The 144,179-nt window shown below is 41.0% G+C and overlaps 1 protein-coding gene and 1 non-coding gene across 2 annotated transcripts; both read right to left on the reverse strand.

Annotated features, from left to right (window-relative positions):
* Positions 1-4,558: 4,558 nt before the first annotated feature.
* Positions 4,559-4,691, reverse strand: LOC118710326. Its single transcript, XR_004985381.1, has one exon. It is a non-coding gene; the product is annotated as a small nucleolar RNA SNORA66 (small nucleolar RNA).
* A 39,185-nt stretch (positions 4,692-43,876) lies between these two features.
* Positions 43,877-103,383, reverse strand: CPEB2 (cytoplasmic polyadenylation element binding protein 2). The gene is given in 13 exon segments (XM_036420283.2): positions 43,877-47,853; positions 51,377-51,558; positions 55,142-55,256; positions 55,515-55,633; positions 58,199-58,288; positions 58,859-59,029; positions 63,939-63,962; positions 73,243-73,293; positions 90,920-91,010; positions 97,856-97,945; positions 98,784-99,065; positions 101,491-101,922; positions 101,925-103,383. Coding segments are annotated over 13 exon segments (3,111 nt in total). The 5' UTR covers positions 103,161-103,383; the 3' UTR covers positions 43,877-47,625.
* Positions 103,384-144,179: the final 40,796 nt, after the last annotated feature.

A 144,179-nucleotide genomic window follows, 5' to 3' on the forward strand; every position in this document is an offset into this window, starting at 1 on the left:
ATCTATTTTAGTAATTTTCAAATATTTTAAAACCATGGAGAATGTCTTATATAATGAAATTGTGGGTAGAACTATAAACTGGTAAAATAGATGCAATAGGAATATTTCTAAATAAGGTATGAGGACTTGGAGGATGGTAGAGCCTACCTCCTTGACCACTTTTCTATGCCCTCTCCCCCAGAACATCCTTGAAAAGGTCTCTAAAACTCTAAGAATCCCAAGATTTATTCTCTGACAACCACTCATCCAACCATATAAAATGCATAGTAGGATGATTGACACTTAGTAAGGACATGCTCTCTATCTCTTTCTCCATCTTCCTCTATTTCACTATTAAGCTTGGGAGCAAGAAGTGAAGCATTAAAATTTAGCAAGGAATAAATATAAAGGTATGTAAGTGATTTAGAAGTGATCACTGAACTGAAGATGTTGGTTATGTCTTGAAAAGAAGAACAGGGGTGACTGGGATGGCAAACTTGTAGCCCGCTGTTCACTCTCACCACAGGTTACAGAGGAGGTTTGGTAGAGAGGATATTCTACACCAAGCCACACAGTTTCATGATTAAGGAACTTGGACTCTAAATCCCGCTGGGTAATTCCAGTACTGATGGACCTGGACAGAAAACAAGCATGAGAACATGGGTGTCTGGCCCATCCCACACTAAGGGCAAGTCAAGGTCAGCCATAACATGGGCCCTTTTCCCTCCAATTCTGAGCCTCTCCTTGAGTTCTTACCAATCAAGTAGTAATAATAATAATAATAATAATAATAAATAAATAATAATAATAAAAATAATAAAAAGGTAGAGCTTTTGTAAACCCAAGAGCAGTGTTTACTCTGAACACCCAACCCTACAAAGGAAGCCAATGCCCATATTATGACTGTCATTTGAAATGAGATAGGGGTGGGGGAGAAGGAGAGGAAGAGGAATGAAGGGAGGGAGGGCAAACAATGTAATTTTATAAAGTTAAGACTAAAACAGGCCTTTTGTTTTCTTACAAAAGCTCTCCTGTGCTTAGTGACGTTGACCAATGATGACCTTGGTATGAGCAATTCAGAGCCACCATCCTGGCAGCGTGACATGGTAAAGGTGGAAGAAGCAAGCTTCCCCTAGTGGATTTTGTCACCAGTAGGAGCCATAACAGGGGAAAGGAAGCCTGCAATGTGAAGATACAGAAAATGATGCTGTCATGTGGACAAGAGGAAAAGTGGAGATGGGTGGCAAGGCTGCAGAAGGTGAACAAGGTACCCTGGAGCTGAAGAAGAAACGAGATAAAGAAGCATTTGCCAGAAAAGGACCATAGTGCCCTCCCACCGCTGACCATCACTGGAAGGAGGTCTCACATGAGGTCATGCTGGACACCTTCCAGAACCCTTTGGGCCCCAGGCAGAGCTCTCAGGACCACTACCCTGACTCTGGCTTTAGGTTGACCCAAGAAAAAATGAAAATGATTCTAATCTGGTGTCCATTGGCCCTGGGCAGTAGAGACCATGGCCAGTGGACACCAGATTCAAATTCCTAGACATTTTCTCAAGTTACCTCTGATTTAGGCCCCACAGTGCAGGCCAGGGCCACCCACCACCCACCACCACAACCACACAACAGTTTCTAATGTCATGGTATCCACCATTTTGGCATTTGCCAGTATTTGGTATTTTTACTACAAAAAATGACAATATTTATAATAAAAATAACAAAAAACTATACTATTTGAGAATGATTTAGAAACAAAAAGTCCTTTTGCAAGTTACTTAGCATATGCTTTTTCCTTATGTTGGCTCAAATGTTCTTTCCAGGTCTGAAGCATGTGGCACTTTGGTCCAGAAGGCAGAGTCCCAGCCTGGGAGTCACAGCCAAGCCTTTCTTGTTCTGTGACCTTGGGCAAGTGGTGACATTGACCACCATTTTCTCCAGACAAGGAGGGTGGTGATGTGTGTTCTGCATCTTTCCCAGGTTGTGGGTGGAAAGCACGCCAGTGCGTAGGCGTACTGATCAGTAACACGCAGGAGGCATGCAACCCTTCATTTGCTTCTCGGTCACAGAAACATGGCTAGCTCTTCCTCTGTTTGCAATTATTCAGGTTCTGTATTGCAGCCGACCTTCTACCTGGAAGACCACTCTTGGCACATGCCCCAAATAACATCTGCGAGGCTAATAACAGATTCAAGTCAGGTTTTACTAAACACGTCCAGGGCCTTCAAATCATAAAGGTGTGTTTCTTGCTCACATTACATGTTCATCACAGGCTTTGGGGGACTCATCCCTATAACTGGATATTCAATTGGAAATGAGATATCTCACTTCTGATCACCACTTGGCCAGAAAGTACCGATGGCCTTCTCCAACCTCACAGAGCCAGGAAATACCACCATGGACTCTGGAGACACCCACATGGACCTTTGTTGATCTGTGAAGATGTGGCACTTTGACCCTTAGTACACCCATCAGACATTTTGTGTAATGAGCATTCATTGAGCACCTGCTGTATATCAGGGACAGTTCCTGCTATGTACAAAGTCATGAACAGGTTCTCTGCTCTCAGCAAGCACAGCATTGGAATCAAGCACTGGATGTTATGTGAACTTCAATGGGTTACTTAACCCGCCTGAAGAGAGAGAGAGGGATTCCTCGGGAGGCCTACTGAAACCCTGAGCCTTGCAGGGAAAGGTATTCTGGGAAGAGTTTGTCGCTGGAGCATCAGCTGTGAGGCCGGATAGGGAGGGGCAGCCTGGTGGATGAAGAACCCATTAGGAGACAGTGACAGCATCCAGAGAAAAAAGACCTACTCCAGGGCAGGTGAAGAGTTAATCGGTAATCAGGTGGGGGTGGGGGTGGGGGGGAGAGACCTTCAAGTTCCAGAATGCAAGGCATGCTGGCCTTCAGCTCCCAGCTCCCCCAGAAGTGGCAGAGCAGAGAAGAAGCAGCAACAAGCAACCAGCAGGCCAGACCTCCCCACGTGCTGTATCCAGTTTAGAAGCCAGACTTCTTAGGGTTAAGCCCAGCTCCCCCACTCCATGACTATGTTGTCCGCGCTGTGCTTCAGTTTCCCCATCTTTAAAATGGAAATGACATTAGACAACACATGCCCAGGAGAATGAGTTAATGTGGATAAAGAGCTCTGGACAGGCACCTTGGCATCTGGCCAGGGCTGCAGAGGGTGGACCGTGCCTACTGGGTCCGGGGAGGTTCCTGCCAGTCCCAGCCAGGCCTGGCCTGCTCTGCCAGCCCAAATGTCAACATGGGCGGTGGTTCCTGTCTGAAGTCCCTGCAGACAAAGGCCGCTCTGCACCGAGGAGGGGGGACCTGAGCAGTGTCCTCTTCTGTGCGCCTCACAGAGGCCTTCCTTTTCTGGCTGGCAGGGGGCAGCTCCCAGCAGCAGGCCTGTTTCTGCTGAGTCACCTGGCCCAGCCTCTCCCGGCTGGGGTCAGCCCCCAGGCGCCCGGAGGAGGAGCCAGCTCCAGGGAGCTATTTTTGCAGGAGGGGGAGGAATAGCTTTTTATTTGGGGGGGATCAAAAAGCCTCCCAAAGAAACAAAAGAGGTTTTTTTAAGGGCAGGATGGGCTGTTTGCCAAAGGTTGGCCTGCCAAATCTGCCCCAGGCGGAGGGACTGTTGTCACTGGGCTTTTTGCCATGAATTTGCATCCTTTGAATGGAGCAGGAAGCAGCAGCCAGGAAGGCCTGGGTTCTATCTTATTCTACCGCCCCAGAGAGGGATGTGCCCTTGGTGGAGCTTTAAAGGTTTCACTTCTGTGGCTGCGCACACCGGGTGGTAATGATTGCTGGCCTTTCTCAAGCACTGGTGTGTGCCAGGCTCCCCTGCAAGCTCTCAAGACATCTCTCACCAACTTGTGGCCAAGATTCCCTTCTCATTCCTCTTTCACCCCTGAGGACACGGACTCTCAGAGAGGTTGAGTCACTAGTGTGAGGTCACACAGCGGCAGGGCAGGTGGGAAGCAGGCCATCTGACAGCAGGGCTCATTCTCTGGACAGGTGCACCTAGCAGCAGGCCAGGAGACGGATGGGGACATGGCCATCGGCAGGTGTGCAAAAACTACCCCCGTTTGGTATTATGAAAGCATTTATTCCTGTGACACAGAAGCAATAAAACAAACAGCAAAAACACAGCATAGCAACACTGCTTTTCTAGGCTGATCTTGGTCCCAAAGGAGGCGAGGACTCCTCTCACTTATGGGCGCACGCATGATTGTGATGCGGAGGGCAGAGACCACAGGGACGAGGGCACACCCCGCCTCATGTTTGACCCGGTTAGATCTGCCTCTCAGCGGTCTGGGGCTGACCTTGTTTTGCAGCAGCAGCATGACCTTCACTGTGCCTGTCCTTATTTCGTGGGTTGGGACTCAAGTGTGTAGGTTGTGGAAATCGCACAGATTCCAGACAGGCTTGCTGCGTTTTAAATGCCACTGACAGGTGGGAACGCCGGCCTTGTTAACTCTCTGTGGGCCAGATACACAGCACTCCTGAGCCGGCAAGAACTTGCCTAAACCAACCCTGAGCCCGAGCTGTTTTTTTTTTTTTGTTTGTTTGTTTGTTTTTTATACTGTACTAGGATAGAATGAACCACCTCAGTAGCTTCTGACGCTAATACATTTCTATCACCACAATTACCTTAGCAGACCTGGTTCTCTTCCCTTCTGCAGCATCGTGCAGAGTTAGTGATCCAGTTTGCATGGGCCGGAGCTGTTTTGCTTGCTTGCTTGTAGTCCAAAGACGATACCAAGGCTTCTTAGTTTCTAAGAAGGCAGATTGACTCTTTTTTTTCCCTCAGCTTTTTAAATGTTTTTAAAATTTCTTTATTGATTAAGGTATCACATATTTGTCCTCTTCCTCCCCATTCCCATCCCAAAACCCTCCCCACGCGTGCCCCCACCCCCCTGTTGTCCATGACCACTGGTTATGCATGCATACCGAGAGGTCAACTGGATTGACTCTTTCCAGGGTCCACTCCCAGCTCCTAGGGCTCCTCCTGGCTGCTGAGGTAGAAGCTCTCTTTTCACTTGGTCACTGTCAACATTAAAATACCGGGCAAGTAGGTGCTGACGAGGCCTGTCACGACACCAAGTTAATTTCAGAAGAAAAAATAAAGTAGGTAAATGACCCAGTTTCTGCCGCCTGTGTTATTTCAGGGCTCGCCCTTCCCCCCACAGAGTGCTTTGGAGACTCCCCAGAGGAGGATGGCAGCTCCTCTGTAAGCAAGGAGGAGGAGGGGGGGCTGGCTAGATCAGCTGCTCGGAGTCTGGCCCCTGACTGCCATTTGGGCCTCCTATCTGAATCACTGTCCAGACCGTTCATCTTCAGCCCATGGCTGTGCGCCTTCTTAGGTGTGAAGTTTTCTTGTTCTGTTGTGCTCAGCACAGCATTCAAGATTCCTGCCTAGAACTCTGTGTTGGGGAAGGACGTGCTACGTGAATGATGTCCTCCCGAAGTCACCATCTGGCCACTGTGCGTCTTGCTTCCCGAAGCACCGAGCATGTTTGCTATCACAGATGCTGGGCCAGATCACGGCACACAAGCGACTGCGGTCGTAAACCAAGTGTAATTACCACACCTGGTGCCCGCTTCAGAGACGGCCTCGACCTCACACTTGGCTTTTCTCTTCACACCCGGGGTTTGGTTTGGTTTTCTTTCCTCTATGGGGTGGGAAGCGAGGTTTGCAGCTTGCATCAGCCCCAGCGACTCGGGCAGTAATGAAGTCACCGTCACGGGTCTGGAAGAATGGGAGCTCTTGTGTGTGTGCAGGAGACTGCGTCCCATACAAACCATGTGACCCTGAGCAGCTTGCTGTGGCTTGAAGAGCCCATTGTCCTGGGTGTGGACACCGCCCTGCTGTTGGCACTCTCTGGCTTTGGAAGGCCAGGCCCAGCCACCGGTTTTGTGCCACATGGGAGAACAGAGGAATCCCAAGCTTAGAAAAATATAGGATGAAACACAAAGCAGCCACCAGGACTTTGGGAGCAGAATTTCACAGGCTCCGTCCTTGTACTCTCTTCCCATGCTGGTCCTGCAAGGCGGGGCGGGGCTGGGGTCCATATGGTGATGGGGCCGAGGGAGGGGACAGCACCTGCTTCAGTGGAATGGAAACTCTAGGAAGCCACAGACACTCAAAGAGAGGCCAGAAACTCAAGAGTTTGCCAGAGGCCAGGGCACTAAGGACTGTCTGTGATGGGGAAGGCTAGTCTCTATGGGATGGGGTGTCCTCAGGCCCCTGCAGGCTCCTCCCATCCCAACAGCCATGTGGAGTGTGAGGGTGCAGGAGGCACAGAGGGTATTGACCTAGGGGTTAAGGGTTATGCAGGGACAGTGATCTGGCTCCTTGGTAGTGTTCCCCCTCTGCACATAGAGCTCTCACAGTGACCCCGCAGTGGGCACTGCAGCCCGGGGCATATGGCAGCTCCCTGCTGACCTTCCATGCCATGCCACTTCTAGATGGAAATAGCAAAATTGCAGGCAGCAATTAAAGGTTTCAAAGGCCCCTGAGTGTTGTTAGGGGCTTGTCACCGCCTTTATCCGAGCTCCACGATGAATGGCTCCCAATTGTCTCCTATCAAATTGACGCTCTTATCATAGACTGGTAATTGGCTCCTGCCTGAGTAGCTCATCCTTTATTCTGAGACACCTTGTCCTATTGCGCAAGCACCACCTCCAAAGCCTCCTGACAGCCTGCTCTCTTCAAATCAATTCCACCCAACACATGGGCATTGGGTTTCTATTCCCGAGCCAAGCCCCGGTGGACGGGGAGGCAGTGGGTGAATGAATCTGCTATTCTAGGTGTCTCAGGAAGCATTTCGTAGTGTCTGAGAGAGGAGAATAGAGTTTGCATTTTAATTCAAACTCAGGAGCTGAATTATGTTGGGTAAGTTACGTAAACTCTTCCAACTTCCATTCAGGAAGCTTGGGTTTGTAATGTAGAGTTGTCCTAAAAATTGAATGAGATTGTTATTTATCTATTAATCTATCTCTATATGTTACACACACACACACACACACACACACACACACACACACTGTTACTTTCACAGCAATTCAGATGGAGTCAATAATCTGCAAAGGCTTCCTGTAGAGGTGTGAGCCACGTTTTTCCTCTTCTGATAGACACGAGGGCAAACGGCAGGTCTGGTGCCAGAACCACACATACAGAACCGGGGGGGGGGGGGGGCAGGGAACAGGCAAGCATGCTCCAGGAATGGCATGCACACCTGGAGCCCTGGTTTCCCAGGGTCTGGGGGCCAATGATGGAAGATAGCCCTAGACACAAAGTCGGTAGCCAGCTCAACACCAGTCAAGGCTCCAGCTCCCTTATTTGGCAGGCTGCTCCCAGAATATGCCTCCTCCTTGTTCTCTGTGTTGTGTGATTCCTTCTCTCCTTGTCTGTGCAACTCAGACTCACTTTTTCCATGCTTCCTTATCTGCTTCCAAGCTCAGCACAGCCCCGGCTGTACCTCTCAGGGCTGGCCAGATGCCACCTGTCACCTTGTCTATCCCTGGCTTGTCAAATCCTCTGGGATGGGAACCTCACAGAGGACTGCCCTGGTAAACACACTTCAAGTTCAGTTTGCACCCTGAAGGAGTTTCTTACGTTCTGTTGCTTCACCAGGTAGACTCTTAATTAGCAGATGGGGCATAGGGCTGGGAGGCCAACTGAGTGACGGGACAGCAGAACTCAGATAGAATTCTGACACCCTTTTTCTGGTAACCTCAAATGAGTCATCAGTTATTTGATCTTAACTTTTTGTATCACCAGTACAAGGGCCACCTGTTTCTGAGGAGGTTTCAAGAAGTAGGGAGGGGGGGGGGGAGGCCCAGGGCTTTGGGGAGAAGGGTGCAGCCTAAAGGGAACCTTTATGTCCCTAAGTGAGTCTGGGAATGAATCTGTCTGGTTCGTATAGGCTTGTTTGCTCTGAGGGCTCAGAGTCCCTGACCCTGCACACCCTCTGTCTCCTGCTCTAGTGAGCAAAGCCCCAGATGGGCTTTCTTTCAGCAGCTAGGCATGCTGATGTCAGACCTTGGCCCCTTTATCAAGAGGTGGTGTGTGCAGTGGTAACCAGCACAGCTCTGTGGTGATATCACAGAACCAGGGAGGACGGAGCCTGGGCTCAGAGGGATTGGCACCTGCCTCTGTCTCAGTAAGTGACTGATCTGGGATTGAAATGGAAGATCTCCTGACACCAAGTCCATGCTCTTCCTATACCCCCCTCAGGGAGATGTCCATTGTGCAAAAACACAAAATCAAGAGCCTCGTGGGAATGAATCTTAAAGATTGGATCTTGTAAGTTTCAAACTTAAAATTTGTGGGGAGGAGACAAGAGAGAACAGGGAGAGGAGTGGTGAACTTTTGGTGTGGTAGGAGGAAGAGGTCAGTGTAGAGTTGGAGGTCTAGCATTAAAATGTAGACCACCAGAAGGAGGAAAGAGAGGGGCATTGAAGTATGGGCATGGTTCAAGATTAAGAAGGATTGATCATTGCTCAGTTAATGCTTAGGGAGCAGCCACTGAGTCGGTGTGAGCACCGACTGTGCACAAAGCTAAACAGGGCTCCTGACTTCAAGAAGGGGCCATCTCTCCAGTTATGCTCACTGCGTCAGGAGGGCACCTGGGCATGATCAGTCTGATCCCAGAAAAAAAGGCCCCTGCTGGTCACTACCACTTAAGAAGTCTAGCTGGGCTACAAAACGTGTCTTCACTTTCCCATGTTTACCTGTCCTCTGTGCAGAATCAACCTGGCAGGGCTGCTTGATGTCTCCTCTTCTCTCTTCTTCCACAGCCCTTTGTTTTTGCATCCCAGAGAGGCTGCCTCAGACCCTATAGCTCCCTGACTGCTCTCTTTCTCCAACCGGGAGCAGTGATGTTGGATCCTTCAAGATCCTTCAAGTTTTACATCCTTCAGATTCTTCTTGGAGGAGCATCCACTGTGCAAGCAGATATCTCTTCTGTGAATTTCCTCTCTCCCATTATATAACTCTATCATGCTACTATGCCAAGACAATTCCATTCAGTTACTTGGTTATATTAGAGACAACTCTTATGGGCTGAAACAATTCATCTATTGAAGCCCCAACCCCTAATGTGATGTGATGGTATTTGGGGATGAGCCTTCTGAAGGTAGTTAGGGTTACAGGAAGTCATGAGGGTGGAGTCCCATGATATACTTAGTACCCTTATAAGAAAAGTAAGATTTAGATCAGAACGCAGAGAAGGCAGCCATTTATAAGGAGGCTGGTTTTGAACTGAACTTGGCGGGTGGGAATTCATAGTACTGAATATATGATCTGTGCTGGCATTTGGCATATGTTGGCTATTTTCATTTTCAGCTCAAGTCTTCCAGGAAGTGATTATTATCTCCTTGGTTAACATGAGTACACGGAGGCTCAGGGAAATTGTGCAAAAGTGCCAAGGTCACACAGCTAATAAACACAGAGCTTGGGCTTGAACTCAAGTTAACCTTCAGAATAAGACATTAGAGGTACAGGCAAAGCCTCAGGAGTAGGAAAGCCCAAAGTCATCAGATTCTGTTTCCAAGACAAGGTGCCTGTAAAGACAGAAGGATGATGAGGGAAAGAAAAGGCAGGTACAGTCAGGGGCATTCTCCAATATCAGGCCAAGGAACTTGGACTTGTTCCTATGTATATGAGGATGTCATCGCAGGGGTGGGCACAGGGAAAAAAGCTGATGAAAAGGGTGGAAAAAGATCTATATTGTATTCTAGTTCCTTGTCATTTACAGTTGAAGGTTTCAGTGATGCCATGGCCACAGGAGCAGGGGTGCTAAAGAGAAGCTTGGTTCCAAAAACTCCCGTCCTTTGTCTAGAATCCACTGCTGCTGTTTGGCAGATTTCCAACTCAAATTTCAGCATCTGCAGGCTCTGCAAACAGCAACAAGGGCTGCCTGGGAGGGAAATGACACCCGTGAGAATCCCTTTAAAAAGCTTCTGCTGCCCCCATGGGTGCCCTGAGTGGCAGAAATGCTGCTTGTGGGGACGGGAGAGGGAGGTCCTGACCCAGGAGATTGTGCCCAGGGATGCAAAGTGACTCTTCCACTGTCACAGCTGCTCAGCAATGCAGCCTGGTCTCACCCCTCAGAACTTCGGGTTCAGTCTGTACAACTGGGAAAAGACAGCACCATGTGCTCTAACTGTTCTGATGTTATCAAGTGAGCAAACTGGAAAGACCAAAACCATTCTCCAAGCAGTATATTTGCCTTCCTGATTAACTTCTTCCTCCTGCTCTCAGCCCAAAGTAGAATCAAGTTCAATATCAGGAACATGAGTGAGGAGCCTGAGTAGGCACTGAATATGCAGGAGTGAGAAAAGTCTGTCCCTAAATATTTCCCTTGTTAACCGAGGAATTCCAGACATGAGCACATATTGTCATGGGCACCCTGAAGTCCCCTAAGATTCCTCCAGTACCAGTGACGCCTCCATGAGCAAGGCACCAACTAGTTTCTTTCCTTTGTTATTTTACTTTATTGATTTTTTTAAAGAGAGAGGAAGGGAGAGGGAGAAAGAGAGACAAACATCTATATGAGAGCAAAACATCCATCCGCTGCCTCATACATGTTCCACACTGGGGATCAAGCCCCAAAATTAAACCAACAACTTTTCAGTGCATAGTGGCAACCAACCAACTGAGCCACACCAGCTAGGATGCCTTTGTTATTTTATCTAATTTTTAAAACTGTCTTTTCTCAGAGGTTTTCAAACCAAAGCTCATCAAGAGAAAAGTGCCCAAGGTCACCCAGATACTAAGTGGCACAGACAGAATTCTAATCATGGCTCCAAACCCAGAGACCTTTCTTCTACCAACTAGCCTTACAATGAGCAAATGAATATTCCTTCTCTCATACCTGCCTCCCAGCCCTCATCCACATGGCAGCTCTATTTCAGACCCCCATTATTTCTTATAGAGATAAGTAAAATAAGTACCCTGGTCTCTCCTGCTACTTTCTAACCCATTTTTCTCTATGGCCACCAAGTGAACCTTCTTCAACACAAATATAATCATGTCACTGCTGCTTAAAACTCTAAATTGCTTCTTTTGCTCACAAGATAAGATCTAACTTCTCTGATGTGCCATGCCAAGCCCCTTCTGGGCTTACCTTTGCAAACACCTTTCAATGGACCCTAGCCAAACAAACAGGACAACAGATATGCGCCCCCCATCTTCCTGACATAACATCTTCCTTGGGTTTCTATGTTGGAATTTAATTCTTTTAATCTGTCTAGGAAAACCCTACTTGTACCTCTTATAGGAAATCTTTCTGAGTCATCATATGCTCAGTTAACCAATCCACCCCCTTGGACTGCCTACTGTAATTTTTACCATGAGGACGTTGACCTGATGACTAATGATGCCTCTAAAATTAAGTGGGGGCTAAATGGAGAAGCAATTATCTCCCTAGGCTTGGCTGTAGTTTTGGAAGACCATATCACGGAAGAGGTGGTATTCGAGCTGGATTTTGAAAAAAGATTGGACATATTTAGCTCAATGTGCCCTGAATTCTCAGCTGTCACCAAGGAGAATGTCAATATTGAAGCCTGTCAAGTAGGAAGAAGACAAAGCCTTAAATAAACCATGGACAGTGGTGTCTTTTGTTCTCCAGGTTGGACTGTGGGCTGGTGGCTAGCCTGGAAATGAGCCAGGTGTTCTCAGCACATTGACATTTTAAGAGATCTAGTGCAAGTAGCAAGTGTGGATGAATCTGATAGTTACTAAGACTCTTTCCTTCCAGAAATATCAAGTTGCAGTCATCAGGGAGGGGACCATGGACTGTGGATGTTATCATTTCACTGACTAGGGACATCTTTTGTCACCAGTAGAAAACAAACACCAACCTTCTGATTTTGCTTTAAGCAGCCCTGGGACTCTCACAAAACAGTGTTATCTGGGGTATATTTCTCTGGGCAACCAGGAACAGCTTCCTTGAGCCCTGACTTGGCCAATCAGAAACAAAGAAGCAATCATTATCCTATCTAGTAAAAGAGTAATATGCAAAATAATCATCACCCCGCTACACTCACAGGCCATGCCCACAAGCCATGCCTGCAAGCCAATCAGGAGCATATATGCAAATAAACCCAACCAAGATGGCTATTTTTTCTTTTAGAATTTTTATGGTTCTGAGTATTACATTAAAATATTAAGTCAATGTTGAGTTTATTTTTATGTATGGTGTAAGAAATTCTTTGAATGTTCAAATTTATTTGTGAAACCATCTGGTCAAGAACTTTTGTTTTTTGGGAGTTTTTTAAAATTATTGCTTCAATTTCTTCAATTTTAATTGGTCTATTCAGATTTTCTGATTCTTCATAATTCAGTTTTGGAAGATTGTATGTTTCTAGAAATGTATCCATTTTGTTCAGATTGTTCAATTTTTTGGCATATAGTTACTTGTAATATTTTCTTTTAATTCTTTGTGTTTCTGTGGTGTCAGGTCTTACTTCTTCTCTATCATTCTGATTTTATTTATTTTTTGTATCATCTAAGAGCCTCTGTAAGATGACTCAGAACCATCTGCTTTTTGGTCCTATACAAGTTCAAGTGTGCCAAGCAAGGGCATCCTCATTCTCAGGAAGACAATTCTTTTTTTCTACAATTCATATTTTAACCTTTTTCAACCCATATTTTTTTATTTCAGTTCCCACCATATACCTCCTACTCCAGTCCCTTAATCTTAGACTGAATGAGCACTGATGGTGTTGTTTTATGTATTTTGAATATGCATAGTCTACAATTGTATCTTTTGCCCTTAAACACATCTTTTTAAAAGACATACATTTTTAAAGCCAACCCCTCTATTCTCTTTCTTTTATTTGAAGTGCTTCTGCTCCTTTTAGAATGTGGGTCCTGCTGGAAGGTTATTAATTCCCTGCTGCTGAGGTTGGATTAGGCCATCTGTCATGGATCCTCACCTGATAACGATAATATTAACAACAACTTATGAAGGGCTTGGTGCTAGCTGGGCAATGGGTAAGACTCCTGACCTGAATTCATTCCTTGTTACAATGACCTTGTAGGTTTGGTTTTACTCTTGTTCCCAACTTCAGGTGTGGGAACGAGGCTGAGAGGGGCCCAGTGACATATTGAAAGTCGGAGAGAGAGTGACAGAACCTGCCTGTCTCCAAAGCCAAAGGTCAGTGTCCCACACAACACTGTAGCTTGAACTTTTGTTGATATCTATTTTTATTTCTCCTTCTTAAAAAAAAAAATATATATATATATATATATATATATATATATATATATATATAACAAATAAAAAGAGAGAAAATAAGATCTGAGAGGCAAAAATACTAGTACATCCTGAAATTGTCCTTACCCTTTCTCTAGTGCCTCCCAGCAGGGGTGGAATTCAATTTCCTTTGTTAAATACATTGAAATCACGTTCAGGAGTTACAATTTGACATGCAGCTGTAACCACACTCTCCAGTGGAGTCAGGATGTCAGTTGGCTCGCCTGCCTGCGGTGGTCTTATTCTGTTCCTCTCCTGTTTGCCTGGAGTGATTTGTCCTTTATAAACCAGCCTCATCTGGGAATAGAGTGCATTTGTTAATTACCTTTACAGAGCCAGCAGATGGTGCAGAGAGCACCGCATTGTCTTTGGACTCGAGCCAAAAAAAGAGACAAGGAGAGAGGGATGCATCTGTTTATTTGTTTAATTTCTTTGCAAGAAAATGGTGGGTATAAAAATAAAACCAGTCGTCACTAGGCATTTCAAAATACAGAACAATTTTACACTCACATTACAATGTTTTAAAATAAAATTCTCTTTCAGTCCCCCAAACTGTGGCCATTCAAAGAAGTCTCTGAGAGGAGCAGGCCATGTTGGACTCAGTGAGGGGGCCATTAGCCTCTCTTGCTTGCTTGCCAAGTTTACCTGTCAGAGGGAAACAAAACTGACCCGTGACTATCCCAGTCCTATCCTAGGTATGAAAAGCCACATGGTGAAGCGGACCCCACACAGAGGCCCTCACTGTGTTCCCATTCCTTGTCCAATAGTGAAAGGCCAGGCGAATTTCAAGTTAATGAGGGATAATGGCCTTTCTTTCTGGAAAATTGGAAGTAGGATGTGAGTAAGTCTGCACCATTGTCCCTAGAATTAAAGAATATTTCAGGTGGAAGGGCCCCTAAAACCATGCAGCTGAACCCCCTCATTTAAGAGAGTAGGCCACTGGGACCCAAAGCAGGGAAGTGCTTTTATTAGTGACAGAGCCAGATTCAGAAGGGAGGTACCCATGTCTTTCACAGTGCGTCCAGTGAGCAGAAGGTGGGGAGGACCCGTGGGCTCCATGAGCAGTCTCAGAAACTGCCTGCTGTGAAAGGGAGCTAGGGCTCATGCAGATGGAAGCAGGTAGGCACGTGAGAAATGAGAATTCACCTACTGGTATAGCAGTGATTTTCAACTTTTTTCATCTCGTGGCACATAAACTTATTACTTGATCAAAAAAAAAAAAAAAGGTACAATTTTGATAGATTAAAAAAAAAAAAGTGATTACCTACCCTTTTTGCTCCAAAGTGACATTTTAAAAATTAGGTGCCTATACCTAATTTCTGGTACCAATAATTAACTTGTCAGATGCAACTCTGTTATATGACATATATTAACTAGAGGCCCAGTGTGCAATTGGAATCATGCGAGGAGGCACACTGTGGGCCGTCGCAGGAGTCCTGGCCCCCTTGCCTGTGTCCACTCTGGGCCACCAGAGTTGCCACACTGGCTCGGGCAGGCCCCCCCTGTCTCTGTCTCCGTCTCTGCTCCAGACCTCACCTGTACACATAACCTTCTCCTGTCCGGTTGTGACCTGTTACTGTGTCCTGGCCTAATTTGCAATATATATATATGGTTCAAGCAAAGCGTTCACATCAATTGGCTATTGTTGTGTTGGCTGTTGTCATTTTTTTTTTTTTAATTTAAAATCTAAGAGACAAGAGCTCAGTGTCCCTGACTGAATAGTAACAATTCTTCCAGCACACTGTGTGCCTCAGCACACTGGTTGAAAATTGCTGATCTACAGTGATAAGAGTCCACAGGGCAAGAAAAGTTGTTTGGGGCCTGACTTGTCATAAAGAAGATGTGGCATCTGCAGATGTAAGTAGGGAATAAGTTTGACCTGTGCCGAACATGGTGTGATGTGAGGACAGGCTGGTGGGGACAAGGCTGGGACAGGGGAGTCACCTCAAAGACAGATGAGAAGGATCTGATTCGTGGGGCCTCTTTGTTCGAGGTCCCTGGTGACCTCAAACTAATCAAACCCAACAATCACGTCTTTGACCTGAGCTTTCTTGGCAGAGCCAAACCTTTCTTCAGAAACTTTCTTTTCCTCAGCTCTGTGACTCCACACTCCACTGGTTTTCCTACTTCCTCCACAGCCAGTCCTTCTCGGTTGATTCAGCTGTGTCTATAAATGGACGTAAACTCAGGCCTTCTTCGTGGCATCCTCCCCTTCATCATGACTTTTTTCAGGATTTTGAATATTGTTTGTGAACCAGTAATTTCAAAATATCTCTCTCCAGTACTCATCCTTGCCTTCGAATTTACATGCATATAACCAACAGCTTATCATTTAAAAACCAGATAAGTCTCTGGGGTACAGAATTAGATCAATGAGAACTCTTAGTTCATTACACACTATCACAGCAGATCCACAAAATGAACACCCATGACCCCTCAGGGCAGCCCCAGAGCTCAGATCTGGACAGAGCTGGAACTTTTTCACTTGTTTATTTGCTTTTCACTTGCTGACTTCCTTGTCCTTTTCAATAAGAATTCATCACTGTTCTAAATTTTGCATTTGTCATTTTCTTGGTTTTCTTTTGAACATAGTTTTATCTCAAACACACACACACACACACACACACACACACAAACACACACACACTCTCTCTCTCTCTCATATATATATTAGAGGCACAGTGCATGAAAATTTATGCACTGGAGGGTGGGGGTGGGGGGAAGTCGCTTAGCCTGGCCTGCCCCCCTCTCACAGTCCAGGAGCCTTCAGGGGTGGGAGGTGACTCGGTGATCAGGGTAAGGTGATGCCCCTATCACACCTCTGCTGCTGCCATTGCTGGCAGCGCAAGCCTCTCTGGTCCTGGTTACCTGAGACTCGGCCCACCCTGAGAAACTGGGCAGCCGCCATCTGAGGCTTGCCTGTGCCTCAGGCTGGCCCTGGCGGCTAAGGGGCTGTGGGTACTGGGGGACTCCAGAGGCTGGCGCACGGAGCAGCCGAATCCATCTGGGTGCGGTCCTGGCCATGCTGTGCACTTGCTGCCCCAGCAGGGCTAAGGGGACTGGGGCACCACCATCTTGTAGCTGTGGGTGTTGCCATCTTTGAGGGCATGGTGGTCAATTAGCATATTCCCTCTTTATTAGATGACTGTCTTTTTTAACTGACAGTCATACCCTCATAAATATGGCAGTGCCCACAGCATGCCTAAATGAGATACAATCTTGGTTTCTGTTATTACTGAATTGTATTTAAAGGTGTCAGGCCATATGTGTTCTTCACTGAAGGTTGTGTTACTAAGATTCTTGTCCTGTGGAACCTCACCCAACCATATCCACTGCTGCACTATTCTGTTGTCAATTATTTACCCATGTTTCCGTCAATACCCATTTGGGTTGTTTCTATATTGCTATTAAAATCAGCACATTTTTCATCCTCCCTTTATTCTGCCTCTGGATTTATTACCCCCCCTCTTCACTCCCTGATGGCCTGAGAGTATTAACAGTCTCCCAGCAGGAGGGTGCGGATCATCTTGCCTCTGCAGTTCTGCTTGAACTCAGCTTTCCCAAGGATGACCCAATTATCTTGGATCCCTCTGCCCCTTGGAATCTTGGTAACTTGATTCAATTCACATAATTCCATGTCTAGTGGGATTTCAAAGTCCTTCCCAACATTTGTTTCTTTCCAAAGTGCTTAACATTGTGTCAGGCTCCTTCTTCTGTCTTAGGAAAAGTAGGAAAAGCTTATGGGAAAATCTGAAGGTCAAACAATTCTGAGGGTGAGAGATAATTGGGTAAATGACAGAATCAAAATGCACAATGGCCTTGAGAGGCACAGCCAAGGTGAAATTGGCATCATGGGATCGAACAAGGATGAATGCAACACTCTCTGACTCGAGTTTTTATTTAAGTAAAAGGTAACATGATTGAATGAATAAATCAATATATATTGTATATAGCTATGCTTACAAATAAGAAATGGGAATCTCCTTGGATGGAGGAAGTATACAAGTTGTGATCCAGCCTCTCCCTAGCAGGGAACTTACAGGGACACGGCAACCTGGGACACAGGCAGAGCATAAGAAAAGTCCTATATATTGGTTTACAATGCAAGTGGAAACAATTTTTTAGGTGATCTGAGTCCCTGTTTGTTAAAAGATCATGCTTTCCATCATTTGTAGGTAAGACACCCTGGCACAGCACCTGAGCTTGCAACAAAACAACTATTTAGAAAGTTACAAAATAGGCAATTTCACTAGGAGTTTAAGTTCCAGATCAAAGGAAGCGATAAACCTGCCTTAGCCTGCACTGATTAAACCTTATCTGGAGTTCATTCTGTCAAATTCTAGTTCTTTCATTTAAAAAAGACAGTGACAAGGTGAGGAAGTCTTCCAGCATTGGGAGTCCGCTAACCCATAGTGAAGTGAGCCTTGCAAGACCATGATACATTTTGCTCACTGCAATCTTCAAGCTCCGTTGATTTTTATTTCCAAATAAATGTTTGAAAGGATAAATGTAGATATTCGAGCAGGCTTATTTCAGAAGAGAAACTGGGGTCGATGAGTGAACCTTGCAGGAAGTCAGATTTAGCTTGGTGTAAGCACTGACTCCTTGGAGGGAGGAATGGTTTTCTGAGACTGGGAGTGTCCACATATGGAGACAGACTCAGTATAAGAGATTGGTCCTGTGTTGGGGAGAATCTATGATATTTGATTCGTAGCCATCAGCAGGCTCCAGGACTTCCTAGCTATGCCCAGAAGTGTTGAAAGGAATTAGAATAGTCAGGAGAAAGAATACGCAGATATCTTACTTTTGTAATTGTTGCCAAAACAGATGACACAGGAATACTGTGTAAGAGGATTGTGCAAGAGAGGGCCCTGACACAGAGGTTTCTTATCTTCACTTTAATTCTTCCTCTTCTCATAGCCAACTACACCTCCAGGTGAGTGGTATTCGCCTCATTTCACAGAACAGAACAAGGTAGAGAGAAGATGAACGTCACTAAGCCTAGTGTGTGCCAGCATCTCATTGCATCCTCACAAAACTGTGAAGAAGGTATACTAGTTTCCAGCAGCTGCCACAGCAAACACCCACACGCCTGCTGGCTCAAAGCAACAGGAGTTTATTCTTTCCCTGTTCTATGGGCCAGAAATCTGCAATCGAGGTGTTGGTGGGACATGCTTCTCAGCACAGGTCCTCAGGGAGAATCTGTCCATGCCTCCTCCAGCTGCTGGCGGCTGCCAGCATTCTTTGGCTTGTGGCTGCATCATTCCAATCTCTGCCTCTGTCTCTACATCCACCTTCTTCTTTAGGTGTCTCTTATAAGGACACTTGTTGGATTTAGGGCACACATGGATAATCCCAGATGATCTCATCTCAAGATCCTTAGTTATACTTAGGAAGACCTTTTTTCTTTTTAAAATTTGTCTTTAGCCAAAACCGGTTTGGCTCAGTGGGTAGAGCGTCAGCCTGCGGACTGAAGGGTCCCGGGTTTGATTCTGGTCAAGGGCATGTACCTTGGTTGCGGGCACATCCCCGGGGGGGGGGGGGGGAGGGGTGCAAGAGGCATCTGATTGATGTTTCTCTCTCATTGATGTTTCTAACTTTCTATCCCTCTCCCTTCCTCTCTGTAAAAAATCAATAAAATATATTTAAAAAATTATCTTTATTGTTGAAAGTATTACACATCTCCCTCTGCCCCCCCCCCCTTTCTTTTCTATGTAAGATCACCTTCACAGGTTCCAGGGCCTGGCACATGGACATAACTTCTGCAGGACCACCATTTAATCTACTATAGAGAAAGTTGTGTTATCTTCATTTTGCTAAGACTCAGAGAAGTTAAGACCATTTCCCAAGATCACACAGTCAGGATTCAAACTCTTTTTTGGAATATCGTGGGGATTTTTTGGTGAACATTTTTTTGGCATGTAGCACTGATGTGGAAAGTCTTTTGTTTGCTTGCTTGCTTGTTTTCTTTTGTTAACTCCAGGTTCACCTGAGTGTTCTCATGTAAAATCGTATATATAGGAACTTTTACAGTACGGCTGTGCATGCTTGTGCATCAGGAAGGGAGAGTTGAACTGTTAGACATGCTGTCATGACAACAATATCAACACAGGCAATTTCTCTGATGACTGTAGATTTTAAGAGCTACTCGTCTTACTTGGACATTTAAATTTATGACAAAGAAGGCGGAGTGATAGTAACATATTAATAGCAATTCAGCTTCAAACTATTTAGACTCATTTTACTGAAGAATAAGTATGCTGAGATTCCAAGATGAATGTTTTAAGGACTTCCAATCCTTTCGAACTATGGATCTGTGAAGAAAAGAAGTTCACTCAGGTCTGTGTAATAAAAACAAAATTAAAAAATGAATTACATTTTGAAGTGTACAGAAAAGCTGTAACTGTTGTCTGTGCCTTTAATTTCTATGTGTTCTGTTCATTAGAAATGATTCACTGGTTTCATTATCTTTAAATATATGGTATGAGTTTTACACAGATAGATTACATTTATGCTAGCATACCATGTATTGTTTTAGATATACTAGTAGTTGCATATTTGAGCTCTATGTAAGATTTCATTGAAAAACAAGACTTCAGTGATAAGCCAAAAAACAAACCCAAAACAAAATGCCGACGTTGATGGAGAGAATGTGAAGTGTAGAGGAAGGTGGTCTTGAGTTCAAACTCAAGCTTGAGTGAGCCCACATAGGGGATAAGTCATGAATGCTCACTAGCTCATGGAGACTTTTTCCCGTTCCTATATCTGCAAATCAGCTGCCTACATGTCTAGCTTTTCATCCCTGAGTGCTTTACATTGTGGTTTGCAAGACATCTTATGAGAGGCAGACACCACCCTGCATGCCCCTATGGAGGCTGTGTTCCCAGCGCCAGAAGAAATTCCGATTGGGGACATTGTTGAGAGAGTGCTAGGTCATCAGGCCCGCCGGCTCAGAGCCTGGCAGGCAGCTCAGCTCCTTACAGAGTTTTGTTTCTGCAAGAGGCCACCAGGACAATACAGGCCTTATGCTGAGTCAAATGACCAGACCTCACCTCCTGCCACCACCCCCACCGCCAGCTTTGGGGACGGTCCGTAATCTCCAGCCACTGACGCAGTCACAAAGGCCCGTCTATTTCCCTCCGCCCTAGAGATGCCATCGGGGGAAACAGAGCATGTTTTCTTTATGGTCCAAAAATACTCCGTTTTTGGCCAGAAGGCCAAACTTGCTGGACTGGGAGGGAGTGGGATCAGATGGGAGGTGCGGAGGCCTTGGCAGTTTTTCTAACTCTGGAAGGGCTGGGACTCCGGTGGGAGCTGAGGTTGGGGTGGGCCTCCAGGAGGAATCAGGGCACCTCGCCAGCACTAGCTGGCTCAACTCATGCACATTCCTGGCAGGAAGAGAGAGTCTTTGGATGAGGAAATCTCAAGAAGCTGCTGGGAGGGTGGCCTTGCCTCTAGCCATGTGCAAGCACATGCTTTATTAGACTTTCACCCAGAGAGTTAAACTTCTGCAAAAACACAGCCAACAACAAAACTAGAATGTCTTAAGTAGCTCATCAGAAAAATGTCTTCTTGGCATCGACAGTCAAATTTTCCCTTACACGTTCCATGGGCAGATGTGGGTCTGTCTCGTTGAAGTGATGAGCTGGTCTCCCACTCTATCTCTCTGACCCCAGGATCATTTTCCTCTGTCTGCTCTGCACGTGGCACGCAGGGTGGCCACTTCAGGTAGCATTTTGATGATGTCATTTCATGGCTTTAACTTTCTGTTTCTCCCCATTGCCTATAAAATAAGCTTAGACACTTGACTTTGCCAGTCAAAGCCTCCACAGTCTGTCCCTAAACTACTTTTTCAAGCAGCATGTTTCTCAGTCAGTGTTGCTTTCTGTTTCCCATTCATGCATCCTACTTTTCAGTTTGGTGTCTTCCTTCCTGATGTTCATATGGCTCCCAGTGCCTTTCCCCCAGCCCCACTTTCCATGTCTAAGTTCTATTGGCTCGAAGATACCTACTTCAGCCCTGACTGGTTTGGCTCAGTGGATAGAGCATCAGCCTGCGAACTCAAGGATCCCAGGTTCGATTCCAGTCAAGGGCATGTACCTTGGTTGCAGGCCCATCTCCAGTAGGGGGTGTGCAGAAGGCAGCTGATCGACATTTCTCTCTCATCAATGTTTCTAACTCTCTATCCCTCCTCCTTCCTCTTTGTGAAAAATCAATAAAATCTATTTAAAAAAAGAAGATACTGACTTTAGATGGTGTATCTTCTACAAATGCTTCCCAACAAACATTTAATAAGGAAACCAGATTTCCTCTAGACACTCTTTCATCAACAAGTGCTATGAATTGGGATTGCTATGTGACTTCTCTGAGCCTTAGCTTCCTCAGTTACAAAATCATGAAAACTTAAAGGGTAGTGTGAAATTCAACTGAGAAAATCTTACAGAGTTCTAAGTATAGTGAATGATACATGGTAGATACTTTACAAGTCCACTTTTAAATTTATTTTTATGCTCATCACATTCTACTTTATTCTACAGTGGCAAGAAATATATTCCCATTATTTTACTCTGCCTTTGAAAGAATTCCTACAAGACCCAAGAAAGCCTATGAAAAATTTTTAGTTCACGTAATTGAGTGACAATTTCCAATTTACATGTTGCTCTATGCTCAGTCATATATGGAATCCTCATGGTAAGTCCAATTTGCCACAGACATTTTAACCAACCATTATATTCTCCCAGCTTCCTGAAGGAGCTGTAACATCAGCATTGACAATACTGTAAAGTCCTATCTCCTGCTTAGATTTCAGAACATAGAGCCAGCATCTCACAAGTATAGAACATGTCAGAGCTTTCAAACTCTATGTATTTTTGGTCACCACAACAATCCTGAAAGTTATGGGTACTTAGTACTGATGTGCAAAGGATGAAAGAGGATGAGTGCAGCCACCAGGCTGATGTCATCCCCAGTGCAGAGACACTTAAACATGTGGGCACAGGTAGATGCTCAATAAGAATCCTATATAATACAAGGCTAATATGCAAATAGATCAAATGATAGAACAACTGAACAACCAAACAACTGGTGACACTGTACTGAAGTTATGCTAGATATATTCATGGGGTCTTGAAGGGACAGTGTGTATTTCATACTGGTGTGGGCTTCTGATGGTCCTGTCTACACGAAGACACTATAATAGTTCATTCCTGGTGACCACTTACCAACTGGCAACTGCTGTTCTTCATGTCAATGTGTTATCTTATAGAGTCCTTTGAGCTACTCTATAATAGAGTTCTATTATTATTATAGATGAGGAAAGAGAGGCACAGATCATGGAAGCAACTTCTCTAAAGATATGAAGCTATTGGGTGATAGAACTAGTTGTCCAGGTCTAAATGGTCCAGCTCCATGGACAGCACTCCTAGCCATGCCTTTCAGTTACCACTTGTGTGACTCCTACATTTCTTATGGTTTAGTGAAAACCTCAGCTACTCATGAGTAACCTTGCATAATTGGTAGAGAAACAGAGATTGTGAATGTATTCATGGAGCACAATTCCTAGTAGGAGCTCAATTAATCCTAGTTAATACTCCACTCTAAGAAGATGCTTCTTTATGAATCCTAGTGTATTCCATGAAGTCTCAAAGCTAGACTAGGATGACAAAAACCAGAAGTGCCACTGACTTTGATACCCTTGTGTTAATAAGCCTACGTCTTTAATACTGAGGTTATGTGCTAGTCTGTCAAAGTGGAGATGGTGAACACTATTTGGGAGTGCAAGGGACAGAAACCTAAGTCCAATTGACTTAAGATTCCAAGAGGAATTGGTTTGTTCTCATAATTAAGCATCTACACTAATAAAAACAAAGTATGCAAATTGACAATACCTTCATGACACCCACCAGCCAATCAGGAGTGAGTATGCAAATTAACCCAACAAAGATGGCAGGTTATTTTGCATATGCAGGTGCTGTATGAACTGGGTGGGGCAGGACACTTGAGTTGTCACTATAGTGACAACCCAGGCATTCTGCACCATCCCAGCAGCTCTGGGCCTCTGGACAGTGTTGGGAGGCAGAAAGATGGCTCTGTGCTGGTAAGAAGGCAGAAAGATCAGGGCCAGAGTGAAGGTGGTGCTAGAAGCCAAAGGAAGGAAGACCCATTCTTGCATGAATCTTCATGCATCGGGCCTCTAGTGTTCTCATAAACACTGGCTAGAGCCAGTATTCAGATAATCCTTGTAGAAATATGCCTTTACCTCTCAGTTCTACTTTCCTCTATGTTGGCTTATTTCTCCAAGTTGCCAAAGATGATCGCTAGTATAGACCAACTCTCCACACTAATAGTTTAGCACTTTGAGCCCCACCTGCTTGCAAAGGGGGCCTTTTTTCCCTGAAATTTCCACCAGATGTCCTGGAGAACCTCTCATTAGCTTGGTTTGCACATGTCCATTCCTGAAACAATTACTATGGCCAAAGAAATTCAGTGTTCTGATTGGCTCAAAGCAGATAACCCTGTTTACCCTCAGTTCCACAAAGAGAAATTAAGGTGCAATTACCAAAAGAAGGGAAAGATAGTCAGGGAAGGCCTAACCCCATCTTTCCCTACCAAGCACTCTAAACAAAGATGGAAATTTCCAGTCAGTTCAGTGGAGAATGAGTTCTTCTATTTCATTTGGAAAAGGCAAGCCTCATTTTAAATGGGGAGAGTCAAAATTTAGTCTCAGTAACATTTCACTGCACGTTCTGCATTCATCTTATATTTATTTTTTAAGCACCTGCTATACATCTACTGTGAAAGGAACCGAGGGATACACCTGATGTATCCTATAGCTCCAGTCTCGTGATGATTGTTGGGGTTGGAAAGGCAAGAATTTCAATAGTTATCTTGCAGTTCTACATTCCACACACAAAAACAATTTCTGAGTAGCATAAGTATTCACATATTAAGTATAAAACTATTAATCACTAAAAGAAAACATAGCAGTGTATTCATGCAATGACAGAGTACAATGTAGTCACCAAAATCTTTCAGAAGACAGTAGTATTTTTGGAAGCAATGCTTGAAAACCTGCTAGGGTCTCAGGAATGCTTGCATAGCAAAAGATGGCTCATCAATTGCTCTGCATAATTAATGAACTTTTGGTGCTCACTAAAGGGAGAAATGGAGAGGAGATTTGGCAAGAAGAGACAAAGACAGCAGGATGGTTGTACTTCATGGTGATGTGTCCTTTATCATGAACTCCTCCCCCTGTGCCCTCTGCCAATCTCCACAAAACAATTGCTGTGAGTGGATTTATTGTGGAAACTGGTGAATGGGCTGAGTTTCCTCCACACAGAGCCTGTAGCTGCAGATGCCACAGCTGGAGCGACTAAACTGACATCTGGTTTGCATTTACCTAATCACAGGGTGGGGATGGACTCTCAAAGCATGACCCCCAAAGGCAGAAACCATGAAAGGAACTAGAGCTAAATTCGGTCGCATCCCATAAAACATATTCCGAATGGTTAAAATACCATAAACAATGTCAAATGGTCAAAGACAAACTAAAATGAATATTTTTGTGTGATGTAAACGACAAAAGCTTTCTCTTTATAAAAAACATGCTACAGCATGTAAGAACAAAGGCAATACTCCCATAGAAAGATAGGCAGATAATACAAACTGGTCATTTTCAAAAGGAAAAAAATAGAAATGATCAATAAATAGATTAAGATTAATCTCACCCATAATGAAGGAAACACAACCTATAATAAAATAATAAAATGCCACTGTGAGCCTATTGGATTGAGATAAAAAAGAGAGAGAATAGTAACTCCTAGAGTTTGCTAGGGTTCCATAAGATACTGCTTAACAGGGTTAAACTTTCAGAAAAAGAATTTGGCAGTATATTCTAAATCCTGAAATGAAAAAAAAAATTCTTTCTGGGTATTTTGTTCTAAAAATATTTATATGAAGGTGGAAAGATATGAGGACAGGGATATTCACTATAACTTATTTATAAAAGTGAAAAAATTAGAAACAATCTAGTACTCAAAGGTTACAGATTGGTTATCAATGGGGTAAAGAAGGAGACATTTATAATACTTCCCACAATAAAGATTTAACAAAAACTATGCTGTGAATTGCCAGGCAACCACTAAATCTTATAATACAGATGAATCTGGATGGGTATTGGGACTTAGTTCCAATATAAATCTTATGAAGTGAAAGAAGCAGACTGGGAAAGCATATGTGTACTGTGAACCTAATTGTGGCTGTGCACACAGACACACACATGCACTCAGAGGAAAATGCCCAAAGGACATCCACCAGATGGTTTACAGAGGTTATTTTTGGGTGATTGGTTTACAGTACTTTTTCGATTTTTTAAAAATTTAGTTAATTGGTCTCTTTATTCTGTGTATCCTAAAAAGAAAGTTGGATTCTGTAATCATGGAACAATAACTACAGTGATGACTGGAGATTGTGCCTTGGAAAAGGGATACACCGACCATATAGGGAGACGGGGGAGAGGTCCCTGAAACTACAGGAAATCTCAGGAGTGGGTCTGAGCCATCTGCCTGGTGGTATTCCCTCTCCTTCAAGCCCCCATTTTCTCTCCTGCTGTGGCTTGGCATTCCCACCCCAAAGGTGTGTCTCTCTGCTTCCCATCTGACCCCCATGGACATCTCCAATGACCTGGACTATCCTTTTTTTTTTTTTTTTTTATATATATATATTTTTATATATATATATATTTTTTTTTTTTTTTTTTTTTTTTTACAGAGAGGAAGAGGGATAGACAATTAGAAACATTGATGAGAGAGAAACATCAATCAGCTGCCTCCTGCACACCCCCTACTGGGGATGTGTCCGCAACCAAGATATCAATACATACCCTTGACTGGAGTCGAACCTGGGACCTTTCAGTCCATAGGCTGACACTCTATCCACTGAGCCAAACCAGTTTCGGCAACCTGGACTATCTTTGATCCCAAACTCCCAGCTGCCCATCAGAACTTCCCTACTCCACCCACCCTCAGAGCCTTGTTTCTTCCAATGAGGTCATGCTTTGTGGCTTCTGCACAGAATGTTCTCACCACCTGAAATGTGCGTTGATCTCTGAAAAGATGGCTTCAATGTCAAATTCTCCACGAGTGCTTCTCAGGCAGACCAAACTGATCTTCCCTCTGAGCTCTTGGCACCCTTCCATTTCAGCATGTCTGTGCCCTCCTCCTGGTTTTTTGGATGCCAGGATCCTGCCTGCTGAACAACCTGCCCCTTGAGCTGGGATGGGCAAGGTGGCTCTGCTAGCCCATAAGACCAACCTCAAAGGGGAACTGCTCAAGGGAGCTGGAGGGGATTACACAGGGCCCCTCTCTGCTTTACTGTTTGGCCTAAAATCCAACCCCTTCACCATGACTTATGAGACTCTCGTAGGTCTGACATTTCTTTGTAGGTCTGCTCCCCTCTGCTCCTGTCCCCTACTTTTGTAACAGGGCCACCATGGGAGAACCTAGAGTGGCGTGAGGTTGATGAGGAAGTCACTGGTTCTGAGCATGCTGACAGGGGTTAATGGCTGAGCAGGTGCCTGACGGTCAGGCACAGCCCTGGTGTCTAGGAACAAACATATTGGCAGCCTGCCAAGGCTCATCCATCTCCCCCCCCCCCCCCTGCATTCAGGGCTCCCATTTATTCTCAGTGTTTCTGAGCTATCGATCTGATGGCCACAAGGTTTCTGCAAACAGCGTGTGATGGCATTTCTCAGCTCATTTTCTGAAGCTGATTGACAGGCATGTACCCTGACAACAGGATGTACAGGGGATTGTGCAGGGAAATAGCTGGTCAGATTTGGGGTTTAAGATGATTCCTTGAACTAAGGATCTCTGAAGGTGGAAATGAGGAGACCAGTCAGAAAACCTTTATGCCTCAATTGGTCTGGACAGGAGTGCCAAGATTAGAGAGGGGGAAACACAGATCCATTGGGATATATTGGGGCCGGTGGGAGGGAAGGGGAGAGTATAAGAGCCAGAACTTGCTGATGTGTGCAATTTAGGAAGGGTGGGGGATAGAAAATGGCAGATTATTTGTTTTGTGGATTGAGCCACTGCCTAAAGGGCTAGTGGCATATTTACAGAGAGGCAAGGGGGTGGGGAAGGGTAAGTATGGTAAGGACTCTGGAACAGTTTATAGGATGCAGTAAAAGGGGGTGGGATTGAGGGGGGTTCAGGGTGGGGGAGAAGGGAGTTCTGTTTCCAATACATTACGTGGAGATGTCTGAGACCCCAAGCAAAGATGTCAGTTACGGCGTTTATGAGCCCAGAGCTCCTAGTCTGAGCTGGAGCTAGAACCCTGCAGTCATGAGCATGGGGCCTGCATTTATATTCCCAGGAAGGAATGTTGAGAGAACACAAGAACATACCTATAAGATGAGGATTAACAAGTGTCTGTCAGGATAATGGTATGGAAACACAGCTTTGATTGTTAGTGCTATGACAGGTTAGCAGAAGGGGGTTAGCCATGAAGATAGAGGACAGAGGGTGAGGCACGAGGGAATGTGAAGCAGATAGTGCCTTTCAGGGAATGTGTGGATGCCTCTGCATGCTCACCTATGTGTGCATATGTATGCATGTGTACATGTGTGTGTGTGCATGTGTGTGTGCAGTTGTGGTGGGATTAGAAAGAACACAAACACTCAGACAAGACAAAAGTCCATCTTTGTCCTTCAGAAAATCCTCTGAGGAGAGCAGACTCAGTGCTTCTCTATTTATAACCTGATTTCATGCTCAGAGGACCTTTTAGGGTATTGTTTGATGATAAGAACAACGACTAAATGGAACACCAAGATGACATACCCAATTCTTTTAGCCAGTCCAGGTGCCCACATGTGTCCCAGTGCATATGCCCTGCACGCTCTGGTGTGATTTATTATAGCCCAGGATGGGCAAGCTGTAGAGTATGACTCAGGGCTTCTTCACACAGTTCTGATCAGAATGGGGAGCTGAGTGAAAGTGGGAGAAATTCTGGAAACATTATTTTGAAGAGTTGATTTAATCAAGGGGAAGAGGTTGTAGCCCAGATCTCATTCCATCCACTAATAAAATGTGGCTGGGTCCTTAGATCATTTTGGGAGCTGAGTGTTTTGAAACCTTCCTGATAAGTATCTGTGACCTTTGAGGAACACATTGAGCTTTGCAGAGCACATTCATCTCAGTTTAGCTCCTTCTCCCATCAGAACGTAAGAGCCTGTGTGAAGAGGAGAGAGCAGCAGCAAGAGCCTGGCTTCTGGGACAAGTGGGCCTGACTCCAGCCTCAGTCTAGGTATTAGCTTGCCAGGGCTGTTGTAACAAATGACCAAAAACCAGGTGGTTTTGGACAACAGATATCTGATGCCTCACTGTTCAGAAGGCCAGAAGCCTGGAACCGAGGGGTCAGTAGGATTGGCTCCTTCAGAGGACTCCAAGGGAGAGTCATTTCAGTACTCCAAGGTGTTTCTGGTGGTCGCCCACAGTCCTTGGTATTCTTAGCTTTGTAGGTGTATCCCTCCAATCTCCGCCTCTATACGACGTGTTTTTTTCCGGGTATCCCCTGGGTCTTCACGTGACCTTTTAAAAGAATATCAGTCATTGGATTTAGGGCTCACCCTGATCCAGCATGAGCTCATCTCAATTACTTCTGCAAATATCCTATTTCCAAATAAGGTCACATTCTGAGGTTCTGAGTGGACATAAAATTTTAGGGGGCATTATTCTATCTGTTCAATCTCTTACCTACTATGGAAGGTTCTCAAAGGGCAAGTACCTTCATTTGTAATATGTAAGTCTTACACTGCTGGGAGTAGATAACTGAAGTAAAATAGGAGCCACACCTAACACTGTGCCTAGTGTGACTAAGTCATGTCTGGCTCTGTGGGAAACCACAGGCCTTTCTGAGCCTGTTCCCTATTTTTCTATTTTGATTCAAAGCTCCTTGAAGTAAGCAACAGCACTTGCCTTCATTTTGTTCCCACTGCTATATCTCCAGAGCTTTCTTGAATATCTGGTCAATAGCAGATGTTTACTAAATTGTCTCAGCATGACCTTTAAGTGAGAATAATATCCCTCACAGATGTGTAGACAGGATACAGGGGGATGAAAGGAGATGAAATCTCTTTTATAGCACAAAGTGCACATAGACATTCAGAGAGATGCCAGTAAGGACTGCATTCATCAGTGAAAACTCAGGAAGGGTCAGGTGAGGTGGATGTGGAACTCATTTTAATGCCTGGGTGGAATTGGGATGATGAGAAGGAAAGGGTGAGTCAGCCTGACATGCTGTGAGGACACTCTGCACTTGGTTTACAGGCAGATCCTCATATCAGTTCTGCATCAGGTACCATGTACATGGTCAGGGAATACCTGTTCCCTTTAGCTCTTCAGTTCAGTAAACAGGCTAATATGATATTATAGGGTGCTGTGGGGACATTTTCCCAGGGTAAATAGTTTCTATACATAGTTTAGATATACACAAAAGTATGAGCTATTAATAATAATGACTGAGTGAAGCATTGTGAATACAATGGAACTTCCCTGTGTTCTCTTCTCGATTGACACTTGTCTCCATGACAGGTGGGAATGTTGTTCATGAAATAGAAGATAAAGTAAGTGGAAATAAGTGGCCCAGAGTGCCACATGGTACAAGAATTCAACTCAGGATTCTCTACCTTCTATAATGGAAATAGTCAAGAATAGACTTGTGTTGTCTGATGGTGTTTGTTGCTTTCCAAGCGAAGGAAATGAGCTATGATTCTAAAGGCCCGAGGTCTGAGAATAGCACATTCTCACTCCCCTGGACACCAATTCTAAGGCAGTCATCATCCCAGTTAATAATAAGTCACAGAATGTGGAGTGAGACTTTTCCTGACCCTTGAAATTGAAGAACAGTCTCCAAGCAAACACTAATAAAGGTGCTGAAGTGAAGGGATTTTCCAGGTGTGATTAAGGTCTCAGATCAGTTTGCCTTAAGATGGGGAGCTTATATGGGGATTGACAGAGTCACCTGAGGCCTATACATCTCAGTCTAGAGGTCAGAGAGAGAGAAAGAGAGTCAGAGCTTCACAGTGTGTGTGAGGAAGGTTGGGCACATGAGGAGCTCTCTGTTGACTCGAAGATGGAGAGGACCACATGGCAAGGCCACCTCCCTAAAAGAGACGAGGAAATCTGGTAGGTAACCAATGAGAATGTAGAGACTTCAGTCACCCAGCCAAAAGGAACTGAATTTTTCCAAGGACCTGGCTTTTCTTGAATTAGTTTCCCCCCAGAGCCTCTAAATTAGAACTCAGCCTGGTCAACACCTCGATTGCAGTCTTATGGTACCTGAAGAACTTTAGGCCTGCAGAATTGTTAGCTAATAAATGGGTATTGTTTTAAACTGAAATGTGGTGGTAATTTTTTTGGCAACAAAGAGAACAAATAAATGCCATAAGGAATGTGTACTCTATAGTTAATGGTGCCTGCCTCTCACAGTAAGCTGTCTCAGTTCAGGAGGCTTGTGCATTCTTGATGATAGTGCAATGTGCTTGGCATCCCTAATCTTGGCCCCAGCTCTCTCTAATCCTCAGAGGAGGAAGAAGGACATCACAGTGGTTCCTGAGTTCTGCCTGAAGGCCCAAATGGCAACCAAGTGAAGGGTAAAGGGATTGAAGGGCTGGACCATTAGCAGAGGCTGAAGAGAGACAGTCTCTAATGGGGTTCTCGATGGATAAAGGTGTGGACTATGGGACTAAGCCACAATCATCGTCAGTACAGCTGTAAATAGAGGAGGCAGACAGTGGTCTGTTTCTTATGACCACTATCCCCTGATAACTGCTGACCCAGGAAATGATAGGGTTTGAGTTTCAACTTTGACAAGGGGACCCATCTCACCATTTTTTGTTGTTGTTGTTGGTCTTTTGTGGCAGATGGTATTTTTCAAAATGGCTGCTCTGGTGTCTCCCCAACCTCTCCATGCTCGTCTGCATTATTATCTTGCCTCTATCTTGGGAAAGTGGTGAAGTCTGTTTCCTCTCCCTTTGAATCTCGGTTGGCCTCACTGACCTGCTTGACTAAGAGAATATGGCAGAAGTCCTGGGGCTTCCAATACTAGGCCATAAGAAGCCTTGAAGGTTTGCCTACACCCACACCCATGGAAATGCTCTTTTGGGGGGCATTTCTTCTGGGAACCCCCCTGCCATATGGTGATTAGCTCATACCATATGGAAAGACCACATGTAGGCTCTCAGGTTAGCATGTTCAACTGAGCTGCCAGATGAGAGCCTGCACAAAATAACCCCATGTGAGGATCCATCTGGCATGCCCAGCCTTCAGGTGAGTGAAGCTCCAGACACCCCACTCAAGAATTTCCCAGCTGAGACCATGGAAACTAGAGAACTATGAGAGATAATAATAGTTTTTAGTCAAATTTGGGGGGTTGTTACACAGTAAAGAGATAGGTGGGACAGCCACTTTTCACTTTGTGCCTTCTAACTCACACTCGAAGAAGTTAGTCAACTTACAAAAGATCACATGACATGGTTGTGGAGTTGGGATTAGAACGTTGGAGTATGTGGTTCCATTGAACAAACATTTCTAAAGAGATATCTCAGTCAGCTCTGGCTGCTATAACAAAATACCATAGACCATGTGGCTTAAACAACAGATACATATTTTCTGACACTTCTAGAGGTTTGGAAGTCCAGGATCAAGATGCTGGCCTGCCAGGTTCTTTGTGAGAGTTCTCTTACAGATGGCTGCCTGCTTGCTTTACTCTCAACTGACTGAGAGAGAGAGCAAGCTCTCTGATCTCTCCCATCATGACCTCACCCTCTTGATTTCATGTAAAACTCTCTCTCAGAGACCTCACATCCTAATATCACCACATTGAGGTCTAGGGCTTCAACAAATGAATTTTGGGAAAACACAAATATTGAGTCTATAACAGGAGGGTCTTCCAGGGTCAGAAACATGTCACCAAATACCATGATCAAAAGCTCTGGGGCCGAAACTGGTTTGGCTCAGTGGATAGAGCGTCAGTCTGCAGACTGGAAGGTCCCAGGTTTGATTCTGGTCAAGGGCATGTACATTGGTTGCAGGCACATTCCTGGTAGGAGGCGTGCAGGAGGCAGCTGGTCAATGTTTCTCTCTCACTGATGTTTCTAGCTCTCTATCCCCCTCCCATCCTTTCTGTAAAAAAAACACAATAAAATATTTAAAAATAAAATAAAATAAAATAAATTTAATTTAAAAAAAAGCTCTGTGACTCCCGAACTAGTTGCCTTGGAAATGAAAATAAATTGAAGTCCTGAATGATGGGAAGGTGAGCCAGCCTCTGTGGGGCTGCAGTTTTCATGTCATCTTGTTGCTAGAACTGCCCTTGAACATCAGGACTCCTTGTTCATCAAGCCCTGATCAGCTAGCTATTCAGGCCTAACCGGCACACTCTGAGCCAAGGACACCTCCATCACCCTGGTAACGACTCAGGCTCCACATTCCAGAAGCCAGGGAACAGGCAGAGGTGGAGAGATGATGTACTCAGTGACACTTCTCAGAAAAAAACCTAGAAGCAATGCACAAAAGCCACATTTGCCTGGGTCTAATATTTGCCATTCCAGAAGAGTCCAACTGCAAGCAGCAGGGTGGAGCCATGGTCATGGACACAGCCTGGGCTGAGTGCTGCCACTAGCTCTCAGTGGCTTATCCAAGAAAACTGCTTGTTCTACAGACAGTACATGCATTTTCTGTCCAGCTTCTCGCTTCTCCCTTCTCCCTTCCTTCTTCTCCCGCTCTCCTCCCACAGGACACAAAAAGGCTTGTGCTTAAGAAAAGGATTCAGGGGGTAAAGAGTTAACAAAAGATTCATAGAAAAATCAATAGGATCTGATTTGCCACAGCCACATATTTTCAGAATATTGAATTAGCAGAGATAATGAATCAAATTTTTTTTCTGTTGTTTTTAGGATGAGTCAAGATTGCATTTGAGTCTGATTAGATGGAATTCTTTCCTTGCCACAAATTAGTGTCACATTAATACTCAGGGAGGGGATATCCACCTGTGCCAGGTGAGCCAATAAAAGCCCCAGACTGGCTTTGATGCTCGCTGGTGATAGCAGACAGGTATGATAACAAGGCAGGACTGAGGCACTAAGAGGCAAATTGCTCCAGGAGATGCTTTCCCCTTACCATTGGCAAACCTGCTGTTTCCCAGGGACTTTGCTTGGTTGGGTTCCCATGCCTCAGAGCTGCCTCTTTCACTCCAAAGTCACTAAAGAACCAAAGAAGCCCAGGCCATAGAAGGTGCTGGAGGTGATTCTGGAGGTTGACCAGAAAGCCAGTGAAACTTTCAGTCCAGCATAAAAATAACCCATCCATGAATTTAAGAGGGGCTCCCAGTGGTGGAGTCCCTTCCTCCCATTATTTCTTTCTCAAAATACTAATTTCTACATAGAGCAGCGATAGGCAACTTTTCTTTCTGTAAGGGCCGAATAGTAAATATTTTATGATATGTGGGACATAAGGTCTCTGTTATAATTTCTTTTTTATTGATTTTAGAGAGAGGAAGGGAGACAAGGGGAGAGAGAGACAGATATCTATTGGCTGTGTCTGGCACTCGCCCTGACCGGGAATTAAACTCATAACCTTTTGGCATACAGGATGATACTCCAATCAATTGAGACACACCAGCCAGGCCTCTGTTGCAGTTTTTTAACTCTACCATTAAAACACACACACACACAAAAAAAAACACATTGATGATAAACAAATGAATGGGCATAAATGATTGTGTTCCAATAAAACTGTATTTACCAAAACAGATGGTGAATGGGTGGAGTTTGGCCCATGGGTCATGGTTTCCTGACCTCTGATAAAGTATAATGTTTGTTTTCTAAAATATAGCTTAGCCCTTCATTCTGTTAATTGATTGTCTAAAAAGGGCTGGAATTGAACATGCAATTTACCTGGTCTCCCCACAACAAGCATCAGAATCTTGAGTCCAATAAGTAAATCCCATGCAATAAAGATATTGGTAATAATATCTAGAGGGGTTCTTTAACTGAAACTTTATAAAAATGATAGAATTAGCTGATACAGATGATCTCATATTTTAGAATAATTACTCCAAGCATACTTGTTTACAAAATCACAAAGAAAAGATTCTGTTGTTAATCTCCTAAAAATAAATAATAGACAAAATCTTAATGATGTTAAAATGGCCATGAATAAAATTTAACATCTATTAATAATAAAAATGCTTAATGGGCAAGGTCTTGAAGTCTGCATAATTAGCAAGACAAAGTGTGCTCTAAAACTGCTAATGTCCTGCTTAATGATGAAAAGCCAGAAGTTTCTGCACTGAAATCAGAAGGAAAACCAAGCTGCCAGCATCACGCCTGTGATTTAATTGTATTCTATGTGTCCTGGACAGCTGTAGGCTTAAAGAGAAATAAGTGTTGTAAATATAAAAAGGGATACTCTTAGTGAGGATGATTTGGTTTAGCACTTATAAAAGTCCAAATGAATCAACCAAAATACTACTAGAATTAATAAGAGTTTATGAGTAAAGAAGCCCGAGAGAAGATAAACATGTAAAAATCAGTGACATTCCTCTAAGCTAGCAGCACTAAGTTAGAAACAAGAAAAATATAAACCAAAAGCAGAATAACAGTTAATTATAAAATATCAAGCAATAATTTTGACCAAGAGAAGTGTGCATATTTATATATCTTTACTAAAATATCCACATGATTTAGATAAAAATCTCCCTGGTCCCCATCCAGGAACTGACAAGGGATTGGGGTTGAGCACTAACCCAGTGGGAACATCCTAGAAGTCTTTCTTCCTCTTGGGTGTGATATCAGCAAAAGACTAGAAGTCAATTATAGATAGCCAGTGGTCCCAACAGTAGTAAAGGAAGAGCATTCCAGTGAAGTTAACACACAAGTCAGTGTTGTATAATAAAAAAATCCATCTGGCTCTAGCCTGTTTGGCTCAGTAGATAGAGCTTTGGCTGTGGACCCAAGGGTCCTGGGTTGAATTCTGGTCAAGGGCACATGCCTGGGTTGCAGGCTCAATCCCCAGTGGGGGTGTGCAGAAGGCAGCCAACCAATGATTCTCTCGCATCATTGATGTTTCTATCTCTCATTCATCTTTCCTCTCTGAAATCAATAAAAGTATTTTTAATAATGTCTGGTGTTTGCCTAGGGTTTCTGGCACTGAGCCTCTAAAACCCTTGTAATTTCCTGAGTGATAAAAGTGTCATTGTTATTTATGAGTCTCTCGGACCACACCCGAGTTTATGCTAATGAAGCGGCTCATGGTTGACCCTGAGATAATTTCTGGATGGGGACAGGTCACCAGAAAGACCTACCACATAATTTGAGGGCTGAGAGGATGAGGCAGCCTGTCCCTGAGGAGGGAAGGGAGCTGGAGATCAAATTCAATCATGTGGCCAATGGTTTGATCAATCATGCCTACAGAATGAGGCCCCGGTGTGGAAGCTGGACCCAGAACTTACAGGAGCTTCCTGGTTGGTCAGCTCCTGGCTGTGCTGGGGAAGGGTCCTGCCCTGGGTCCTGTGGAGGAAGTATGAGAGCTCTGCCTTCTGGATTTCCCAGTACTTGCTCTGTTCCTGACTTGCATCCATGATATTGTAATCCTACCTAATAAAAGATAAATATGCAAATTGACCACACCTTCGCTATGCCCAAGACATGCCCTCCAACCAATCAGGGTGAGTATGCAAATTAATCCAACCAAGATGGCAGTTAATTTGCATATCAAGATAACATAGAAAGAAGCCAAGCACTGCAGAAAGGAGCAAAACTGGGGGGAAAGCACAGCATGAAGCCCTATTGCAGGAATCTTCCTGCAATGAGCTACTAGTTATAAATATAATGCCTTACTGAGTTCTGTGAATCATTCTAGCAAATTGCCAAATTAGCGAGATTCATGGAAACCCCCAATTGTACTAGCTTGTTGGTCAGCAGTGTGGGTGGCTTGGGGACTTCATGTTTGGCTGGTGTTTGAAATGAGGGTAGTCTTGGTAGCACTGTGCCTTTAAACTTGTGGGGGTACACTAATTCTGTGTGTCCACTGCCATAATGGATCACTGTATGCCAGTAGGTGTTTGTGGACTGAGGGTCCCGGGTTTGATTCCGGTCAATGGCATGTACCTTGGTTGTGGGCACATACCCAGTAGGGGCTGTGCAGGAGGCAGCTGGTCGATGTTTCTCTCTCATCGATGTTTCTGGCTCTCTATCCCTCCTCTCCCTTCCTCTCTGTAAAAAAATAAATAAAATATTTAATTAATAAATAAAATCCTTATGGCCAGAGTTTTGTCTTATTTCAGAATTTAGACTTGTTAGGGAAGTGTAAGATTCCTGGAACACTGTGGGCAGCACTTTACAACCAATCACTAATCTTCTACAGAGAAACATCAACATCAATGCTGAGGTCAACAGGGACTCTAAGGAACCCCACTCCTGTTCAATTGAGGCATTGCCACATTTGTGTTAAGTGAAGCAGGGGTTTAAGACTTTCTAGATTTTGGAATTGTGGATGAGGAGCCAAGGACCTCGATGCTGGAAGCAGATCTGACACCATCCCCCACTCATCACGAGAGAATGTGCTTTTGTTGGCAGACAGACATACAAAGGAAGTGAAGAAGAAATGAAGTATGAAATTTGTTAGGGCCTGAAGCTTATCTCTGCAAAATTCTTTCAATCTTAGAATGTAAAATCATCAACAGTACTCATCAATGCCTAGTCAAAGTTGGAGCTTTTCTCCCAGAATATGTGTGATATGTTACACAGACAGTTAATCAATTACACTCTTCATGGGGATCACACACTATAGCACGTGTCAGGACCACTGTTATAATGTCTCTGGTAGGAGAATTACCAAATGCCACCCCACCCCCAATTTTATTTATGAAATTGAAAATCATCCTATACCCATCGTGCTGGCCAATGTGTGAATGAGGGGCACTCTCATAATTTCTGTAGGACGCTGTTTGGAAGTTTATAAAAAGAGTCATCAGCAAATATGTGGACTTTGATGCAATTACTTTACTTTTGACAATATATCCTGAGGAAATAGTTCTAAATATGGAAGAAGCTTTATGCAGGCAGGCATTTATTATTGTAATAATGAAAAAGGGAAACAAATTTGATTTGAAGTAAGCAGTGGGAATTTAAGTCAATTATGGCTCAGATGCTCTCCTCTTGTGCAGGTATTTACAAATGATGGTTATGAAGACTAAAGTAACAATGAGAAATGTCTATAGTTCAATACAATAGAGATATGAAATTATTATGTACAATATAATTACATCTTTGAAAACAATTATGATATGTGTGGGAAAATGCTGGAAGTGCAACGAAATGTGAACTGTTGAATTTGAATAGTGGGATTGTCAAGTTTTCAATTTTTTTTTAATTTTCTGTTTATAGCACATACTACTACTAAAAAAATAGCTTATAAAATCAGAGCAATTGCCTTCTAAAATGTAAAGGGTGTTGTAATAAGGTTCTCCAGGAAAAAAGAAAATATATATCGATAATAATGAAAGTGTAATATTTTAATTAGACCAGACATCTTTCTGGATGTTCTTCCTTCTGGACAAAGCCATGGCGGGCAGGGGCCAAGGCAGAGATGGCTATCGCTAGGCCAAAGCCCTTGCATGAATTTTGTGCATTGGACCTCTATATTTTATATAAAATATATTTATTATTTCATTTAATAATATCTATTTTTCTACTTTTTTCACTTAATCATATTTATCAATCATCTATCTATCTATCTATCTATCTATCTATCTATCTATCTCAGACACAATTCTAGGCCCTAGAGAAGAAATAGCAAGACAAAATCCACATACCCTTATAGAACTTACATTCTAGAGAGTGAAGCAGATAGCAATTGGAGACAAAGGAATAAAAAGTCGAACTTTAGGCAAGAAAACTTTGTAAAGAAAAGTGAAGGTGAGTATGTAGTAAGTGAGTTGCTATTTTCCATAATCCTGCCAAGGAAAACCTCTTCAAGGAGGTAATGTCTGAACATAGACCTGAATAAAGTCAGAAAGTGAATGTGACGAGGTGTCTGGCAAATGGGAGTGCCATGGGCATCCCGAGGAGGACATGCTCGCCAAGGTAGGTGGAGCTGAGGGCGGGCGGCGTGTGATGGGGAATAGGTCACAGTGAGTACATCCCATGGCATGGGGAGAGGTGTGGAACTTACTCGAAGCACACGGGGGCCACTAAATGGTCCTTAGCTGGAAGGTGACCTGATTTATGTTTTAGACGTTGCCTGGAAAGTTGGCTGTAGGGCAGGTGACAGTAGGAGCAGGGAGAGAAGGCCAGAAGCTGTTGCAGTAAGTCCAAGTGACAGGTGTTCCCCTCTCTGACAAGGGCAGGGTGACATGCGTCCCTTAGACTTGGCTCTTAGACCTGGCTGAGGCAGGAAAATGGATGAAAGGCAAGGGAACTGGGCAAGCGGGTGGGCTGACCTGTGAGCCTGGCCTCCGTGCGTTGGCCACTGGGATGATAAAGGGGTTCATCTATCTAAGGGTGGGATGGGCCAGCCCAGCTTGTCATGCACCTGCCCCTGGCTGGCAGAGGGGAGGTGCACAGAGTGCAGAGAGAGAGAGAAAGAGAGAGAGGGTCTGTCCCAACAGGTTACCATACTGGGAAAGTGGGTCCTGCCTCGCACCAACTCTACACTCAACAGAGAATTCTTTAGACTGGAATTTGTGGGAGGGAGGGGAGAGGAGGGTTGGTTGTGTGTGTCAGACAAAGATGACATGTTCACTTTCATATTCAATGAAATAGACACATCCATGCACCAGACATTGTTCTGGACAACTTCTTTGAATGCAATATCCTGAATGAAGAACACCTCTAGTTCTTCAGAAATGCTTTTTGAATGCATTCATTTACTCCTCAAATCTTATGAGCACCATCAGGTATGTTTTACATATCTGGAAATGACCCTGGGAAGCAGGATGGAAATTCCTGAGGTCCCCCCACCAGTAAAGCATCATGATTGAGGGACTGGCAGGCTTGAGCCTGAATTGCCAATCAGACAGCTGCCCGCTTTGTAATGTCAGGGACCCTCCTCTGCTTCCCCGAGCCTCAGGTATGCATCTGTGAGATGTGATTCATCTGAGCACCTCCCTCGTGGAAATGCTCTGAGGAATACACGAGACTAAGAGCAGAGCTGATGTGACCATTATTAGAACTGAGGCTTATCCCATCTTGCTGGCCCCTCGTCCGTGTTCTGACCTTGGTACTTATCTGACCTCTGGCACAATGATGCCCCAACACAGAGGTAAATAGACACAGTTAGCTGACAGTTAAAGGAGCCGACTCCTCACAACTCCCTTGCACATGGAGGACTCTCATCACCAGGAGCAGCCAGAGCTGCTCTCTCTTTTCCAAAGGACCTTTGTTTAAGGGAAACATCCCGGCATGCATGAGGCCTTGCCTCGGACGAACACCACCTCGCCCAGCCCCTCCTGGGTCTTCCAAGGCCAGTTTCCCTGATGGTGTCACATGTCACCCCGAAACTGGCCCTTGCTGCCTGGGAACCGTGTGCCAGCTCTGGAACAAAGGGCCTGTGTAGGTCCTGTCCCCGGAGAGCTGGATCCAAGGGTCACGTTCCGATTCAGGTTTCTCCCTGTTGCATCTTTGCTCAGCTCATATTTATAGAGACGCTAGGCTAAGCAGCTCTGCCACCCAGCCCTGCCCCCCACACCCAGCTCCACCCCTGCAGGGGGAGCATCCTGTCCTCTGAGGGAAAGTCTTTGTTCCTGGGGCCGGTTTGGGAAGATGCTCCTTGCAAAAACCTTCCGTGTGTCTATCTCCTTGGGCCTCTCCCATCAGCGCAGGGAGGGAGCGGTCAGTCCCAAGCAAGTCCACGCCTGCAAGGAATCCTTCACCAAAACTTTGGCTGGGGTTACAGCTGAGGCCAAGAATGTGCATGTCGGTGTCCCTGAACTAGATAGGACACTGAGAGCGAGGCGAAAGGAGGGACTGACCTGAGATTGTGTGGACACAGGAGGGCCTGGGGGAGCTAAGATCTGAAGACTGAGAGTGATCTCGGGGAACAGCACTGCAGGCAGAGGGAACAGTTCATGCGCAAGCCCAGAGGAGAAAAGAGCCCGACAAGCTAAGAGGCACCCACACAAGACAACTGGGCCGCACGTGGAACTGCCTTTTACCTTCCTGACTGAAGAGCAGCTGGCATCGTGCAAACCAAACCCCCTTGTTGATGTGGACGGTGCATCCGCTTTACATGAGGGAGAGTCACCGTGAGAGGGAATGTGTCACTTGGACCTTGGAGTGTCTGGTTCTCAGGACTTCAAACTGGGACTGAGTCATAACACCGGCCTTCTTGGTTCTGCAGCCTGAGCAAATTTCCATAATAAATCTCCTCCCATATGTCTCCGCCCATTGGTTCTCTCTCTGGCAGGCAGACTATTACATTTGTATTGTTAACAACATCTAACTCAGCTGATGGCTTTCCTTGCTTGGCAAGTTCTCAGTTCACAGGTAATTGGGTGAGCAGGTGGGTGCAAGATGCCACTTCACTATTTGGTAGAAAATATTTGTCAAATGTACCTTTAAAATACTGTAAAGTATTCAAGGCTCCTAAAATCTCAGGAGCCTATTGTTTGATTAAAATTTTGCTTAACGTTCTGAATCAGGCACATGGGATGTTTAGACACGAACAGAAGTCTAACTTTGAGTTTGCTATTGCTAACGCTGACACCCATAGTTGTAAAGAACTATAGTCTTTTGAATTATGATAGAGCTTATGCAGAGACAGAGCCCAGGTAACATACCATGTCACTGCCTGTCTCCTGATATCATTGCCCTGTGCCTGCCATGTGGCAACTGATGCCTGGATGCTGACACAGTACAGCTTCTTCTTCAATCTCAGGCATGCATAGAGGCGGCCTGAAATTATAACGTAAGAGGGCAGCACTAGGGATAGAACTCATGTCTCTTAACTTTTCCTAAAATGCCCATCTTCTTCCTCAAGCCTGATCATTTTCCAGATCACAGCAAGCGGGCATATATTTGTTAAAAGGTTGCTTTTCTAACAAACTGGATTAGCACTGTGGGAAGCCCATTTCATGATCCCACCGGATCTGGGCTTTGTCCTGAATGCCTGGACACAGCCATCATTGCTGCCCACGGAGGGCCAGGATCTGGGCACGGAGAGACAACAAAGCAGTGAGGACGAGAAGATGAGAAAATGGTAATCCCAGCTTGAGTGGGTCAGGGTAGAGAGGAAACTAATTCAAAGGCGGCTTCCTGAGAGAGGTGGCAGTGAAGCTGGGTCTTGAAAACTGTGAGCTGGCACTGTGAGATCTCCTGCCTCATCGTCTGCCATGCCCAGCTTTGCAGTTTGTCCCAGAGAAGCACACAGTAGGCTGTTTTGAGCTCTTTGCTCAGACTCTTACCTCTCCCTAAAATACTCATCTCACCTGTTTTCTTGTGGTTGAGTCTTACTTATCCTTCATGTCGAACCTCTGCGTTCCTCTTCCAGGAAACATTCTTTAAATCATTAGGTTGGGCTACTTACTTGTGGCCCATTGCACGCTTCTCACCCTTATGTTAACGTTATTGAAATTGTTGGTTACTAGAATTGCCCTTATCTTTTTCATATTCATATCTATCATCTATCATCTATCCATCCATCCACTAGTCCATCCTTCTAATCTTTATATTCACTGTCACATGCTTGATAACATTTTGAAGTTGAACTCATGACTTTCCGCTAAAATTCTTCTTAATCTCACTGTGGGCTTGGTTAATGTTGCCTGGGGTGGACCTTGGTTCTAATGCAGAAGTGGTTGGGAAGCCTGCTTTATTGAACCCTGGCCTCAGTGTTCTGCACAGCTGCTGCTTACTGGGAACTGAGTGCAGTATGTAGGCTTAACAGCTTTTGTTGGCATGGCGATTGCTTCAACATTTTAGATACTGTCACTGACTTCAAAGTGCTGAGTGTCTTCCTTCTTGGTCTATGGATGACACATTCTTTTAGCTAAATTGTTCTTGGCTGGTGTTCGGGAAGACATCACATGGAAGTGCTCAGGTAGACTAACAGCTAATTCTAGACTCTGAAGCAGTTGTTCAAGGACAAGTGGATTTAGCAGCTGTTGTTTTATTAATACAAGTACTAGTCACACAGTCATCCAGACTGTGTAGTGCTGATGTGAGGACAGGCATCTAGATCAATGGTTTTAGGAGCTCTGTGCCAAAAATGAAGACTAAGTATGTATTTATTATTATTAATCAGTGTCGCCGTCTTCCCGTTTCCTGAACATTTTCTCTCTCCCTTTTGGTAAATTAGATCTCCAAGTAATTCTCTCAGAAACAGTTTGAGTTCTTTCTATTCTTTGCTCATGCCAAAACTGAAGTCAAATGCTAACTCCTCTGTGAATGTTTAATCAAGTAACATCATTTCAAAGATATCAAATCCTTTCAGTAGAACATCCTTCTGATCACACTTGGTACACGATTACTATAGTGTATTTTATCTCTGAGAGTATGTTTTATTGAGATTAAGTTAGCCTGACTTTTCACCTACCAGGCTATGAAGCGGTCTGGCAACCAAGGGTCCCATATGCTTATTGTCCTATGCTTGATCAATATTGTTTATTCTTTTCTTACATAACAAAGGGATAGGGGAGCCCTGGAAGACAAATGATCTTCATGCCAGCAGCAGTCAAGACAATGTGAAGTTCTTGCCAAGTCTTCCAAATAAGCCAGAATACAGAGCAAAGAGGCTTTTGGCTTTTGTTGTGGAAGAGGATTTGTTAGGCAAGAAGAAAGTAAGAGTCCAAATAGAAAAATGGCAGCATCCACTGAATACAGATGTGTGATGATACATGGTTTTCTTGGAGGGCTTGGGTTAGAGCAGCATATGAGGGGCTGATAAGGCCAAGTTAGCCAATTTAAGAAATTTTGTTGATGTCTTGCAGAATATGAGGACATACCGTTTTACCTTCTCTGGGATACCTATGTCCTCAGAGGTACAACAGAAAGTTGTTTTTGATTCTCTGATTCTAAAAAAGCCATGGCTGCTTTCCTTCCTCTGCCCCATGCTTGCACACAGATTTTCAAGTAGAACTCAAACTTCATTGAAGTTAAAAGGAGAGTTGATCGAGTTATGAGCATGAGGAACCTGGGTCCCAGATTACTTATCGCTATACCTCTTCTCTACCATGTTGTCACTGAACACTCACAGGTTGTACAGAAATCAAGTAAAAATTTTCAAGAAAGTGGCTTCCAACTGCAAGGTTTCTGAGGAAGCATCACGAGAATTGTGCATTTAGTAAAATGGTCAACAGTTTTTATTTTTTTGAGTGCTGCAGGCATTTAGATATGGTCACACTGATGATCTGTAATGACTGCAATATCTGTGGTATGTATGTGGGGGTGGACGGTGAATGTGGGAGAACTGATGCAAAAGGTCTACTCCAATCTCCACAATCCCCTCCCAACACTTGTTCTAAATGTAGAATCAGCCTGGGCCTTGTAAGATATTCATGTCATGAAACTTTAATAAGGTATTACTAATGGTTTACAGATATTTTGACAAATTCGAAGAATAAGATTCCACAACTATGCCAATAACTTAATAGTTTATTAGTCAGTCAACAATATTACAAATATTTAAAAATTACTTAATATAAATAGTTGGCAGCAAACTATTCCATTACAGAGTTAAATTACCAGTACAACAGACAGACTGGAGATTTAGACACCTGGGAGTTAACAATAAAATAAACTAAAATATTTTAACGAAAACTTTTAAGCTGAAGGTTTTTACCTAGTGTCCATAAAAGCATGGGTTCTCTTTTTATTTAGAAAAAAATAAAAAACGGCTTTAACACCCCATTAGGAATATAAAATAAAATCAACTGAAAATATTAATTTGCATATCAAAGAACCATTTATAATTACAATCCAAACACTCCATAAACCACTTGTGCGATTCTATACAGAAACTGGGAATTAGAAACTAGTTGCTTTAATATTACAAAGATTTCAGCTCCAAAAATAATTCAACATAAAATAAACTTTAGCAATTAGTGTCATAAAATTATATATTTCCACATAAAAATACAAAATAATATTAATGACAAGAATATGAAAAATTATTCCAAGTATTTTACTACTATTAAAATAAAATAAAACCCAAAAAAACAAAATAGAAATATGCATGAAAAAAGTCTCTCCTTTTGTTAGCAAAACACTATCCAAAATAACTACAATCATTTACATCAGTACAAAGATTTCTGGATTTAAAAAATAGTTGCAATGACAAAAGGGGTATCTTTTCTGACAGTAAAAAATGACACTGTGGATAAAATCTGCAAAATATGCAATGAAAAAAATAAATTTGCATTAAAAAGGTTTACACTGTTATTTTTTTTTTATACAAACATTAGAAACAGTATTGCACATCACAACACAGAATCGAGGTTAGTCAGCCTTCCAAAATGTGTTATATTCAAGTTTTGTAGCATCTTTGAGGAGAGGCTCTATGCAGCCAGATGCAACAGGGATAAAATATCAAGTGTTTTCCATACACAAATATATAAATGCTAAATGTTTCCTTCTTAACAAAAAGTGTGGATTTTTAAAGTATTTTTTCCTCCACAGTCATACTTTTGGGCAGCAATAAGAACATTTAGAGAACATAAGTGAAGAAGCTTTGAAAATACAAAAATACAATCAAAATTAATAATTTTCTACAAAAATAGTAAAATAAATATGATCTGTAAATTAAAAAAATTTCAATACAGTGTTCAACAGTTAGAAAATAAGAATGTAGTACATAAAAGGCAAAAAAAAAAAAAAAGAGGTAGGGGTTAGGGGGGGAGGAACAAACCATTAGACTAATAAGCTTCAATTGCAACAGAAATGAAGGTAAAACAAACCATACATTTCTGTCATTTTTACCCGTGGCAAAGAGGGTGTTCTTTTACATTTCCCTTCATTCCCAATATTTATTTCTGTTTAAGAAGGGAAAGTGATTTTCAACATCTCCAATTATTTTCATCATATAATTTATTCTAGTGTTCATTATTTAATACATGAAAAGGCTCTTCAAATTTTAAACATTAAGCAGAAATTATGAAAATAAAGTTTAAAAATCTGCGAAATTAAATATCTAAATAATTAACATTGCAAAACTACTGATTTCTTTCCTAAATTCCAAAAATTGAGGTATAGCAAAGGAGATGTCATCAGTCAAAAAAAGTGTGCCATAAAATAGCTGACTGTTGGAAAAATCTCTCACAGAGATATAAAAATAGTGCATAACAAATGTCAAATGGATCAGGGTTGGCAGGGTTAAGGTTAGAAAAGAATACTCCAAAAATTTGGAGGATCATGGTTTAAGTAACAAATAGGGAACATTGACAAATAAATTAGTAAAAAGCTCTTCTGAAAACAGCATCAACTTTAAACATTAAAAACTTGAACCACAACCACAATAAAACAGCAGAGTTAGACATGAACCGTATTGTACAGTACAAAAGCACACCAGAGACAACCAATGTTAAGATCAACACTTTGCTCACATGAAGGATTGTCCCAAGGGGTTGCTTGAAGACAATACCCCTTGTAATTTTCTCTCTTTAGAGTCAAGAATCTTAGTTCTGCATTTAAAAAAACAAACATTTACCATTGTTGGTGCTTTGCTTAGATTGCAGAGTAACTCTGACATTAAAATACAGGGGCTGGTTACATTAAAAATGCTCTAAAGAGAAAAACATCCCTACTGATTTTCTAATAGTGTTCAGTACCAAGAGAAACTGATTAGCTGTCGCTCATTTCCATGCCACTTTTCCCAAAATTGCAAGCAAAGCCATTACCAAAATTCCTTCATCAAAATTTAAAAAAAAAAGCAATTCCTAACCATTAACAATGTTCCATGCAACAGTGACCCCAGTTTAGACAGAAGACCCCAATATACATAGATCAAACATGTAAGCAAGTTCAAGCCAGATTTCACCATTGTCTTTAAGGTAAAATTGAATTTTATGCAACTAGCCATCTGTATATTTTCCCATCTCCATTTTGACTTTACTTAGGTTTGCCAAAGTTTTGCATTCTCCTATCAAGTTCGCTCATTGAAATATGGGCCTCTTGTGGGTCTTACATTTGGTGACTGGTTAGCAGTGTGCTGGCCATCTTTGGTTTATAAAGGATGTCTTAACCGTGAACTATCAAAGGGGCTAAAATCAACTTTCTTTAAAAGTCTAGTATTTCTCTTTTATTCAGTCTTTTATCTATACTATATCACTGCACATGAATTAGAACCGCACGTCACAAAATTGCACAGAGATTACAAGTATTACATCCAGTCTGCATAAAATCGAGTTCCACTATGGACCAGATCACAAAATGGCTGCACTCTCTAATCTAAAACTAATATGCATATTGTACACATGTAGGGCAATTTTTTAAACTTGAAGTCACAATAATGCATGCAAGTTTGCTTTTTCTAAACAAATTTTATAATTTGTTCATGCTACCTAGAGTCAAGAGAGCTGTTTTTGAACATTTGCAATACCTCACCTCTTGTTATTAATAGTTCTAGTGCATGCATATGGTGTATACAGGTAAGTAAACATGCATTGTTTTTCACATTCTAAAACTATGGCAGTTTAGGCCATATTGTGCTGCCTGCATTTTATCTGCAATGCAGTGTGTCTCTAACGTTTTCAATCCCGTATTAATAGGTGGCATTTGCACATAACACCTATATAGCAGCAAAGCTAATACAGCTTGTGATTAAAAATGTTTAAAAATAGCTAATAAATCAGATTATCTTGAGGTATTATTTCTCGCAAGTCAAAATGGAGAGCAAAAAAATCAACCCTAATTTTAGTTTATGTATACACTGAAAATAGCAACAATAAAAATAAGCATTTGTAGCAGACATATTCCATCTTCACTATTATTTTTGCTACCTTTGGTAAATTTCTGGGGCAGATCTTGAAGTTAAAAACCCACGTTTAGAAATAAGTGCACGCTTCACCCACTACATAGCAGCAGACTGTTTGCCCCTACGCAAAACATTCTCATATCTAATTTTAACTTTACATACAAAAATAACTTGGAGAAAATACAAAAAAACATTTTATTTTAACATGAAAATATCACAAAAATTAGTAAGCCTGAGATGTAGGGTTTTGGTGAAAAACGAGAGGCTTGTAGTGTTTTGGCTGCTGATAAAGATGCATGTATGAGCTGGGTGAAAGCAGAAGAATGCACTTATTTCTTCCGCATGTCAGAATCTTCAGACACAGTAAGCCACATGCAGCCTTTCTCTCCTGGTCCAACAGAGGCAGGTATGCTACTCCTAGTTCCAGCGGAAGTGGATCTGACGTGGGCGGTCAGCACCTTCCTTTACCAATGGCTTATGGAACTCACGTCCTGCACGAGAGTGGATATTTGCCCAACAAAACTCACAGTAATACTGCAGGCAAGTGACATTGGCACAAAAAAAGGGAGCAAATTTCCCACCACAGCGTGCGCCCTGGCATTCATCACACATCTGGTCGTCTAGCACATATGGCTTCACCTCCACCTAGAAAAGGAGATGGGAGATGACAATGTCTTAGCAAGTCTGCTTCAGAAATCATTTAGTAATAATCTAAAATATGCTCTAGAGAAAAAGACAACACAGCATTGACCATTGAGAAAGTAGGCAGTTTTCCTAAGAAATGCTTTACCACATAGGTTAGAAAATTTACTTTGTTCTTGAACTAATCATTTTTTATATGATGTTTCATGCTCCTAATTGACCATGTGATTAAATAAGCACTTGGTCTGGTAATTTTGCTATATGTATGGCAATGTAATCCTCACAAGATTATAAACTGAATGGTATTTACTGTATTTTCCAATGACAGAAAATAATTTTAAAAACTACAAAAATCTGATTTCTAAAACATTCCACCCTGACTTTCCTGAAGTAACATCATAAAAATGCCTGTGCATTCATATTTTCAGAGGTTACTGTGAGTGAAAAAGCAGACAAAATGGTTTTTACAGATTTGTACCTTCGTCCCAATTCCACCTGTGAGCTGGCACCACCCGGACAGCACCGACCTGGCAGCACTTCTCCACAGGTGAGCTGTACCTGCTTGTACGTAACTGGTTCAGAACCGGGGCCATGGATAATGTTATTACGGGCATGTCTAGACTTTTGTGGATTTATAAGATAGAAAGTCAAAGTCCCACTGTGAAGGCCTGACTTGCTAGAAGACCTCAGACTCCAGTAAGGTCTAACTGCTAAATCTCTTAATCTCATCTGTTAAATGAGGATTAAAGAACCTGCCCAATCCAGTGAAGACTAGATAATGCAAGTAAAACCATTTAGGACAGTGCCACTGTATATACTCTGTAAATTAGCATTAGCTACTATTAGCCAAGACAGCCTTGCTTTCTTGCTTTTTTCTGAACCAAAGGTTACTATTACCTTTGTCCGAATGAACATTGTTAGGCAGCCTAAGACCTCAACCTTTCCTGAGGAGGGCAGAAAAACTGGAGTGTATTAGTAGTTTGACCTGAGATAGGTAGTGTTTGTCCACAGTAAAAAATAGTGACCCAACAATTTCTACTCTGTATTCTATTGAAATACTTGCATTTGTGCAGAAATTGTATATGTAAGGGTGTTTTTTGCAGTATTATTTGTAATAACAATAATTATAACTGGAAACAATCTAAAAGTTGATGAAAAGAACTGTAGAAAAAACCTTTCATAGGAAGGCAATGGATTCCATTGTTTATATTTGCAGTTCTTTTCATTACTTATTTCTGATTAATACTAATATCTATTTAACTTTGCATGTGTGAAACAGAGTTTCAACAATTCTTAACCTATTCTTATTTTCCATAATACCTTAGTAGCACATATCTGGAAAAATAAGCTTCTCTTAGGGATTTCAAAGCCTGTTTAAGAAGGCATGTTTCTCATTCACCTGCTCTGCATATGAGTTGCTATTTAAGAATCAATACTCTGCCCCAAATAAGTGTCCTCCATTCTCACTTTGGAAACAAAGAGGTAGGAGGTATGACAATGCAACAATCTTTTCCCTCTGCTTCTGAATATTAAACAACTACAAATATGCACAATATAAATAATTTCCTCTGTGACTATCACTTCTCTGCAAGAGTGGGGGTTAGCCTACATCAGTGGTCTACAGCATGGCTGCACATTCCAATCACCTGGGTAGAACTGGCTGCATCCCAGACTAATTACAGCAGAATCTCTGGGTGGGACCCAGATGTCAAGGTTTTTCTAAAGCTCCCATGTGACTGTAGTGTGCAGCCAAGTTTCAAAACCACTGAATTAGAGAAATTCTAAGGTTCAAAAAAATTTCATATTTGAATAAAAGCAGAGCCCATTCTTGTCCCCCCCGCCCCCCCAATATTTTAAGTAACAAGGGAAACAAATAAAACACTCTGCATGTAATGAACAGAACTTATGCTGTACTTCTTTTCTAAATGGCATGGTCAACTAGCATTAGTTAATCAACTCCCCTGTGCCCCAAATAGTCTTTTATTGTGCAAATAGTCCCCAAGAAGCAGCTTCAAAACATTGTTACACTGGAACATAAGAACGCACTTAAGTTAAAGCTACTAATTAGAATATAAAAAGTTAATTTACCTAATATTCATAGTATATGTCATCTGTACTATAAATATAAACATGGTAACTTTAGAATATTGCTTAGGTTTATATAGAAACAATTCACAGATTTTAGTATGAAATAGATTTGTAAATGAATAACTGAGTTTTGTCCAATCCTTTCCCCTATTTTACTAGTAGATGGTAATTGGTACTCAGAATTATACAATGGGGTGGCTAGTTTTCAGTTAGCATTAGTAGGACTTCCTAAAAGTTCTTATTGTGATGACCTAACAATACTACTAAAGAGAAACTGTTTTAAAGTTTAGGATTATTATTTTGTATATGCAGTTTGTTTGCATATTATTGTGTTTCTTTAGATAAATATGAATACATTTTTATTTTAAACTAGAAGCCCAGTGCACAGATTCATGCACCAGTAGGGGTCCCAAGGCCTGGCCTGCACATTCTCGCAACCTGGGACCCTTTGGGAGATGTTGGAGAGCAAATTTCAGCCCGATCCCTACAGGCCAAGCCAAGTGACCCCAAGGTGCACTAATCTGTGTACCGGGCCTCTAGTAGGCATATACGATCTTTGGTTAATCTCTTCCCGCCCTTCCCTTTCCCTGCTTCCCTCTGAGATTCATCAGTCTGTCCCATGTTTTCATGCCAGTGGTTTCCATTTCTGCGTTGAGCATCTGCCTTCCCCCCCCTGTTCAGTGCACGTCATAACTACCAGCTGGTCAGCTGGTCCCTTAGGCTTTTATATATATATCATTTATAACAAATGAAAAATAAGTAGCACTTAAATAGCATTTAGTACCAAGCTCTGTTCTCAGTGCTTCAACATATGTGAATTTATTTAAGCTTCAAATAACTGTGAGCAAGCCCAGCCAGCACGGCTCAGTGGTTGAGTATCGACCTATAGACCAGGAGGGCATGGATCGATTCCCAGTCGGGGCCCATGCCAGGTTGCAGGCTCGCTCTCCAGTGTGGGGTATGCAGGAGGTAGTTGATCAATGATTCTCTCTCATCACTAATGTTTCAGTATCTCCCTCTCCCTTCCTTTATGAAATCAATAAAAATATATTTTAAAAAATAACTGTGAGGGTCATATTATTACTGTTATCCATTTCATAACTGAGGAAAAAGCGGCACAAAAGGGGGTTAATTTGCCCAGAATTACAGAGCAAATAGTGGAAAGGGGACCCCAGGCAATCTGGCTCCAGAGTATTAAACCAAGTTCTGCCTCTATGGTTAGAAGAATATTAAGACCTTATTGGCTAATAACAATTTTTAACATGCCTTAAAATATATTTTTTATATTATACCTAAAGTTTAAACTATGTTAAAAACTTTGACATTTTAGAGTTAAAGGAATATAAAAATATTCAATGTTTGAATCATATTAACTCATCATTATTCTTCTTATCAGCACCTTATCTAAGACAGAAGTGATTTCCCAATTGCAACTTACACGTTTATCAATATCACCATGCTGAAGCTGCACAAACCGAGCACTGATGGCAGCAATATAGCTCTGTTGATTGGAGAAAGCAACTCGACCAGCACCTTTAGGGTATTTTAGCTCAGGATCTGTATCAATTCCTGCATAACAAACTCCACCATACAGCCGGTCCATGATCATAGCAAGTTCCACTTGAAAAGAAAAAGAAACTTAATGAAATGTGAGAGAACACAGTAAATCAACATTTAAATGCTTTTTTAAAAAGTAAATGTCAATTTGATACATAGTTTTGATACCATTGTAATTAACCTAGTTATTAATAACTAGAGGCCTGGTGCACGGAATTCATGCATGGGCAGGGTCTCCTAGGCCTGACAGGCAATCAGGGCCTATTGGGGCCATCTCACCCAGTCCTGATTGGGGCCCAAATGGCTAGGGCCTGCAGATTGGAGGAGGGACAGGGGAAGGTTGGTTGACCACGGAAGGTTGGCTGTGGGAGCACACAGACCACCAGGGGGCAGCTCCTGCATTAAGTGTCTGCCCTCTGGTGGTCAGTGTTCATCATAGCGACTGGTCGATCAGTTTTTCTGGCCACTTAGGCTTTTATATACATACATAGGAGAGATGCAAAGGGGGAAGCCAGCCATTATAGGCACGTCATTTGAACAGCTTCACCAGCAGCTACAACTTTATACTCCCCAGGAGACTTGACAAGACAGATACATGGCCAGAAAGGTTGGAGACCAGGGAAGGTGATTGCTGTCAGTCATATCTGGGAGCAGAGGTCATTGGCCAGAATGGGCGTGGTCGCTGTAAGGGGGCAAATTTGGGATCTTTAATCCCCTGAACAAAGGAATTCATTCTCTATGTTCTTGGTTTCTCTTGCTGCTCTTGGGAATCTTGACGACTCTGGTCTTTGGGGCTCTCCTGCATTCACACCACACAATGAACTAATGGACTGTAACTAGTCTGATGCTGAACAGGACCCAGCTCCAACATGGAAAAGAAACTCTGGACACTGACTCTGCTTCTAGCTTTACCGAAGGGATAGGATTCCACAGAATTGGAAATAAACTTTCTATTGTACCTCATCATCCAAAGGGGGCTTCCAGAAATGCTTATGCCAAAGGTACACCCCTTCCATCTGAAAAGTTGAATGTTGTTTTTAAGCCAATCCCTTCACTTTACACTAAGATTCCAATTGTTCTCACTACAGAAGAATTACTTTAGCAAATCCCCTCTCAACTTTCTGTTCAAGTGATTTTTCTCTCTTTACTGGGTCCTTCCCAATAATACTGTAATTTGTCCCATCTTAAAAATCTCTTAACTCTATTTATTCCTCTTTGTGATTGCTTCATTTCTCTATTCCCCTAATTGCTTAAAAAAAAAAAAAAAAAAAAAAAAAAAAAAAAAGTTCTCTATACTCCCCAATCCCTCTCTTTTCTTCTTTGTTCAACCCTTCATAACCAAACTTTCATCCCATAACTTCATTTTAATTGTTCCTGTCAAGGTCATCTACCCCACTGTCAAGTTCAATGGTCAATCTAAGCAGCATTAAATATAGTTTAATGGTCAATCTAAGCAGCATTAAATATAGTTCATCTCTTTTATCCCCTTGAAATATTTTCTCCATCTAGCTTCCAGGATATGTTATTCTACTAACTCTTCTTCTACTTCATTGTAACTCCTTCCTGGTCTGCTTGCTAGTCCTTCCTCAACTCCTTCACTTTTCAACATCAGAGTACTCCTGGTTTCAGTCAGTCCTTGGACTTCTCTACAACTGTGGGTTTGGTGACTTGATCCTGTGCCATGGCTTTAATTACCACCTGTCTGTTCTCAGCTGCTACATTCCTCTACTGTGGGCCTCCCCCCCTGGACTCCAGACTCATCTATGAAACTGTCTACTGGACAACTCATATTGTCAATTTCACAGACACTGCAACACTCAGTGTATTCAAATGGCACTTCTGATCTTCCACCTTCCCATTAAACCTGCTCCTGTGAGTTTTTGCTGATTCAGTTAGTAAGCAATGGGAAAGATGAAGTTGCCAAGTCATGACTCTTGGCTTTATCTTTTCCCCCACTGCACATGTAATCATGTGACCCTGATTTTCAAACCACATCAAGAATCTAATCATCTCATCTCCATCACTAACCTCCCATTCCAACTTTCACCTGGATCATGGCAATACCCTTATCTCTCTGCTTCAGATCTCTCCCCCACCCAAAGTTTATTTGCAAAAGAGCAGCAAGTGTAAGTCTCTCAAAAAATATACAGGTTTCCCTCACTGTCTGAAAGTGGAGGGTTCCCTATGAAAACTTTTGTTCAGGTTGTAATTATTTTTCTTTTTGTCTTCCTTTTGGTTAGCTAAAACAGGTACTCATGTAAATGTAATGTTAAGTGCTAATGTAAAAGGAAGTAGCATCAAGTAAATCAACTTTTAAAAGGCAGATATACCTGTATTATGTAGCAATGGATTAACTGAAATTTCTACTTAGGAGCTCTGAATGGTGCCACAGCTTTCAAAACCAAGACCCAAATCTCCCTCCAAGCGGCTCCTTCTCCGCTGTTCCTCAATTTGTACACGGCACCACGATCTATCCAGTGTCTTAGACTGAAAGCAGAGATACAACCTTTGCATTTCCCTTACAGTAGCTGTTCACTTGGCTCTTTCTCCACTACCACCACTAATCCAAGCCACAACTACCTGAATTCTTTGATAATAGGCCACCAAATCTGTCTACTGTCTATTCTCAACTGGGCTCTCCTCCCGTGAGTCATTAAAGTCAACTTTTAAAAGTGCAAATGTGATCATGCTTCCTTCTATTAAAACTCTTCAATGGTTTCCCCCTTGCTCTGAGGATAAAGACCAAATTAACATATTAAACCTGTCTGCCCAGATTCCTGCTTATTTCTTCAGTCTTCCGTGTCTCTCCACTCACTCCTTATACCCCAAGTCAGGCACTCTGGGCTTTTTCAGTCCCTCCAATGTATCTGCTTCCCGCCAATGAAAACCTTTGGATATGCTCTTCCCTTTATCTGAAACTCCTTATAACCTTCCTGACCACCCAAACTACTGTGCAGTCTTTACATGTCAGCTCAACTACAAGTATATTTAAAACATCAGACTATTTCACCTTCTCTTGCCATATGTTCTCCTATTCCTTACAAACTTTCCTTGTAGCAGTTATGTTCTATTAGTATTTACATGTGAGAATGGTTCTTTAACCTAAATCTCCCATACTGGGAGAGGGTGCAGCAATGGAAGGTACTAATATACTTTACAGGATATATGGTATCCTGAAACAAGCTTGTACAGTGGATATTTCCATCTATAATACATTTCTCTCACATCTTCCAGTAAATCTCTGGTTCCCGACGACACACGTTATCACTCACTTATCTAAAGTGCTAATATTTTAAATTCCAAATTTCTTCCTCAGATATGAAAATCAATCCATATAAAATTCTCATGTCTTAGCAAGTTACACCTAAGAAGTCAGAAGTATTTGAGTGGATCTTCCTTATGAGTCTGTTTGGAGTTAGCTATTAATATCGACAGATGACTGCTCAATTCTCCAGTTACTAGATGATTTCAAGAATGGTTCTCAGAATTTGTCTCAGAATTCTGTAGTTAGCAACTACTGGAGCATGAGGAATCTGCCCTTCACCTGCCCAACATGCCATGTACACAGCAGCTACCAAATATTTACTGAACCAATTCATACTTAAGTGATTTTTAAAAGAGCACAATTTGTTAGTATTGTCCTTACCAGCTCTCAGTGGTCTAGGAACACCTCCAACAAAAATTGTTTTCCGGGGATCCAGAGGTTGAGAACCATCCATCACAAAATCACTATCACTTAAATTCCAAGGACGGATCTGAACCTATTAAAAAAAAGGACGGTATTTAATTGGGTCTTATTCCCTTTACAGCTTATGCTGTTTTGCAGCACTGGATTTTTCATTGTTTAAAATTTTAGGTAATAGGATTTAGAAACAAATTATTATTTTTTATCTAGGAATTGTAAATTATTCAAACTGTATCTTAATATGGTGGTTGAATTCTTTTCCACTAATAATCATTTCAGAACATTTTTGGAAAACTTATTTTTGTAGCTTAGAGTCCATGTGGTGATTACTTACTGGTTTGTCTTTGATGGTGGGGCTGGAAACACACAGATAGAGTTTTCCATCTTCTTCAATGCAAGCATCAATCAGTGCCTGAACTGAGCTCTCTTCTTGAAAAAGAAGGAATGCATAGCCTGCAATAATCATGAACAATGAGGCAATATGTTAAGTGTTTGCACCCCAAATTTCATTACTGTTTAGAAAAAAGAAGTTTTTATTAAAAGAAAAATCCTATAACTAGAACTAGCATCATTATATTTTCTATAGGAGAACAAATATACTATTGGAATGCCCATGAAAACATAAATTAATTAGCTACTTTATATGTAGCATTTACTATTAAGTACCGTGCTAAAAGCTTTACATCAACTATAATATTTCATTTGATGCTCACACGTCTATGGAACATTATTCCCACTTGATAGAGAAAATACTGAGGTATCAAGTGGTTAATTACTTGTTTGACATCAGTAATACAAGCAAGCAATTGGCTGAATAATTTCAAACTCTGGGCTGTTCCATTCTCTTTCTAGCAGTGATACTGCCTTCTCAAACCATTGGAATGATTAATCAGTGGAGCATATTAGGGCCTGAAGTTTTCTCTAAATGCCCTTAGGGTACCAAGATCTAGAGCACACTTTTGGACTACAGAACATGTGGAAAGGCCCAGGAATTTCCATACGCAGAGGGAAAATCCCCCAGGCAACTTGACAACTTTCACATGATACTAAATAACTATCTTAGGGAGGCTGGAATAAAACAGGTTCCTTCAGAATGGGCCAGAACTTTGAAATCGAGTCTCAACTTGGATAAATAATTTTTTTCAGCCTAGAGACTATTTAGATTTATAAATCCAAGCTCTTGCTTAAATTCTTCTATCATTGGGAAATACGCACTTCCTCCTTTCCTTGGGCTACCAATTGTCAATCTTTAATAAGCCATGTATCCAGCAGGCAAAGCAGACTTCATTATAAAATGGCATCAACATTTACATTCCTGGTATACTCCTTTGTGATTTCCCCCAGCAGCTGATAGCTATGAATGATCTAAAAACATCCCTTTCCTTGACAAGATTCCTGTGCAAACAAACATGGAGACTGCCACCCTGTCCTAATATGAAGAAGCCATCAAGCAGTCCATGCACATCTGTTCCAATAAACAAAGGGAAGCATGAGGTCATGTTTTACATAGAAATCAAAAACACTGCTTGCTGCCAACAAAGGCTTTTACTGCCACAAAGGTCTGATGTGACACAGAAGTACTTCATTTTAATAAAATTACATTACTCGATGGCATAAATAAGACATCAAACGGACTCACACAAATAGAAACTTCCAAAGGTACAATTATGCAAGATTAAGAAATGCATTTTAGAACTGTTTTAATTACTAGAAGCAATTTAAATATGATTGAATTTTCTTTTTTTTAAATAAAGACTGGTTTTCTTTAAGTGAAGGCTTTAATTTTGATACAAAGCTGAACATTTGAGATCTATAACTGTTTTATAATAATAAAGAGAATATAAAGGCTAATTTACTAAAACAATATTTAAATTCAATATTTTTAATGCTGCTTATGTTTTGTGATATTATTTTTTGATATAATTATTTCCACATTACTCAATTTTAAAACAATACTTTAAATTCAAAATTTTTAATATTCCTTAATTATTTTGTGATTATTAGGGAAGAAATGTTTATATTACAAAAATTAATTAAGCAAACATGGTAAATAAACTATGATCTAGCTAAGGAAAGCCATTAAAGATTAAAATACTCTTACCAAAAACAAAACATCTGTGGCTCTCTAGAATTTATTAGAGTAAGCTAATATTCACACAGGTGAACCTCAATTCACTGCAGAATGAAGCACACATACGTGTGTGGCTCAGTATCCAGGGCTCAAGTCACTGCCTTAATTATAAGGTATCTTCACAAACTGAATGCTTCTGCACCAGTGTTTCCGAAATCATGAAAAATTATGACTTACAGGAATGATAAAAATGCTTGAAAGAACAAGGTTTGGGAATACTGATCTTTGGCAATGGCTACAATTAACTATAATTATACAAAAAACAAACCAAAACTATGATTTGCCATGCTATGTATATTTTTTGTTTTAAGTTTGAGGAAATAAACTGACAACCACCTCAAAAACCACATAACAGTCCTGGCTGGTGTGGCTCAGTTGGTTGAGCATCGCCTTTTACACTGAAAGATTGCCAGTTTGATTCCCTGTCAGGGCACATGCCCAGGTGGCGGGCTCAATCATCCATAGGGGGAGTGCAGAAGGCAGTCAATTGATGTTGCTTTCTCACATCTATGTTTCTCTCTCTCTCTAAAAATCAATAAAAATATTAAAAACAGACACAATGACAACAAAGACAGCAGGTATTCTGTTTCATTAAATTTGTGCCAATCCATTTTCCTAGGCTTATAGTTCACCATCCTCTTAAAGGAAGATGAGACTCATGTAAAAAAAACCCAAAACGTTTATGTCTCCACAAAAACCAATTCTAATTCCTTTTTAAAATTATATTTCAATTCCTGCCTGGAACTCTGTTCAACTATCTAAGTGGCACAGCACCTTTTGGAATTAGTTTTGTTTTATTAGAAAAGAAGACACGAAGTAATTTATATTGTCTCTTTTGCTTAGATATAATTGATTCCCTAGCAAATGTTAGCAATGAAAACCCTTACCTTTCGGTGGAAAATAGGACTTGCTTTCTGCTTTGTGAGGCCAATCTACTACCAGAGGCCCAAATCTTCTGAAGCTAGCGGTAATTTCATCTTAAGAAAATACAATAATATGCATTAGGAATTTGTTTAAGAATTCATTCTAAAACCCTTTATTTTGTAAGTTAGTTTAAATATTTAACATTTTAAAGTACAAATAGCCTAAAATAAGTTAGAATATAAATATTAAAAACATGTTCAATATCCTTGTTAAAATTATTCATAAAAATAGATATTTTGTCCAAATAAATTCACTTTAAAGTAGCATATTTGTCAGAGTAATCAACATAAAATGATATGGATAATAATAAATGTATAGAATACCAATCTTTAAATATCACTGGCTTGAAAACCATGTCAACATTATGTTAAATTAAATAAAGAGATCCATTACTGCTTGACAAGTAAAATCTTGTAGAAAAAGGAATGCTACAACAAGATGTGAAAAATCTATAATACTCATAAAATAAGACTACAGTCTGACACAAGTCAGGTAGTTTCATTGAAACACACATAAGCCCAATCCTGTATATACTCCAGGTAATTTCAGCCCATAGAAACCTTATTACATTGATCGATTACTCAGAATAATCTAGTAGTTTATTGCATCACTGGACCATGTACCTTCATCAATATCTGGAGGGAGGCCACCAACAAAAACTTTTCGAGAGAAGCGTTCTATTCGCTCTCCGTTTTGATGAGCTGAGTAACATGCGGGTGAGTTTAAAATCCCAACTTGATCGTTATGACCATCATCCAGCAAGCCATCATCGATTGGGAAGAGGGAAGAACGACCTAAAATATAAGAACAAATATAACTTGAATATCAGATCTGAAAAAAGTAAAAAGAGCAATGGCAAATTCAAAGGCTTAACAATGAAGGTGACATATGCATAAAAGTGAAAGGAAATTCAGATAGTTTGAGGTTTTAATTAGATTCGAGAGAGAATGAGTAATACTGACATTTTTATGTCAGTCTGAGAAATGACTTAGAAATAAACAGTAATATAACACACCACAAACACTAGATCACTTCAAATTTTTTGGAAAGCAACAAGAATCTAATATATAGGATGGTCAGACTGGATATGTAATTGAAAGAACTTTTAGAAACTGGTAGCAGAAAGAAAGTGACTAATAAGATAAGAGGACATAGAAAAAAACACTTGCAGACTACAGGAAGGACAAGGGCTTCTGCACATGTGCAAAACAGAAAGCCACTCCCTCTGGACTTCGGTCCCCAGCCAAGCTGGCCCTTTGGGAGCGCACCCTATCGGAGGGCACATCTTCTGCAGCAATCATGATGCTCGACCATGTGGGACAAAAAATAAAAATGACCTGATAAAACATACTCCCTGCTCTCCAGGAATGTGCATTAGGAAAGGAAAGATCTCTAGATGCAGCTGCAGCACATATCCCCAAGAAACTTCACAATCTTCAGAAGTATGGTGGAGGGAGAAGTCGTCTAAGCTTATAAATGGGTAATTTCTTAAATCCTCAAGTGAAACTGAATAGCATCTGTGGTGAAATTGCAAAGGTAGCAGTGCTTACTGAGAGCATTAGAAAGGGCAGGACATTTAAAAGTAAAAATATTTGTAGGAACATGGTTTTGAGTACAGTTTTCAAGTGGGAGAAAAAAAATAAGAGAAAATCAGAAAAATAAATTTATTTGAGAAGTAATCAAGCTGGAAAAGCACTTTGAGGTGAGAGTGCCAGTTTAAAGGAGATATTTCATTAGTGGGTGAAGGCAATAGTGATACAGGGGTTCAAGCAAGATGATAACTTTTTTCTTGTTCTTAAGACTTAGCAAGTATTTGCTATCAGAAATAAGGACTAATAGAAAACAAATATCAACTCTTTTTCAAAATGAGCTATTTTATTTTACTTAACAAAATCAACCTCATCAAGGTCTATTAAAAACAATATTAATTGTAACTAAATGGTTCAACTTTCTAGGGTTGGATTTTAAATAATTCTACAATATATTTTAAAAAGGAATAATGTAAGATAGAGAAACAACACGAATACTAATTTTTTATTAAAATGACAGAGCTAAGTGTTATATTTATTTCAGATATGACAATGCTTTGAAAATTACTTCATTTTAAAGTGTCCTAACATACACAGAAATGTAGCAGTCGCAAGAATACAACAGTCTAACAGATTTTTATCATGAGAAAATATGTAGATCATAAATATTTAGGATTCATGAATGCAGTGACTAAGGAAATCACTAGATAAACAATGTCAGATAGAGGGGTGACTCAAAATGACACTTTTTATACTAATTATGATACTGTAAGTATAATAAAAACTACATTGACAATTATTCCATATTGTTAACTATAATAATGTTCTAACTATAATAAAATATTAGTTAATAAATAGCAAATACCTATAATCTATTAACCAGAACAAAAGATATAGTGAAGAGGCTAAGATCACATACTAGCCACACTAAGAATCTTCCTTGCTAAAAAATCATAACTGCTTTCTTTCTAGAGCCATAAAAGCTATAGTTATTTAAAAGAGAAGTTAGCTGAATAAATACCACTACCAAAAATATTACTTTTTACCTTGCTAATTATCCTTTCCTATAACCCAAATTAATTTGATTATAAAAGGGAACCACTAAATAATTATTGATGTCTTCCATATGCAGTATGTTTTAAACATATTTTCCAAGAATTATATATATATTTAGTGCATGCAAATGGCTAGCAATAAAGATAAAATTATATGTGCTTAAAAAAGTAGAATTTGTTCAAAATTTGATTTGGACTAAAATATGTACAATAGTTTTCAACCAAAATTAAATTACCTTTCTTCTTTTTTACTATGAAACTAGGATGTGTTTTTAGGTTTTTATACCCAAGAGTGAAACTTAATGATAATAAAAGCACAGTATAAAATCTGTGGGATGTAGCATATGTAGAGAAAAGCTACATATGTAGAGAAAAATCTACATACTTAGCAGAAAAATTAGTTTTAAATGCATATTAGAGAAAAAATATTTAAAGTAATCCTAGTTTATGTCATAAAAAGAAAAATAACAAAAACAAAAAGAATTTAAGAAAGAAAAAAAACAAACAAACATGACATGGTTTGGCTCAGTGGTATACTGTCAGCCTGAGGACTAAACGGCCCCAGGTTAAATTCCGGTCAAAGAGCATGTGCCCAGGCTGTGGGCTCGATCCCCAGTGTGGGGTGTGCAGGACGTAGCCGATCAATAATTCTCTCTCATCATTGATGTTTCTCTCTCGCCCTCTCCCTTCTTCTCTGAAATCAATAAAAACTTATTAAGAAATAGAAGACTAACAGAAAGATAACCAATAAAGCCAAAGTTGGCTCTTTAAAAACATCAAATTTATATATCCTTAAGTTTAAGAAAGAAAACTCAAATTACGAACACTAGATATGAAAAAGGGGACATCCATCAATACAACCTATGAACATTAAAAGTCTAAAATGGAAATATTATAAGCAACTATCCTAATAAACTCAACAACTAGAGGAAATAAATTCCTTAAACAAATAAGCTTTGAAAATTGGCACAAGAACACACACATACACACAACAACAAAACAACATATAAATAGATACAGAACTGAATAAACTTTTGTTCTTTAAAAATCTAATTCATTCACCACTAAACCCATGTAGGGCTGAAGCTTTCTTTGTAGAAAGTTTATTTTTAAACTATAGATTTCATATTTTTAACAAATGTAGAACAATTCACACACATACATGTGTATAAACAGTGAACACACAAATGAAAGGCAAATCAAAGTTTTGCAATAGAAAAAGAAACAAATTATAAGAATAAACATAATGTAATATGAGGTTAGTTAAAACTAAGATTACACTGAGCTTCTAACTCTGACTGTGGTGATATGCTAATCATGTGCCTAAACATTAATATTTATACTTGATTTTTCATATTTTTAGTCTTATTCTGGAAGCCCAGAATAAAGATATTTCCCAACATATCAATGGGGAAGGCAGCAAAGAAAAAGAAAACATTTGCACAATTATTCAATTTATAGCTTGAAGCATGGTTCTTTGCTCTTGAAGCATGTATTATATTGGTCTTTTATTTAATAGAAGTTGTTCTAAAAATAAAAACAAGACAAATTATATGGATTAATTATGAATAGGAATATTCACCCCAATTTATAAGATCCAGAGATCATTCTATTAGGGTAGATGACCCACCAGTGTGACTTTTATGTATTATTCAAGGATAAAAAAAGACTATCAAAGCAAAAGTAGGAGGAGCAGGACTGATCTCTCCCAAACATCACCTGCTTAATCAGACAGAATTACTTATCAAATCAAGCATGTTTCACCAAAGAACTTAGAATAAAATTATCAGGTGCATTTATCACTCTAAAATATTTTGCCCCAATAATAGGTTTATTCTTTCCTCATAGAGGATGTAATAAGATATGCAAACTGAATAGAAAGGGGGAAAATGAGTAAAAAATAGGAAGAGAACCATTCCTTTGGCATATTTTTTTGTTGTTCTTTTTTTTTATATTACAGTATAAAATATTTTCAAATTCATATAAAATCTATCAATAGCTATTTTAATGGGCATTCTTTTCATCTGACCATCAAAATAAAAATTTTAATGCAGACTTCTACTGTTTACAGAATATCAACTAAAAAAATTACTGAATGCTATATAGTTTGAGATGTAAATTCAGGCATTATATCTTCCCATAAGCTAAATAAGTGTGACAATTGTCACTTCTGTCCCAAAGAAGGCTTCTACTTAAAATCATGTGAGAGTTCTCTTTCTTCCAATACTGGAGGCAACTTGAAAGCAGAGGAAATCTTTATGGCTCTCAGAGGATAGAGATATTTAGTAATAGTAGCAAGATCCTATCTAAAAGCAGAAACTGTTGCTTTTTCTTAATATAACCATAGTCTACAATTACAGAACTGAGATGAAAGAAGACAAACAAAATGAAGATAAAAAAAGAAAAAAAAAGTTTAAGCCACAGAAACTGTCAGCTGCTTTCCTAGAATGTTTATTAGTCCAGCATCACACAGTTCTAGATTTTTCCTTAAGATAATAAGAACCCTGAAAGGAAGACTACTGTGGGGAAAGAGAAAGAGTGTGTGTGTGTGTGTGTGTGCATGCGCGCGCGTAAGCTGCGTGTGTATTAGAAAGAAAGAAGAAGGGGAGTGGCGGGGAGGGGGAGAGAAGAGAATTATATTCTTAGAAGATAGAGAATATTAGCAACATGATTTCTATATATCAGTGTCAATTTGTGAATTTCAACTGGGTAAAACATAAAATAATAAACTCACATAATCATATACCATAGGTAGGCAATCAGTTATAGATTTAGAGTAGAAAAATCCTATTGCATGTTATCTTTACTAGTATGTATTAAACATATTTCTTAAATTATAAATCGACAGCTTTATTTTAAAAGATATAAAATAACTTTTAAATAATTAAAATCTAGACAGCTTTTAAAAGGGATATTTTTATTAAATAACCTTATTAGTATGAAATGTTCTTTAAAGGTTAAGAGATTTAGATTGGAAACTTTGATAAGTGCTCAAATCAAAATACAATTCTTCTGTGAGTTTTTAGACATCGCATAAGAAATCTGTGATAATTAATACAACATTGATCAGTAAAACCCAATTAGAAAAAGTTATACCATAGCAAACAGAAAAGAATTACCTCGTCTTCTCCCATAACTCCTTGCTGCATGTAAACAAAGGACAAATTGTAAAATGTCAGAACTAAGAATAAGCCCACATGTACAAATATTTGTGATATGAAAAGTTGTGTGGGCATCTGGAAATTAGTGCTACTTTGTTTTCAGAGCTACAGTAATACCAATATATAATATATGCATGATGTTTAACCATTTACAGAGCACTTTTATTACGTATCTCACCTAAACTGTATAAAAATTGTGAAACTGAAAGGAAATATACATTTTATTCTCATTCATGTTAAAATTCATGAATAAATATTTGTTTCATGAGAGCAGGATAGGAATATGTAACACTTTACAGTTAAATAGAATCACAAATAATTTTTCCAATGAATGGCAACAATTTGAATTACTTATATTCTACTTATTACTAGTATATGTAGCATATATAGTCCAACAAATAATTATTCAGATTCAATTCACATTATACCAAACCCTGCTTGGAAAAAGTACTGAAGAAAGAGTAAATAAATCAATCCATAATCAAATATGCTTAGTTGAAGAAATTATCAATGACATACTATAGCTAATAATGCTTTCTATTCTTTAGTATATATTATAACGGCTTTCTAAAGTGTTTATGTCTTGACATGTGAGGTAATAGGGATTCAGATACAAATTATTATTGGTATTATCATAGAATAGTAGGTATGTTAAGTACTGTAAAAGTATAAACTAGTAAGGCATTTTCATCTGGGACTAGCAGTTTATATAATTCCTTATGAAGAAAAAAATACTACAATTTATTTTTCATAAGAAACTACCAGTTAGATAAAATTCACAACTTGTTTTTAAATAACTCCTCCTCACCCCCAAATCTGAGTATACAATAAATACTTTTACTCTGAAATTGATATACAGAACCAAGGCAGTAAACAAAAATGACTGCTGAATTTCAGATCTTATTTCATATTTACAGTGTCTTAGGCCTGGGAAAAATTGATATGGAATAAATCTCAAATCAAAATATATATTACAGTTGTCAGAAATGTCTCCTCAAAAGTATAAAACTTAAAGACCAAAAGAAAACATTTCATCTCATTAAATATATTCTACTAAAGGCCTGGTGCACGGATTTGTGCGGGGGAGTGGGAAGGGGAGGACCATGGTGGGGAAGTGGCCAGCTGGGAAAAATGGACCTTGGGAGGTGGCCGACTGAGGGGGAGGGACTGCAGGAAAGACTTAGGGAGTTTGGCTGGCCAGGGGAGGGACCGCGGAGGTTGTGCCCTTGGCCCTCCTGGGAAAGGGACTGTATCCACCACCACCCACCCCCGGTTCCCTGTCCCAGCCCGGGCACAAGGGCCCTGGTGGGGTCGAGAGAAGAGGCAATGTAGCCAGGCTGGGTGTGTAAAAATGGATACCAGTTGCGGACACCGCTGTCGGAGCCCAGCCACCACATGGTTACCTGCCTCCCGCCTCTTCCTTCCCTCACAGCTGCACCGCCACTGTGGCAGGCAGGTGGCTCCTGGGGAAGGAAGAGGACTGGAGCGAGACAAACTCTTGTGTTGAGGGCTGTCAATAGATTGCAGCTGGCAGGGGAGGGAGGTTAGGGGTGATCATACAAACAGGCAGAGGTGATTAGGGGCAATCAGGCTGGCAGGCAGAGAGGTTAGGGGTGATCAGGAAGGCAGGGTAGCAGTTAGGGGCATCAGGAAGGCAGGCAGGGGAGTAGTTAGAGGCATCAGACAGGCAGGCAGAGTGGTTAGAGGTGATCAGGCAGGCAGGCAGGCAGGCAGGCAGGTGAGTGGTTAGGAGCCAACACTCCTGGATTGTAAGAGGGATGTCCAACTGCTTTTAAACTGGCAGTCATACATCCCCTGAGAGGTCCTGGATTGGAAAGATTGCAGGCGTGGCTGAGGGACACTCCCTCCTGCCCCTGTGCACCAATTTTGTGCACTGAGCCTCTAGTTTAGTTGTATAATCTACAGCAGATTTAACCTGTCCATGAGTGCTAATTATACTACAGATTAACCTAATCTATACAGTTACCTGTATGTATACACATGTATAATTTATGTATCAATATATAGCTAGCTATATATACACATTACATATGTTTATGTGTATAGGTTTACAGTTGTGAGTACACGAAACAGTGGTTATTCTTTTTTTTTAATTAATATATTTTATTGATTTTTTACAGAGAAAGAGAGAGGGATAGAGAACTAGAAACATCGATGAGAGAAAATCATCGACCAGCTGCCTCTTGCACCCCCCCCCCCCCCCCCACTGGGGATGTGCCCACAATCAAGGTATATGCCCTTGACCAGAATCAAACCTGGGACCTTTCAGTCTGCAGACTGACGCTCTATCCATTGAGCCAAACTTCTTTTGGCGAGTGGTTATTCTTATATTATGATTTATAATTATTCTACTATTTTCCATATAAACAACTAACTGTAAACTTATTTTTGCCTCACACTCCATATGTAATTCACATAGAGCTTACCTATCTAAATATTAGTTTAGGGTGAGGGTAGGTGTGGAAGTATTTAGAATTTGGTTATCTAGGTCTTCTAAGTCTTCTAAAGGCCTTAAAAACCTGTCTCAAAAAGAAGGAACATCAACTGTGGAAAATCAGATGGATAAAATAGGAATTTTAATACTATCAAGAACAGACAATAAAAGAATAGATTCCCGTAAGTTTTTAATGTGGCATTAAGTCTAAAAATGGTCAATAAGCCCCCAAACACTTCACAGCACAATCTCATTAGCTGAGGTTCCTGCTTATGCCTAGTGACATTAATCAGGTACAAATCTGCTTTGGGGCATCCCATTTATGGCTGTAGCAGGTCGGACATTTATATAGCAAATAAAACTATTCTCAAGTTTAAGTCAAATTACAAATTATGATGAAGTTCATAATGTGGTACATAATTCTTAACTTACTGAGAAAATTAATGAAGCTGCTCAATATTAAAACAGAAAACATAAATACAAGTCTTCAAAGCACCTTAGATTTTATCTCATTCCTGGGCTTGAATACAATTATTTAGAAAATGTCTCCAACTATCTCATACTGAGGAATTTTAGAACCCTATAAAGAGTTAGTCCACTTATTTTTTAGGCAACTCTCAGATTGCAAGTCTCTTCATTACCAAAAATAGAACTGACTGCAGATGGAGTTAAACCATGTGAAACATTTCCTATCCCTGTCATGGAAATAACCAATCTGCTGCCATCACCCGAAACAATGATGGGTGTACTCATTTCCTACTAATGTTTCTACATGAATTTCTGGGGTATATTCTGCTATAACTTTATCAGAAAACCCTCAGAGGAAAAAATTAGTAAATTACTATTCATTATGTTTTTAAAAAGTTTCCTTTAAACAATATATAGACCACATGTGTCAAACACAAGGCCCGCGGGCCAAATCCGTCCCACCAGGCCTTGCAATGTGGCCCGCACCGCGCTGTCATCACTGCACTCCACTGCGTTTCCATCACAATGACAGTTTATGACTGTTCAGTAAACCATTCGGCTCGCGATTTAGGCTGGATTTTAGATTTTGGCCCCTTCTCTGATTGAGTTCGACATCCCTAATATAGACCCTTCCAACCTCATTTATAATATGATTTAGAAAAAAATGAGTAATATTTTTTAAGTATTAAAAACTGTATTTAGAATATAAAATTTCAGGTACATTATAAAAATACTTTATACAAAAGTGGGGAATTTAAAATCCTATATAATAAAAGGCTAATATGCAAATTTACCGAACAGCAGAACGACCAGTCACTATGACACTCACTGACCACCAGGCAGCAGATGCTCAATGTAAGAGCGCCGCTCAGCCAGAAGCCAGGTCATGGGCGGCTAGGACTGGAGGAGCGGTGGGAGCCTCTCCCGCCTCCATGGCAACACTAAGGATGTCCAACTGATGGCTTAGGCCCGCTCCCGAGTGAGCCTAAGCCATCAGTTGGACATCCTCTGTGGGCTCCCAGACTGCGAGAGGGTGCAGTCCAGGCTGAGAAACACCCTCCCATGAGAGCACAAATTTTGTGCACCAGGCCTCCAGTACATGTATAAAAATATATTTTTGTGTGTATGCACATGAATGTTAAAATGTATATTTCTTTTCTTTAATGAAAATAATAAGAGGGGCTGTGAGAAATGCTTAAAGACCTTTCCCACACAAGTGGCTTTACAATTTGGTCTTGGGTTACCAATATTATTATTAATTTCTTATCCATAGCTACAAAACAAAATAAACAAACAAAATGAATAATTCTAGCATTTTCTTTAGGGTCTTTCTGTCCATATGTATTGGTTCTTAGCTCAGTTGTGGTACTTAAATTACTGCAGCAGAAGGAAGGGGCAGATAAACATATCAAATCAGCTGGAAATACTTAAAGTTACCTTAGTGTGAAACTAAAAAAAAAAAACACACACAAAAAAAAAACAAAAAAACTTATTTCTTAACTCTAAACACTTGAGCCATAACCCAGGAGAAAAATATACCACCCCCTCAACTCTTAACATAATCCCATTCAAGTTCCAAAATAAATTTGTCGTCTACACACGTCTTCCATCAGCATAAAAAAAGAACTGACTGCATACTTAAGTTTCCTATGTTTGTGACTTAACACATTTAGAGTTTCTGCCTTCAGAAATAGAATTTCATTAATGAGTAAATTTTCTTAAAAGAAACACATAACTTCTTTCCTCCCTAAAGCACATTAAGCTCTTGATTACAAACATGGCTGTTAAGTGGTTAGCAAACTATGTTGCTAATATCATCCTCCCATACTTCTACTCTATCTGTTCTCCTTTTGAAAAAACAAATGCATTAATAAAAATTTTACTTTTCCAGGGGTTAAGGGGAAAACATAATTCAAACAGAAACAAATACTTGCATGTTCTGTACTATTACAAAATAAGAGTATTTCTGTTGTGAATTTTTTTACTACTGAGAAAAAAAGTGTAAGATGTATACACTTACAGAAATATAAGCAGTCAAGCTGTCATTGCTTAACCTTTGGTTTTTAAGCAATCTACCTATTCCTATGCAAGGAGACTTTCCTAAAAAGCCTTTGGATGTTCCTACGTTTGGATTACTCGAGTGGCAGAGTCTCCACCAGTCAATTCCACTTGATTTCCACTTGATTTGAGGAATATAGTCTATTCCAGTGTTTTTCAACCTTTTTTGGGCAAAGGCACACTTGTTTCATGAAAAAAATCACGAGGCACACCACCATTAGAAAATGTTAAAAAATTTAACTCTGTGCCTATATTGACTATATATAAAGTAATTCTCTTGAATAGGAATCAAATAAACACAAAGAAAGTATTTTATAATTACTTTATCATGAAATATTAAGTAAACAAAATAGTGAAAAATTATAAAATTCTTGTCTTGTCTGCACCTACGGCACACCAGGCAACATCTCCCGCGAAACAGCGGTTGAAAAACGCTGGTCTATTCAAAAGTAGGAGCTGCTTGCAGTTATATTTCTTTGGCATTTTTGTTGTTACAATTTTTAAAAAATTGATACAACTTCATGAGGTGTATGGGTGTGGGATTATACCTCTTTTTCTCTATCTGAGTTAGCAGAGGCTCGGAGTTAAAGATTTATCAGAGGCGCATCATAGTTTTACCAACTTCCCGACCTTTATCCCATACCGTATTTGTCCTTTAATTAAAAGAATATTTAAAAGTTTAACCATAACACTAATTAACTAGGAAGATAGGATCATGAAACCTTGTACAATATTCGCCTTATCTGCATAACAACTATATCACTATTTATATATTATTTTTTATTAAATGGACACAAGCCTCGTCCTACTGGAACATAACGAGTTTCTGCCAGTTCTGTATTTTCTAAAAGATGGCCTTAATTTGTAAAGCATTTTTTTTAATGCATATCTGTGTACCATCAAAAGCCACTGTAACACAGGGGAAGCACACACGCTTTAGGAAACTGCCTGAGTCATTTTGCTATTATTGACACCCAAATTTGTCCCTATATAGCTTCTTCAAAATGGTTCTGGTTTGGCTTTCTGCAATAATGTAAAACAAGCCCCCTTTGTTCATGACATGTAACACCCTTCAAATAATTGAAAATGTAAGTTACGTTATGCCTTCTTTAATTTTATATTGTCCAAAGTAAACAGACCCAACCCCTTTTTCTATTAATAGGACATGATTTTCACTCTTTCAAAGTGATTTCTGTCACTGTTCATCATCACCCACTGCCACAGCTAACGTCTCCTTCCAGGAACTGCTCCAGATACATACTGCACATGAATAAACGCTTTCACTCTCACACAATCCCTTGGGGCTGCAGCATGCTCTCTCTCGGACAGAGAGAATCTGAGTCAGAGTGAAGGGAGGTAAGCTGCCCAAGGTCACAGAGCTAGAAAGGGCAAACTTGAGCTTAAGCTCAGAGACTCTGGCTGCATAGTCTGTGGTACCAGCCACTATGAACTACTATTAAACCACCATACAAAATACTAATGTGTTATTAATGTGATACAACTTAATTGTATTATTTAACCAGTAAGCATATAACATGCTTTAACTCCGAGCCTCTGCTAACTCAGATTAACTTAGATTTTGAAAGTAAATAATATTAGCTATGCTTACTGGTTAAATAATACAACTTATTAATCAACTGTAAAATAGGTAAATCTCTGACATACTAAAGTGTAGTAATTTAAGAAGCAGCTCTATGTATGAAGATCTACACTTTATTCAAACAGTCAATAATATTTAATAGTAAATTACCATAGGTAGAGGCTTATTATTAACATAATTTCCACATTTCTCAGGGAGACAATATGTTAAAAATATAGTTGAATTACAAGCTGTTACAAACTAGCTCAAAAAATTTCCCCTTATGTTTTAGTGCCCTTTGCCTACTTTTCTCTTCAATAAATCTTGATGTCTAAAAAAATCCATTTAAATTTTTAATATTCAAATGCTTCTTTATCCTATACATATACCCAATTTTCTGAATCTTGCTTCCCCCCAAGGATCTCAAATGAGCAAAATGTTTTCTCTTTGAATAAAATTGTCTCTGCTGCCCTAAAGATAATTTAATGTCCTAGTTTCATGATCTTTTATCTGCACATTCTCTTACCAGAAAAAGTTAAAAATTTCCAGGATGTTTAACTGTATTGAGAATGTACTGTGGCCATAAAGTGGCAGACTATGAAGACTGCTCACATGATTAAAAAAATACATTTGCCCACAAGATGCAACTCTTTCCTGAAATAAAATATGCTTGTTTCTACTATATGATGAAACATTTTCAATCTAACATCTACTTTATTTAGAAACATTTAAGCAACTGATTAAATAAATTAGTTTATGTTTAGTGTAAACAAAAGTGTAAGTTGTAAAAAAGAGTTCAGCAACTAAGCCCTTTGTTCACACATAACTGACGTATTCTAATGTGATTACAATGTACTTCTAAATCATCCTAGTTTATTACACATTTAACAATCTAAGAACATCTGTGAATGATCTAACTGATTACCTCAGATGAATTTTCCTTCAGATGGATTTTGACAGCTCATGTGAAACATTTGTAAATTCAAAATTTTCAACTGAATTGCTTTGTTTAGAAGTTAATATAGAAACGTGAATGATCTTTATTATGACCAAGAATATTTTTAAAAGTGTTTAAAGGACGACTAATATATAAATAATTTATTGTCACCTAAATCTATCATTATTTTATAATTCAAGCCACAGGAATGAGAAAAATTATCTATTTTTGATTTTATAAAGTCAGTTTTAATAATATAAGTCAGTGTTTCCCAAACTTTTGACATATATGTACCCCTTCTATAATTTTCGTAACACTGAGTACCCTTCATACTCAAGAGAACGAAGAATTAGGCACAGCTAAGCACGGTGCAGTGCATATCCCCACCAAACTCCGGTGCAACGCGTACCCCCACCAAACTCTTCCCGTACCCTGGGGGCTCACGTACCACACTTTGGGAAACAGTGAATAGTTATAGATTTAAAGGTTAGTGACAAGCTACTCAAATAATGTTGTTTTTTAATTCTGTGGTAGAAAAACAGTTGAATGAAGTCCTGGAATGTAATTTCTAGTACCAGAAGGTCAAAGTCTATGTAACACTGCGATTCATGATTCACTGGATTCATAAACTTGGCCTAGTGGACTGTTTTGAGGTCTAGGGTGGATGTGGCTTCAGCGTAGAGCGCACAGTCTGGCCCCAGAGATAGGACCTTGACAGTTCTACCTCTAACTGTGCTTACACCTTCACTGATAGATAACTCAGTGCTCAGACTAGGCTGACGTGTGGAGGGCAACTCAATACATCATGGTCAAACACAATGAACCAATCACCGTATCAAACGCTTCAGTTACTCTTTCATTACAAAATCCACTCCACCTTGACAATCTCCCAGGTAGCCTGGACTTTATTTCCGCCTTTCTGCTTCTAGAATAGTCTTCACTTAACATTGGTGCACATGGTCTAGCCTTACAGTGGCCTTTTTTCAGCATCTGTCCTCCAACTTCATAGCCATCTTTTTTCAACTAAGGTTTAGTTGAAAGCCATTCTAATGATATAATTATGTATTTTTAAAGTAAATACTATCTCTATTATTACTTCTTCCTATTTCCTGCTCATCACCCACCTTCTGATTTAAAAATACCTTTCTGAAGGATATTTTAATCTTTCATGCTAACTCCCACAGTCATGAATGTGTTAAGTACTATAACTCTCTGAATACAATGTTTGTCTAACAGAAAGCAAAGTTCAATGAAAGTTTATTCTTTTTCTAACTTTGGTGAATTTCACATTGTAAAAGTTCTATTAATATTTAGAATAAATATAGTATAACCACCATCTTTATAAAATCACCAGAATAGTTTTTAGTTGAACATTAACAGAATGCTATAGCAATAACAAATTCTATATATTTGCAAACATCACCTCATTTAATTCTCCTAATAATTTTATTCCCATGGTCACAGAAGTTACTTCATTAAGGTTACTCCCATTGCCTGGAAAGCCAATATTCACACTCCGGACTGTCTCCAAAGACTGTGGTCACTGAATTAAGTCATAGTATCATAAGTATACTTCAATGGTGGCTTTACCAGCCAGAATAGACTGAAACACCCAATTCTGCTTTCTGAACACAAAGTGTTGTAGCTTTATTTTTATACCTATAATGTGACTAACATATAGAATAGAATAGGTTTAGAGAAAGGCATTCAACCATCTTTATTTATCAACTGGAAAAATAAAATAAAATGATTTCATACAACTTACCATTTAACATCAACAGATTGTCAGTTCCTGGATGCGGATAGCTCAATCGACCTTTAAAAAGACAGGAAAGTATGAACATTATTGAGGTATTTGCAAATTAAAAAAAAGAAAGGGGCATAAGAGGAAAATTATTGAACACAGTATATTTCTTAAGGATTAAAAAGGTAATGTTTAACTCAAAGTACATTAACTAAAATGATCCTTGAAAGTTGAAAACAAAAACAGTTAACCTACTTCCTAGATCATAAAGCACAATGAGATTTGGAAAAAAATCCTTATAGAACGAAATCTATTTATTTTGAAATGCAAAAACAATGTAGACATTCTAGTCTTTCAAACTTAATAGAATATGTGATAATTTCTTAATATTACAATGTAATTTTATTTTTCTAAAAATAAAATTTGAAAAAATATAATTTATATTTTTAAATAAAAAATCTGATTATTAAAATAATTAACAGTAAAAAGTCATGATAACTTGCCATTTAATTCAATATCATTTTATTTATTTATTTTTTAAATATATATTTTATTGATTTTTTACAGAGAGGAAGGGAGAGAGAGAGAGAGAGAGCTAGAAACATCGATGGGAGAGAAACATCGACCAGCTGTCTCTTGCACACCCCCTACCGGGGATGTGCCCGCAACCAATGTACATGCCCTTGACCGGAATCGAACCTGAGACCTTTCAGTCCGCAGACCGATGCTCTACCACTGAGCCAAACCGGCTTCGGCTCAATATCATTTTATATAGTTGTTTTTAAAGAAGTTTAATGAAAATGTCTTAGAAGTATTATTACAGATATTGGAAATCTAACTTGTTTTAAGTTTAAAGATGATATAAAAATAAAAATATAAAAAATGAAAATAGTAAGGCTTAGCAGCATAATAGCATAGTATATTTCCTTTGAGTCATTCTTCACTTAGGAGTTTTGCATTACTAAATGCAGAAAGGACAACAGTATATATTAAAAAAAAAAAAAAGGTATACATAAACATACTGTAGTTTATCCAGCACTTTTACAATCTAGCTTGTTTGGTGAAATGCCAACAGTGAGGATAATCACTGTTTTTAGTTCATTAAAATATAGGGCTTTTCTCTAACACTTAAATCTCTGATAGACTGTGTAAGAGATACATTAAAATCCATTTAGAAATCTGCTAAAAATGAAATGTCTGTGAGATTGCTTTTTAGCAACTTTCAGCGCAGTCCCTTTAAAAAAAACATCACTGGGACCTGGAGAGCATTATGCTGAGCGAAATAAGCCAGTTAGAGAAAGACAAGCATTACATGATCCATCATATGTGGAATGTAAAGAACAAAATTAACTGATGAACAAAATAGATCCAGAGACATGGAAGCATGGAACAGACTGCTGAATCTGAGGAAAGGAGGGTGTGGGTTGGGGGAAAGAGATCAAAGAACTTGTGTGTATTTATGTCTAACCCATAGACACAGACAATAGGGTGGTGAAGGCCTGGAGCAGAGGGCGTGGGCAGGCTAGAAGGGGTCAATGGAGGAAAAAGAGGACATACATAATTCAACAATAAAAATTTAACAAACAAACAAATAAGGAAAAAAGACATTATAACAAATAACGTATTGCCACCAGAAGGGTGCCCATAAATATCTGAAGGGAATTGACGTGATCAGCAAGGAGTACAGATAAACTGCATTACCCTTCACTACCCCTGCAAACACTCTACATTTCTGGGTCCTTTATTCTGTCAAAATATTCCATAGAAGACAAATCGTAAAGGTGTCACTCTAACAGCATAGAAATATGTCTATTGTGATAGCTTAGAATGTACAGACAGCAGACCTTTCCTAACAGTATTCCAATAGCGTGGAACATTACCTTGAAGTATCATAGCTTATTTTGGAAATACGCCTATTTTTAAACATCTTGTTGCAGATGAGTAAATTTAGAGAACAATATAAAACTACAAAAAAATTACGTTATTTCTGACTTGAGAATGAATATCAATATGAAAGTGGCAACCTGTGTTGCTGTTCTGTATAACAGGTTCATTAAGTCTTGCACACTGACAGTGTGTAGGAGGCTGAGAATACAAATATGCAAAATATACAGTCTTCCCTTATGTGCTTATAATGTAATAGTGAAGACGGACACAAATGTACAATTTCAATAAAATCTGCCAAATGTGAAAAGAGTTATGCACAGTATCTCATATAATGAACAGCTAATATGCAAATGGTCATCATGCCCTCACGCCAGGGCCAGGGGACCTGAGGCTGCACCAGCCACCTGGTGGGGCTTAACTGGGGACCTGAGGCTGCCCCTTATGCCCCCCCGCACCGGTGGGGCTTGACTGGGGTGGGGCCAGCCGGGTCTGGGTCTCACACAACTTCAAGGCGCACACAGGTGGGCGGGGACTTGACTCTGGGTCCCGCGAGAGATTTTCATGTACATTTTACTAATTTTCTTTCATCTTTGACAGTTCTATTATAGAGAAAAGGCAAATAGCAATATTAAAATATTTCCTCTAATTTAAATTCCCTGTTAATATGTATGAATTTTGTGCACCAGACCACTAATGCTATATAAAATCCCCCACATAGGTATTTAACCAAGAGCAGGGATTCAAGCAAAACTCCCTGGAAAAAGTAAATTGAACAAAGCCTTAACCTTGTTCCATTAAAAAAAAACAACAACAACAACAACAACAAAAAAAAAACACCAAAAAACAAAAAAACAACCACCAAAAAATCAAAACAAAAAACAACACTAACTTTCAACTGCCACATAATTACCATTGAACAGATTCATTGTTCACTTTATTTATCCCAAGACACAGATAAGATATTTTCATTGCTAATAGTTTTTGACTTCTTGGACTTAAAAGGCACACATGTGCAAAGTTCAAAAGACAGCTATCTATTGTATTTACAAATGCATAGATACTTGTGTATATGTTCTCAAACATAGATCTCAAAGCAGGAAAATTTCTCAACATAATAAAATACTCCAAAATGAAAGAAAGAAATTTAGACTACGTTAAAATTATACAATTACTTTTTCTTTACTTCAGTAAAACTACATCTTTACAAGTTAACTTTTAAAGTTACATTTTACCTAGGATCATTTCAAATTACTTTCACCAAAAACTTGCCAACTGATAATAACTAACATTGAGGGCTTGTGCCAGAAGCTTTTCTAAGTTCTTCACAAGCAGGGATTTAGCTCTCACAACAATCTATGAGTTAGGTGTTACGATCTTCCCACTGAAGATGAAGACACTGTCCCACAAAAGATGAAATCACTTGCCCAAGCTACACCTGTCAGGTAGCTCTGGCAGGACTCCAACCCTGACAACTTGGCTCACACTCTTAATCACTATCTTAGAATGATTTCCTAGGTGGTGATGTAATTCAAAAGACGGTGTATATGCTTAGCTATAGGAAAAATTCAGCCATTAAAAGAAGTCACAGAATTGTCTATAGTATATTAGATAACATACTTCAATATAGGTAAAAATACATTGCTTCTCCCTATTATCCAAAAGCCGGTGGTGCAGACCAGTAAATTGTACACCAACACCTGTTCCTGTGAATAGCAGGACCCCAAAATGCCTAGAGTAAAAATCTATGTTTCTCAGCCATCCTTGAAGTTACATGTGTCCATGTATGTAAAATCTGGCCAATGAGATGTAAAGCAGAATTGGAATGAATAGTTTCAGGGAAGATATTCCCTTTCCTTCACTTTTTCCTGGTTGCTGGAAAGATGAGATGGCTAAACTAAAACAGCCACAATGTATTATGAGGCAGAAGCTGGGTGTTATGGATAACAGAATCAGACAGAAGGTGCCTAGATCCATGAAAATCACCACAACACTTCTAAGAGTCCTATGTTTATGTAAGAGAAATTTCTATTTTATTTAAGCCATTTAAGAGGTTTTTGTTTGTGTTTTGTTGTTGTTGTTGTTGTTCCAGAAGAACCTAATCTTAAAACAGTCTTCTATTGATAGTAATAAATTTGGTCAAATTGCTTATTATTGTGAAAATGTCATAATGTATAATTGTATAATAGTTTTAACAAACCTATAAATAATAAATATATTACCCCCTGACACTTCTTTTACATTGATATTGTGAAATTTAAAATAAGTAATTTTGAAAAACTATGTATTTATTTTTAGGTGTCAGTGAATAGGACCTACAGTATCTTAAAATTATCTTATTAGTCTATTTAATAATAATGTGTATAATACATACTCATGATATATAATTCATGTTAACTATTTTTAGATGTATATTTGAGCAACAAAAACAGAGAAATTGACAAATGTCTGCATATAAGTTATCACATATAGACAAGTTGTCAGTTACTAAAATTTTAACAAAGAATTTTAAAAAATATATTTAAGTCAGGCCATTTAGAGAATGAGTTCTTTCTCTAAAACAATTGCAGTCAATTTTTTTTAATAGTGATGATAAAATAATAAAATTTCTTATACCACTTTTTTGGATTTAAACCTTTTAAAATTGTAGAAATGTGAAGTAAAAAGAATGCAAATGAAGCCAAACACTTCCCTAACATCCTTTATAGCAAAGAGGTAATATGCAAATTGACCATCACTCCAACACACAAGATGGCCACACCCATGTGGACAGAAGATGGCCACCACAAGATGGCTGGCAGGGGAGGGTAGTTGTGAACAATCGGGTCAGCAGGTAAGGGCAGTTGGGAGGGACCAGGCTGGGAAAGGAGGGAAGTCAAGGGTAACTGGGCCACAGAGAAGGGCAGTTAGGGGAGACCATGCTGGCCAAGGAGGGCAGATGTGGGGGACCAGGCCTGCAGGGGAAGGCAGTTGGGGGAAACCAGGCCTGTACCGGAGGGCAATGGCAGCGAACAAGCTGGCAGGGGAGAGAAGTTAGGGATGACAGGACAAGCAGGGGAGGACAGTCGGGGGTGACCAGGCCTGCAGGGGAGGGCAGTTGGGCGGGACAAGGCCTTCAGGAGAAGGCAGGTAGGGGTGACCAGGCAGGCAGGGGAGGGCAGTTAGGGGGGCAACTGGGCCGGCAGATGGGAGCAGTTAGGAATCAATCAGGCTGGCAGGGGAGTGGTTAGGGATAATCAGGAAGGCAAGTGGTTGGAAGCCAGCAGTCCTGTATTGCAAGAGGGATGTCCGACTGCCCATTTAGGCTTGACCCCACTGGTGGGATTGGGCCTAAACGGGCAGTCGGACATCCCTCGAGGGGTTCCAATTGGAAAAGGTGTAGGCTGAGCTGAGGGACATATACACACCCTGCTCCCGTGCATGAATTTCGTGCACTGGGCCTCTAGTCTCTTCTTATTTGTAAAACTTCAAGCTGAAAGCATCTAATAACAGGAATATATATGTTTGATGAAGCATCACCTTATATCTCTTCCTGGATATCATATTTTCTTGGTTCTCTTCTTACCAGCAGCTACTCTTTAAGTCTTCTTTGCCCTATCCTCCTCTTCTCAACTGTTTAATATTGAACATGTGGTCTCTTTCTACATGTCTTCCGTAGGTGATATCATTACCAAAACTGCATTCATCACCTCTAAGCAGAGGAGTTCCACATGTATACCTCTACCTGCAACCTTCCTACCTCCACCCCACATCAGTCAATAGCACTATCTTCCATCTGGATGCTCATCCCAAAACCTTGGGTTAATTTTACCTCACTTTGTCTAATTTGTATACAAATCTATCACCAAATCCTGCCTGCTCTATTATCAACACAGACCCAAATCTGATTGCTCTTTACCAGCTCCATTTCCCTAGCTCAAGCCATTTCATCTCTTCACAGTCTATGTGATCCTTTTTATAAGTGAGCTGATCTTGCTCTCTTGCTCAAAACCCTCCCTCCTTAGTTGGGTCGGCAACTAAGTAATTGCGGGTTTCACACATATATGGCTTCAGTTGAATTTTTAGGTTTGCAGACGTAGTACAAATGTAAAACACATTTTGTTATTTGATAGTTGGCTATTCAGCTGTTAATCAGTAAAAAAAGTTTTTTGATCTGTTTTGTAGTTTTCGTTTGGCGTTCGTTGAAAAAATGGAAAATCAAAAGGAACATTTTCGTCATATTTTGCTTTTTTATTTCCGCAAAGGGAAAAACGCATCGCAAGCTCATAAAAAGTTATGTGCTGTTTATGGTGACGAAGCCTTAAAAGAACGGCAGTGTCAAAATTGGTTTGCCAAATTTCATTCTGGTGATTTTTCACTCAAAGATGAAAAACGCTCTGGTCGTCCAGTTGAAGTTGATGACGCCCTAATCAAAGCAAATCAATTCGGACTGTCACAGTACAACACGTGAGATTGCAGAGAAGCTTCATGTATCACATACATGCATTGAAAATCACTTAAAACAACTTGGCTATGTTCAAAAACTCGATACATGGGTTCCTCACGAACTGAAAGAATCACAGTTAACGCAATGCATTAGCAGCTGCGATTTGCTAAAGAAACGTAATGAAAATGATCCATTTTTAAAACGACTGATAACTGGCGATGAAAAATGGGTTGTTTACAACAATATCAAGCGGAAAAGATCGTGGAGCAGGCCAGGTGAACCAACTCAAACAACATCAAAAGCTGATATTCATCAAAAGAAGGTTTTGTTATCAGTTTGGTGGGATTACAAAGGAATTGTCTACTTTGAACTCTTACCACCCAACCGAACGATCAATTCTGATGTCTACATTGAACAACTAACGAAATTAAACAATGCAGTTGAAGAAAAGCGGCCCGAATTGACAAATCGAAAAGGTGTTGTATTCCATCATGACAATGCAAAGCCACACACATCTTTGGTCACTCGGCAAAAATTAATGGAGCTTGGTTGGGATGTTTTGCCACATCCACCATATAGTCCTGACCTTGCACCATCTGATTACTTTTTGTGTCGATCTTTACAAAACTCCTTGAATGGTAAAAATTTCAATAATGATGATGATGTCAAATCGTACCTGATTCAGTTTTTTGCTAATAAAAACCAGAAGTTTTTTGAACGTGGGATTATGATGCTGCCTGAAAGATGGCAAAAGGTCATTGATCAAAATGGGCAATACATTACAGAATAAAGTTATTTAGTTCCATGAAAAAATTCTTTGATTTTCTTTAAAAAATCCGCAATTACATAGTTGCCGACCCAAGTTGTAGAATAAATATCTGGCTCTTCACCCTCTACCATTCAGACACACTAGCCTCTTTGCCATTCCTCAAACATGCCAGTCACATTCCCATGTCAGGGTCCGAATATTTCTTCTTCTTTTTACATAAAATGCAAAGATATGACCAAAACTTGCACCTTTCACTAAATTCTGGTCATTAAGAGATGCCACCTCAGACCATTTTATCTAAAACAGCAACTTTTTTTTCTCTCCCTTGTCACTATGACTTTTCTTCACATCACTGGTTCTTTTTGTCTCTATCCTTCATTAAAACAGAAGATCCATAAGGGAAGGACTATGTATTTTTATTTTCCTCAACTACATCTCTACCATCTAAAACAGAGCCTCGTGCATAACAGCCTCTCAAACATTTGTTAATGGATGAATGAAATATCATCCCATTATATGAAACGTGAGCTCAATCAAAATCACAGTACCTGAAGATATTTTTACGTAAGGCACAGAAAGTATATTCTCTAAGGAAATGGAAATATTACAGAACAAGTTTTTATCAGTTCATTATAAATCTAAGTATGGGGAGAAGAGGGAAAACAAGTTCTGTTCTTTCTTCTTTGTCAAGGTAAAATTTCCCCTTCTCTATAACAATTTTCTTTAATGTAGCCAAAAAATGATCTCCAAATTCAGTTCATGATGCCAACCGATTCCTCGTTAGTGATTAAAAAAAAAAAAAGTGCTAGAGAACACTTCCATCCATTCTGCCAATTCCTTTTCTTAATTAAATGTATTAGGGTTACACTGGTTATACAGATTTTAAGTATGCAGTTCTATGATCCATCATCTGTATATTGCATTGTGTATCCATCACACAAAAATAAATCTTCCTCTGTCACCATATATGTGACCCTCTTTACCCTTTACTAAGACCTCTCCCTCCCCTCTGGTAAAATCATATTACATTGTAGAAGGGTAAAATCATATTAATAAGCAATGGCCAATCAAAATTGCCAATGGCAGTATAAACTGGCATAAAACAAAAATTAGTTGGCAATATATGCCTACAGTTTTAAAATCAATTGTATTAAGTATTTTATGAAAATAAGTACAAAAACAGCTTAATAAATTTTATTTAAAATTTTGAAATAACTAAATGTCTAACTGTAGGGGAACGGTTATACAAACCATTTCACATGCATGTTAATGATTTTTTAAAATTCTAAATAAATGTTGAAAAATATGAATTATTTTGGAAAATGTATAATCATTCAGCCAACAGTTTACTAAGCCCCTTTTATCTGCGTGACATTTTGACAGATGTTGATCAAGATAAAGCCAAAGCAGATGTTGTCATTGGTCCCATGAACAATATATCCTGTGGAAGATCTGGAAGCTGTGAGCATGTATGGTTGAGTGGTAACTGTCTTTGTAGACCAGAATTTACTGAAAACACTGAAACCTAAACTGGTGTGTGCAAGGGGAGACTTTCAAGAAACAAGCCATTTCCTGTAGCAGAGACCTAGGAAAAGACTCAGAAATATGAGGCTCTGGATATCACTAAGTATAGATGTGGGAAGGCTGAAGACTGCTTGTTAGTTTTCACCTGAATGAGGCACACATAGCCTCTTCTTGGCTCTTCTAAGAAAAGCCTACAGCTCCCAGGAGGAATGGAAACCACATGTCCGGGTCCTTTCTCAGACCAAAAGGAAAGACTGAGACACAGACACTGTGAGAGTTCCATCTGACTGGCTTACAAGCAGTGTTCACTACTAAACCCCAACTGGGTATATCAAACTTCCAATCATCACTTTTGTCTTTTCTTTAAATGTGAATAGCAAAGAATCATAAGATATTTGATGAAAGCCTCCAACATGAGCAACCCCCAAACAAACAAACAAACAAACACAAACAGAAAAGAGGAACTTAGAAGAAAAATAAACCACACAAGGATCTGGAAAAATAATCTTCCAACATACAGTGTTTAAAGATAGACGTTACAATGAAATAAGGTAAAAGAAGAAGAATGACAAAGTCCTAAGAATATTTTTAAAGAGGATCTTAAAAGGTCAGAGAAAAATTTTAACTGAAAAAAAAAACCAAAAAACAACTTATAGAAGGATTGAAAAATAAGACATGAGGAATTCACTCCAAAAGCAAAACAACAGAAGATAAAGCAACAGAAAACAGAAATCTGACAATGAGAACAGGCAGTTTAGAGTTGAAGAACAGGAATTACATAAAGAGGTAATATATAATACAAGGAAATAAATTATCACAGAAATACCAAAGTTTTTAAGAAGAAAATTACTGTTGAATTAAAAGTTGACCACAACATGCATCAGAGGAAATAAAACAAAGAAATAAAAGGAAGGAAGACAGGCAGGCAGAGCCTTCTACCCCCAACCCCTCTCCAATCAGACACTAAAAGACCCATATAGTTCATTTATATAAAACTTCAGAACCACAGGCATGAAAATATCCTGAAATAGTTTCCAGAATGAAAAGCAAAATACTCAAAAACACAAAACGAACCACCACCATACAAGTGGACAGGTTTCAGATGATATTATATTATATGATAGTAGCTGAATATAGCGAAGATTTGTTCTTCCAGAGTATATAGGACTTTTATTATTTTTAAGTTTATTTTCTGACTACAAAAGTGGTATTTATTCATTAAAGGACATCTAAAAAAGGATAGAAAAAAAGTTTTTAAAATTATAATTCTACAGTTCCACAAAGTAAAATAACCATGTTTGATATTTTTGGTATATACTTTTATAATCTTTTCTTTTTCTATTTTTATGATTAAGATATGCCCCAGTATTCAAATCTGATTTCCCTCCAACCTACTTAACTTAAAAAATGTGTTAAAAATTATATGTTTATAGGCTAAAAACTTATATAGTGCCATATGGCTTATATAACAAACAATAGAAGTCTTCTCCCTCATTCTGCACTTCTGAGTATCCTTCATTAGAGGTAGCCACCTGCAATTTTTTTTTTTTTTTACTGATTCTTCATGTCACTATCTGTAAGTGATATGCCTATGCTTTCTGTTTCCTACATTTTCAGTATTATCAGTTAACTGTCTAATTTGACTTACCTATCCCCTAACACTTTCTCTGCTTTGTGTTCTCAAAATGATTATAGAACCATTTTTTTTTTTTAAATTAGGAGGCATGCCCTAACCAGTTTGGCTCAGTGGATAGAACATTGGCCTGTAGACTCAAGGATCCCAGGTTCATTTTTGGTCAAGGGCATGTATGTTGGTTGCAGGCATATACTCAGTGGGGAGTGTGCAGGAGGCAGCTGATTAATGTCTCTCTCATCTATGTTTCTAACTCTCTGTAAAAAATCAATAAAATATATTTAAAAAATAAATTAGGAGGCATGCTACTGTGACAATGCAAATAACATTCATAGATGAACCATATATCTATACTAATAAAGAGCTAATATGCTAATGGTCGGGATACCTTAATGAGTATGACCAGGTCATTAGCATATTAGCTGGGGCATTGTTCAGGAATCAGGGTGGAACTGGGGAGGCTCCCGCAGGAGGTAGGACCATCCTGTTCCAGGGAGGGTAGGGGTGAGAGCCCCTGGCGCCCCCTCACCAGTCCTTCACCACCCACCGCTCACTCTGAGTGCCCACCTGCCAGGGAAGGAGCACTGCACAGCAGGTTGGGGGCTTCCACGCTTTCCTCTGGAGCCAAGATGGGGCGAAGCTGCCACATTGCTCTGGAGATGGGGCAGAAGTGAAGCAGGGAGGTGCCCAGAGAAGGCGGGACCAGCCTGAGGCAACTTGAGGGACTGGGGCGAGGCTTGAAGCAGCCAGAGAAGGCCAAAGGGTTTGGGGGCTGGGCCAGGTGCACTGGAGCTCTGCCTGGACAGGTTTGGGTGTCAAGGCAGGATTGCGGGTGGGTGGCAGCACTGAGCTATTTCGTGTACTGAGCTCCTAGTGTTTTATACTATACCACAGAAATTTTCAACTGATATGCTGCAAGAATTTTTAAAACATGAAATACCTGACTATTTAGTCAGGGGCACTGGCCTCTCTTCCCTTAGATCAGTGGTCGGCAAAACGTGGCTCCCAAACCACATGTGGCTCTTTAGCACCTTGGCTCTTCCACAAAATACCAAGTACGGGCATGCATGTACAGGGTGATTCACACTTCATGGTCCATTTACAGAAGTTGGTTTTTAGCCTGGATGAGTCTATTTCAAAAAAGTGGTTCTAATGCCGAGCCACACTCAAGGGGCCAAAGAGACACATATGGCTTGTGAGCTGTGGTCTGTCAACCACTGTGTTAGATAATAAACAAACAAACAAATAAGTAACAACTGCCAACACAATAGCTGTCTACTGTGAATGAGTCAAAATTATACCTATTATGTCAGATCAGCAAAAAATATATTTCTTGGTGTGTGCATAATTTTATTAGTTTATGTGTGCCATGAGAAGGAAAAATGTGAAAATCGCTGCTATAACACAGTCTTTTTCATGTAACTGTTACTCCTGGAATTAATCATTGTTTCTTGTTAAGCACTTGTCACTAATTCATCCCAAAATTTAGTAGAACTCTAAAACTTCTCTCTATACATGAAAATGAAAAAATATCAAAGGCATTATTTTGGAGCTCTCTATAACTGTTATTTTGATAAACACGCTCTGAAAGTTGAGAACCACTGTCCAGCTCAAAAGTTCATAAGTCTAAAATGTAAGTTCACATAAAGAGACTTTCATAAACTCATACAAGTTATTTTGTGATTCAAATATTAAGTTCAGGTGAAGAGAATCAGAGGAAAAAGAAAAGTGTAAAGAAAGAGGAAAAACTATTTAGTACTACCACAACAATTTAGCAACTTAGAAAAAGAAGTATTCCTTGTTTTCTCAGGGATTGTTTTCTGTCAAAATTATACAGAAATTCTTACTCCAGAAGCCTTGGAAATAGGTGGTGAGCAAATGAAGTAATAAAAATGAAGCTAGATATAAAAAACACACACAGTCAATAAAAAGTTTTAAAAGCATCCACTTCTGAACATTTGTTGGCATAAAATCAAGCTCTAAATTGTTTTTCCTGAATTACTTTTAATTACTCAAGGAACACTGGTAATGGCATTGTGACTTGCCGAGACTGATCATCCCAAGAACTGTTATATAAAATGCATTTCAACTTATAATGTTCAGTCAACCCTTATGAGCTAAAATTAATTTTTTTTGTTTGCCCTTATACTTTTAGCAAGGGGAAAGTAATTTTTGGTAAAAATGCTTACACAGTAAGACCATTTTACAAACTGCTGAGAGCAGGGAGAGAAGAGCGTTTAACAATAATCTTTGTCTCATTCTTTTGTATGAAGTAGAATGAATTGACACCACACATACGTAAAAGATCCCCGATTATTTAATATAGGTATGTAAAACAAAACTGCGAAGTCACAAAACTGAACTTGGCAAAGCATGATTTACTCTGACCATTAAAATAATCCATATTTATTTCTTTGAAAAGGAAAATGTTTGCAAAGAATACAGTTATCAGAAAGTGGGATGCTAATGGTAAGAAACCCCTGCGGAATAAACAAACAGGTTGGCCAGTACCACTCACACTAAGGAAAACACACAGCAGTGTGTCCATGTTCACAATCCGAAGCCCAACACACCACACACTCCGCAGGGCAGGCTGAGCAGCGTTACAACCCATCACACAGGATCCCCTAAAGGAGCTATGCCAGAACTAGTCCGCTTTCAGTTCTTCAAGTGACAAACTCCTCCATTCATCTGGTCCCTTCATCTAGCTGGCACTGTCCCTCAGTATTTTTCACTTTTGTACTGCTTAGGGCTTCAGGTCTCAGCTTTCTTACGTCACATCTAAATAAGGTATCTCATCTCTCTACTTATTATATCCCTAAGCACCTTATAATCTTAATCCATAGGATCCCTGACACTCTGAATAACTATATACACTCATAAAAGAGAAACATGCAAATTGACAGTCCCTCCACTACACCCACCAGCCAATCAGGAGTATGCAAATTAACATGACAAAGATGGTGGATTAATTTGCATATGCAGGTGCCCAGCGGCCTGGGTCCCAGAAACATCCTCAGGACCCAGGCCACTCCTAGTCTGTAGGCTCACGTGTAGGCCCTGAGCAGCTGGGGCCCTTCTGTCAGTACAGTAAGTCAGTTTTTAGACAGGCCAGTAATCTACCACTAAAGTTCTTGGGATTCCAAAGATCTGCTTGGTTGCTATTCTATCGACACTAACTCTTACCTTGAGTAGTTTATGCCTTTTCCTTCAGAAAATAACTGAATACAACTTTCCTGTTTCTGCCTCCTCCTGTGTAGAAGCCAGCATCCATGATGGCCTCCAGTGGCCCCTACTTCCTGGTCTTCACCTCTTTCAAGCAGCGGTAGACCCTTCCCCAGTTGAGCAGGACTAGTAGGATATCATGGGTGATAGTATGAGACTTCTAAAACTAGGTCATGGAAGACACTGGGGCATTCCCTTTGAGCTTTACCATTCTCTCTGGGGGAATCAAGTAACTACACTGTGAGAACACTCAGCATCCAGTCGGAGATCCACGAGGTGATGAACTTAGCTCTCTTGCCAACAGCCATGAGTGAATAATTCTGGAAAAGGGTCCTCCAGGCCCAGGCAACCCCTCAGATGACTGCAGCCTCAGCCAGCATCTTGACTGCTGCTACCTCATGAGATCCTCAGCCACAACCAACCAGCTAAACTTAGCTCCTGAATTCTAACCCACAAAAATTGTGAGTTAAATGCTTATTCTTGTTTTAAGCTGAGAAATTTAGGGATAATTTGTTATGTAGCAGTACATAACTAATATAATCTCTCATCACTTAAGCACAAAGATATTTTTCAAGAAACTTTCACCATTAGGATAAAGGGAAACAAGAAATTCATTCAAATTTTTTAACCAGCAATTCCCTTCTCCTTTTTTATTAGATCCCATAAGGAAGACGAAGTAACTGTCTGATTATTTGAAAACCCTTTTAAAAGATAAAATAAGATTCATCCTATTTTCTGGAAAAAAGAATTGCCTGTGTCAAACAGAAGACATAAATTTCTAAAAGGAAGGAGCAGATGAGATACAAGAAATGGGCTGAAGTGAAGTGCTGCCCTAAAGATCAGGGGTGGGGGAAAAGGGAAAATAAATCAAGTCCAAAACCTTGCCTTAGCAGGTTTTATTGAAGTCAATCCTCCTCCCCACCCCACAAATAAAACAACACCCATGAAATGATCAGAGTTTGGGGAGGAAGATATCTACCCTATATAATAAAGAGCTAATATGCAAATGGTCATCACGCCCTCATACCCTCATGCCATAAGGCTCAGACACTCAACACTGGGGTGAGAGAAATGGGAACCAGTCAGGCCCAAATGAGCTTGCAAAAGAGGAATGAGGACCAGTCAGGCACAAATGAGCTCGTGAGAGAGGAATGGGCACCAGCCAGGCTGCGGCCCAGGAGAAGGACAAGCCACCCCATGATCCTAGGCGCCAGCAGCTGTGCCTGCATCTGTGGCCATGGAGAGAGAAAGCTTGCCCACATCTCCCATTTCTGTTCCAGGCACTAGTGCCTGTGGCTACAGCCCAGGCAAAGCTGCCCACCCACGTTCTCATGCGGCTATAGCCAGCCCAGAAGCAGGTCCCGGGTGCGGGGCAAGGCAGAAGCAGTTAGGGGGGATCAGGCCAGCAGGGGAGTAGTTAGGGGCAATCAGGCAGGCAGGCGGAAGGGTTAGGGGTGATCAGGCAGGAAGGCAGGTTTAGCAGTTAGGAGCCAGTAGTCTTGGATTGCAAGAGGCAGTCAGACATCACCCAAGAGGTCCCGGATTGAAGAGGTTGCAGGCTGGGCTGAGGCCCTCCCCACCACCTCCCCCCACCTGTGCATGAATTTCATGCACTGGGCCTCTAGTACATATATAAAAGCATAATATGCAAACCAACCAGACGGTAGGTAGAATGACCAGTTGGCTATGACATGCAGTGATCACCAGGGGGCAGACACCCAATGCAGGAGCTGCCCCAGCCTGCCAGCCAACCCGCCAACCTCTATGTCCCTCCCTGCTGCCACAGGCTCCAATAGCCCAATGGGGAACAAGGAACAGGGGGTGGGTGGCAGCAGACACAGGTGGAGCCGGGGCCCCCATCGCCATGCCTGTTATCCCACACACAGAGGGCAACTGGCGGCAGAGTGACAGGGGTATGAGGCTGGCTGCCAGCAACTGGGAAAGATTGTTCCTGATTGCATGCCAGGCCTACGGACCCTACCTGGGCACGAATTTTGTGCACTGGGCCTCAAGTATAACATGATACCAGAAGCTAGTCAAGTCTACCTATGCAGGTGAGAAAAGCAAGAAAAAATTTCAAGTGGCAGCACTTGGGTATTAATATTGTTTGAATAGGTATATGATGCCAATTTACAGAAGTGCCAGACTTACTTCCCTATTCTATGCACAAAAGGTTTCTCAATTTTTTTTTGGTATTTTTATTTCCTTTCATAATAAATGTGAAACATAAAATTCTCCAATTAGAAACAGATTTGATTGCTAATGGTAGTGGTGAGCATGTTTTGCCCATTCACGTGGTCAGCAATAATTTTTCTAACAAAAGAATTTTGAATTTGAGATTTTATTTTATTTATTAAATTCAACTTAGCTTTGCATTGTTTCCATTTCCTTTTACAGTCTTTCTAGGTTCCCTTCACTTTTATCATAACACAGGCTAGAGCACAAGAAAGACTGAGATAATTAATAGTGCAGCAGAGAATGTTTTCTCTGAACATCTTCAAAAGGCCTTTTCAAATAAGACAGGGAAACAACAACAAAAACTTCATTATCCTTTGGTAATAATTAATGTTGGCTTTATATTGTATTAATTTCCAAGAGTTTTCTTTCTAGATAGGCAAGGGAATTGAAATTCTTCATAGTAAGCAGCCACTGGATTCTATTATTAAACAGTGGATCCAAGACAAATTGTTACTGGAACTGTCAACATAACAGTGAAAAATAACAAGATCCTCAATACTGTACAAAGATTTAAAAAAAACTACATTAAATTTTGGTTAAAGCAAAGAAAATACCCACTCAGAACAAAGTACAATTGTCTTTATTCATTTAAGAGAATTACCATTGCCACATGTTGTCAACAATCACTAATGATTCCTTGAGCTTCTCAAGCTCCTTACTAATAAAGTAGAAAAACCAGAAACCCCCTTACAAGCAAAATCCAGAAACAAAACAAAAATGTTTAGATATCTAATATTGCCAAGTCAGCTCTGAATGCCCCCCTTTCCACCCTCCCCCCCCCTTCCCCCTTGCTGCCAACACTGAAGTCTAGAGTATTAAGATTAAAATTTGTAAGGGAATTCTTACTTGGCTTTACAGAAAAACACAGAAAGCTTGCAAAGTAACTTGTGGTTTTGATTCAATGAGAGATCCTGAGGCAAACCAACCAGTTAAGCTGCTCCTGAATTGAGTCGCAGAAACTGCATGAGGTAATAAGTGCTTATTGTTGTTTTTAGCTGCTAAGTTTTGGGATGGATATTTCATTGCACAGCAATAGATAACTAATATTTCTCATCACTCAATCTCACAGTTTACTAGTTTCACCAATAATAAAAAACCAATGAGATATATTTATAAAGAAATCCAAATTAATTTACTAAAGACAAATGAAAACAAGAATGTTAATGAAACTCTTCAGCTACAGTTAGGTAACAATAAGTCTGATTATTTTCCCTCATTTGCACCAACTTTTTGAAAATCTGTTCTATATCTCAGAGAAGTATAAATATCCCCTTTCTAAACCCTATGATATGAAGTAGAAGAAAAATAAGCAAGTAAACCTAGGAAAATTCTAGGTTGGAATTACTGCGAATTGTGAATGAAAGTACTCTTAATATATTTCTGTAATTTATAGAATCCTAGAAAAGTGACTATACTATACACTTTTGTTTATTTTATTTAAATATATTTTTATTGATTTTAAAGGAAGAGGGAGGGAGTGGAGAGGGAGGGAGGGAAAGAGACACACACACACACACACACACACACACACACACATTAATGTGAGAGAAAAATCAATTGGCTGCTGAACCTACAGCCTGAGCATGTGCCCTAAGCAGGAATTGAACGCACTGTGACCTTTAGGTATACGGGAGAACAGTCAATGAACTGAGCCACTCTGGCCAGGGCTATATTATACACTTTTAGATCCATTCTTTATCTTCTGATGGACTTCCGAGTATCTCTAAATGGTAGCTTTGTCTCAAAATTTTAAGAAAAACCAAGCCCAGAGAGATGAGTTTACATTTCTCTCTATATAAATCAGCATAAATTGAAATAAGCTTCAAAGAAAAAAGTATAACATTTCACCAAGACAAGGTTCTTACTAATAGTTATCACAGAATGTATAGGTGGCACAGGTGCTACTTAGTGCTGCTCAAGCTCTAAACTTCTTTCATATAAAAATGGTAAGATAACCAGACAAATTGGTAGATGTATAGGATTTTTAAAAGTCACCTACCCTTAAGAGGATCATGCTCTGCTCTCATTATATCAATAAGCGAATTTTCCAAAGAGTGCATATTCAAACTGTCATACATTCTACTTCGATCCTAGAAGAGAAGAAAAAAAGATTGAATATAATCTATGCAATTTTTTTCACAAAGTAATCATAACTATACTATCTTAATCTTCTTACATAAAATTGAGCATATGATTGATATACTATTACAAATTAATCTGCATCCCAAGATAATATCAATAACTAAGGATCTTATAAACTACAATATTTCTTGTATCAAAGAACAATATATTTAATATATTTATTTGCAAAATCATATCAAAAGCAATCTTATTTCATATGGAATACAGTAAAATTATTTCTATTTTATCATTCTCAGCTTATAAAGATTTCTGAAATGTGATACACACAGAGCATTTTTAGCTGTTATTAAACTTCTACACTTTTCTCATATAACTAGGAAGACTGGTACTTGGGAAAAATATGTTGGGTGAAAGAATTTAATTCAATTGCACCATACTTTAAACATCTATCAAACATTGTACATTATTTGACTTAGTCGGAATTTCACAGTAATGAATGCATAAACATATACACTAAAAATCAAAGGCATGAAATACCAGTATCAAAACAAAAACTAACACATTTCCTACCTCAAGTCTCAGAACAGTCTTTTATGTCATTAGAAGTCTTGTTTGCTGAATATTTTTTAAATCCTCTCACCTTGCCTAGTAGATTCTTTAATGTTTTTTAACGTGTACAGTATTTTGCTCACTATAAAATCAATGTACTTAAACATATATAGGGAACTATCATATCACAGCAGATTCTGCCCATGCCCCCCAAATCACCCAGGAGATTTTTACCAAAATATGTCATCTCTAACTTCCATCCGTGTGTGTGTGTGTGTGTGTGTGTGTGTGTGTGTGTGTGTACATGTGCTTGTGCAAGGGAGAGGCAGGAGATTTTTATCTCTTAAACCTGGGTCCATGAGCTTCAAGGATCATGGCATATCTGAGATTCTACACAACATTCTGTATGTGCATGTCCACTCCCTTCTTTTCTGAAGAAAGGTTTATGTGATTTTCCTAAGGGGTCTACAATCCAGAGGATTAGAAGCAGTCTTTTAGAAAGCTGAAGAAAAAACATAAGCAGCTTTCCTGAGAATGTGTTGATTTGTTTATTCTACCTTGACATTTAAATTAGGGTTGTGACCTTTATAAAACTAGAGGCTGGAGTCAGTAGTGCAGAATAACAAATGGCTGTCAAGAAACGTAAAAGTAACACTAATAATGAAAAGATTACTGACACAGAGGCTCCTGTTCCACTTTTATCAGTGATGAGCTATATAGTTTAATCCCTTATTTTTAGTTGGATTGCTCAGGTAGAACACACCCATCACTAACAGGGGTTCACTAAACAGTGACCTTGATTGGCGAGGGAGACACAGAGAATTACTGAACTGAAATGTAATAGCAGTTCTCAAACTGGAGCATGCTTCAGAATCATCTGGGTTGACTCCTGGGACCCATCTACAGAGTGTGATTCTATAGGCTGAGTGTGGCTCCTGGTGATACTGAGGCTACAGGCCTAGTAACTATACTTTAAAAAGCATTGAGCTTCTTGATCTTAAGTTACTAAATAAATCTTTTCAGGCTCAGTTCCATCGTTCTAAAATACAATACATTATAAGTTCTTTATATTCTTTTTACCTTAAATTCTCACAAGTAAAATGTTATAGTTCAGGGCTATCTTCTCTGGGTGATTGTTTTTAACAGAATCAGACTATGTCTCATCTTCAGTCAATCTATGAACTTAATTAAATGGTGACTATTACCACCACCTAGTAAATGGTATTTCCCACACCACCTTTTTTTTTTTTGTGGCCACCTTCTAACTCCATTTCAAGGAATGTGATCCTCTCTTGCTTTAGAGCACATTAAAATTTAAGTGCTGATTCTAAGTATCTTTTAATATATATATATTTCATTAATTTCAGAGTGGAAGGTAGAGGGAGAGAGAGAGAAACATCAATGATGAGATGGAATAATTGATTGGCTGCCTCCTGCACACCCCCTATTGGGGATCAAGCCCGAAACCCAGGCATGTGCCCTTGACCAGAATCAAACCCGGGACCCTTCAGTTTGCAGGCCAACGCTCTATTCACTGAGCCAAACTAGGGCGAAGTAATTCTATATACACTGTTAATGGTATATGCAATATTTAGGGTCTGAAGGGGAAAGATATAGGCAAGCTACTCATAAGTATCAGTGCCCACAATCAACTGACAAGTGTTATACAAAAGTGTGATATGTATTATTAATAGCTTTAGCTTTGACGCCTGTATATTCAACTGAAATAGTGAGATGCCCACTTATAAGATGCCTTATTTTCCTTCCCAGATAAGTCTTTCATCATGAAACAAAGTCCCACTTTAGCAAAAATAAAAACAAACAAACAAAAAACTGGCAAAACTATTTTAAAAAGGCCTAGCTTAAATTAGCTTAGTTTACTTTGTCACTCATCAGCTGCTTCTCACATGATTTTTACAGCACCAAACACAAAATAGCCTTGAGCAGGCAAAGAGCTCATGACATGCCATGCTATTTAGATTTACATGTTCAAAAGTACAGATGATTTCATTAAATAGAATGTGGGAATCAAAATATGACTTCTGAAAAAAAAAAAGGCAGAAACAAGTCTGATTTATAAAACAAACATTCATGCATCCTTATAAACTACAAATATAAGAAAAATTTGTGATCACACAAACTGCCATTGGTTTAAAAACTAAATTGCAATCCTGAAACCATTTTAAAGTAACCATGCACATGCCAATGCTGACTAGCATTAACTGGAAAATCAATGTAACTAATGTTTATTACTACTTGACTAATTGAAAATGGCCAAGATATTCCACATAAGTAGGAATCGCCATGAGGAAAGTTCTCCAAACTAATTTAAATATGAAAACTATCTGGTCAAGAATCAACTAACTGGGCTTTCAGAAACCGAGATTATAGAATCCCACAACAACAAACAGTCAAAAATTAGAATGCATTGGTGGGAAAAACCAATAATATTTTATATTCTAATATTTTACTGTTTTTAATAAACCCAGACACATTTCACAAAGACTTAGAGGAGTGACAATAAAATCTTAGAAAAACTGAAAAAAACATAACCCCAATCTAAAAGGATGGCCTGAGAAAAGATTATAAACACTGAAACATAAACAAAGTTCATGATATTACAATTAGTACAAGAGGAATTCCAATTGAAAGGGAACTTTTATGGCTTATCATATTTTTGCTATGACATACTCAAAACCCTGTGCTATTTCAAGTGAAGGAAGTGGTCAAATAGAACCTTTCCCTCTTGACAATGAAGTACTTTCCCCCCCAAAAAAGAGGATGGGTTACAAAAAACCCTATATCCTCATTTTTAAAATATACCAGACACCTGAGCATGTGTTCTTCCGCACAAGTAGAAAAATCAGCTTTTAAAACTGTATGTCTGAGCTTAGTTCTCCAGTTTTAAAATAAAATAGCAAAGCTGTGCTAACATTTTTCTCATTGTAATACTGATTATCCACTCCTCAGCACACACTGTTATGCATGGTATTAGCAGTGTATGCTCTGCCTCTCTGCCTTCCTACACAACCAGCACTCTCACATTCTGTGGTTGTTCCAAACAGCTACCCCTTCTCCTCATCCCGCTGGACTTTCACTTTTCAATGGCCAAGAATAGTATTACACTCCCACATACATAATGAACATTCATTTTTTTAAATTCTCTATTATTCTGATAATAAAAATTCTGTAACTGTGATTCTGGCTTTTCTTTTTTTGATTTTTTAATTTTAAAGACCCCAAATGGCCAAAGCTATTCTAGTATAAAAGGGTTAAAGAAAATGGAGAGGTGATAGAAAATATTGGTGTAAGAATATATTAAGTATAATTAAAGAACTGGACACAAGATACATGTAAGAATAAAGTATCTATCTACCTACATTGTATGTGTTAGACAGCCTGTTCTCTTTCATTTTCAGTAGGTGTAAGGTTTGGTAACTACCAATGTCCCTAAAGCTCATCTATTAATAGTTTAACCACCACAGTTTAAGAAACCCTTTATTAAATAAAAAATTGGACTTGGTTGAATGCATTTTTTGTGTGTGTAAGGTGAATAAAGACCCCAAATAATATATTTTTTTGAAAGAGAAGCCCACATTATCATTATAAGCTAAATTTTAAAGGTTGGTGAAAATGCCTTCAATTTTTCAAGGTGGTTCATGTGACATGCTCAAAAGCTACAGGCAGAACTTCCACAAGAACAAACATCTAGAGTTGAATATATTGATAATAGCTCAGCTAGAGGACAGGGCAACACACCTCTTATAGGCTTCATGTGCTCTATTACAGTTTTAAAGGCCTGATGATGTTTTTTGTTTACAGAGAACTGATGGGCCATATAAAAACTTGTAATAACCTCAGCTACCAGTATACTCACTCTTTGATTTAAAATATTTAAGTGCTAATGAACAACTATATTGCAACCTTAATATCTAAAGTAAATTCAAAATCATTAACAAAAGGAAGATTAGCAACAGACCTAAATACTTTTCGAAAGAGGACATTAGGAAGGCCAAGACACATATGAAAACATGCTCAAAGTCACTAATCATCCAAGAGATGCAAATCAAAATGACAATGCGGTACACCATCTCACACCTGTCAGAATGGCTATCATCAACAAATCAACAAACAACAAATGCTGCCGAGGATGCGGAGAAAAAGGAACCTCTCTTTACTGCTGGTGGCAATGCAGACTGGTGCAGCCACTGTGGAGAACAGTATGGAGTTTCCTCAAAAAACTGAAAATGGAACTGCCATTTGACCCAGTGATCCCACTTCTAGGAATATATCCCAAGAAACTAGAAACACCAATCAGAAAGGATACATGCACCCCTATTCATAGCAGCACAATTTACAATAGCTAAGATTTTTTAAAAAATATATTTTTTATTGATTTTTTACAGAGAGGAGGAGAGAGCAAGAGAGAGCTAGAAACTCCGATGAGAGAGAAACATGGACTAGCTGCCTCTTGCACACCCCCTACCAGGGATGTGCCCGCAAGCAATGTACAGGCCCTTGACCGGAATCGAACCTGGGACCTTTTAGTATGCAGATCGACACTCTACCACTGAGCCAAACCGGTTTCGGCTACAATAGCTAAGATTTGGGATCAGCCTTAGTACCCATCAGCAGATGAGTGGATCAGAAATCTGTGGTACATCTACACAATGGAATACTACGCTGCTGTAAAAAAGGAATTCTTACCATTTGCAACAGCATGGATGGAGCTGGAGAGCATTATGCTAAGCAAAATAAGCCAGTCAGAGAAAGATAAATATCACATGATCTCACTCATTTGGGGAATATAATGAACAACATAAACTAATGAACAAAAACAGATCCAGGGGCACCTCTGCAAAGCCCAATTTGCAAACTGGCCTTTTTCCTGATCACCTCTGCTCTCTAGCATTCCAGCAACTGACACCATCTCAATAACCTATTTTCTCAACATATGCTCCCCCACCAACCCATAGACCCTTTATATCGCAGCTAATTTATCTTCCTTCTCTGGAGACATACAGTATATATCCCTCTCTTATGTGTATCCTATTATCATGGAATATTTTTGTCTCTTCTGCCCTAAAAGTGCCTCTTGCCACCTTCAAAATAATTACCGTTATTTTCCTCTTCTAACACACCATTTCCTAGGCATTTATATATTCGATACAAATGACATAAAAAAGCTATCATAAAAATGACACTGATATGGCCTAAAGGAACCAAGGTGAAAAGGAGAGTAGAAATAGGTGGACAGCTAACTTACATTAGCAAAACAGTAAGGTACACATTACACGACACACTACTTAATCTAAGTGAAGATCCTGGCAGGACTACTTTGGTCAATAGGTGAGAATTGTCTAAAACAAGTGCTAATGCTTGATTATTAAAGTTACTGTTAACCCTCCAGGTTAGAATGCTAGTTACATTACAAGCATATTATTAATCTGTTTATACAGTCCTTATAAAATAATCCCATGTTGATAAATTAACTAAGGAAGAGCCTTAGCTATGGATAAAAGCTCCATAGTGTCAACTCTGCTCCAACCTGGTTTCTGTAGAAGAGAACCATCATGCACAGGACTGAGTACTCTATGTATCCTGTAATAATTCTCATCACCCAGTGCCCAGTATGCATTCAATTTAGTCTGCAGGACGAGAAGTAACATTTTGTAAAGGGCTTGATAGTAATTTAGAAGACTGCCTCCCAGTCTTCTGGCTCAGAGATTTTTCTAGAGAAACTGATTATTTGGAAGAAGGTAATATTTAAGAGCAGTAACAAAATTCCGGAAAAAATACTGTATCAAAGTTTTTTTTTATCAAGTTGAAAAAAGCTAAACTAATTTAGGGCTTTTTAAGAAAGTTTATCAAGACCAACATAGCAGGGTTTATGAAAAACATTACTAAAAATTATGTAAAACATTGATGAAATTGTCAAGTTGGAGATTAAGTATAAACAGGATTTTGTATCTAATTGCAAATAATTCTGAAAGGAGATGAAATATCTGTTCCATTTGACTGATGTTTAAAGCCAGGTGCTCTTGGGTATATAATTCCATTTTTTCAAAAAGTAATTTATTATGTTTTGGAAATATAAAATTATTATGAGTTACATTTAAATATGAAAATGAGGCATTTTATATTAAATAATTTAAGTCAAATGACCCTTTAAAAATAAATTGCTTTAATGCTCTCTGACATATGCTTAAGTAGATACTGAAAGTAAGTAATAAATCCTCCTCTTAATGTAAATACTATTAAACTCCTAGCCAAAGTCCTGGAAAATACACACTGTGCAGCCTACCTGGTCTATTCTGGATGTTCCGGCTGCAGTGCACCAACTATCTTGGAGAGAATCTGAGCCCCAAGCTGGCAACTGCAAACTAGATCTCACCTTCAACAGCATAGAAGTTTTCATCAGAAATATGCAGTTCCCTTTCCCATACCCACCCACACACACAAAAAGGAAGAAAATCAAACAAAAACCCAAATTCTTTCTATCTTTATTCCTTTTTCTAAAGGTTTCAGGAAAAAAACAAACACCTCATTAAACACACACACACACACACACACACACAACAAAAACAACAAAAACAAACAAACAAGAACACAAACAAAAAAACCCACCTAACTTTAAATAGCCATAAGAGAGTTTCATTAACCTGCAATATCAGCAAAATACTAAAAGGCCTGAAAATTGTCAATCATCATAACTACTAGGCCACATTTAGAAAAAAATAGTCATTGAACCAATGGAGACGAAATTTAATACTATGTAAAAAGCCATGTTATTTTGCCATAATCACAGCTGTACTAAGCACATTCTAGTACATTACAGCTGATCATAGCCAAATCTAAGCATAATTACAAACATTTTAGTTTAGATGTGTTGTAGGAAAAACCCATTTTGGTGGCCCATTAAAGATTAAATAAGTTAAGGCAGTCTTAAGAAGTTGCCAATTAAAAGCTTCAATATGCATTTCAGAAATGCAGCAGGTTTTTCTTTTCTTTTTTTTTTTTAAGCTTATTTACTATTGTGTGCTTAGGTTTTTTATAATGTCACTTTTCTTCATCTAGATATTTTACCCTTTGATAATGAAATTACATATGCTTAAAAAGGAAAACTTTCTCTTTTTTAATCCATTAATTTCACCATACTACTGCTACCACCACTCAGTTCCCAATTCTGAAAGATTGACATTAGAAATAAGCCATCTACATACCGTTCTTACCTGTAAGGGTAACAGTGTATTACTATTATTGTCTGTTCTGAACACGTTATCTTCAATCCAAGATTTTGGCGTCAGGGACGGAGTAGAACGAGTGAATTTCGGTGGTGCTATGACATTACCAGAAAACGGTTTTTTCAGTGGAGATATCTGATTCATAGTTCCTGGAATCCCCATGTTTCCAGTTCTACGGTGATCTCGGCCATGCATTGCTCCCCAGGACATACTTCCGGTGCCCCAGCCACTGCTCTGATGGTTGCTCCAAGGAGATTGTTTCAGAAGAGGCTGAGAAAAACATATCTCTTTAAATTACAGGCATTTAAAGAGCTTATTATTGAAATTCACATTTTAGACCTGAGCTAAGATTTAAAAAAAAAATGAAATATAGAATACACCGAATATATCCCTAGCTAATTAACAAAAAGTAATAGGCTTGAGATCTTGCTATAATAAAATATTAGCTTAAGGTGAGGCAGTTTTCATGCTCCTGCCTACTATAAATTATACTGAACAGCCAGATACTTAATGACAATTACTAAAATGGAAGCATGTGGTTACTTTTTTTCCCCCTTCAGAGAGAACCATATACATGAGATATATATATTTAAATTGAAATTAACTCTGAAGATCCTTAAAAATATACCCTACATTATGATCTTAAAGCAACCACATTCCATTAGGTATACAACTAAAAGCATGATCTTTATCAATCAAAATATATGAGCCATATGGGTGAAATATTTAGACTTTAGTTTGCCAAAACAACTTGCATTGCTGCGAAAGTGAATAATAAGGTTTGGTATTATTCTGTTGTACAAATTAATAAAGGCCTTTTGGGATAGAGACAATATAGGAAATATGTCCTTTTCTGTACTGTTGACTGTACTTTTAAGATCTTTTATTCCAGATTGGATGTAGCTTCTTTTAAAATATTTTTGTTTATTTTCACTTAATTATCCATGAACTGATAAGCAATTATCTAATGTCACCCATAGGTGGATCCACTGAGATATACAAAAATAAACAACTATTTGACTATCACAGTAAAGATCCTAATAATACAAGTCTCCATTAACTTCATTCATTTTCAAAAGTAAACTGACCTCCAAACTAGAATCTATGGCAAAACGTTGTCGTTAAAGAATGGAAAATACACCAAAAACAGCACCCTTCAAATAAACCTGTTTTTTACAAGACAAAGAAACCAAACCTGAGACAAGTATCTATTTTAAAAATTAATTTGAATGGGAATATAATGATGACTACATACTACAACAGTTTCACCTTCCGCACAGTTCACACACACACAGCGAAGGGGCCACGGAGAAACCGCTTGTCACCGATACAAGCTCCAATTTCCTCCGGGTGACCTAAATTCCATGTGACAGCAGTGCCACCTCTCACACCCCACTGCCAGACCCACCTTTGGACAAAAACAACAAACCCAGCTTAGAGCTAAAATACGGACCATGGCATATGGCCTTCCAATGTTCTACAATCTACATCATGTCTTCAGAAACTCAAAAAAAAAAAAAAAAAAAAAAACCACCTAAAATTTCCTGTGGCAAGTTTCCAGTTAAAAATTATGCAAATCATGAAAAAAAAAGTGGAGTATTATTTCAAAATCACCCATTTTTCAATCCTCATTGAACCACATTCTCCTTTCTAGGGGAGAAACCAGTGATTCAACAACAAGAAAAAAAAACTGTCAACTGTTACTCTGGTTAATTGAAATAGACTGTTAACTGTCACTTGTGTTAAATTTCGATGGGCATTCGCCCTTGACCAGTCACCTGGCTCATCGCTGGGCACCACGGTCAATGGGAAGAGTTGGGGGAGTCAGAGAGCCCTGGTCCCCCTCTGCTGACCGCTCAGCCCCCCTGTCTGCAAAGGGCCTGGCCCGGCGGGGTCCCCTCCGCAGACGCGGGCCGTGTCAGAAATGCACCGAACGCCCCGGCCGGCCCCACTCCCCGGCCCGCGGGCGCTCGGACCCTGTCCCGGGGCCCGGCAGGGACCCGGTGGAGAAGGCCCCGGAGGAACCACCACCCCGTGGGGTCGGGTCATAGTTACAGGACCCACTCGACATAGAGACGCCGTCCTCCTGGGCGGCTGGGTCCGCGGAGCCGCCCCGGGGCCGTCTCCTCCGGGCTGCGCGCCGATCCCGGGCTCGGCTTCTTTTTGGGGTGAAAACCCGCACCCTGTGCCCAGGCGTGAAACAACCCAGGGCGGAGGCGGAGGCGGCCGCGGGGCATCGGGGGCCCCGGGGTCCCGGGCTGCCGGTTAGGGAACCACCCGACGGCGCGGAGGCTGCGGGAGCGGCTGCCCGGCCGTCCGGCTCAGGACTCGGTCCGCCGTCCCCGTCTCCTCCGCTAAGCCCCGAGCCGCCCGGTCCCGAAAGCAACAAACCAACCTGACCGACACGCACCGTCCCCGAACCGCGTCCTTCCTTCCCAAGTTCGCTCCCCGCCCGCGCCCGCCGGTCCCCGCCGCCGCCGCCGCTCTCCGGCCCCGGAACCCGACAGACAGCGCCCTCCCGGCCCGGGCGCCCGCGGCTCGGGTTCGCCGGTGCGCGGCGGGGAGGGGCGCGAGAGCCGCGGGCGCCCGGGGTTCGAGGGGGCACCAGCCGGCTCCCGACGCGATTCGTCCCGCATCCGCCCCGTGTGCCCGCACCCCGGCCGCCCGGCCCGGGGCCCGCCGCCGCCCGCCGTACCTGGTGGTGGTTGTAGGAGTTGCGCTGCTGCAGGAAGGCGGGGGCCGGGTGCGGCGGCTGCAGCTGCGGGCTGACGGGCGAGCGGCGGCTGGGCTGCTGCGCGGCGGGCGGGGGCGGCTGCGGGGGGACGCTGAGCGCGGGCGGCGGGGGCCCCGCCGAGAACGGGCCGCCGAAGCCGCCGCCGCCGCCGCCGCCGCCGCCGGCCGGCACGCCGAGCCCCGCGCAGCCGTGCGGGGACACGGGCGAGAAGCTGGGGAAGAAGGGCGCGTTCATGGACGACGGCAGCCCCGGGTAGAAGCCGTTCTCCGCATCGGGGCTGGGCGGCGGCATGGCGCTGAGCGAGCCGCCGCCCCCCGGGGTGGCCGTGGACGAGCCGGGCTGCGGCGGCTGCTGGGGCGGCGGCGGCTGCTGGGGCGGCTGCGGCTGCTGGGGGGCGGCGGCGGCGGCGGCTGCGGCTGCTGGGGCGGCGGCGGCGACACGGTCTGCACCGACCAGGGGGTGCCGAAGCCGGGCAGCGGCGGCGGCGACGCGGAGCCGCCTCCCCCTCCGCCTCCGGGGGGCCCCCCGCCCCCGCCGCCGCCGCCGCCGCCGCCCGGGTGCGGGAGGTCCGGGCTCTGCAGGCTGCTGAAGGCGCCCGCGCCCAGCGCCCCGCCGGCCAGCAGGCTGCCGGGGCTGCCGAGCAGAGGGTGGTTGGGCGACTCCATGGAGCCCGGCCCTGCGGGGTTCACCGGTGGTGGCGGCGTCGAGGGGGCCAAGCCCGCATCGGAGGGCTCGGCGGCGGCGCTGCCCTCGCCCGCGGCCGGGGTCCCGCGAGGGCTGCCCGCGCCTCCGTGGCGGCGCCGCGGGGCTGCGGGCGGCGGCGAGGGCTGCAGCCGCGGCGGGAGCGAGGGCGGGCCGGCCGGCGGGCGCTGCCGCGGGGCCGAGTCCTGCGGCGGGAGGCGCGGCGGGTGCGGGAGGCTGAGCGGCTGCGGGCGCGGGGCGAGCGGCGCCGGCTGCAGGGGCGGGCCGGGCGGCGGCGGGCTGAGCCGGCCGGGGCGGTGGAGCGGCGGCGGCGGCGGCTGCGGGTCCGGAGGGTGGGACCGGCGGGGAGGGCTCAACTCTTTCCTCTTCTGGCCGCTCCGCTGCTGCTGCTGCCGCTCACTGAAGTCCTGCGGGGAGGAGGTGCGGCAGCCACAGCAGGAGGAGGCGGAGGAGGAGGAGGCGGGGAGGTGCAGACTCGGTTGGAAGTCCTGGGAGGGGAGGAGGTGGGTCACACCCGCGTTCGTGCCGCCGCCGGGGCGGTGGTTGGGGAGTTTCTCCGCGGCCGCCGCCCGCGGGGTCAGCCCCAGCAGCAGCTCATCCTGCATGGCCCGCGGGCGCGCCGGGAGCCGGCGGGAGGAAGAGGAAGCGGCGGCCGAGCTGCTGCCCGCGCGGCCGCCGCCGCCGCCGCCGCCGAGGGGCGCGGGGAAGGGGGAGGCGGCCTCCGCGGACCCGGTGACAGGCAACGGCGGCGGCGGCGGCGAGCGCGGGCCGAAGGGCGTGGCGGAGGGCGGCGGGGCGGCGGCGGCCGCGGCAGGCCCCGCGGCGGAAGGACGGTACGTCCCGCCGCCGCCGCCGCCGAAGAGGGACTTGGAGCGGCCGCTGCTTCGGAGCGGGGCGGCCGGCAGCACCCCGAACCCCGAGTCCCTCATTTATGTCGGGCCGGCGGCCACGGGAAGGAGACCCGCCCGGTCCGCTGCCCGCCTAAGTGGCCGCCGGGGTCCGGGGCAGCGCGGCCCGTGGTGGAAAGAAGCGGGGGTTGACGGGGAGGGAGGGAGGGATACCGTGACTGAGGCTGGGGGCACCCACTCGGGCCCCGCCAGCCAACCCCTCGCGGCGGCGGCCACCGCCACCTCCCGAGACCGGCTCGGGCGCCGCCGCTGCCGCCGCCGCCGCCCTCGCCGCTTAAGAACCCCGGAACGTGCGTCAGCGCCACCTCACAATCGCCCCGCCCCCCCGCGGTGCGTCCCCGCTCGCGCCGCGGCCACGCCCCCCGGCGCCCGTGACCACGCCCCTCGTTCGCCCCGCCCCTCATTAGTATACGCGCTCGGCCGGCGGCGCGCGCGCGCGCGGGTGGGGGGGAGCTCGCGGGGACGAGCGGCGCGTCCCAGGCTCCCCTCCCCAGCCCTGGGCGAGGGAATGGCCGGTTGGGGCGGCGGGCGGCCTGCTGGGTTCCGGGCGCGCGCAGAGGAGGAGAAGAAGGAGGAGGAGGAGGAGGAGCAGCACGCGGGGGCTGCGTACACGAGTGCGAGGCAACGGCCCCTCCAGCTCGGGGTCGAACGCGCGCCCCTGCCGCTCCAGTCGGGTCGGGCTCGGGGCCCCGCCTCCTTCGGGTTCCCTTCCGCCCCCCCTCGGTCACGTGGGGTCCGGCCTCTGGGACCAGGGCTTCCCTAGGACTGGGACTGGGCCTTCCTTGGGTGGGACTGGCTGGCAGGGGAAACTGAGGCTGGAGAGACCGCCCCCGCCCGCCCTGGGGTCTTTGGCCAGCCAGCTGGTTAGCCTGCACCTATGGCCGGACCTGGAGCCCTCCGGGTTGTCCGGGAAAGCGCCTTCTCAGGCCGGGCTCCCCGCTGTCACCCACCTTCCCGCGGCCACGTGGAGGTGTTCTCCGGAAGGGCGAACCCGAGGCTCCCGCGGTACACCCAGCATGGCCACTCCGCTAATGAGGAGCAAGGTCCCCGGTACCTAACGCGGCCCCCCGCGGGGCTACACACACGTAAGCATATAATGGTTCCCAGAGCAGCTCCATGGTAACCGGACCGGCTCCCAGGGCCCCTCCTTCCTAAAAGCGCTTCCTGCGCCATCACGGGGACTGCAGCGTGGGGGGCTCCTCCCCGCCACAGGCAGGCCGCCATCCCCACCCTTTCTCTCCTCCCCTCCCCCGGGAAGCTCTAAACATTTCCGAAGCTTTAGGAGCTCCAGGGAGAAAGATTTCGCACATCAGGGGAAAAGGAGGTGCTGACTCAGCAAGGGACTTGTTGAGGCTTGCAAACTGGAAGGGGCAGAGCTTTCGTTGGAAGTAATGGAAGTAATGGAAGAGGAACTAATCTTGTGTATTTCCTGTCCTAGAGAAAAACTTTACGTACAGAAAATGATCATATGAGTGTCTCCATAAAGAATAGCAAAGTGATCCATACTTCATAAAAGAAATTGTGTGTGTGTGTGTGTGTGTGTGTGTGTTCCTGTTTGGCAATTTTACCATTTTCTGAGCACTTTGAGAAGGGAAACTGCTGAGTGGACTCCCAAAGATAGAAAATGGATTCACACTACTTGATTTGATTTACAATTGGACTAAGATTAAATAGTGTCATAAATTAGCATACACTTACTGATGTAGGCAGAGAGTGCATTTTTGAGCCCTCATTGTTTTAGCGAAATTTCATTTCCACTTTGGTTATTCCAGTGCTTTTATTTAAATAAATCAGAATAAGTACAGTAGAAAGAGAACAACATTGCAAGGAAAAGATACATTTTGTGTACAATGTGCATACATGCCTGGTATCTGGTCTAATGAACTAAATTTGATACTGCTTTTACAATAAGGAAAAAGTACTTAACTCATAAATGATTCAGAAATTGGGCAGGTGCATAGAAAATTAGTTTCAGTGAATAATTTCAAAACCATTTTCAACAATCAGGCAAAATATGGAACTGAAAGAGTACTTTTATTCTAAATTACATTGTCTAGAAAGTAAACAGCTCATTAGAATTAAAACTACAAATGGCCATTTTTACAGCACCTATTGACACATTCTTAACTATTATGTATTAACGTGTTTTACAGAAAAAACTTTCAAGAATCAAAGCATGTAAAGTCTTTAAGATGAACACATTTTTTTCTAAGTAAAGTTATATTGGATTGGAATCAACAACAAACCTTGAAAGAGGAATGATACATAAGGCACACACCATAGCCCAAGGACCCATTAAAATAACAGAGAGCATACATTTATTTACTTATTTTTATTGTATTGTTTTTAAATTTTATTTTATTGTTTAAAGTAGGGGTGTCGAACTCAATCAGAGAAGGGGCCAAAATCTAAAATCCAGCCTAAATCGCGGGCCGAATGGTTTACTGAACAGTCATAAACTGTCATTGTGATGGAAACGCAGTGGAGTGCAGTGATGACAGCGCGGTGTGGGCCACATTGCAAGGCCTGGCGGGACGGATTTGGCCCTCGGGCCTTGTGTTTGACACATGTGGTTTAAAGTATTACACATAGCAGAAAAAAAGATATATGTACAACTGTGAGAGCATACATTTAAAAGACAACTGGTGCCATTCTGGCTACAGTTTGAGACAAACATTTCTTGGTTTTCTGATACTGGTTTTGTTTTAGAGAATTTAGAGCTCTTTGAAATAGAAGGAAGCCATCAAAGTTGGTGTTACACAATAAGGTCAAACTTCATGTGAAGTACACCAAATTCCAAACTCCCCCTGCCAGAACTTCCACAGCTCAGAGTGTTCATGAAGGCCCCACTTTTTAATGAGGACAATGATATTCTGAAATCTAAAACTTTTAATCTGGAGAGCATCCTGTCATTGAAGGTATTCACACAAAAAGGTTTCCTGTAGGGTCAGTGGTGGTAGGGAGGGGTTGGGCTCCTTACAGGTCCAATGTCTATATTATGAGTCTGTCGTATAATCTTTCTCGCATGAAAATGTTAGCTCTGAAACCATTACCTCTGTCCCTGACTTTATTTGACAGCCCCTTGTTCATTTCTTCCCACTGCCCTGGGCCAGTGTTTTAAATTTTTTTTTATTCTAGCACCCAGGGAGACTCAAACACAAACACATACATAGGTGCTCCTGCACATACACAAACATACAACTGAAATAAGGCTTTTATGAAGCAAATCTTACTCTTAATACATACAACAAACTATTTTAAAATTCTGTTTACTTTTTTTAAAATTTAAATTATTGTTAAGACTGTGTACTTTTTAAAATAACTAAGTTGATATTGAGACCCACAATTGGGTCATGAGCTGACTTTTGAGCACAGTGTCCCAGGAGAGTATTTCACACCTTCTTTATCTTTAAACCTTGTCTCCCAGTTCTCAGCTGCTGATCTGGTTTCCTGTGAAAGGGAGAGAAAGCAGCAGTTACAGAAGAGCTTCCTCAGGCTCTTGCTGCCCCCTTTTCCAGTCACTGGGCCTGTACACCTCATCTTCCTTCCGGCTACATGGAGGGCCTGTCCACGCCCCAGGCTCCCATCTGAGGTCTAAGGCCTGGCCCTCCCGTGGTGCACCAGATCCTCCCGCACGTGCTAACGACAGGGCCTCAAAGACATCTGTGTCTCATAACATCCCAAATCTCACATGTCCAAAATTAAACACCCTCCCCCTCGTGCCTCCCCACCCCTCACCCGCCTCAACCCCCATCTCGGGGAATGGCACCACTGTGCCAGCTGCTCAGACCAAACATCTTGGGGTCATTCTTTTATTTTTCTTACAGCGTACCTAAGCCATCATTACAGACTGCTTGGCCATCTTTTATATTTTATCCAGAATCCAACCACTTCTCACCACAAGCAAACTGGCCCAGGCCACCCGGAAGGACTGACTCGTTGATGAAGGAAAAGTTTGAGAATCTTGCCCTGGTGATAAAGGCTAGCCCTCAAACACGATGAAATAGCTCTTTGAAGTGCTTGGAGATTGGCATACCATTTCAGTCAGCTCACCTAGGAGAGAGTCCCTCTGCCTCTCCAGGTGATTCTTTTCATTGTGCTCATTGGCCTCTTGTGTAGAATGACTCAACTGTTCCATTGCCTCTTGCCTTTTGTCTGTAATCCAAATCAACTTGAGCAGATTATAAGTCCTTGAAGGTAGTGGCTCTGTGTTACATAGTCCTTTCATTTCCTAGTTCTTCTTGATGCACTTTTGTATCCAGAAACTATGCATTGAGTACCTACCATACGCCAGACACTGTGCCTGGGGACCTGGAATACAACCATGAACAAAACGGGACACGCATTGTTTTCTGCATAATCAAAGAGGCTGTACATAAGTGCTTGCTGTTGATTCTGGTTCTGATAAACCAAAGCCCTAATTGTCTAGGCCCATGGTCGGCAAACTGCGGCTCGCGAGCCACGTGTGGCTCTTTGGCCCCTTGAATGTGGCTCTTCCACAAAATACCACGGCCTGGGCGACTCTATTTTGAAGAAGTGGCGTTAGAAGAAGTTTAAGTTTAAAAAATGTGGCTCTCCAAAGAAATTTCAATTGTTGTACTGTTGACATTTGGTTCTGTTGACTAATGAGTTTGCCGACCATGCGTCTAGACAGAGTCCCAAACAGTGAGATTCCAGGCTGAAACTGACCTACTAAATGGGAGTCCTTGGTGCTGCAACATAGCATTGCTGGGCTGGCCCTGGGTGGAGCTCTGAGATGCCGAGGGAATGTTGAGGTAAGGCAAACTCAGCAGGGAGGCAGACGAAATTACACACTGACACACACTATAATTGTAGCCTGAAATGAGACTTCCATTTATTATCTCCTTGTGACAATATACTTTGTGAGTGGAGAAAGAAAACAATATTCCCATTTTATAGTTGGGAAACCAAAGCGGAGAGACAAAGTAATTTACTTAAGTGGTGTGTGCAGGCTGGGCTTAACATTCCTGTCTTCCCCTTTCTCAGTCTCCTGCTCCCCGAGTTGTCCCTCAGGCTGTCACAGGGAGATGTGCAACATATCTGAGCAAAACAGAGGCAGAGAGACAGGCCCTAAAAACAATGCTTGCTTCTTCCATCAAAGGGAGGGACAGACAGGATAATCCTTAAAGCCTTCTCAGGGACACCTAACCAAATGAATAACAATGGACAGCAGTGATCTCAGAGTGGAAGCATCTTATTTTAAGAATATATATGCCACAAAAATCCAGCACTGCTCCTCCAATGCACTTACTCATTTTCTCCGATGAGAAGAATGAAGCCTGGCAGTATAGACCAGATATACCGCATTTAATTCTAGAAAGCTTGCTCCTTCAGTTGATAAATTGGTCTGTGCAGAGAGACGTGAAGATGCATTTTGATTAAATATTAAATATTCAGGATTTATGAAGATGAAGAGTATTGCATCTATCAAGTTTGTCCCAATATTTTTAGAATCTTAGAAGATTAAAAGTTTTAAATGCTTACTTTGTAGACTGTGAATGTTCAGAAAAATGGAAAATCCAGGGAGTGTATTTGGTAGCAGGCATTATCACCAGCCTTTGTATAAGGACTCTCTAGTTGGGAAGACAATGAATGAAAAGCGTTCTGAGGAAAGAGGGATATTTGATTTGAATTAAGGTTAGTACCTCATCCTCACTGCTCTCAATTCACTTTTACTAACTCTGTGCTTCGGGCCTGGTGCTTTACACAGTACTTTGGGACTTTATATCCTCTTGCATCTAAAATTTGTATCAGTGCATGTCATGGCGTTAGGTTTGCATAACACAATAACAATACAATATGAAGAAAAACAGAGCTCGATTGTCCATGGAAAAAATTATAAACATTTTATAGTGAAAGGAAACATTAGAAGAAGCTCACAAGGGCATGAGTCATGTGAAAACTAATGTTGTTAGGCCCACAGTTGATCCCCACTTCACCTGGAGGAGTGGTGTGGAGACAGAGACCTGGCTTTTAGTCCAAGCTCTCCCTGTTACTGAGTAACCTCAGCAGTTAAACTTTGAGGACCTCCATTTTCTCATCTTTGAAGTGAAAAGAACAACAGCTGTCACCTGTGAGGTAGGGGCTGCTGGGAATGGGATCAGCAATCTTTTAAGTGGAGAGTCTTCTATAATGTTTGACTCAGAATAGATGCTTCAACAAATACACAAGTCTGTGCTGTCATCTGCCAGGCAGCTTAAAGTAAAAAGTTGGCTAGAAAGCCACGTGGAACAGAGTGGTCATTCTGGGGCCCAGATAGCAAAAGCAAAACCAAATCTAAACAAAAATTACCAAAAGCAGGCAAGGGGATGATGAGAATGGTAGTAAAACTCCATGGACAGAAATGGAACGATAAATCCAAACGAGAAGTGGAAAATGAGAGGCTAAATTCTTTATTTGAAAAACAAGAAAATAATTCTAAGAGTTAAACATTAAGCATATTCAATGACTACCCAATCCCCAAGGAAGACCAGGAATGTAAATAAGTGAAACTCTGGCTTTCAGAGCAGAGCTGAATTCCAATACCTGTTCTGACCCAGGAGCGAGTTAGCCTGGCCATATTAACCTTTTTTTTCGTCTCAGTTCAACCTCTGATAAGTAAATTAGGGAACTATGCCTGAGAGACACCTGTTGCTGTTAAAACACTTGCCTTCAAATTAAGATACATGGAGACCATCCCGGTCCAGTAGAAGTATAATGTGAGTCACCAATGTGAGATATATACATATATACATAATATGAAATTTTCTAGTAGCTACAGTATTTTAACACAAAATATTATCATGTAATCAATAAAGTTATTACTGCTTTTTCTGCATGTATTGGGAAGATTGTGGATCCACTCTCTTATTATCATGTCCTTTTTTGGGAACACCCTGTATACCTAATAAAAGAGTAACATGCTAATTGACCATACATTTGTGACGCCCACCAGCCAATCAGGAGTGAGTATGCAAGTTAACCCAACAAAGATGGTGGGTTAATTTGCATATGCAGGCACCAAGCAGCTGGGGGCAGGACGGGACACTTGTATTATTGCCATGGTGACAACACAGGCTACCTCACCACCCCAGTCTCTCCGGGCCTCGAGGCAGCATGGGAAGGCAGAAAGGCAGCTCCAGGCTGGAGCAGAAAAGCATCTCTGGCCAGAGCAAGAGGCAGTGTCAGAAGCCAGGGGAAGGAAGGCCTATTCTTGCACAAATCTTGTGCATCAGGCCTCTAGTATATGTATAAAATCCAGGGAGAGACTGTAATGGAAATTACAGTTCAAAGAGTTCAAAGAGAAAAATGAAAGGTCTAAAATGTCCAAATGTTACAAAATAACTTTTTTTCATGTATTTTGTAATAGCTAGTTATGGGCCCTCTTAATAAGAGAATAGGAAAAAAGAACAATGGATATGGAATTTCTATAGGCACTTGTTTAACCGAATCTCCTACCACACATTAAGACTCTTCTTTGATGGTTGGGCTCCTTAGTTGGAAGAGACCTTCTGAAGATTTCAAAGGGCATGAAAATGAGATAGATAATAAGGTTTACACTTGTGTTCAGCTTATTCCAGTTTAGGGGGAAAGATGTATTCTGGTGCATCCAACAGATACTGCCCTGTTTGACTTTTAATGAACCATAGGCAAGGTGGTCCCACTACTTCTCTGCCATCTTTTCAGGTGTCACCATTGCTAACACAGATGCAGCTTAAAATAAAAAGTCAGCTCAAAAGCCATGTGGAACAGAGTGGTTGTCCTGGGGACTGGATAGCAAAAGCAAAAACAAACCAAATACCACAGGACTAATAGATGGGAAATACTGTTTAGTAATTTAAGTATAGACTTTGTCATTTATACAGAAGATGAATCTATATCTTCAATGTGGCCAATACATTTAATCTCTTAACTTCTAAAGTAAGCATTGCTATGCAAATGAAAACAGAGGTACCTACATTTAAAAAAAAAGTTTTTATTGATTTCAGAGAGGAAGGGAGAGGGAGAGAGCGATAGAAATATCAATGATGAGAAAGAATGAATGATAGGCTCAGAGGCACCTACCTTTTTCCCATTTAAGGAAAGATGGAAAGAAGGGAGGGAATTCAGTAGGTCTTGTCTATGTCATTAACTAACACATAATATTAACAATTTATAATATCAAATATTAACATGGATTTAGTACTCTTCATGTAAGGAGCTATTCCAAACATTTACTCTACAACTCCAGGATAAGAACTGTTACTGTCCTCAAACCACAGGCGAGCAAACCTGTGCTCAAATTATTGTGAGTCTTATGACTTTGACTTCACTCAACTGAAAAGACTTCCAAGAAGTGATGGGACCTTAGAGACTCTTCCAAAGATGGGAATTCATTTAGAAACCTGGAAAGCTGGAGAACTTGCAGTGTTTGAAAATGAACTCTGTGGTGTAGCCTTGAGAGATTCTTCTTCCACTGCCTCAGACTTCTGAATGTCATCAAAATCTGGACAGTATTTCTCTGTGCAGAGGCAGGACAGTGTCCTACATCCATGAGAAGTTGATGGGTTTTGTGCTAGGATGGTTTTCCTGTTGATCTTACTGGAATCCAGGAGCCATAGATGCCCACTGATGTATTCTTGCCCAGTGATGCCCCTCCTCTCTGTAAAAAACCTTATAAATGGATGCCATTTCTTCTTTCTTCTCTCCCTTCCTCAGTCCCCCCTCCCTCTCTTTCTCCCTTATTCCTTCCCTCCCTCTGTTCTATTTTTTGAATCAATGAAATTAAACTATCTAGGCTCTGTGCCAGGTGCTGATACTTAAATAAATAGATATGTAGTAAATAAAACGAAGACTCAAACATGGTTTTAAGAATGGCCACTTATCTGTTTAAGGAATAAAGAGGTATGAAAGAGGGGCTGATTACTTAAACTTGGGGCATAAAAAAAGATTCATAGAAGAGGTTAATACTAGAACTGAGTCCTAAAAGATGTGTAGGTTGAGGGTGGGATAGGAAGAGCAAAATGAGAAGAGCATTCCAGGAAGAGCATCAGCAAGAGCAGCCAAGGATGGGGGAGAACACAGCAGGACAGGTGGGTGGAAGGGGAAGGAAGGTTATCTGGACAGGGACTGAGAGAGGTGAGGTTATTAGAACAAGACTACCCAGGTGATTATAATATTCATACAGGATTGAGAACCTCTGAAATTGGTCAATCATATATTGATTACTTAAGGCACCGTGCTACATATTTTACATGCATTATTGCCATTTATTATGACAACCTGATTGGATATGTATTATAATTATCTGTGTTCTACAGATGAGGAAATTGAGGAACTGAGAGGCTATATAATTTGCTAAAAATTACACATCTAGTAAATAACAGAGACAGGAAGTGTGAGGTGATACCACATTTTCTTAACTATAACCACTGTGCATCTCACAGCATAAAAATCTATATACTATGTCACAAATGGGTCAGCATTCTAGAATGTATTTATTTTATATGTAGGTATTAAGACTGAAAATCTAAACAATTTAACTACCTTGCCATTCATTTTTTTAAAAAATGCCTTTCAAACTAAATTATGCACAAATATACACTTTTTTTTGTTATAAACATACTAGTGTAGTGGCACAGTGCACAAAATTTGTGCACAGGGGTTGAAGGGTTTCCCTCAGCCCAGCCTGCACCCTTTTCACAGGGATCAGGCCTAAACTGGCAGTTGGACATCCCTCTCACAATCTGGTACTGCTGGCTCCTAACCACTCACCTGCCTACCTGCCTGATCGCCCCTAACTGCCTCTGCCTGCCTGCCTGATCACCTCTAATTTCCCTCCCATGCCAGCCTGATCTCACCCCCAACTGCCCTCCTCTGCTGGCCTGGTTGCCCCCAACTGCCCTCCCCTGCTGGCCTGATCTCACCCAGTCTCTGTCTCTCTTTATTTTTCTCAGCAGTCCTCCAGGCCTCCCTGCCTCCCTGTCTCCCTCTTCCTCTTTCCTGGCTGGGAGGGGACAGGGTCGGTGGGGGCTGCTTCATCCTCTGTCCGCTCTCCCTTTCATTCAGGCCTCTTCAGTCCCAGTCTGTTTTGTTTCCTCATTCTGAGAGAGGTTCCGAGAACGATCTGGGAGGGAGGGAAAGAAAGGGAGAAAAGGCTGTGAGCTGGTGGGTGTTGTGTGTGTTTGTGCGTGTATGTGGTTGTGAGGGAGTGTGAGTGCCAGCCCCAACTTCCCTGTCCCCACCTCTGCTACCACAAGTCCCCACCCACCAGAGTCTGTTGTGTGTGCATCCTGGGCATTAGGTCGAGCCTCTGGTCAGTATGGATGTGAGAGACCCAGGGTTTTATATATTAGGATATTTTTACTAGAGGCTCAGGACACGAATTCATGAATGGGTGGGGTCCCTCAGCCTGGCCAGCGATTGGCCAGAGGGACCATGGGAGGTTGGCAGGCAGCCCTGATTGGATAGTAGGAGATTGGCCAGCTGCGGGAGGTTGGCTGTGGGAGCACTCCTGCATTGAGTGTCTGCTCCTTGGTGGTCAGTGCATAGCATAGTTACTAGCTGGTCGTCTGGTTGTCCGGCCATCTGGTCATAATGGTTGCTAAGGCTTTTATATATATATATATAGATAGATATATATATAGATAGATATTATACTAGAGGCCCAGTGCACAGATTAATGTACTGGTGGGGGCTCTTGACCTGGTCTGCCAATATCTCCTGAGGGGTCCCAGATTGTGAGAGGATGCAGGCCAGGCTGAGGGACCCCATTGGTGCACCATCAGGGCCAGAAAGAGCCTATGGGAGGTTGGCCAACATGAGAAGGACTGCGGAGGTCTCCAGTGTGTGTTTTGCCAATCTCGTCCAGTCCCGATCTGCTGGACCCCAGCAGCAAGCTAACCTACCAGTCAGAGCATCTGCCCCCTGGTGGTGAGTGTGCATCATAGTGACTGGTGGAATGAACAGTTGGACACTTAGCATATTTAGGCATTTAGTATATAGGATATTTTATATATGCCATGTGTTTGTTATGTTAATAGACTTTTCTTTTTATTCCTTTGTATTGCTATACTATATGAATACATAAATTATCTATCTAAATAAGTCTCCAAATCATGACTACCAATAATCATGGTAGTTTATTAAGACTACCAAGTGCATTACTATTGAGAAACAAATGATATAAATTCAATTTGTCTTTAGTAGAAAAGATTTGAGTTACACTGTGCGAAGAATGTTCTAACCATAAGCAGTATCTTATGAGCATGCTTGCTACATGCTAAGTGAAGTATCTGCTACTTTCCATGCATTATTTCCAGTAAAACATTTACTGCAGGAATTCATCTCACCCATCTCTATATTAAAAATTCCCACACCTACATAGTTAGCTCAGGACCTCCTGCTGAAGTACAAACTTGTTTGTCCAGCTGCCTACATGGTAGCTTCACTGTAATGTTTTTTAGGCATCTCAAACACATGTCCAACATGAAACTTCAATCCTTTTTCATTTTTAAAATCCCCTCAGTCTTCCCAATCTCAGTAAATGACTATATCATCTATCTTGCTGCTTCAGGCCAGAAACCTAGGACTGATCCTTGATATTTATTTATTTATTTATTTATTTATTTTTGCTCTCCTTCAAAATAGTCTTGTTGAATTAATCTCCAAAATGTTTCTCAAATCCATCCACTTCTCTACACTGCCATTGCCACCAAGATAGTTCCATTCATCAAAATAACTTAAAGGATCATTATCATAGCCTTCTAACTGGCCTCCTCCTCCTCCTCCTCCTCCTCCTCCTCCTCCTCCTCCTCCTTCTTCCTCCTCCTCCTCCTCCTCCTCCTCCTCCTCCTCCTCCTCCTCCTCCTCCTTCTTCTTCCTCTCTCTCTCTCTCTCTCTCTCTCTCTCTCTCTCTCTCTCTCTCTCTCTCTCTCTTTTATTGTTGACATTATTACAAATGCTCCCCCCCCCCCCCCCGACCTTGCCCACCTCCTCCCAGCCTTCCCTCCCCTTTCCTTTGGCCATTACCTCACTGTTGTCTGTGTCTATGGGCTATACATATATGTTCTTTGGCTAATCTCTTCACCTTTTTTTATCCCATCTGTCCCTCCCACCTCCCCTCTGACTCCTGTCAGTCTGTTTCTTATATCCATGTCTCTACTTTGCTCCTCATATTTGTTCATTAGATTCTACATATAAGTGGGATCATATGGTATTTGTCTTTCTCTGACTGGCTTACTTCACTTAGTATAATAATTTCCAGGTCCATCCAGGCTACCATAAGGTAAGAATTCCTTCTTTTTATGGCTGCATAACATTCCATTGTACCCTGTACCCTGCAACTACCGTGTTTCCCTGAAAATAAGACATCTTCCGAAAATAAGACCTAGTGCATGGAAAGATAAGACATCCCCTGAAAATAAGACCTAGCGCAACTTTGGGAGAAAAAATTAATATAAGACACTGTCTTATTTTCAGGGAAACAGGGTAGTATTGCATCCGGCTTATCATTCATTTGCTTAAAAATCTTTCAATGGCTTCCTGCCTTGGCCTATCAGGTGCTACCTGATCTACTATTGACCCATCCTACTTTCCCCATCACTCACTATGCACAACCACATTGATCTTTCAGTTCTTCTGCTCCTCCAAGGCTCTACCTCAGCCCAGCATACTCTTCTCCCAACTGCATCATTGGATTCATATCTGCAAGCCTCATCTAATAGGTGAGTTCCTCCTAGAGACCTTTATGGACTCTCCTCTCCAAACTACCTCTCTCCTCAGACCAGCCTTTATATCTTTAATAGCATTTATCACCAATTTGTAAGATTCAACTTATTCATTATTTTATTAAATGTAAGATCTGTCATACATTTGTCTGTCTTGTTTTGACTTATCCTCAATTGTTTCCTTATAATATAGCACAGACAAGGCTCATAAAAGAATACATTTTAGTTCTATTAAATACATGTAAATGTCATGAATCTTTGATATGCAATAAAAAACCCATAGTTTATGTTGTTCATTATATTCCACAAATGAGTGAGATCATGTGATATTTATCTTTGTCTGACAGAGACAGAGAAGCATCAATCGTAGACCGTCAGACCTCAGAGGGAAGGTAGGGGAGGGTGGGGGTAAGGGGAAAAGATCAACCAAAGGACTTGTATACATGCATATAAGCATAACCAATGGACACAGACACCAGGGGGTGAGGGCATGATTGAGGGGGGCAATGGGAGACAAGGACACATCTTAATACTTTAATCAATAAGTAAGTAGATAGATAAATAAATATATTTATTTACACATAGAGATCTCTTCTTGAGCTTTTAGGAGAATCTGAACCACTAGACTAGTGGTTCCCAAATTGTATTTTATGCAGTGAAGAATTAAGAGAAGAAAGAAAAAAAAGGAGGAAAAATTGTGTTGCCAGGATTTTACCATTACTATTGAATAAGTGTATATAGAAACAACAAAAAAAGCCACACTTGCTTTTTTTTCTCTTCTTTAAAAAAAAAAATATTTTATTGATTTTTTTACAGAGAGGAAGGGAGAGAGATAGAGAGCTAGAAACGTCGATGAGAGAGAAACATTGACCAGCTGCCTCTTGCACACCCCCTACCGGGGATGTGCCCGCAACATTGGTTGGGCACATGCCCTTGTCCAGAATCGAACCTGGGACCGTTCAGTCCGCAGACCGACGCTCTACCACTGGGCCAAACCTGCTTCGGCAAGCCACACTTTCTATGTCCACCTTCATTCTACCAGAGGGAATAGTGGAGAGCTAAGAAAATTCTAGGACAAAGACGCTGTCAAGGCATGGAAATGAAAACAGTATGATGGCTTTGCGAAAAAACCTGTAGGATTGTTAGAAGAGTGTTAACAATAAATAATTGGAAAACATTTGATAGGTTTGGGTGATGTTTGAAGGCTTTATGCCCTATGCGGAAGCATTTGGACTTTATCCTCTAGGAATGAGCAAATCTGTAGGAAAATGACATGGTTCAATTTACATTTAAAAATTATCTTTTTGTGGCCAATGTAGCAACTGGTTTGGAGGCAATGAGACACAAACCAGTTAGAAGGTTGTTATAATAACTTATGAGCAAAATGTTGGCTCAGGCTTGAGGTAAGGCGGTGACACTGAGGACGATGAGAAAAGACAGGTTTTTTGCTCTGAGCTCTTCTTGGAATGGTTTCTCAGAGGCCTCAGCTAAGTCCCATTTCCAGTTTTGACTTGTATCATCTATCTCTGGGCTTTAGAATGATTGTCATATTATTTATCTGTTGACCTTATAGCTACCCTTTTTGATGAATAATATATTTTTAAAAACCACTACACTATAGAGCCTTTACTCTGAGGATTAAAATAATAAATGGATGGGAAAGCACTTTGCAATGTACCACACAAATGGAAACTATTTTTATTACCAGTAAGTCAATTTAGTTTGCAAAGAGAAAAATCACTTTCCCACATGTACGCTTCCAGAAGCAGACTCCCCAGGCAGAATGAATCACTCTTATAACCATAGCACTTTTTCGCACTTCTATCATAACACCTCCATTAATTATAAATTGTTTATGCATTGGATTTTCTTTGTAACATATAAATCCTTTAGAGGCAGGGAGAGAGCCTTATGAATCTTTGCAGCCTGGTTTGTGGTAGACAGTAAGTGCTCAGTAAATGTTAATTGCATGCATGAATGAATGATTCGTTCCCAGGAAAGGATGAAGGCAGGTGGTAGGGAGCTGATAGGGACTTCAAAGTTAAAATAAATAATAGAATAAATACATTAAAGTGAAAAGGCTCAGAGAGATGATCATATATTTTATTTTAGTCTAGAAGATATACATAGATTTACTATACTGACAAAATACTGTAACAACTTGATCTTAGTAAAGTTAAATATATTTTATAACACTGATAATTAAAAATCCTTTTGTAGTGTTATATTAATTTAGCAATTCATTTAGCCAATCTATTTCCAGTGGCTAAATACAGAGCATTGTGTTATGGGTTTTAAATAGACATGCCCCTGCTTTCATAATGTTTTCTATCCAGTGGGGGCTGGGGAATTTTATTAATGTAACTGAGATCACATAACTTAGGAAGGACCAAGGCAGGTGGATTAATTGTAGTGAAGAACATCAAGGGTTATTTTTTAAAATAGTTTATTTTATTTGTTGATATTAGAGAGAGGGAGAGAAAGAGAAACATTGATGTGAGAAAGAAACCTTGATCAGTTTCCTCCCACATGCTTCCCAACCAAGGATGGAACCCAGAACCTGGGTATGTGCCCTGACTGGGGAATAAGTGGTGATGGTGAAGGCAGAAGGTATAGGGGGAATAAGTGATGATGTCCATGCCTTTGCTATGGATATACCACCTGCAAATCTTAATCTCGCCTGTAATTACAATGTTAATGTTAGTGAACATTGTATTGGATGTTCACTAGAGTGGTGAACATCCAATACAATATACAGGTGATGTGCTATAGAATTGTACCCCTTAAATCTATGTAATTTTATTAACCAATGTCACCTATATAAATTCAATTTAAAATGTTCTGGATAAATAAATGAATAAATAAATAAATAAATAAATAAATAACTATGTTCCAGTTCTGGTCAGAGGACTATGAGAAAGACATATTTTGGGGCCTCTCTGCCCTCATTTGTTAAATATGAGCAGTAACAGGTAATGTTTCTACATTATTTTAAGAATTAATGGGTTGAGATAAGGGAGGGAAAGCAGTTTCTAAATTGCAATACATATATATGATAAAGAAAGCCAATTTCCTTGAAACATTGTTCTGACATAAGAGCCATCAAATAAAAGAAAGCATAGAGAAGTGATTTATAAATTCTTATCCTTCGTATGTAATGTGGTACCTGCCACATAGTAAGTGCTTAATAAATACTTGCTGAGATTGGTTCCTGAATGGCTGAAACCAAACCCTCTCTCCTCTGGCTTGTGGGGAAGACATATTGCACCCAACCACTTGTGAGCTTTTCAACACATCGAGCTGTTGTCAATAAATAGAGTAGTTGTACTAACTGGTTTGGCTCAGTGGATAGAACATTGGTCTGTGGACTGAAGGATCCCAGGCTCGATTCCGGTCAAGGACATGTACCTTGGTTGCAAGCATATCCCCAGTGGGGAGTGTGCAGGAGGCAGCTAATCAATGTTTCTCTCTCATCGATGTTTCTAACTCTCTACCCCTCTTCCTTCCTCTCTGCAAAAATCAATAAAATATAGTTTAAAAAAAATAGAGTAGTTATAACCCAAAGTGCCTTTTCAATTGGGAATTTTTGTTTGTTCATTTGGTTGTTAGAGATGCATGTGTGTGACTGTGTAGGTGTGCATACAAGAACATATTGGAGAGACCTGGTGAACTGTCCTCACATCTATTTGGTTCTGTTAAGCATCTGTTTTCTCCTCTTTACTAGTGAGTGTTCATAGCCTACAGCACTACTGGTGTCTAGGATAATAATAGCACATATTCTCCGTGGATTATAGACATAAGCTAAGGAGATAAAGCTTAAGCCTAGTAAGCCTATCCACTAGCCAGAGAGAGGGTTTATCTGAGGAAGGCTGGCTTACTTATCACCATCCAACCACACACCATAGACAGTTATCTGTCTGCCTGCCTACCAAGATAGCCATTAACTTGGTTCAGTGGCTGGACATGTCCATGCCTTTGCTACAGATATACCGCCTGCAAATCTCAATCTCACCTATAATTACAATGTTAATATTAGTAAAAATTATAAGAACTTATTTTCTAGTCTTAACATTTATTTAATGTCACTCAAAATTGTTTGTACAATAAAATGTTATTAAAAGCGAATATGCAAAACTTTTGCTTCCATGAAGAGGGCGCAGATGATTTGTCCCTATTCCTCCCACTAAGGACAATTACGTAACAACCATGGAAATTATGTAAAAAACAAATATGGAATATCTAAAAGGTGGAGAGAAGAAGGAAAACTGCCAGGGACTTGGAACCCGAGAGACTTCTTTGGGTGTGCTTTGGCTCATATTCTAAAATTGGATCTGGAGAAGCTGGAGCACTAAAAATGCCAGCAGGTACAAACAAAAAGGCCCCAACCTAGCTGGTTTGGCTCAGTGGATACAGCATTAGCCTGCAGACTGAAAGGTCAAGGGCACATGCCCACGTTGGGGGCTCGATCCCCAATAGGGGGTGTGCAGGAGGAAGCTGATCAATGATTCTCTCTCATCACTGATGTTTCTATCTCTTTTTCCCTCTCCCTCCCTCTCTGAAATCAATAAAAACATATATTCTTTAATAGGCCCCAGCAGAAGCCTGCTGTCTGTAGCCCAAGGATCAAGAAAAGTCAGTCTAAGATCGCAGAAAACTTTTAGACAATAATGGCTCTATTCCAGACAAACACTACTGAAAAATCAGTCTTCACCCTCAATGGTACCAGCGAAGATAAGTGGGTAGCCTAGAGATTCTCATACTCTGGCTTGGATATAACAAGGGTGGTATAAGAGGAGGTACGTATGGAGCCAGGACTTCCATTCCTGTTGAGTAATCACAAAGCTCTCCCTTCCATCCACATTTTTAGGGGAGACCACATGTGAAGCCTGGACTTTGGCCTGTGCCTGCAGTAATGAGGCTTTCCTGCCTCCCCGCACTGGGCTGATGGTAGAGGAGATCTAGAGGAGACAACCACTGGCTGGTGTGGCTTAGTGATTGAGTGTCGACCTATGAACCAGGAGGTAAAGGTTTGATTTCAGGTCAGGGCACTTGCCCAGGTTGTGGGTTCAATCCCCAGTAGGGGAAATGCAGGAGGCAAGTCAATCAATGATTCTTTCTCATCATTGATGCTTCTATTTCTCTCTCCCTTCCTCTTGAAAACAATAAAAAAATATATATATTTTTAAAACAAAACACTTTATCAGTAGTCAGTGGTCATGCAGCCATACAAACTTTCTGGTAACAATAGAGGATGTGTGGGGATGAGTAATGGGCACTCTTACTCCTCCAGGTCAGGAGATCAGAGGAGGCCTAGCGGGCAGTGGGTCTCCCATTTCTCCCCAGTAGTTCTGGGGAGCCCCTGCCTTTCTTAGATGTCAACAGAGGCCAAGAGGACCCTGCACTTATCTCTCCACCTGGCCATCATGAAGCAACACCCCATTTCTCCTGACAGAGCAATACTACAGAAACGTAGCCAAGATAGAAATAAATCTGGAGTTTCTTAACACAACCTTGAAAATGTCTATGTTGAAAATCTCTGTGATAAAATGACTCATCACAGAGAGAACCAGGGAAATTTCCACAAGAGTGAGTAAAGGCAATGAATGCTAACACTAGAATGACAGAGATGCTGGAAGTCTGCAGCCATTTTTTTTCAGCTCTACCCTCCTTTTCCTCTCTTTTCCATATCCTGGTGACACAAATGTTAGAGCTTTTATGATGGTCATGCAGGTCTCCGAGTGCCCGTCTGTCTGTCTCACTTCAGTTTCAGTTATTCAGATTGGGTAATTTTTATTGTTCTTCCTTTCAGCTCACTAATTCTTTTTTTCTGTCCTTCCATTCAGCTGGCACAATTTTAAAGCAGCCATCATAAAAATGCTTCAATGAGCAATGACAAACATACTTGAAACAAATTAAAAAAATAAAAGCCACAGCAAAGAATTAGAAGCTATACAGAAACTTAAGTTTTAGTACTTCAAAATACAATAACCAGAATAAACAATTTCATGGATGGACTTAACAGCTGAATAGGCAATCAGAGGAAAGAAGCAGTAAACCGTCAGAAAGAAGGATAGAAATTATCCAGTCTCAATAATGAGAGGAAATAGACTCAAGTAAAAATAATCAGCAACTCAGGAACTTGTGTGACCAGGACAAAAGACCTAACATTTGTGTCACTGAAGCTGGGAGGAGAGGGGAAAGAGGTTGAGACTGAAAAAATGTGTGAAGAAATAATGGCTGGAAAGTTCCCAAAATTTGGCAAAAGACACAAACCTATGGGTTCAAGAAGCTGAGAGAACATAAAACAGGATGAACAACAACAACAAAATTCATACCAAAACATATTATAGTCATGCATTTAAAACTTAGAGATTAAGAGAAACTCTGGAAGCAGTGAAAGAGAAATAACATATTATTTACTAGTATACAGGGAAAAAAAACATTCAAATGACAGCAGACTTCTCATCCCAAATCACAGAGGCCAGAAAAAAGCAACACAATTTTTATGTAATGAAAAGAAAAAACACACCTCTCATCTCAATATTCTAGATCTGTAAAAATATCTTTCAGAAATAAAGGGGAAATCCATGGTAAGTCAAAGGACCTAGAATTGCTAAAAGAAAAAAAAAAAAAAGTAAAAAAGAGGACTGGAATATGAGGAATCATCTTACCCAGTTTCAAGAATTCTGTTGCTATTGTAATCAAGGTTGCACATTATTGGTGGAAAGACAAATAGATTGGACTGGAGAGTGAATCCATAAGTAAACCACAAAAAATTGCCCAACTGATTTTTGGCATAGATGAAAATTAATTCAATGGAGGAATGATAACCCATTGGACAATTGGTACTAGGACAATTATAATGTACTAAAGGCCTGATGCACAAAGATTCCTGCAAGAATGGGCCTTCCTTGCTCTGGCTGCCAGCAGCGCCTCGGCTCTAGCCTGAGCTGCCTTTCTGCCTTCCTACACTGCCCAGAGGCCCAGAGGGTCCCACCCCACCCTCAGCCATTCAGCGTCTGTGTATGCAAGTTAACCCGCCATCTTTGTTGGATTAATTTGCATACTTGCTCCTGATTGGCTGGTGGGCATCATTGGAAGGGTACGGTCAACTAGCATGTACCTTTTTATTAGGTAGATAGGTAAAGGAACCTGAACCCAAGCTTCACACTTTCTACAAAATTTAGTTCAAAATAAATCATATATTTAAATATAAAGCACAAAATCAGTAATCTTTTAGAAGAGATCATAAGAAGGGACTGTTGTGACCTCGGGTGGGGTGAAGAATTCTTAGACATAATACTGAAAGCATGACCCACAGAGGGAAGAGTGGGTGAATTGAACTTAATCAAAATTAAAAACTTTTGGTTTGGGAACATCTTAAGGAGATGAGAAGACAAGATACAGACTTGGAGAAAATATTTGAAGACCACTTATCTGACAAAGGACAAATATCTAGAATATATAAAAACTTCTCAAAAAAACTCAACAGCAAAGACACAAATAATCCCATTACAAAATGAGCAAAAGTCATGAACAGATATTTCAACAAGGAGAATAAACAGATGAAAAACAAACTTATGAAAGTTTGTTCAACATCATTTGCCATTCTGGAAATGGAAATTAAAACCACAGTCAGATAATACTACACAGCTATCAGAATGGCTCAAATGAAAAACAGGGACAATATGAAATGCTGGTGAGAATGTGAAGAAACTTGATCTCATGCATTTGTTGCTGGTGGGAATGTAAAATGTTACAGCCACTCCTGGAAATGGTTTGGCAAATTATTTATAACCTAAATATGCAACTATCACATAATCCAGCAATTCTACTCAGGGACATTTGTTTCAGGGAAATGAAAAGGTATGTTTACATAAAAGCCTGTACATGAACATTCAAAGACACCTTCCTTATAATAGGCAAAGTGGAAACAGCCTAGATATCCTTCAATAGGTGAATGGTTCAACTGAGATACATCCATATGTTTATTCACCATCTGTTTGGTGTCAGAACCCTACCAGGTGCTTAAATACTTTTGTGACTTAAATCTTAGAAGGTAAATATTATTATCCTAATTTTGTAGATTAGAAATTTGAAGTTTTGCCAGATTGAATGGCTTATTCAAGGTTATTCAGGCCAGAGGCTGGAATTTGCTCATTCGCTTTCCAGCGCAAAGGGTGTCACATAAGTTAGATGAGGATTCTGCGTGTTTGTTATTTTTTGTGATCTGGAGGGAGGTAGCTAATGATATAATATCCTCTCTGAGGATTGGTTCTGTCAGCCAACCTTCAGTACAAAACCAATGCCTAAGAAGAGATTTTCTTTCTCTATAGCCTATGTCCATTACCTTTACGTGGACATCTGTGATGTTATGTCATAGCACTTGAGGAGTCTTACTTCTCCAAGAAAGAGGGTGGGCCCAAGCAATCTCTCCTCTGTTGACTCATTCCATCATGTAACAGAACGAATCCTGCTCTTCGTCCTAATTAAGTTTGCATCTGTGGAGCACAAAGCATTTAACAGCTCAAAGAACTTCCTGAAATGACTTTGTTTTGCAATGTGTATTCCTGTCCTTCAGCATCAACTAAAACATGACCTGGATGTCCATAATTATCCAGCAGGTGTGACTAAAATGTTGCTACATCATCATATTTTGGTGCTGGAAGGAATCAACATTCAATTAGAACAATCACCTCATTTTGCAGAGAGGCAGAGCAACTGGTCCAAGTCACACCTAGGTGCTGAAAATTACAGCATATGTCTCAGATTTCTCATGAGGCTCAGATTGGAGTGTTACCAACACGCCTTTCTCCACTCTATACTTGGAGCTCTAGTTGCTACCAGTTCCAGGTTTTGCAAAAGCAGTTCATGTTTTGTGAACGAACCATCAACAAAATATCTAATAATTTATTTAAAAACAAAAAAGCAACACTTCAGGGTCCTCCATTTTAGAAGAAATGGCAGCTATCATATCAAATGGAGTTAACCAAAATCTTATGATTAGGTGATTCTAGAAATTGCAAACACAGTGTAGCTGGAAAAGCCCAAGAATTGGCAGTCTTGAGTTAAAAGACTGGCTATGCTACTTAAGTGTCTCTTTGTGCTCAGCCATATCTTTTAATTTTGATTCCTCCAACAAACAAACTCTTATTCAGTGCTGGCTTTATCCCTTGCATTTTGCTTGGTTCTGGAGATTCAAGGGTGATCAAAATAATAATGATGCCTGCCTTTACCTAAGTCAGTTTTGGTGCATGAAAGAAATGAGATAGTAGATATAAAAGCTCTTTGTAAAGTGTACAATTCTATCAAAAATTAGACATAACCGCATACCATTTCCAATTGCAAGTATATACGGTATCACACATGGAGCTTTGAAGATAATGAAAACTCCCTGAGCGTAAACAGAAAACACATTTATATTGTGAGATTGTGAAGCCCAGAAATTGAAATTGGACAGAATGCTTAATAAACAATTGCCAAGGGCCAATCACTTGCTTATCATCTATGTGTTCCTCACTCAAATATAAGGACATAAAACTTTTCTCTCTTTTACTACTATTATTCCAACTTTTAAAACAGTATAGGCATATAGCATGCACCAAATATTTATTGAATGTTAAACTTTTAATTAATCTCTTTTTGTGTATATGTGTCTTTTTTTAAGGTAAATGGCTAGAAGTGGAATTAGAGAACTAAGGTTATATGCATTTAATCTTGATAGATATTGCTAACTACCCCTTATAATTGACTATACCAGGTTATCTTTTAATTAACTAATTCATTACAAAAGATATTTTATGCCTGTGTATTTTGACCCCTTTTTTATCTGGCTAGCATATTTCACTTCTAGGAACAGCATTTCCTTCTTCTAGGAATTATGCCTTTTATCCTCTGGTTGAAGATGCCAAGGAAATGTGTACTCATCTGATGAAGTGGATTGTGTCAGGAGTATCTCTCTGGTCATCAATTATTGGTCTCAGCATGGTCATTGATTCAAATCAGGAACAGTGAGTCCCTTCCTTAGGATTTTTGGACTTGGAGAACTTGATACTTAATCAGTAATTTTCTGTTACTTGGAGCTGTAAGACACAGAACTCAGCTCCAACATTGCTGGTTGCCATTCTTTCCGCACAATGGAGGAAGACAGTCAGCACCAAAAAAGAGAAATCTGAACCCAAATACAGAGAAAAGTAGAAGGGATGAGTCCAAATGCAATGTGAGTGCCTGGTTCGCAGTCTTTCTGCAGTCAAGCTTCAGGGAATATCCTAACCTCTTATGAGAATAGTAATTATTTTCCCTCCCCACCTCATGTTAGTTGAAGGTGCTTTTCCCCATATTTGGAACTAAGAGTCATAGTTGTGAAGCCTACCACACAGCAGGTATCTTGACTAGTAGTCTGTCATGTGTAGTAGCATATGCAATTACCATTTCCCATATACGTATTTGCCTATAAGTGATTTATCAATATTTAAGTTTTTGGTCAGTATGGTATGTTAAAACAATGAAATTACCTTATTTTTAAAATCTGTGTTCCTTAAAAACTAGCTGGCCTGAAATGTTTTCAGGTCTTTTATGGCTACTTGTAATTCTTCTGCGAATTGCTCATATAAATACAGTAATTTTTCTGTGGAGTTGCATTTTTTAAATTCATTTACAGGGATTCATTAAATACTATGGCTATTATTCTTTGATATATACATATACAAAGCATATACATATGCTTTTTAAAGAATTTTGTTTATGCTATCGATATATGTGACCAAATAGACTAGAGGTTAATAAAGTTTATGTATTCAAATCAATTATGCTTTTTTATTTATGATTTCTGAAATTTATTTGCATGTTTAGGAAGACTTGTCCTACATCCAAATTATCTTAAAAAAATCTAAATTTCCATTTTTCATGTGTACTAGTATCCGTTTATTTTCTACATTTCATTTTACTTTGCTCCAACAGTCTTTGCCTTTTGCAAAGATGATTTAATACATAACACTGCAAGATGTGTTATCCTTACTTTTTAGACAACAGTGAGAAAAGTGAGGTTCACATCCAGGTCATGCTCGTGGTCAATGCTGAGAATTATGATGCAAGCTCGCTCTCTTTCAACCTTGCTATCTGGGCAACACGCAGCTGAGAAGGTCCTACAAAGGAAAAATTACTGGAATTCACCTCCTTTATCCTTCCATGCATTCCCAAAGGGATCCGAGTTGGCTAATATTACAAGTTAATATAACAAAATAGATACTTATTATGTAAGGGCCCCGGTGTTAGTACATGCTGTGATCTAAGTGCATTCCCTGCTTCCCATGTCCTTCGCTAAGGATGGGTGGAGGATGGATGAATGAATGAATGATGGTATCACTCAGGGGCGGGGTGGCCCGGATCACACTGATCCTGTCTGTACTGGGAGAGCCAAGGTTACGCTGGGAGCCAAGGTTTAGAGCGAGATGAGGAAAGAGCTGACTGTCAAGTGTGTGCAGCAGCCTGTCAAGACAGAGCCGGCTGTCTGGAGGTCGCAGCTAAACACTGACATTTCCAAAACCATTATCTGTGACTCACTCATCTGAGTTCCCAGAGGACTTCTAAACGCTCGTTACGGCTGTTTTGTCCTTGTCTGTTCACCCAGCAGTCTGCGTCCTCCCCGCCTTGGCACCAAGTCCTTGTGTTCTGTGCCCTTTGTGCCCTTATAATGCCAGGTACAGGAGAGATGCTGTCAATGCACAGGGGAGAGCCAGCTGGGGCTGCCCAGCTTTGGGATCTTATTTGTGATTTCATTTCAATAAGAAAACTCAGAAAGTTACCTTATTACTGATGTTTTACAAAGAAATCTGAATGTTAAAATTTGGTGGCTAAAAAGCAATGTCAACTTTTCTAATGACATTCTTCTATTCAATCAAATAGGTAATACAAGTTCCAAGAATAGATGTATTTTATGTGGGACCCAGTAAGGCTATTTTTGTTCTGAATGAAAGAAATACAGTCTCTAAATATATCTCCCTCATTCATGCACCCCCACACATACTCATATACATACATATATACATACATATCGATACATACATACATCCTCTCTAATAAAAGAGTAATATGCAAATTGACCATCACTCCAACACACAAGATGGCTACCCCCATGTGGACACCAGATGACCTCCACAAGATGGCCAGCAGGAGAGGGCAGTTGGGAGGGACCAGGCCTTCAAGGGAGGGCGGTTGGGGATGATTAGGCCTGCAGGGGAGGGCAGTTAGGGGAGTCTGGGCCGGCAGAGGAGGGCAGTTGGGGGAGAGCAGGGCTGCAAGAGAGGACAGTTCGGGGGGGACCAGCCCTGCAAGGGAAGGCAGTTGGGGCCAATCAGGCTTGCAAAGGAGGGCAGTTGGTAGGGGGGAGACAGGCCTGCAGGGTAGGGCAGTTGGGGGTGACCAGGCCAGAAGGAGAGGGCAGTTAGGGTCAATCAGGCCAGTGGGGGAGCAGTTAGGCGTCAATCAGGCTGGCAGGGGAGTGGTTAGATGGTGATCAGGCTGGCAAGTAGAAGCAGTTAGGGGCAATCATCCAGTCAGGCAAGTAAGCAGTTAGGGGCAATCAGCCAGGCAGGCGAGTGGCTGGGAGCCAGCAATCCTGGATTGTGAGAGGGATCCCAGAATGGAGAGAATGCAGGATTTCGTGCACCAGGCCTCTAGGACATACATATTATTCCTGAATTTGCCTTCATGCAAAAAGTGGTTGCTCATCATTGGAGTTCTGGCTTAGCAAAAACCTAATCCAGGAAGGGTTCAATGAATTAGTGCCAAGACATATGCCACTAGCAAGACACTGACTTTCCCTGTGGATGGGTCCTACCAGAGGGCCACTGGCTTCAGCTGCCTCTTCCTGGCTGGTCCCCAAACAATAATAAGGTGTGTAGTAATACCCAGTGTAATGCCCACCTACCAGTGAATCTCTTCAAATGATGGCCCAACAACATGTTCAGCGGACGTTACATCCTGAGTGCATTTCACCTGCAAAAATGAAATCCCACTGCAGGGAGCTCGACTGAGGGCAGCTGCTGAATGCGCCAAGGCTGTGCTTCCCCTGGGCTCCTCGAAGTCAACATCTGAGATTGGCAGGTGCACTGGAGCCTGACAGGGCGTTTCTCTAACAGGCAGAGTCTTCTTTGGGTTCCCCCCATGGCCGGGCTGAGACTTTCTAAGAACTGCTCTGTTGTCTGCGGCTCTTCTAAGCCCATCTTCCTTCCTTCTCTCCTCTCACAGGTATCTGACCTGTCTCATGTCCAAATGCTCTCCATACCAACTCCTGCTTCTACAAGTTGTTCCCCCAGTGAATCTCCTGTACCTCTAATCCATTCCTGGTGCCTGTCTGCAGGTCATGAAATGGGGTGAAGCGGGAAAAGAAGATTGACTTAATAGAGTAGGCACAGTTTGCCATCTACTGAATGGGGACATACCCAGAGGAGAGATGCAGATCTGCTTTGCTCTTCCCTCAGCTAGGTTCCATTTGTTTCTCTGTCATTTTTTTTTTTTGTAGTAGCATAAATATTTTGTACTAGTAGCACTTATTCCATGTCAGGCATAGTTCTAAGCATTTTGTACATCCTGGCCAATTGAGTCCTCACATCAGCCCTGTGATGAATCATTACTTCTTGTGCAAATGAGAACACCGAGGTACAGTTGTCCAACATCACGGAGCAATATGTGGAAGGGCTGGGACTTACTGCATTGTACTGTGTTGTCTCTCATGTTAGGAGTTGCATTTAGATAATGTAACCTCTTTGCTGTGCTGAGGATGCATTATCTAAAAGTAAGTATTTTTTTAAAAATAAAATATGTCCTCTAAACTTTAGTCAGTTACCTTGCATGACACCCAGCTAAAGAAATAAGATGTTTTATCTAACGCTAAAAGAAAAATTGGCTGTACTGAATTTGCTACATTAGAACATATCCCCTAGCCCCTCTCTCTTGTCCTGCAACTTCACTGAAAAACCTTGTCTGGATAAAACAAGTCTATGAATTTTCACTCTAAACAGCTGACTTCTCCAGACTGCTGAGAGATAATTATCAAGTAGATGCTAAGCTCTGGATAACATACTAGGTGATGTAAATGCATCTGATAATTTAAACATCACAACCGCCTGTGGAATTGATGCCCTTTTGAGAAAGAATAAATCTGCCTTGTAGGTGTTAAATTGCCCAAAGTTAGAGCCAGTGAGTAGCCGAGTCAAATAAACACACAAGCTATCATCTATTTTGCTCTCAAGTTTTTTTTAATTTTTAAAAATCTTTATTGCTGAGATTATTATAGATGTCCCTCTTCCCTCCCTCCACCCCACTGTCTCCCTTCACCAGGTTCTGTCCTATCCCCAGACCTTTCCTTTGCAGCTCTAGTGACTGTGGTAATGCATATATGCATGTAATATTTTTGTTTAATCTCTCTTCACTCCCTTAACCCTCCTTCTCTCTGAGAATTGTCAGTCTCATTTCCATGCCTCTGATTCTATTTTATTCGACAATTTATTCTGTTCATTAGATTTCTTACTTGTTTATTTTGATTTTTAGATTCAGTGGTTGATCGGTATGTATTTGTTGCCATTTTGTTGTTCCTATTTTTGATGTTTTCCTTTTTTTTCTTCTTCCTCTTAAACAACACCCTTCAACATTTCACATAATACTGGTTTGGTGGTGATGAACTCCTTTAGCCTTTTCTTGTCTGTGAAGCTCTTTATTGACCTTCAATTCTAAATGATAGCTTTGCTGGGTAGAGTAATCTTGGTTGTTAGTCCTTGCTAATCTTCACTTTGAATATTTCTTGCCACTCCCTTCTGGCCTGCATAGTTCCTGTTGATAAATCAGCTGATGGTTGTATGGCCATTCCCTTAGTGGTAACTAACTGCTTTTTTCTTGCTGCTCTCTTTGTCTTTAGTCCTTGGCATTTTAGTTATGATGTGTCTTGGTGTGGTCCTCTTTGTGTTGCTCTTGTTTGAGACTCTATGTGCTTCCTGGATTTGTAAGTCTATTTATTTCACCAGATAGGGGAAGTTTTCTGTCATTATTTATTCAGATAGGTTTTCAATATCTTGCTCTCTCTGTTCTTCTGGCACACCGTAATGTAAATGTCAGTACACTTGAAGTTGTCCCAAATGTTACACTATGTTCTTATTTTTGGATTCTTATTTCTTTATGATCTTCTGGTTGGGTGTATTTTGCTTTCTCATATTTCAAATCACTGATTTGATTCTCAGAATCCTCTACTCTACTGTTAAATCCCTGTATATTAGATCAACCAAAGGACTTGTGTGCATACATATGAGCCTAACCAATGGTCAAGGACAATAGGGGGGTGGCGGCATGAGTAGGGAGGAGTGGGGTATTGGAATGGGGGGTTGAGGACAAATATGTGATACCTTAATTAAGAAATTAAAAAAAATCTCTGTATATTATTCTTTATTTTTAGTCAGTGTATACTAAATTTCTGACAGGTTCTTTTCCATGCATTTGGCATTCTCACTAAGATCCTGGAAAGTCTCACTAAGTCCCTTGGAAGTTTCTAGAATATTGTTGAGTAACCTTATAACTGTGGTTTTGAACTCTATATCCAGTAGTTTGCTTTTTCCCACTTCTTTCATTTGTGACATGTTTCTTCGTCTCTGCATTTTGGCTGCTTTCCTATGTTTATTTCTATGTATTGGGTAGAGCTGTTATATCTCCTTGAGTTAGTAGAGTGGCCTTGTATAGTAGGTGTCCTATAGAGCCCAGTGGCTCAGCCTCCCCAGTCACCTGAGCTGGAAACTCTAGGTGCATCACTTTATAGGCTGTGAGCACAGGCTTATAGTTGAGACTTGATTGCTATTGGTATCACTGGGAGGAATTGACCTCCAGGCCAATTTACTGTGAGTATCAGCTGCAACTACAGTGGGAGAGATGCTATGCAAGAGACACCCCTATGGAACAGGACATGCTTTAATGGGCCTTTAGAGTTCACTGCGTCTGCCCCTTGAGTGTGTTGCTTGTGGATGTGTAGAGTTGTAATATGGTATGGTCTGATACTGACCACAGAGTACACTGGCTCTTGGGTCTCCAGGGAGGTGCAAAGTCAGCCACTGCCTGAGACTACCCACCAGGAGCTACAGAGATATATGCAAATTCCTGTTTTTTGTATTAGGTGTGGAAGTGCCCAGATGAGGCCCAGCTGTAAAGCAAAGCAGGCTGGTGCTGGTGCAGGATCTTGGGACTTCTATTGACAGGTTTGGGCTCCCTGACCCAGCTGTAGCTCATTTGAGACTTTCAAGGATAGGCCAATCTTATGTAAAAGCCACTGCAGACAGGTTTGGTAAGGTTGTAAATTGGATGAGGCAGGGCCTTAAGGTATCACCAGGGTGGAGTAAAAAGAAATGGCTGCCAGTCAACCCTGAGACAAACTGGGAGGTGCCACGCAGGAACAATGATCTCTGTGAGTACCTGTCTGGGAGCAAACCACCCCCAAGTTCTTGTCCTGATGCTAGATGAATGTGGCCCCAAGTGCCTCGCCCTGACACTTGGGCTCAGAGGAAGGACCTTGTAAGTTCATTTCATAGTGCTGGCCTTTTAAGAGGAGCAGCTGGGTCTCCAGCAGCCTCACTGTCACTGAGCTCCAATTTGCACTGTTTTTTTATAGCCCGTAGTCATGGGGACTTCTTTTCCCAGCTCTGGAACCTGAGGCTGGGGGTCTGGTGTGGGGCTGGGATACCTTGTTCCTCCAGGTGGTCTCTGCTGAGAAGATCTCTCTTACAATTAAAAAAGTCACACATGTGGTTGCTGGACCAGCCCATTCTGTATCTCTGCACCTCCTTCCAGTCTCAGTTTGCTTTCTTCTTTACTTCTCCAGTTGTAGGATTTCCATTCAGCCAGCTTTCCAATGGTTCTGGATGACAGTTGTTCTATAGTCTAGCTGTAATTTAATGTGGTTGTGGAAATGCAAGTACAGGCGTTAGCCTATGCTTCCATCTTGGTTCCCTCCTTTGCTTTCATCTTTTTAAACTTTTTTAGTTAATTAGAATTTAATCTTTCTGAGCCTGAAAATGTAAAGAAAACATAGTCTTTCTTTGATAGAGCATGACAATTTATATCCACTTCAATAATTAAAAAAAAGGTTTTTATTGATTTTTAGGGAGAGAAAGAGAAACGTTGATTACCTACCTCCTATATGCACCCCAACCAGGGATTGAACCTGAAACCTGTGTATATGCCCTGACAGAACTGCAACTGTCCAGTGCCTAGGGCTTTTTGCTCAACCAACTTGAGCCACACTGGCCAGGGCACACTTTAACCTTTTCATGACATCATAATTACTTCAATGCTAACACTTGTGAGAGATTATTTAAGATTTTAGATGAGCACATTTGTTATTCATTGTTTTTATACAACAAATGCTTGCAGAATACCTTCTGTAGTAGTCACAGTTCTATAATGGGCCAAGATTCCCTCCCTGTGGTGTGCATGTTTTATATAATCCCCAGGACTGTGTATATGATGGATTTAGATGGAGTTATGTTACTTGGCAAGTAGACCTGAAGATATGAAGATAATCCAGGTAGGCCTGACTCTGAATCACAGGACTCCTTTGAACACAATGTTCCAGCTGGTTATAGAATAGGAGGTCAGCCCAGTTGGAGTGGTTTTAGGAGGTCATGGTTCGATACCCAGTCAGGGCATATGTCTGGGCTGTAGGCTCAATCCCTAGTGAGGACCTGCAGGAGGCAGCCAATCTATGATTCTCTCTCATCATTGATGTTTCTATCTCTCTCTCACCCTACCCCTCTCTCTCTGAAATCAATAAAAATATATATTTATTCAAATGAAGAGGAAGTCAGATATTCAAAGCACAAGGGGGATTTGACATGCCCAGCTGGCTTGAAGATGGAGGGGACCCCTTGGTAAGGTTGGTGGGTGGCCACTAGGACCTAAGAATAATTTTTGGCTGACAGCAGGGAAATAGAGATCTCAATCTTAAAGCCTCATGCCAACAAACTGAAGGAGCTTGGAAGCAGATTCTACTCCAGAAGCTGCAGACAAGAACTCAGTTTGGCTGACACTTTGATTTCAGCTTCTGATGCCCTGGCCAGATTGTAACACTTACCCAACCTCCTCCTGGATGTCTGACCTCCAGAATTGTGAGCTAATAATGAGTCTCCGTGCAACTCACCAGAATGATGGAAATTTGTTATGCAGCAATAAAAAACTAATAAGCCCTTTATGTTCCAGGCACAATTCTTGGTGCTGGAAATATAGTAGCCTCCACAATCATAGAGTCTATATTTGAGGAGGAGGACAGGGGATGAAGAAGATGCAATGAAGGGAACGCCATACAAAAAGCACACAGTGAAAGATCAGCTTGTAGTCAGTGCCGTGGAGGGAGCTATAATGTGGCTCAAACCAGAGTGATTGAGGGTTTCCTTCAGATCAATTGGTCAAGGGAAGTCTCTTTTGGGGCATCTGTACTTGAAAATGCTTGCATGATGAGAAGGTTCTAGCCAAGTTCAATCTGGGACAAAGCTATCCAGGCAAAGAGCTTCATGTGGGAAAGAACTTGTGATTTTTATAGCATATTTGTTCCTGTTTTAATAATTGTTACTACTGGGTCATATTAAGTGAGGCAGAATATTAACCTGGAGTTTTGGGCTTGGAATAAATAATAGTACTACTAAATTTTCTCTATTCTTCCATGGCAAATGAGCCTGAATAGAAATAAACTTTTTATTGCTAGTTCTGTAAAAGTTCTTTGATTTAAGTTTGGCTTTAACCTCTGAAAAGTCAAAGATCATTGGGATTAAGTGACCTCAAACCCATGATTGAAAGAGTTCCCTTTTGGTCTTTATTTGATTTGAATTGAGAAGTAAAAAAAAAAAATAAACAATGAAAATTGCATAGAGTAAGGCACTAGAAACAGAAGTATGTTTGTAAGATATAGAGGTTGAGTTTACATGCATGATTTGGTTGATTTGGTAGCATATAATGAAATTGGAAACATTTATTCTAAGTGTAAGCCTCAGCCAAAGTTCATAAGTAAACTCAGTAGATCGGGATTGCTTTTTAATGAAAAAATTTAAGATACTAATATGGATGTTTACTTCACAATAATTAATTCTTTCTAAAATAAAATTTTACTTTATTGTTATCTTATTACTCAGCCATCACATTTTCTGCCTAATGTAGAAGCCTTCCAGATTATAATATTAAAGGAAAAAGGGTATCTTAAAATTGTCAAGTGTTTAGAAGCCTACTTACTCCTTCCATTTTAAAGAAAGCAAGAGACCAAGGATATTTACATTTTGGCTCCTGTTATAAGGCAGAAACTATATGAGGAGTCTCTATGTGCATTCGTTTGGTTTTCAATTTAGTTATGACATATCATTGATCAAGATGAAGGAACAGAAAAAAGTTAATCAACTGGGCTCAAATCACACAGCCAGTTACTATCAGAGCTCATATATAAACTAGGCTATGTGTATGTGATGATGTCAAATCTGACCTAGGAGAGAGACGTGTGTGGAGAAGGAACCTCTCATTCCTGGGGGTTAGGACTTTGTCATGTGAATTTTGTTGGGGGCAAACAACTTCAAATACTTTTGAGAGCAAGGCAGAACATAAGTAAATAAAACAAGATTAAAAAGTGACAGTCTATGTCAACAAGAGGAGTCACTCACAGTTGGATCTCAGCCCACATTTCCAACTTGTCTCTTTGGTATATACTTCTCTTTCCACTCTGTCTCACCTGCAGAAGGACTGGCTGTTCTCTGGATGTGCCAAGCACCTGCTGTCACCTATCACCACAGTACTTTATTTCTGACCATTAACAGGAGTAAGCACTTCTTGAGGAAGGCGGACCTGAGCTTGCCTTTTTAAGAAGTACATGTATTTTTTTATTGATTTCAGAGAGTAAAGGAGAAAGAGATCTAGAAAAACCAATGATGAAAGAGAATCATCCACTGTTGCCTCCTTTATACCCTACACTGGAGATTGGATCGAGCTCACAACCTGTGCATATGCCCTGACTAGGAATCGAACAGTGATCTCCTGGTTCATAGGTTGAGGCTCAACCACTGAGCCATGCTGGCTGGCCGTCTTTTTAAAAAATGCTTCCTGTACACCTTGTACATCACCTATCCATTACTTGCAGCCATGACAAGGCTTTGAAGCTGGTTATGTGTCTCCTTTAGGCAGGAAGTTCCTTGAGGGCATTCACTGGCTTCTTTACCTTAGTATCATTACTGTGTAGCATGGTGCCTGGTAATTAGGAGGCTTACTTACTCAGTCTATTTATAGAGTTTGTGGTTTTTCAAAGCAAGCAACTGAAAATTGAGAATCAAAGATGCATTGGGTTCTTAGGGATAGAAGAGGTTGTCTCCCAGAGAATAATCTACCTTCTTCTGACCTGTGGGAAAAAAGCTCAGAAAATCCAGGTTGGATTCTATAATTTGAGTATTAGTACTAGGAGGATTCTTAGTTTAACCTTCTCAGTTTTCAAATACGGAAGCTCAGACCCAGAATGATGAGGCCCTTAGTAGACTCAGGGCCAGGAAGAGAATCAGGTCTCCTTTCTAGATTGCTGCTCTCAGCCCCTTCTGTGGCCTTGACTTCCGTCACCTAAACCGGGCCTAGCCTTTGTTTTTCCATTGCAAGAGCAGAATTATTCTCACTGGATTACTAGGTAGAACCAAATGACATAGACACCTGAAAGCCCTTTGAGAAGTAAAAATGCACCATCAGAGTATGAGCTTTCATCATAAGATGCTTTTCAACTCCGGGTACTATGCAGAAAAAGTCAATCACTCCCTTCAGTGGCAGAAAAGTTTTTAGGATTCTGTGTTTTGCCAAGTCTACACAGAGTAAAGGTTAAGGCATTACAGAGAGTATCTTTTCCCCCCATTTGCTTTAACAAGCATTGTTTCACTTTAATAATCCTTGACACAATGTCTAACTAATAAGAAAAGCATGATATGTGCATCAGGTGAAAAGAAATACACTTAGTCCTGTAGGCTTTTCCGGAAACACTTTGCTTCCAACCCTTTTGCAAAATGGGAGACCAGTGCTGCTGGGGAGGCTCCAGTGGAATCTGCCAACCTGGGAGATTTGTGAAAAGAGTTGGTGCAAATGAGGTTGTTTTGTTCAGTGCTGCTCAATGTGCCTAGTTTATGAATAAGAAACTTTGTAAAAAATATAACTATTAATAAAAGGCTGAACACAACTATTTACATGCATGTTAGGCCTTGAACATGAATGAAAGGCATGCCAAACTGGGCTATTTTCTGTTCTTCCCATCACCTCAGTTACTTTTAAAAGTATTTATTTATAGAATTTACTATAAATTAAATGATTGAGTACCAGACACTGTGCTAGGTGCTGGGGATTTAGAAAAGGATTAGACTCCTGGGTCCCTCTCGTTAATAGTGATGGTCTCGCCGAGACCGGTTTGGCTCAATGGATAGAGCGTTGGCTTGGGGACTGAAGGGCCCCGGGTTTGATTCCGGTCAAGGGCATATACCTTGGTTGCGGGCATATCCCCAGTAGGGGGTGTGCAAGAGGCAGCTGATCGATGACTCTCTCTCATCGATGTTTCTAACTCTCTATCTCTCTCCCTTCCTCTTTGTACAAAATCAATAAAATATATTTTAAAAAAAAAGTGATGGTCTCTGTGGAGAGGAGGAGAATAGATAATGAGATGTTTAAGATATGTACAAGGTCCCTGTAGGAGAAAATAATGAGGCACCTCTTTTTGTAGGGAATTGGATGGAATAGAGAGTGTACCTCTTGGCCAGTTTTTAAGCTTCTGCTGCTTAATCTCAACTTTCCATTTCTGAACTTTGAAGGTGCCTTATTTGCCCTACTCTTATCTCATGCAATAACAATGATAACCAAATAGCTACCACGTAATGCGTACCTATGTGATTGGTTCTAAAGTAGCACCTTACACAAATACTCATATTTAGTTTAAATGTTCAAATAACTCCAGGAAGCAGAATCCAATGTGAAGCTTTCAGAACTCTATCGCCGATTCCTCAAACAAGTTTATTTTCTACTCATCCAAATTATTGTTGCCATTCACTTTAGTCAGATTTTTTTCTATTATGGTTATTTTGCATTGATAATGATAATGTTGTTGATGAGGATCATTTGTTTATTTGGTGCTTACTGTTTTGCCAGGTACCTTGCTAAACTTTTCACAAAGCATTGCCTCCTTTAAATGGCTCAGTAAGTTCTGAGGTAGATACAGTTGTCCTGCATATTTGACAATGGAGGAAATGGAAGTCTAAAGAGGTTAATTTTTCTAATAGATACATAGGTACTAAGTGAGAGATCACAGATGAAATCTGTATCCTTCCAGATCCTGAGCTTAAACATTAAGTGCTATGCTACTTTGATGTCTCTTCTGGAGCAGGTAGGTCTTCCCCATGGATAGATCATTTTATGTGTCTGCCAGAAGACAACCATGTAGCACTTGGACTGCTCTATTTTCCTCCCTCGGCTAAATCTAATGTTCCTTTACAATGGACATCAGAGTTCTGGTTAATTGTCATGCATTGTCCACACAGACTTATTCCTCCTTCCTCCCCAACCCTTGAAATGGTGGCAGAAGAGTAAAGAGACTAGTCTGCAGGGACCAGAGGACTGATAATGAAGGAAGAGTTCAACTGCTTTGCTGATTATAGGAAACAGACAGGTATAGCAAACAGCTCAGCACAGTGGAGAAAGTTCTCACTTAAATGCCTCAGTTGACTTGCCCAGGAGCCTCTGAATGGCTCTGTAGAAGGAGCATGGGGAACAGTGGAAATTCAAGGAGCACAGGCTAAAACTAGGTGACCAGCAGACCCCCTAGGTGCCTCCATAATCCTTGAAGGTTACTTCCTTGTCTTAGGGGAATTTAACTACTGAAATTCTGGTTTCAGGGACACTAAGATCTTGAGACAACAGGATAGTGTGGCATTGGATTACAGTCCTATCTAATAAAGAGGGATTATGCTAATTGACGCACACCATCACAAAGATGATGGCACCCATAGCCAATAAGAAGGAAGTATGTTAATGCCATGCCCTCAAAGGTGGCAGAGCCCACAGCCACAAGATGACGGTGCCCAGTCCCCTTAGCCCAGCAAGCATGCCTGCCTAGAGTCTCCCAGTCCCCTCAGCCCCTCAGCTGCCCAGGGCTGGCCTGAGGTGCAGACAAGCTTCAGCTGTTGGCTACCCAGCTTCCCAGGGCTGGCCTGAAGTTCAGGTAAGCCACAGATGACAGATTCCCAGCTACTCAAGGCCACCCAAGGCTCAGGTAATCAGGGCTAGCCAAGGCTTGCATTGCCGACAGTGGCAGCAGCAGAGGTGTGATGGGGGCATTGCCTTTCCCTGATTACTGGGTTACCTTCCATCTCTGAGGGCTCCCAGACTATAAGAATGGGCAGGCTGGGCTGAAGGACCCCCTCCCCAGTGCATGAATTTTCATGCACTGGGCCTGTAGTAGAGGGATAAGCATAATCTAGATAGCAGGAGACCCTTAGCACACTTCTCCTTTTGCCTTAGCAGGCCAGTACCCAAGCATATAGTCTTTTCCAAGCCCTCTCCAGCAGCAGATTGGAAGTCATTTTGCAGAGAAATGAGATAGTTCCAGAGAAAAGAAGTTCCAGAGACAGATATTTGGAGCTTCTCTTCAACAAGGATGGCATGCCCTTTTATTCCCCCAAGTAAAACCCGGCAAATTAGTCTCTGGCCATGCTCACAGAGCTCCAGATAAAACATCTGGTGCTTTACTCTTTAAAAAACATACAAATGTACAACCCAGGAGAACTAGTTATTTGAAGAGGTGTTGCACAGGAAAGAGATGAAAATACACCAAAACCCAACTAACCACTGAAATAAGCCACCAGAAAAGAACAATGAAAAGGAACTCAGTAAAAGAGAGACCATGCTGGCAGTAGAAGAACAATTTTTTAAAAAATCTGCAACTAATAAGGGAGAGATCAAACAAAGGACTTGTATGCATGCATAAAGGCTAATCAATGGGCACAGACAACGGTGTGTGTGTGTGTGTGTGGGCATGAGTGGAGTATAGGGGGGGAAGAAGGACGGGGGGATAAGGACACATATGTAACATCATAATCAATAAATTAAAAAAAATCTAAAGAAAAAAATTGCAACTAATATTTTTAGAAAGATCAGAAAATTTGTTGCATCCATGGAATATCAATAAGATGCTTGGGAAAGGGAGCCATCATAAAAATAAACAGCTCTTGGGGAGGGGGGGGGGATAATATTTTTATTCCTCCCTCACCCCAAAGAAATGTAAAAGTATATAAAAGTTTTACAAAATAACTTAGTTGCCTGATTAAAGGGAAAATGATAGTTAAAATGGAAGAAAAGATAAAAAGAGTATATGCTCAATCCAGGGACTTCCACATCTATACATTAGGAGATTCAGAAAGAGAAGACAGAGAAAATGGAAAGGATGAATTATCAAAGGAATAATGCAGGAATCTCTCCCCTTGATGACTTATGTAAATGTCTTGTCAAGTTCCCTGACTGATCAGCACACTGTGTGCTAAAGGACATTACACCTGGAATAAACGTGTGTGTGTGTGTGTGTGTGTGTGTGTGTGTGTGTGTGAGAGAGAGAGAGAGAGAGAGAGAGAGAGAGAGAGAGAGAGAGAGAGAGAGAGAGAAAGAGAGAAATTCACACTGGTTCCTAAGTACATCAACTCTGGATGCTGAAAGAGAAAAGCAACATTTTCAAAATTCAGAGAGATAATTATATTTAACCTCATATTCTATATTCAGTCAAAGTATTGATTGTAGGTTTACAGTAGTATATAGACATTTTCTAACATGAAAGGCTCAAACATATTACCACTACACATCTCTTCTTAGAAAGCTACAAAGGGGTGTAATTTATAAAATGAGGAGTTGGTAAAGAAGAAGGAAGACATGGAATTAAAAGCCCAGGGCATTTAATGCCTGGTGTAGAGAAGAGTGGAGAAATGAAAGGCTCAGCAGGAAGGCTGGATAGTAAGCCTAGAGATCAATGGGTCCCGATAGGAGCACAGGACTGAGGGCTTAGGGAGCGAGGATGAAGGGTGAGTGGGAGGAGGTAGAGCATGAAAGGAAATAGACACAGTATTTGAAATTGTGGTTGAACATTTGTAGAAATTACTGATAGATTTTGAAATGTCTGTTGGGATAGTTGGGAGAAAAAGTATAATGATAAATTAGTGATTTGTTTATTTTTAAAATGAATACATTTCACTTAGCATAATAATATCCAGGTAATCATGTTGTTTGTTGAAAAAGGTAAGATTTCCTTTTTTATTTTTTATATTTTTTTTATGGCCATATAGTATTCCACTGTGTAAATGTACCACAGCTTTTTTATCTACTCATCTACTGATGGGCATTTGGGAGTAGGACTGGGTATTTGATGGTGAATGAGGCAGGTGATTACCATTTTTTAGTATAAAATGGTTTATTTGATTTTAAAAGAAGTTATTATTTAGTAAAATGACTAATCTTAGCAATATTCTTCCCGTACAGCTTGTCTCATTCCTTCCATATCATCTAATTGCTGTCTTCCCCACATACCCCCCTGGAAGCCATCTCTTATTTTGTGGTCATCTAGAGTGTGTGACTTACTACGCTTGTTTCATTGATTCACTTATGGTCTCGTTTTTGCCTCTAAACCATGAGCTATTTGAGTGAAGGGACTATGTGAGAAGTTTCTGCAAAATGTCTTAGTTCCCAATGCCCTTATTGTCTTAGTAATTTCTATATGGGGTCCCTAGTCTGAAGTCCTAACATGTCTCCTTATTGAGTAATTAGGTCCAAACAACTTCAGATTATCCTCTATAAAAGGAAGTACTGTATTTTCCGGCATATAAGACGATCCCCTAATTTTACAGTTAAAACATAGGTTTAGGCCTATATTCACTGTATAAGACTACCCCCCACTTTCAAGGCAACACCAGTTCTTTTTTTAATAGACCACCTCTCTGACTCTGGCCAATCTTAGCAGGCTTTTTACTAGAACACAGTGTAGCTTCTGGTACAGAACATATATAATTTACATGCATAAAAAGCCTGCTTGGATTGGCTGAGTCAGAGAGGCGGTCTATTAAAAAAAGAACTGGTGTTGCCTTGGAAGTGGGGGGTAGTCTTATACAGTGAATATAGGCCTAAACCTATGTTTTAACTGTAAAATTAGGGGATCGTCTTATACGCCAGAAAATATGGTACTTTGAGAGGGCACACTAAAAGCTTACAGTACATGTTTGTCATATTGGAAGGGCCCCGGTTTGTATCCCTCAGCGTTGGAGCAGGAGTTAACTTCCCCCCAACAGGCCTTGCTTCATCCACTAACACAAAGATAACAGAAATCAAAGATTAAAAAAGAAAAAGACTACCCTAACCGGTTTGGCTCAGTGAATAGAGTGTTGGCCTGCAGACCCAAGTTCAATTCCGGTCAAGGGCATGTACCTTGGTTGCTGGCACATCCTCAGAGGGGAGTGTGCAGGAGGCAGCTCAATGTTTCTCTCTCATCGATGTTTCTAACTCTCTGTCCTTCTCCCTTCCTCTCTGTAAAAAAATCAATAAAATATACTGAAACAAGAAAAAAGAAAAAGACTAACCTAGAATTCTGCCACTCAAAAAAAAAAAAATCACATTTTCATTTCTCTATAACTTGTTTATATGCTGACACTTTTATGCCCTCTCAGTGAAGATGTAATGTTATGTTATAATTTATTCACTCAATATTTTATCACATGTGATTTTTCTTGCTGGTACATGGTTTTTATAATGGTCATTTTAAGCAGCTGTATATTTAATTACGTTGTGTTTATTTAACCGTATCCTAGAATATGAAAATTGAGTTAATTTTTCTTACTCTACTATGAACAGCTTCTTACACATTTATCCATTATTCTTTTTGATTATTTGCATAAAATAATTTCCTAGAAGAGGCTAAAATGGGCACACATTCTTACAGTTTTAGAACTTAAAACTGGAAGAGAAGCTGCTATTATACATCAAATCTCAAATTCAAGGTAGAGATGCCTTTTAAAGGAATATTTCTCTTCCTTACTCTTTCCAATAAACCTCACTTACTCATGAGAAGTTTGTCCAATTTGTTAAAAAACATTTTTTTTAAAATCCTTACTCTTAGGAGCCAAAGTGTCACCATTTACTCTACTTATTGGTCATAATTTTGCCCTCAGGTGCTGCCTACAATTGCTGTGTTCTCTTTCCACACGGCAGCCTGGCAAATATTTGAGGAGGAGGCTCATGGATAAGTGACCTTTGCACATTCTTTCAACTAAAATATTCCCCGTTTGTGACTGTGAATCTTCCTACTCATTCACCTTTGCCATTTTCTGCCCCAGTTACCCAAACTTTTCTCTCCCTGCCAATCACCTACAGATCTTCCAGCCTCCTTCATGACTGCCTGTCCAGTTCTGAGCCTCTGCATTCTGTTGGTCAAAGATGCCATCGACTCTAAGATGCACTGTTACTTTTATGACTCACTAAGAAATGCACAAAAAACATTGCCGATTAAGCTCTGACATGACAGCAATTGTAAGGCACACTTCATTTTAAGAAATGTTAAAATGTGACAAAAGGTGTGTGTCGTAGGATCAATGAAATTCAGCAAGGCTGTTGTTCCTTTCTAGGTCAGTTTCAGTCTGTCAATACGCACCAAGCTGTGTAGCTCCTGGACCTGGAGATAGTATTCAGGGTAGTTGGCTTCCCCTGACAGTGGTAGCTGTTCTAACCAGGCCTGTTCACAGTTTGTACCCTAGTAAGTGGGGCAGGGAGGGATTTTCCAGTTCTGTGTGAAGTGGTTAAATATGAATGTGTGTATGTGTGTGTATGTGCATTCTAAAGGCATAACCCTCTGCTCTAAATATAACAATGCAATTTGAGTCTAGTAATCTCTGATAATGAGAATAATAGAAATAATACCAAACCACCTCATTGCAAAATCAGAGTTCAGGAGTGGAGAAACTGTGGTCAAAGTCCTGGGGGTAGATACTGAATCAGATTCAAAACAGATCAAGTCTGAAAACCTGTTGAATTTATGCTCACAGTTTCAATGACATAACCTTGATAAGGCCACAATAACCATGTAACACACTCAGGGTGGAAGGTGGAGGAAAGATGGTCAAATTGAAGCACAGTTTATAGGCATAATGGCTCTAGCATCTTGATAAGTTCAATCATTTTCATCCCTTGAAATTTAATAATGTAGAGGGATCATTTAAAAATTGAACCCCGCCGGTGTTGCTCAGTGGGTGAGTGTCAACCCATGAACCAGGAGGTCACAGTTCCATTC

The sequence above is a fragment of the Pipistrellus kuhlii genome, unplaced genomic scaffold (genome assembly GCF_014108245.1).
Source record: "Pipistrellus kuhlii isolate mPipKuh1 unplaced genomic scaffold, mPipKuh1.p scaffold_m20_p_1, whole genome shotgun sequence".
Taxonomy (NCBI): domain Eukaryota; kingdom Metazoa; phylum Chordata; class Mammalia; order Chiroptera; family Vespertilionidae; genus Pipistrellus; species Pipistrellus kuhlii.